The following is a 141,808-nucleotide window of genomic DNA, read 5'->3' as shown; positions in this document are numbered from 1 at the left end:
CTCCGGCCAAGAGTTTCAAAACCAGTTCCAGGAGACCTCCTTCTTCTGAAATTATCACCTCAGTCTGTGGAATTTGTCACACAGAATCTACTGGTTTGGTGTGACATATGTGTATATATGTTAGAGACAGGGTCTCTTTAGTCCTGGCTGTCCCTCACAGAGATCCCCCTTCCCTGCCTTCTGGGTGCTGGAATTAAAGGCATACACCACCATACTCAAACCGATTCTACATCTTAACTTACCTGAACGGGCTTCTGATTTGTTTCTTTGCAACCAGTGATACCTAAAAACATTAGTACCGAATAATATTCCCTCTCCTTTTTGTGTGTATTGTTGTTTCTACTAATGTCACAACCCCAGCAATGTGGTGTTCAGTGGTCATTTTACCGCTGGTCCTCGGTGCCTTAGCTCTGTGTGGGTCTCCTCCCATCTACCCCTTTTATGCTGTTATTGACAAACGTATTAGGCTTCCATAGGTTTAAGGCCCAACCACAGGTGTGTGACTATATGTGATATGATAAATGCTTAACTCACGTACATCAGTTCGTAAAGGACAGAGGAAAACTTCTGTCTTAGTTACTGTTCTCTTGCTGTGATAAAATGCCGTCACCAGAGCAACTTACAAAAGAAAGCATTTAATTTGGCCTTATGGTTTTAGCGGGTTAGAGTTCATGATGGCAGAGCAAAGGCATGGCAACAGGAACAGCTGAGAGCTTACCTTTTGAACCACAAGTTGGAAGCAGAGAGCAAGACATAGACTGGGAATGGCAAGTTTTGAAACCTCAAAGCCCACACCCAGTGACACACCTCCTCCAACAAGGCCACACCTCCTAATCCTTCCCAAACAGCTCCACCCCTGGGGACCAAGCTTCCAAACATGTGAGCCTATGAGGGCCATTCTCATTCAAACCACCACATCTACCATCTTTTATAATTACTCTTACCAGTGCCTTTTAGTTTTATGCTTCTCTACCTCCATCACTGTCTGTCTACCTGAATTAGAATTACTGCCTGGAGTCACTTGCATCCATCCTGAAGAACTTCTCTGCTAGTCCCCACAGAGCAGCTGTACTAGCGACAAATCCTCAGTTGTTACTGTTTATCTTGTAAAATCTTTATATTTCATCTTTTTCTTTTTTTTTCTGAGAGACAGCTGTGCTAGACGTAGGGTTCTTAGCTATCCTGACCCCACCGAACAAAATGTGCTTCTTTCTGCTTATGAGTTGGGTGTGAGTCTCTTTGTTGTTGTTGTTGTTGTTTTTGCTTTTGGAGACAGGGTTTCACTGTGTAATAGCCCTGGCTGTCCTCGAACTCACAGAGACCCGCCTGCCACTGCCCCCCCCCAGCCCTGGGATTAAAGGTGTGTGCCCCATTGTCCGGCTCTCAGGTGTGAGTCTCACCGCCTCTGACTTTCAGAGTTTTTGCCATCATTTCTCTGTAGCTTGTGTTATTCTTGGGCTTTGTTGTGATTCCTGGGTGTAGAGGTTGCCGTTTCTCCAGTACATTTGGGAAGTTTTCTGCCATTATTTCTTGACTATTTCCCCTTCTCCTTTCCCCACCCTTTCTTCTGATAATCTAATTAGGGATGGGATGGTGGATGATGTCTTCAGTGTCCCATGTTTGTCTAAAGCTATCTGCATTCTTCATTCATTCCTTCTGTTCTTTAATTTGTGTTCTCTCTCTGTGCCTGTCTCTCTCTCTCTGACAGTTGTCCATAGGATCCTCGGTATGTACCACTGCTCCCAGCTCACCAACCTATACTTACATCACACGTTGTCCCTTCTGCTTGATCAAGTCTACTTACCAGCCTTTCAAGGTGAGCTTCTATTTCATTTGTACTTTTCATCTCCACATTTCCACTTGTCTCTTTCATACACATTCTTCCCTTTCACTGATGCACTCCATGTGACATGATGCCCTCTTCATGTGTTTCTTACTTTTCTGCTTTGCTAGAGAACCCTTCAGTTCTAGAAACATATGCTGGCTGGTGGCTACTTGGAGCTGTGTCCCTGAAAAATTCAACATTCGTTCTATGTCACACAAGTTTCCTCTGTGTTTGGGTTGTGCTTTCCTGTTGCTTTGTTTTGTGTAGTTCATAATTTTGTTTGTTCAGGAGCAATAATTCTAGGTATTTGCTACCTTCTCCAACTCTTGTTATTATTATTTTCTTGTTCACTTATTTAGTGAGTGGATTGCTTTTTCCTCAGCAGGCACAGCTTTGGGTAGACCCACAGTGGCCCAGGATAAAGGTGATTTTCTCAGGGTTGCCTCTCTCTCTTTCCCTGACTACACACAGCTGTTAAGCCCCCACTAACTGCCATTTCTAGAATTCTCTGAGTCATAAACCACTCCACAGATGAGTCAGGTTCACCCTGATCCTCTGAAAGAAGAGTGTGTGAGGTCCATTCTTGGTTCCTCCTCCTCCTCCCCCTCCCCCTCCTCTCCTCACATCATGCTAGGCAAGCGCCTTATCGTTAAGCACACCTCCAGTCCCTTGAATGCAGACAGTCCTAGACTTAGAATGGTTTTCATGTTTTTTTTTAACTTTGCAGTATGTGAGAAGGACGTTTGTCCAGTAGAAACCACACTTTGAGTTTGGGCTTTGGATTCTTCCTGGATTGCTGCCCAAAGCCCTCTCTGAGCAGTTCCCAGCCATCCCTCAGCCAAGGTGAGACCACACACGTACACAGCATGCTTTGTTGGTGGCGTTTCATCAGAATCCAGCAAAGTCAGCCTTCACTACAAAAGAGGTAGATGATTCTGCCCAACTGTCTGCCAACTGTTCTGAGCACATTTAAGGCAATTTAAGTGTATTTAATGCTTTTCTCACTTAAGATGTTTTAAACTTACCATGAGTTTATCTGGATGGAATACCATCATAAGCCAAGGAGCATTTGTAGATGATTCTTCATTTTCTGTTCATGATGACGATAATTCCCTAATACTTTAAAAGTGTATTTGTTTGCATGGGTTTTCCCCAGTTTCAGTAGGAAACAGATCTACAGAGGTCCTCATGGTACCATGCCAGAAGTGGACCTCGGAATACTTGGGTTCTAGTCTCTTGTTTGCTTGCTTGTTTACTGTTGTATACACAGCATTTCACTTAGAACCCGGCATATAATTTAGTGTTAAGAACTCTCTGGGTGGCGAGATGGTTCAATCAGTAAGTGGCTTACTGCACAAGCATGAGGACCCGGATTTTATCCCCAGGGACCACGTAAAACAGTTGGACACAGTGGCACATGCCTGTAATCCCAGTGCCCAGGAAGCAGAGACAGGAGGTTCCCTAAGGGTTGCTGGTCAGCTAGTCTAAATGAACTGTTGAGCTCAGGTTGTGGTCACTAGCTAATATTGTCAGTTTGACAGGATGCCGAGTAACTTTGGTGCTGGTGTCTGGGTTGCTACACGGGATTTTCTAGGTTGGGTACATTGAGGTAGTGAAGGAAATAGTTGGAAGGAATCCAAGTCTTTTCTAGCAGAGGACTGATCATAGGAATGGAACCTTCACAATGTGACTCCTGGTAAAACGTTACACAGAAGTCTGTGGCATTCTCAAAACTCAATGGGCCAAGACAGGAGACCCTTTCTCCAGTTTTTTCATTCTTCGTAACACCAATTTTTTTTTAAATTAGCCAACCTTCAAACACTGTGAGTTCAGACCCCAGCCAGTGGGGAAAAGACACAGTGCCCTCAAGGATGAAAATCTAGCCGGGCGGTGGTGGCGCACGCCTTTAACCCCAGCACTCGGAAGGCAGAGGCAGGTGGATCTCTGTGAGTTCGAGGCTAGGCTGGACCAACAGCCTCCAAAACAATACAGAGAAACCGTGTCTCATAAAAAACAAAACAAAAAAAAGGATGAAAATCTAGCACATTTAAGTTCCTTTTCAGTGTGCTTGCTACCTGAACGAAGTGGTGCACGGTTTAGCGATGGTCAACACTACTTTGCCGACTTACTTTCACTTTACACATGTGTTGTAGTATCATTGCAACCTTGGATCCCAGATCTAATCTCCAACGAGTGGGGAGATCCACCATAAGTGCTGGACCAAATGAGTGAGAGAGAGAGGGGGGGGGAGAGAGAGAGAGAGACAGAGAGAGAGAGGGAGAGAGAGAAACAGAGAGAGACAGAGACAGAGACAGAGAGAGAGGGAGGGAGAGAGAGAGAGGGAGAGAGAGAGGGAGAGAGAGAGACAGAGAGAGAGGGAGGGAGAGAGAGAGGGAGAGAGACAGAGAGAGGGAGAGAGAGAGACAGAGACAGAGAGAGAGAGGGAGGGAGAGAGAGACAGAGACAGAGAGACAGAGAGAGGGAGAGAGAGAGAGAGACAGAGAGAGAGAGAGACAGAGAGAGGGAGAGAGAGAGAGGGAGAGAGAGAGACAGAGACAGAGAGAGAGAGAGAGGGAGAGAGAGAGGGAGGGAGAGAGAGAGAGACAGAGAGAGGGAGAGAGAGAGAGACAGAGAGAGAGACAGAGAGAGAGACAGAGAGAGAGAGAAAGAGAGAGCGCACCAGCATTCACTGCTCTCTACTTTCTCACTGCGGATGCAGTGTGGTCAGCCACTTCTGTTCCTGCCACCAAACCTTACCCAGAATGACAGACAAGATGGTATCTCCCAGAACTGTGATCCGAAACAAACTCTTCACTGCAATGATCTTATCAGGTGTTATTGCATCAGCGAGACAAGTAATTATACACCCTACTCCAGAAGCAAGGTGAGAGACATTGAAAGAGATACCAGGATTTGACCTCTAGCCTCCACATGTATGCTCATGAATACTTGTATTCGCAAACTATGTATACATACAAACATGCACACACATTTAAAAAAACCTCTGGCTGGTGAGATGGCTCAGCAGGTATAAGCTATTGCTGCAACAGGCCTGATGGGTAGCCTGGGTTCCATCCTCAGAACCCGCAGAGGAAGGAGAGGCTAACTCCTGAAAATTGTCCTCTGATCTCCATGTACAGGTTATGACACTCATATAAATACACTTTTATGCTCACACACATCACACACATCATACACACACACAATAAAAAATGTTTGTGTCTCTCTGTCATCACCCCACCCACCTCTGACTTATCACTGCTGTCCTCTGTGGTGCTTGGGATGAACTCTCCAGAGAGATCTCATGTTTCTGCCAATCTGGATGATGAAGGCCTTAAAGTGACCTCTGCACAGCTCGTCATCTAGTCTGGTGACCACAGAGATTCCAGCCTCATGAACTTGCAGCCTGTTCCCCACGGGTCAGCCTGGCTTCTACTGGGATGGAAGATGGGTTGAGTTTCCTTGCTCTGACTCCATCCTCATGATGAGCTCCTCTTGCACAGCCCATCCTGACTCGGAGCATCCTGCGGCTTACCACGCCACAGAGCTGTGTTGGTTCTCCAGCTCTCGAGCCCAGGATATTTCTCTGGAAAGTCAGGGTGAAGATGGTGCTGCCTCCTCCAGCCTCTAGCCACTCCCGAATTCCTCAGCTCTCCCACCACCTCGAGCTCCCAGCCAAAGCATCTGTTCCTGTCATCTCTCCTGTCCTGTGTCAGAGCTCCCTCTTAGGAGTGACACTCAGCGGAGAGGCCTCTAGCCAGACAAAAAACAAAGGGAACATGGAAGGAAAAGGAGCCCTTCGCCTGTGACTCTTGTCCTCTAAGAGTCAAGAATTCATCACCGTTTGCTATGAGGATCGCCCAGAGAAACAACATTCTTTTTATGCAGAGATATTTCACATAAGTATCTTACATAGCAATGAATCATGACTAGGTCAAAGTAGGATATTTGTGTTAGCTTCACTTTTCCCTGTTGGAAGCCTGTAGCTTTCTGAGACTTTTACAAATGAAATTATGAACTTGTTTATAGTCAAAGCATACATCTTCACTCCCTTGGATCTAGTATGGGAAGCCTTCCCTCAGTTCTGTGTCCTGTGGTTTGATTTTATCAGCCTGTACTTCTGTTCAGCACAACTCTGAAAGAACCTAGGATCTCATTTACTGAAAAGAGAGAGGGGGAGGGAGGGAGAGAAGCAGGGAGGAAGGGAGGAAGAGAGAGGGGGAGAGAGAGAGGGTGGGGGCAGGCCCACTGGTGGCAGCACAAGTCTTTAATCTCAGCACTCTGAGGCCGAAGCAGGTAGATTCCTGAGTTCGAGGACAGCCTGGTCCAGGCAAGCATGAGCTATCTATTTCAATTAAAGTAAAATAAAATAAATAATTATCAGGTGTGTGATGGAACACACCTTTAATCCAAATACTCAGGAGGCAGAGGCAGGCAGATCCCTGAGTTTGAGACCAGCCTGATCTACAAGTAGAGTTCCAGGACAGCCAGGGCTACACAGACAAACTGTTTCTAGAAAATGCCGAACAAACAAATAATAATAATAATGATAATAATAAAATAAAGAGAAAAAACCTTTCAACAGGACTGGGGGTATAGTTTAGTGGGTACAATGCTTGCCTAGCATGCATGGATCTCTGGACTCCAGTCCCAGCACCACTTAAGTGGGCAAGGTAGTGCATACCTGTAATCCCGGCACTAGGAAGGCAGAGAATTAAGGTCATCCTCAGGGTTCAAGGCTGACTTGAATCTTCATGGGCTACTTGAAGCTCAATCTCAAAAAAAAAAAAGAAAGAAAGAAAGAAGGAAGGATGGAAGGAAAGAAGGAAGGAAGGAGGAAGGAAAGAGGAAGAAAGGAAGGAAGGATGGACGAAAGGAAGAGGAAGGAAGGACGGAAGGGAAGAGGAAGAGAACCCTTTAAAGACTATAACTTTAGAAGTCTCTAAAATCACATATGTGGCTACCAGCTCAGAGATTTAAGTGGGGTTCTCTCTTGAGGAGACCACACTCACACTTGTAGTGTGTAACCTTAGCACCCGTACATTGAGGTGGGAGGCAGACAGGATAATGCGGGAAGAGCTCCAGCCAGCTAGTCTGGAGTACACAGCACTGCTGCAAACAACAAAGACCCTGACAGCAAAGACACTGCCTCAAAGGAGGCAGAAAGTAAGGAGCAACACCCAGTTGTCCTCTGAGCTCCACGCACACTCCATCTGTAGACCAGTCTGTCCTCAGACTCACAGAGAGCTGCCTGCCTGTACTTCCTGAGTGCTGGGATTAAAGGTGTGCACCACCACCACCACCCAGTAATAAGCCCTTTCTTAACAGACTCTAGCTCCTCTTTACCCTGGCTGGGCCTGAAACCTTTTTCTGCTGTGCACTCAGAACCCATCTCTCCCTGTGGTATGGCTTCTGGCTGACTCCTCAGGCTACTGAGGCTCTGTGGAGCTGTGTCTGCGGCTCCTGCTCCAGCTGCTGCTGACAGGTCTGGGTTCCTGTCACCCTCAGCAGGTAAAGGTGCTTGCCACCAATTCTGACAACCTGAGTTTGAGCCCAGAACCCACAGGTGGAAAGAAAGAACCAAGTCTTGAAAGCCATCTCCTGAACCTCCACATATGAGAAAAAAATGTAAAGGGCCCCATTCCATCCAGTCATGGTTTGAAAGAAAGAACTCACTGAGACTTTGGGTCAAAATCCAGTCACCACCTAGAGAAAACTGCAAGTCTTCGGAGATTGCTCTACTAGGTCAGGAAGTCAGCTGAGAATCTGGCCCCACAGCTAGCCTCTGCGTGGTGGTCTGAATATTTGAATATTGGGCTCCAGTTAGTGGACCTGGAATGTTAGGGTCAGTCAGACAAGCTGTGAGAGCATGGGTGCCGGTGTGGCTAATTAAAGCAAGGATCCACAAATGGCAGTTAAGCCTCCAGTCACGCCAACCTTGGAATAGGCAGGAGGCTAAACCTAGAGAAAGTGTTACTACCCACTTCCTTTGTTCCCTTCACACAATGGCACACAATGGAGAGTCAAGTGAAGCAAGTAGAGTCTGAGGGGCTCCTCACAGGAGGAGGAGCCTCAGTGAAAGACAGTTTCTCTGTAGTTTTGGAGCCTGTCCTGGAACTGGCTCTGTAGACCAGCCCGGCCTCGAACTCACAAAGATCTGCCTGCCTCTGCCTCCCAAGTGCTGGGATTAAAGGCGTGTGCCGCCACCACCCAGCTGACCTTTACTGTTTTAAGGGCTTCTAGGGCCTCTGTGGCCAATAACTCCTAGAGAAAATACCCATTCCTAACACTGGGGTTCCCAATTAACAACTTACGGCCTCTGGGTGCCTCTGCTCTGCCATTTATAAACTCTAGCATTTCTAGGCATGGGGCATTATAACTTTCCCTATCTCTTTGGTGGATATCACTTGTGCCTTACCCAACTATAAAGCTCCCAAGAATTCCACAGCAACACCTGGCCTTGGCTCCCTTTGTGAACTTGTGCCCGTGCTGGCTTCTTCAGGTACACTCGCATGTCTCTTAAACGACACAACACTATAATATAATAAAAACCTTTCTACATGGGATGGGCAGAGCAGTGATCCGAAGTCCTGAGCCACAGTCTTATAACGAATAGTTTGGGAAGCACTTAGAAGTCCCTTATCATCTGTTGTGAGCTGTGTCAGGTGATCACAGACGTTCACTACTCAGGAGATACTAAAGTCAGTCATAAGCAGGGTCTAGCAGCATGAGGGGCGGGGCTATCCACTAGTATCATTTGTTCCCCCAGCAGATCCACAGTGTGGAAGGGAGGCACTAACTTAGTTGGCTCTCCACGACTCTCAATAGCGCGCTCCCTCTCTGAGCCATTTTACTTCCACACCCTGGAGCTCTTCCATGGAACCTCCCTGTATTTCCCCAGCCTCATGAGCTTGGTGGGGCTGGCTAGAGAGCTCAGGGCTAATGGCAAATGAGATAATGAGATCTGGCTGTCCCCTGCTGCCCCTGCTGCACCTGCTGCTCAGACTGGTTTCTTGGGTCAGAGAGTGTCTGGGTTGGTTGGCATCCTGGGTGTAGATTAAGGCTGTTGCTTCCCCACCCCACATACCTTGCTGCTGGGAGAGGTCCTGGCTAGGCAAACCATTTTCACTCATAGCATATCCTTTTTCAGGCAAGAAAGGTAGTCTGTTTGGTTTGCAGGGATTACAACCCAGCCCTGGGGCAGCCTGACCTTCTGTGTTGTTTTATCCTGGGTGTCTTCTGCTCCTCTGGCTTTAAAGGCTTCCAGGGATTCATTGGCACAGAATCTTGTTTTCTATCATTTTTCCCCCTTAGGAATTTGGGCTTGACACAAATTTTGCCACATTTACTTTCAGGTAATAAAGACAGACCTCTTTCTCTCTTTATATTTCTATTATCTCCAGGCAGCTCTCACTCTTTACCTGCTGGCCTAAGTCCTCCAAAGTCCTTCTTAATCCTCCAAAGCCTTTCCTACTCCACCAAAGGACTCAGCAAAGCTGCTGAGGCCCCATGACCGTCTCCAGGCCCTTGCTAGTCAAGTCCTCCTTGAGTCCCTGGTGAACGCCGTCCTCTCAGGCCCTGTGACCCGGGCCTCTTACATTTCTTCCCTCACAAGGTATGTCCCTCCACTGTTGTCCCTGTCCTCCAGGCTCTGATGTCCATGGAAACCTTAGCTGCTTGATGAGCAAGCATCTCTAATGGCTTCCATGAGCCAGCCCATCAGGGACTGGTTCCCCTTGTACTGCCTCGGGCTATGCAGCTTGTGTCTCAAGGAGGATGCCTGGTTATATTGCTCTGCTTCTACAGCACTCAGATTGATCCTGTCTGTCCCCACATCCCATAACCTCACAATCCAGGCCCTGAGAGATTCTTTCATTGCTTGCTTAAAAAATTTCCCTAATTCCGGCAATTCCAGCATTGACTATTCTCTGATTACCACAGTCTCTCACACTAGAGACTAGACCATTGTTAAGACCCCGACTGTATGCTGCTTCTTGGATTTTCCCTTTCTCTGTATCAAAGGTCGGACTGATGGGGGATGTCCTTCTGTGTATGTTTCTCTTATTGGTTAATGAATAAAACACTGATTGGCTATTGGCCAGATAGGAAGTGATATAGCTGGACAGAAACTTGCCACTGGCTAACCACAGAGGTCTGGAGGTCTGTACAGAGAGACAGGAAGTAATGTAGCTGGGCAATATCAGGATATAAGCAGGGACAAACAGGAAATCGCTCTTTTCTCTGAGGAATTGTTTAGGAGTCACCACGTGAGCTGCCAAAGGAGTTAGAGGTCTGGACCCTTCTCCCATAAGATAAGACCACATGGAAATACTTAGATTAATAGAAATGGGTTAATAATTAAGACAGAGCTAGCCAATAAGAAACCCTAGTCATTGGCCAACATATTCATAACTAATATAGCATCTATGTGTTAATTTGGGACTCAGGGGCCATGGGTTGGTGGGACAGAAAACTCATATTACATCAGACTCTTGGAGTATCTTTTGTTGCTTCTAAGTCACCCCCACCTTCGTGGCTACCTGACTCCTCCCATGGGTTCCAGGTCTGTAGAACTCCTCTACAGACAGTTCTCTTCTTCCACTTTTGGCCCCTCAAATGTTAAAAAGAAACAGGCCAAAACCTCCAGGGAGGCCAGAGCTGAAGCCTGGCAGCCTCATACTCCTTTTTCTCCGCATTTCCTCCCTTACTCCTGCAGTGTCCCCCAAGCTGACACCATCTCAAATGGATGTCGTACTACCCACAGCAGTGACTAGGTTTCTGCAGCTGTTGGCTAACACCTCCGCCCCCGGTGTGCTGCTGCCAACTTATCTTGTCTGCCCTAGACACTCAGGGTTCTCAAAGCATCTCCCTACTCTCAGAGCATCCCCACCCATGAAGCAGGCCTGCTGCTCTGAAGCACTGGAAGATGTCCGTCCTGGGCTTTCCCCCAACAGACCACTATTCCTCAGATGCCCTTTCCTTAGTTACATATCTCACTACTCTCTGCCCTGTCCATGACTTACTCTGGAACTGTGAGCTAAATAAACATTTCCTCAATGCATCTTGTCAGGAGTCTCTTGTAACATAATGAGAAAAGTAACTAATACAGGAGGCACCACAGATACTTCCCTTATAACTTACAGCTAGTTACTCATTTCTCATAGCTGGTGATGGAGGGTACCCAGAATTCACTTCTCTCACCTTGTAGTTGGTCATGGTGAGATACCTCAGAGAACTTCCCTGTTACTCTTTTATCATAATTGTCCATGGGAAGGAGTACCACAGCTCCTGTACCCCTTTCTTCTTTGCTTTTGTTTTTGCTTTTTTTTTGTTTGTTTGTTTTTTTTTGTTTTTTTTTTTTTGAGATAGGGTTTCTCTGTGTTGCACTGGCCATCCTGGAACTCTATAGACCATGCTGGCCTCGAGCTCCTAGGCTCACCTCCTCTGCCTCTCAAGTGCTGGGATTAAAGGTGTGCACCACCACTGCCTGGCATACATGGTTTGTTTCTTATATTTCCTGTGGAAGATGTCCCTCATGGCCTCAGGTGTTTGAACCCTTGTCCCCCAGCTGGTGGCACTGTTCAGAGAGGTTTAGGGGGTGTGGCCTTGCTGGAGGAGGTGTATCACTGGGGTGGGGGAGGGCTTTGAGGTTTCAAAAGCCGCACACCATTCCCACTTTATTCTCTGCTTGCTGCTTGTGGTTTGAGATAAGGGCTCACAACTCGTTCCACCTTCCCCACCATAAGGGTGATGGGCTCTTATCCCTCTGGAACTGTATGCACCAAGGAAACTTTTCCTTCTGTAAGGTGCCTTGATCATGACATTTTATCACAGCAATAAGTAACTAATAGCCGGGCGGTGGTGGCGCACGCCTTTAATCCCAGCACTCGGGAGGCAGAGGCAGGCAGATCTCTGTGAGTTCGAGGCCAGGCTGGACCGACAGCCTCCAAAACAATACAGAGAAACCCTGTCTCGTAAAACCAAAAAAAAAAAAAAGTAACTAATAGAGAATTTGGTACCAGGAAGTGAGAACCATGCCAGTTTGGGGAGAAATGTGGAAGATGTTGGAACTTTGTACAGGAAAAACAGTTAAATTCTGTAAGTAGGGACTGGAAGACTATCCTGGAATAGCTTAGAAGACCGTAGTGCAGAGAGCAATGTGAACTGTGGAGGCCCAGCTCAAGAGGGTTCAGAGGGGAATGATACTACTAGCAACTTGGCTAGAGACCATTCTTTTGATATTTGGGGGGAGTGGTTTCTGTCTATGCCTTAAGAACTTGCCTGAGGCTCAATTTAAAATAACGTAAAGGACAATTTCCTTGTTAGAGGAGATTTCAAGGTAGCCTAATATGACTCTGTCATGTAGTTAGTAATCATTCTTATGCAGGGTTTTATGAAAAAGAGCAAATGGAACAAAAGAGATACAAAATGTCTAGTTTGAAGAGTAAAATGGCACCAGGAAATATTTTCTTTTTTTATTAATTTATTTTTTACATTCCAATTCAGTTCCCCCTCCCTCCTCTCCTCCTGTTCCTCCCTCTTCCGTCCACCCCACCTCCCATCTGCTCCTCAGAGAGGGTAAGATCTTCCCTAGGAAGTCTCCTAAGTCTGTCCCATCATCTTGTTAAGGGAAGTTGAAGGCACCTCCCCACCCCCCACACCCTGTGTCTAGGTTGGGCAACGTATCTCTCCATATAGAATGGGCTCCACCAAGTCAGTTTGTGCATTAGTGTTAGATTGGACCCACTGTCAGTGATCTCATATATTGTCCCAGCTGAACCATTGTCACCTATATTAAGGGAGTCTAGTTCGGTCTTATGCAGGCTCCCTATTTGTCAGACCAGAGTCAGTGATCTCTGAGCACCAGGAAATGTAATGTTAGAGACACCGCCTGTGTGAAAGGAATAAAGAGATTAAGGACTGATCTTCAGCAGAAATAAAGGAAGGGGTACTCTGGGGAAAGATCCCACCCTGCTAAACTCCCTGCGTGTGAAAGTTCAGGCCTGAGGAACTTCCTGCTCCTAAAAAGCCACAACAGACAAAAGCTGCTGCAAAGGTGACTGGAAGGCGAGCTCTACCCCAAGCCAGCTGCTGAACTTGGCAGTGTCGAGAGCTTCCGGTTTTAGAGTTGGGAAGGACACAAGACTAAACTGGCTGTGGAATCTTCCTCCACAATTTCAGAGCCTCTGAGGTCAAGTGTGTGGCCGGGCAGTCTCTGCATGGAGGCTCTGAGAGGCCATTTCATGAGGTTTGAGATCCCAGGATGTTGAAGATGTCAGTGTCATGAAACATCTGCCAAGGACAGCTTGGCACTGGAAGTGGAACCAGCCCAAGAGAAAACAGTGTGTTGCAGGCAGTGAGACTGTAAGGTGGAGCCATCTAAGCCCTGGGGCATCAGACATTTACCACCAGAAGTTAATGTTTACCCTCAGCTCCTGTCAACAGCTGTAACTACCCACAGACCTGCGCTAGACCGGGCCCATTAATTTTCTATCATGGATGTGGGAGGGACTCCTAAGGTCCCCCTCCACTCCTCCTCAAGGATTATACAGGCAGTCAACAGTTGTTGGGAGAGTTTTTTCTTCAATGGTATGGCCGCCCATAAGTCGCCTACACTCCTGTAAATGACTCTTTGCCCACGCTACTGTAAGCAGCCCCAATTAAACTAAATAATTCACCAACCTACTGCTACTTGCGTGAAATTGCACGTGTGGTTGTGTGTTTGCTATTGATGTCCTGTTTGGGGTGAGCAGACGTTTGTTCACATAGAACATGGTCATGGGACCTGGGAAGCAAGGAGAGGGGATCAATTGCCACTGTGTTTCCTTACATCATTTATGTTTTTTTTTATTATTTTGCTGTTGTTTTTAGACAGGGTCTCTCTACATTGCCCCGTCTCTCCTGGAATTCAATTTGCAGACCACCAGTCTGGCCACCTACAGAGATCCACCTGCTTCTGCCTTCCAAGTGCTGGGCTTAAAGGCGTGTGCCATCTCACCCAGTTCATCCGTTATATCTTAGAGTTAACCTATTGCAGTTCATCGTGGGGGATACAAAGTGTATCCCCTTATATCTTACACCTACTTGCTCTTTTATTGTAGTTGCTTAGTGGAGTGTGTATCAGAGGGGCTTCCCTGACATCTTATAGCTAATCTTTTATTGTGGTTCATAATGGGGGGGGTACCACATGGCCTCCCTTATATCTTACAGATAGTTTCTCTCTTATCATATAGCTGGTGATGGCAGGTGTCACAGAGCCTTTCCTTACATCTTACAGCAATTATTCTTTAATCATAGTTGTTCGGAAAGGCGCCCAGGCAATTGAAGATTATGTCTCACACAAGAGCACCCTCTACTGGTGGTCAGGCTGACAGCTGCTCCTTTGCTACTGACTATTTGAACATTCTATTTCCTATTTGTGGCCTGGCTTCTGTGACCGCCATCCTCAAGAAGCAGTCTAATCCCAGACCTTCTTGAAAAAGTAGCTCAGTCATAAAGTCACTCAGACCAAATCCAAACAAAAAACTCAAAAACAGAAACTCCACGTTAACAGGACTGGAGCTAAGTATTGAACTCATGGCAAGTCTCACCAGAACCCAGAACTTACATGCACAGACCATAGTGTGGTCAGAGGGTAATGCTCCCAAAATGAAAGACAGTGTAAGAAACAGTCCTGTTTTTTGAGGTTTTATTTTTGTTTATTTATTTTTCATGGCCACTGACAATAATCTAAATTTGAAAGTTTGAAAACAAAACAAAGCACTTCAAGGTATTGCTGAGTTTTAGTGTGTCTCAACCATATAGGGATTCTGTAAAGTCACCAAATTTTGTTTGTCTGCTTGTTTGAAATAAGGACTCCTATAACTCAAACTCACTGATTCTCCTGGCTCTGTATTTCCTGTGCTGGGATGTACAAATGTCTGCTATAGCACACAGCTCCTAAGAGTTAGGAATAATCTCCCTGTCAAAGGAACATACACAAACAGCAAGAATACCTTGTCAAGGCAATGCTTTTTTATGCAAAATGAGTGTGTCAGGACTCAACACACAAGGGCCAAAGCGGCTCTTTTATCCCTGATGTAGGTAGAGATTGTGTCTCATCCAACTGGGGCAAACTCATCTGATGGGATTAGCTAATCAGTACAAAAGAGAAGGAGAAGGCCCAGGAGACATGAGCCTTACCAGGCTACCCATGATTAAAGCAACAGAAATCCCAAATCAGGTTTCCCACTTAAAGAACTGTACTAGTTACTTTTCTGTTGCTGCGATAAAACACTATTACCAAGCAACCTATAGAAAGAAGATTTATTTATTTGTGCTTACAGTTCCAGAGGGGTAAGAATCCGTCACCATCATAGTAGTACCATCCTAGTAGCAGGCAGGCACAGTGACAGGAACAAGGGTACTAAGAGCTTGAAGCTCGAGCATGGAGTGGAGAGAGCAACTGGAAGTCATGCAAATCTTCAAACTCTTAAGGCCCACCACCTCCAGTGACATCCTTCCTCCAACAAAGCCACACCCCCAACCCCCCCAAACAGTGCCACCTCCTGGGGAACAAGTGTTCAAATACATGACTCTGTGTGTGTGTGTGTGTTTCATCTTCTTCATTTCAATAAAATCAATTCATTTTAACACATATTGTTGAAATGGTGTAGGATGAATTACAGTTTGTTGTTCAGAATGTGAGTGTTATTAACACACTGGGCCCTATAAGCTAGAGAAAGCTGAATAGCCGGGTACTTATAAACACAGAACTTGGAAGGCTGAGGTGGGGGATCATGAGTTTGAGACGATCCTGGGCTACATAGTCAGACCTTGTCCAAAAAGGGGAAGATATTAACTTACATTCCTGTTGTGCACAGTAGTGTCAAGTAGCTGCAGTGGCCTCTTTCCCAAAGCCATGGGCCCTTTGTGCCTCTATCCTGGGACCTCTGTCCTGCTCACATAGAGGTGTATACAGCAGAAGGTAGGGGTGGTTGTATGCCCTGGCTCCTCCTTCCTGAATCCCTGGCTCCACACTGGAAACCTTCTGCTCTTTGGGGTTCAGCTAGAGCAAGGGACAGCTGCAAATTATACCCTAAAACATAGCCTTTCTCATGGACTGGGGATTCAGAGTGGGGCCTCAGTGATACTAGAAACAGGGCCAGGTTCTGCCCTATGGGCATATATGCTGTATAGTTTTATGACAACCTGACACAAGCTGAAGTCATTTGAGAGGAGGGAACCTCAATCAAGAAAATTTCTCCAGCCAGGTGGTGGTGCACACCTTCAGTCCCAGCACTCGGGAGGGGACTGAACTCCTTTTTTCCCTTCTGATTGTTTCCCTGAAATCCAATTCAATACGATCTCTGTGAGTTCAAGGACAGCCTGGTCTACAAAGCTACACAGAGAAATCCTGACTTGAAAAAAAAAAAAGAAAGAAAGAAAAATGCCTCCAGTCAGGCAGTGGTGGCATACGCCTTTAGTCCCAGCCCAGCACTTGGGAGGCAAAGATAGGCAAATCTCTGTGAGTTTGAGACAGACATGGTCTACAGAACAAATTCCAGGAGAGCCAGGGCAATGCAGAGAAACCTGGTCTTGACAAACCAAAACAAACAACAAACAAAAATCAGGCTGTAGGAAAGCCTATAGATTGAAGGGAACTTTCTTAATTAGTGATTGATGGGTAGGGCCCAGTCAATTATGGGTGGTGCTACCCCTGGGCTGGTGGTCCTTGGTTCTGTAAGAAAATAACTCATGGGCCGGGCGTTGGTGGCGCACGCCTTTAATCCCAGCACTCGGGAGGCAGAGGCAGGCGGATCTCTGTGAGTTCGAGGCCAGCCTGGTCTACAGAGCGAGTGCCAGGACAGCCTCCAAAACTACACAGAGAAACCCTGTCTCAAAAAAACCAAAAAAAAAAAAAAAAAAAGCACCAGTTGCTCTTCCAGGGATCCTGAGTTCTGAACCATCTGTAATGGGATCTGATGCCCAGAAAGACAGAACATTCATATACATAAATAAATAAATCTTTTTAAAAAAGAAAGAAAGCCATGAGAAGCAAACCAGTAAGCAGATCTCCTCAGTAGCCACTGCATCAACTCCTGCCTCCAGGTTCCTGCCCTGTTTGAATTCTTGTCCCGGCTTCTTTTGATGATGAACATTACTGTGGAAGTATAAGCCATATAAACCCTTTCCTCCCTAACTTGTTTTTTGGTCATGGTGTCTCATCACAGCAATAGAAACCCTAGCCAGGCGTTGGTGGCACTCGCCTTTAATCCCAGCACTTGGGAGGCAGAGGCAGGCGGATCTCTATAAATTCGAGACCAGCCTGGACTACCAAGCGAGTTCCAGGACAGCCTCCAAAGCCACAGAGAAACCCTGTCTCAAAAAACCAAAAAAAAAAAAAAAAAAAAAAAAGAAACCCTAAGGCATGTGTTTGTTACTTATTATGATGTTTTAACCCTGATAGAGTCATGTAAAGAGCTAATAGATGACCTAATAAGAGAATAAAATCCTATTAGTTTACACTAGTCTGCTAGATTATTCAAATATGAGCACACAGACCAGCCCAAGTTAAACTGGGGGTTGGGAGTAGACACTTCCATATTTGTACCCCACCACCACATCCACAGCTGTTAGCAGCTAAGTTAGAACTATGTAAAAAAAACAAACAAGCAAGCAAGCCTGGAATATAACCATTTTAAAAGGTACATTGTGGGCTGGAGAGATGGCTCAGCAGTTAAGAGCACTTGCTGCTCTTGCAGAGGATCTGAGTTGGGTTCCTAGCATCCGTACTGGTAAGCTCACAACCATCTATAACACTAGGGGATTTGACGTTCTCTTCTGACCTCTGAGGCCCCTGCACTCACAAACAAAATATCTTTAAAAAAAAATCAGCAGGGCATGGTGATTTACGCCTTTAATTTCAGCACAGAGGCAGGCAGATCTGAGTTTCTGGCCAGTCTGGTCTATGTAGCAAGTGACATGCTAGCCAGAGATACATAGTGAAACTCTCTCAAAACAAGAACAATAAAAAGAACAATTCCTGAGTGGGTGGGCCGTGCTTTGACTGAGTAGTTTCTGCTCCGTGCCCTACCCTGTGGGTTGTCTTCTATTACCAGCCCCTCCCCCACCGCAGCAGAGGCCAAGGCCCTGGGGCAGAAAGCCAAGCCTAGCAAAAAGAAACAAAATAAGAAATAAGATTGTGACAGAAGGTGGTGGCGCATGCCTTTCATCCCAGCACTCAGGAGGCATAGGCAGGCAGACCTCTGTGAGTTCGAGGCCTGCCTGATCTACAGAGCTAGTTCCAAGACAGGCTGCAAAGCAATACAGAGAAACCCTGTCTCAAAAAACAAAATGAGGGGGGGGGAGGAGAGGGAGAGAGAGAGAGAGTGAGAGTGTACCTCCCTCTATTGTTGGAGAGAGGGATTTTATGGGAGTCAATTAAGGTAAAACAAAGTCATAGGATCGAGGGATTAGTGCTCTCCTCTCTCCCCTCCCCATTGCTTCTCTGTTGCCTCCCTTCCCCTCTTTCTCCCATGGGAGGATTCCTGGATTAGGCACTCATCTCTAAACCAAAAGAAAAGAATCTGTTTCAAAACCTGTTTTGCCAGTCCCTTGACATTGGAAAGCTAGAACCCAGAACTGTGAGAAACAGTGTCTGTTGTTTAACCTGCCCAGTGTGGGGTTTGCTATGGCAGTCCATGAAAGACAGGCAGATCATCACTAACTAAACACTCCCACCATATGGTCCAGCAAGCTCAACCCTTGCTGTCTGCCCAAATGAACTGAAAATGTATGTCTGCATTGAAAACGTATGCCCACACAAGAACCTGCACATGGATGTTTATAGCAGCTATGTCCACAGTTGCCAAATGGAGGAACAACCAAGATGTCCACTAGAAAGAACATAAGTTAAAAAAAATAAAAACTGGTACATCCAGACAATGGGAATTATTCAGTGCTAACGAGATATGAGCCAGCATGCAAGGAGATATAAGGAAACCAATACACACATCACTACGTGAGAGAAGCATTTCTGAAAGACTGTATACCGGATGATTCCAACAACAGAATATTCTCGAAAATATGAAATTACAGGGATACTAACAAGATCAGTGGTCATCTCATTACTACACAACATGTGTCACACGATTCCTCAGAAGTATATACAATTTCTGTCTTTTTTTTTTTTTTTTTTTTTTTTTTGGTTTTTCGAGACAGGGTTTCTCTGTGGCTTTGGAGGCTGTCCTGGAACTAGCTCTTGTAGACCAGGCTGGCCTCAAACTCACAGAGATCCACCTGCCTCTGCCTCCCAAGTGCTGGGACTAAAGGCGTGCGCCACCAACGCCCGGCAATTTCTGTCTTTCAAATAACAAGCATATCTATTTTAAAAGACCAGTGGTCACCAGAGGTTAGAGGGAGGGAGAAACAGGCAGACTTGTACTGTAGTAGAATTAATTGCTCTGTGGGCTGCAATGATGGACATCTGTCACTCTGCACCCCCAGAATGTACTGCAGGAAAGAATTCTCATATAACAATTATAGATTGCTCCTCAATTCTTTCCCAATGGGGAACATAAATACTATTAACCTTTCTCCTAAGGTGCCAATGACAGTCTGAGGCCTATCCCATCAAAGTTCACTCTGGGGAACCAATGAGTTTATTGGGCTTCCTTACAGAGCCTAGGTGAGGGGTGATTTACAGAGGTGTGGCTGCTCCTCCCCCCAACAGGCCACACCTGGGAAGCCTTTACTCAGCAGGGATGAGGACTTCCCTATAGCTGCATAGATAAACTCCTTCTCCTAAACACTTCTCCTATACACTCTGGCCCCTCCCTCCCTGAGGCTATGTGCAATTAAGTGCAATCAAGAGTTACACACAGCAGGTGGTAGGGCGTGGCTGGATACCCAGGTAAGGGGCTTGTGACCTTTCCCATCCCTCTACAAGGGGATGTGAACAGTCAACAAAACCAGCTGAGATAACCTTTTGCAAGGGGACACAGCTGAACTCCCCAGGATGGTGGTCACTTGGCTCAGAGGACAGTTACTCCCAAGGCATATAAACATTTAATACAGTTCTTTCCTCCAGCTTCAGAAGAATCAAGGCACCACATTGAAGCAGAATAGTTGTGACAACTTGTTGGCATCCCACAGAAGATCAAGTCAAATGACAGTCTCATGGGAGGTAGGGCTCACAAGGTCCCCCTTCCCAGAATTTTAACTGTTACTATATAATAAGGCAATAACTGGCTGGCTGATTTTTGTGTCTCTTTTTTCTGTGTATTTTCTAGGAGTTTTAGATTTGGGGGTGGGAGTGGAGATGACACAGAGGCCTTTATGCTTACAGACATACAGTAGGGCAGTGGTTCTCAACCTGTGGACCACAACACCTTTGGTGTGTTGTGTGGGGTCACATATCAGATATCCTATATATCAGATATTTACATTATGATTCGTAACAGTAGCAAAACTATAGTTATAAAGTAGCAACAAAATAATTTTATGGTTGGGGGTCACCACAACATGAGGAACTGTATTAAAGGGTCACAGCATTAGGAAGGTTGAGAACCACAGCACTAGGGGGAAGCTGGAATGTTAAGCACACACAGGGTTGTTCCTTCAAGGGAAGGAATGCAGAACCTGTTTTCCACCCAGAAGGCTGGAATTGAAGTGCTTTCTAGCCTGATGACCTTTGCATGATATGTGTGGCTGGGGACTCTCTTGCACTAGCCCTTCCCCCTCCTCCCCCACTCCCACCACCTCCTCCAGGCCCTCCTCCCATCTCCTCTAGACCTTCCCCCTCCTCTCCCAGGCCCTCCCCCACCTTCCTCAGACCCTTCTCAACAGCTTGTTTTTCTCAGCCAACCTATAGAACCATTTTTTTTTTTTTTGGTTTTTCGAGACAGGGTTTCTCTGTAGCTTTGGAGGCTATCCTGGAACTCACTTTGTAGACCAGGCTGGCCTCGAACTCACTGAGATCCGCCTGCCTCTGCCTCCCGAGTGCTGGGACTAAAGGCGTGTGCCACCAACGCCCGGGCAAGTTTTTTTGTTTGTTTGTTTGTTTGTTTTTCTCTTTGAGACAGTTTCTCTGTGTAACAGTACTGCCTGTCCTGGACTAGCTCTATAGGCCAGGATGGCCTTGAACCCGTAGAAATGTGCCTGCATCTGCCTCCCCAAGTGCTGGGATTAAAGGTGTGTGCCACTTTATTTTTTGAAATAAGGTTTCCCATTGAACCTAGAGCTCCCAGATTCTGCTAGACTGGCTGGGTAGCAAGCACCTGGGTTCTGTATGTCTTTGCCTCTCCCAGTACTGGAGTTATAGACACACACCACCACTCTGGGCTTTTTAAAAAATATACTTATTAGCCGGGCGTTGGTGGCGCACGCCTTTAGTCCCAGCACTCGGGAGGCAGAGGCAGGCGGATCTCTGTGAGTTCGAGGCCAGCCTGGTCTACAGAGCGAGTTCCAGGACAGCCTCCAAAGCCACAGAGAAACCCTGTCTCGAAAAACCAAAAAAAAAAAAAAAAAAAACTTATTTTATTGTACGTGTATGTATGTCCACCATGTGCATGCCAAGAACTCATGGTGGTCAGAAGAGGCATTGGATCCCCTCAAATTGGAGTTGTAGATGGTTGTGAGCTGCCATGTGGATGCTGGGAACTGAACTTGGATCCTCTGTAAGAGCAGCCAATGCACTTAGCTGTTCAGCCATCTCTCCACCTCCTGGACTTTTAAAAAACTTGAGATCCACAGGCATGTCCTCACATGTGTGCAGCAAGCACAGTACAAAGTCAGTCTTCTCTCCATTCTTACATTTAGTTGGTGGTAGCTGAAAGGGGTAAACTAAACTCAATGGCTTCACTTCCAATAATTTAGAAATAAAGGGACCAGACCCTTACTCAGTCCCCTCCTTTAATAGCCATGACAGGCTATGGAACAGACACATAGGCCTCTGACACAAGGAAACTCCATATCTTCTGGCCTCCTGGAGTCTAGGGACAAAACTGAACACAAAGAAACTCCAGATCCCCACCCAGCCTCCCAGATGCTCGGTTCCTGGGAACTGTTTGGCTACAAAAGAAATTCAGGGGGGACCAAAACCTCCCCTGTAGTCTCCAGGATATAGTTCTGAAAACTATTGGTATTTATGTACAACAGGTCACCTGCAAGTAACAAGACAACTCCATAGAAACCATAGAGTGTTCCCTTTCAGCACTGACCAATGAAAATAATTGGTACATAGGTATTTCATGCCAAAATACGACTTTGAGAAATTCTCCTGATTGTTCCCAAATGTCAACCAATCAGAAACCAACCTGTACCTATTGATAGTAATCCTGTAACTTTTGTCTTTTAAAACCTAGCAGTAGACAGGAAACTTCACTCCCTCTAGAGGCTGCTGAGCCATTCAGGGTTCCTGTCATGGGTGGGTGAACAATTAAAACCTTGCTTTTGTAGTTTGTTGGGTTTTCCTGGTAGTCTCTGGGGACTTTGCAACTTGGGCACAACATTTGGGGGCTCGTCTGGGATCCCCAGGAATCCCCTAAGACTCCTAAAGGTTTAAGTTTCCAACCAGACAGGTAAATGGCCTGTTTGTTTGTTTGTTTCTGTGTTATTTATTGTGCTGGCCTGGCAAGTTCTATGTCCTGAATTCTGTGACATGCTTGTGAGTTTACATTTTTGTGATTTTTATGTTTCTGTTTTTGGTTCGCTGGCAGACAATCTGAAACTGTAAGAAACAGATCAATGGGGCTGGAGAGGTGGCTCAGAGGTTAAGAGCACTGACTGCTCTTCCAGAGGTCCTGAGTTCAATTCCCAGCAACCACATGGTGGCTCACAACCATCTACAATTCAATCTGGTGCCCTTTTCTGGCAGAACACTGTATATGTAATAAATAAATAAATAAAAAGAAACAGATCAAGAATTGGGTGTTGGTGGCACATGCCTTTAATCCCAGCACTTGGGAGGCAGAGGCAGGTGGATTTCTGTAAGTTAAAGACCAGCTGGGTCTACTGAGCAACTTCCAGTTCCAGGACAGACTCCAAAACAATACAGAGAAACTCTGCCTTGAAAAAACCAAAAACAAACAAACAAACAAAAAAAACCCTGTCTCAGCCGGGCGTTGGTGGCGCACGCCTTTAATCCCAGTACTCGGGAGGCAGAGGCAGGCGGATCTCTGTGAGTTCGAGACCAGCCTGGACTACCAAGCGAGTTCCAGGACAACCTCCAAAGCCACAGAGAAACCCTGTCTCGAAAAACCAAAAAAAAAAAAAAAAAAAAAAAAAACCCTGTCTCAAAGAAAAAAAATCAGTTATGTACCCACACAGACACATGCACTCTGGTGAGTTTTCCCTTGGCAAGCTAGTGCCGTCTGAGGAGAACCTCAGTTGAGAAAATGCCTCCATCATATTGGCCTGTAGGAAAGTTGGGGGGGTATTCTTGATTAATGATTGATGTGAGAGAACCCAGGCTTCTATGGACAGTGCCACCCCTGGGCTGGTGGTCACAGCAGCAAAAGAAAGCAGGTTGAGCGTGCCATGGGGAGCAAGCCAGTAAGCAGCTCTCCTCTAGGGTCTCTGCTTCAGTTCCTGTCTGCAGGTTCCCACCTTGAATGCCTGCTCCCGGCTTAAGTCAATGATGAAATATGAGCTGGGCATTGGTGGCACACGCCTTTAATCCCAGTACTCGGGAGGCAGAGGCAGGTGGATCTCTGTGAGTTCGAGGCCAGCCTGGTCTACAGAGTGAGTTCCAGGACGGCCTCCAAAGCCACAGAGAAACCCTGTCTGGAAAAACCAAAAAAAAAAAAAAAAAAAAAAAAAAAAGATGAAATATGACACGGAAGTGCAAGCCAAGTAAGTCCTTGCTTCCCCGAGTTGCTTTTGGCTGTGATGTTTAGTCATAGCAGTAGGAACCAAACTAAGATACACATAATTAAAAATAAGAATAAATTTAAAAAATAAGGTGGAGAGTGACTAAGAAAAACACCCAACATTGATCTTGGCTTCCACATGCACACACACCACACATACAGGCAAACAAAATTTATTAACTCATTTTAGTAATTATGTGACACTTCTCACACATAACTATTTTTGGGGTGAATAGTTGTGTATATGTGCATGTGTGAGTGTACTCTGAGAAAAAAACTGCAAGTACAGAAGCCAGAGGGTGAGGACACAAGACTTTCCCCCATTTTATTTCTTCTTCTTTGTTTTTGAGAGAGGGTCACTCTATGCATATAGACCAGGCAGTTGTGTTCAGCCCGCCTCAGTCTCTGAGTGCTGTGATTAAAAACACACACAACCACACCTGGCTCTCCAATTCTATATTTACCTACCTACCTACCTACCTACCTACCTACCTACCTACCTATATACATACCTGTCCATTCATCCAGCCAGCCAGCCAGCCAGCCAGCCATCCCTGGTGTGGGAGCGTGTGGTATGTGTGGGCATGTGTGGTCAGAAGACAATCCTGGGGTCCGTTTGTTTTCTCCTTCTATAGTATGGACCCTGGGGATCAGCCTTAGGTCATCAGGCTTGGCAGCAAGTGCCTTTCCTCACCAAGCAATGTCAATGAGCCATGCCTCCAGCCTGGTCTCTTTTGTTAAGTGCACTTAAATCCCAGCACTTGGGAGGCAGAGGCAGGCAGATCTCGGGTCCACAAGGCGAGTTTCAGAACAGACAAGACTGTTACACAGAAAAACCCTGTTGCCAAAACCAAAACCAAACAAAAAAAGTTCTGGGAACGGAACCCAAGGCTGTACAAACGTTAGGCAAGTTCAAACACCCTGCTTTCCCTTTGCCTTTTGATGCTGTTTTCTTTCTGTCCAACCCTCCTTCTACTCAGTTCCTCCCTCACCATTAATTACATCACCTTCATCAAGCACCGACTACATAAAAATTCCTTAAATTCCTTTCACTAGGTAAAGAGCCACACCTATCACACGCACGCGCAAGAACTAGGTAAGCTTGCTAGCGTGCACTGTTCTTGGTTTACACAGACTGTTTCACCCGGCAGGAGTCCAGTGGGAATCCAGGGTCAAGGGCTTTCTCAGAGACAGAACCATCGCCCTTCTGCCCTCTTGTGGCAGGCACTTTAAGCAACTCCAGACCTCCTGCTGCAACTCAGGAATGCCCAGACCACCCAGCCCCAGCCCAATACAGGCACTTGGCCACCTAGACCGGGTTTCCTCAGACGCAGAAACCGGAAAGGCAGGCAGGCAGACAGACAGACAAGGGAGGGAGGGAGGGAGGGAGGGAGGGAGGGAGAGAGAGAGAGAGAGAGAGAGAGAGAGAGCATAGCACAGAGACCCAGCTCCAAGCTCCCCAGCCCCCCCCCCCGCGGCAGGCCCAGCCCCCAGCACGTTAGTCCCCAAACTCTACGGACCCAGCTCCCCTCCCATCCCCGCTTCCATCAACCCGCCCCCTCCACCCTGCTTCCCTTCCTAGCTCCCCCCAATCCCAGCTCCCCAGTCCCACAGGTGGCCATCACTTCCAGTTTCTCTGCCCCCTAGTTCCCTAGTCCCTGACTCCCCAATCCCCTAGCTCTCATGCCTGCAACATTTCAGGCCCGCAGCTCCCTAGCCCCCTTCTCCTCACTCCCCTCTCTCAGATCCCCCATCCTAGCCCGCAGGGTGCGGTCGCCGGGGAAGTGGGCCAGGCACGGCCAGCTGGGGGCGCCTCTGTCTTGCGGTTCCTGCAGCTCAGGAATTTTTCCATCCCCGGAACTCCTAAATTGTTCTTTCATTATCTGATTTAAAGCAAAATACGAATGGATCTATAAAAAAGAAGAGCTCTGATAGGTCAAGTTCACTGAGGTAACGATACAAACCAGTACTGCCAACCGAGAACGATGCGTAGGGCTGAAGGAGCCTGGCCGCAGAGTCTAGGAAGCGAGATGGGCAGGTTTCGTTTGGTTGTGGGGGCGGTCAGGCCTCTGCTGCTGGACTGCACCCCAACCAAAGATGGCAGTTTTCCAATACCTAAATTCTAATTCAAATGCACATAAAGATGGGCAATGGTTCCATAATGAGAATCTGTTTCAAACAAAGCAAACAAGGAACACATATAAATGAAACAAAATTTTACATTACCCTTACTTTTACTATAGTTTTTTGTTTTGTTTTGTTTCGAAACAGGGTTTCTCTGTATTGTTTTGGAGGCTGTCCTGGAACTCCTTCGGTACACCAGGCTGGTCTGGAACTCACAGAGATCCACCTGCCTCTCTCTGCCTCTCCAGTGCTGAGATTAAAGGCGTGTACCACCAATGCCCGGCCTTCCTCCTCCTCCTCCCCCTCCTCCTCCTCCTCCTTCTTCCTCTTCCCTCTCCCTCTTCTTTCTCCTCCTCCCCTTCCTCCTCTCCCTCTTCTTCCTCCTCCTCTGCCTCTTCCTCCTTCTCTTTCTCCTTTCTTCCTCCTCATCCTCCTCCTCCCCCTCCTCACTGAAAAGTAGGCAGATGCAGTTGTGCATGGTGGCTTTCTTGTGTCTTTAATCCCAGCCCTGGGAAAATAGAGGCATCTCTGAGTTCAAGGCCAACCAGTGCTACATAATGAGACCCTGCCTTAAAAAAAAGGCACGTTGGTGGGGTTGAGGCTGTGTGGTAGGGACTCACACTTCCTATTCTGTGCATCCTTAGAAAGTGCTAATTAAATAGAATTTAGTCTGGCATGGAAGCACACACTTTACACTTGTAACCCCACCACCCAGGTGGCCATGGTGAGAAGACTGATGCAAGTTCAAGGCCAGCCAGGGCTACCTACTGAGTCTCTGTATTGATTTTTTTTTTCGAGACAGGGTTTCTCTGTATTGTTTTGGGGGCTGTCCTGGAACTCACTCGGTAGACCAGGCTGGCCTCGAACTCACACAGAGATCCGCCTGCCTCTGCCTCCAGAGTGCTGGGATTAAAGGCGTGTGCCAGCAATGCCCGGCCCTTCACTGATTTCTAATTTAACTGCTTTAATCTTGCTTTGCAGCCTTCAGAACTTATTTTTCTCTGGCTGCAGAGTACTCAGCCCAGGTGAAAGGCAAAGGCCAGGGTTGCTCACTTCTGCTGGGGGCGGTCCTGACTATAGGTCTCAGTGTGCTCCAGTGCCAGGCTGAGAGCAGGGACAAGTCCCACTTCAGTGTTCAGTTCCCATCCTGCCTGGCTCCCTTGTTCTCCACTGGCTTCATAAAGCCACTTCCCCAAAAAACTCCTTGCACCAAATTCCCATTTCAGGGTCTGTGTGAGAGGGACCCACTTTGGGAGGAGGAAGCAGCAGTCAGGGCTCAGGTTCACTGTGTACCTTCCAGAAGAATGGTTCAGGTGTGATAGCTCACTCCTTTCCAGCACCTTCTGCAGAATCATTAAGCCCACTTTCCATGAGAAGAACCTGAAGCAGAGGCCAAATGCAGATTCAACATTTGCAGGACCCGTGGCCAAGAGGAGGAGGAGGGGGCGGAGGAGGAGGAGGAGATAGGATGGCAGGTGAGGTTCTGCTTCACTTTGGGGTGCCATTTTCTGGATCATGCGCTGCTTTGGAGCTATTATCAACCATGGAGAACATTCTAGCACATTACTTGATGCTCACACCCATGTGGGGTGACTGTGAGGCCCTACAAAGTGGATTTTCCTCATCACTGCCAAGTGATTGCAAAAGACAAGCAAATCTTTTTCAACTTTCAGGTTTTTTTGTTTTGTTTTGTGGCACATCCTGAACACCTGTAAGCTTTTGGGGAGGGGTGAGGAAAAGGTTCTGACTACAAAACCCAGGCTGTCCCAGAACTGGTGACTGGAGTGCTGGATTACAGGACTGTCCCATTGAGCGTGGCTGGCTGGTGCTTATAACCCATTTCCATTGCAGTGGCTTAGACTGTCCTTTCTCACAATTCCATTCTGACCTCACCTTCTTGGCAGCTTGCCTTGTTATGGATTCTTCAGGTTGTGTTCTTCTGCTTAAAGAAGGGCCTTGTTGCCAAGGGTGGTGCCACAGGCCTGTAATCCCAGTACCTAGAGATGCTAAGGCAGGAGGCTAAGCATGGGAACATAGCAAGGCCCTTTCTCAGAAAAGCAGCAACAACAACAAAAAAGGCCTTGTGTAATGCTTGTATAATGCAGAAGCTTCAGGCCGGGTGAACCCCAGTCAACCTCTAAAGTGGCTGGTAGTGTCTGTGGCTATGGACTGGCCTCCACCTTGTCCTAAGCAAAGACAGGAATCACAGCAAGGTTCCTGCTGTGCTTCTGTAGCAGGCAGAGGGGGGGGGAGTGAAGGTGGGGGAAGCTAGAAGTGGCAGGTTCCTGGCCACTTTCTGCAGTAGTCTGCCAGATACACAGGTGGGGAAGTTTCAGGCCTTGAGGGAAAGGGTTTTTACACCCATTGAACAGATAGTGGAGTTCTGTGGTGATAATCCCACCGAGCAATGAGTGGGAAATAGGGAGCTTGTTTCCAGAATGACAATGTCAGGAGTGGAATGCAGGACAAGCCGCAAGACTGGCTGAAGTCGCCCCAGAGTTAGTGCGGACAGACAGATCCCAGACCTCTGAAACCAGAGAAAGTAGGAAGAGCCTCAAGGACAGGGGAAGGAGGCAGCCCTGGACAGTGCGTGCAAGGTGTCCCCACCTCTCCAGAGACCTCCTGCACCTCCATCCCTCCTCTGGCACTTGCCAAGGGCCACCACCTGATGCTATGCATTTGCTTAGTCAGTAGCATCTGAGTTAGATAAACACAGGGGACTGCACAGTTCCAGCTGCTATCTAACTCACAGCTGTCACTCGGGAGTTGTGGGACAAGTATTCCCCACTTGCAGGAGTGGAAACGGGCTCAGAAAGAGGCAGTGACTTTCCTGGGGTCACAAGAAAAAGACATGGATTGGGTGGGGCAATTAGGGGCTGCCAGGCTGAACCCCAAAGAGAAAGTTGCAGGACTTTCACCAGCTAGGTGAAGACCAGCTTCCCAGGTAGGTTTTAAACTATACCCTAAAAAAACCTGAGGAAGGTGACACCTGGGACGGGGTGGGGGACAGCATATACAGGGACCACAGGAAGTCTACAGGACTTAGTGGATCACGGGCCTATGGCTTTAAGACCAGACAGGCCTCCCTCCCACCCCTTTCTGGTCTGTCCCTTGAGACAAAGCCTGTTCCTGCTCTGGTCCCTGTCACCTGAGAATGTAAGAGGAATTTGTTAGCAAATGTGTTTCATTATCTCTACAGCTCACTGTCCACCCCGAGATTGGTTTTGAGCTATGACCAGGCTCCCCATCCTGGGTAGAAACCTTATAAAAGTAGTTTCTGTTTTTGCACGCTCTCCGTCAGCTTCTGCCTCCCTGGCTGGCTCACTCTCTCACGCTCTCCAACCCCCAACTCTTCCTTCTTCAGCTTCCAGCCACCTCGTTCACAGCAGCCCTTTGACCCCTCCATTTTAAGCTAGCATTCTTACTTTTGAATTACATTTTACATATTTCTTGGTACATGTGTGGAGGTCAGAGGACCACTTGAAGGAGTCAGTTCTCATCCTACCATCTGGGTTCTGGAATTCAAACTTAAGTCATCGGGCTTAGTGGCAAGATCCTTAACCCACTGTCACCTTGCCACCCTAAGCTGACTTTCCGAACGTTTCCATGTTCCTCTCCCACCTCATGACTCAGTCATGCTGCCACTGGTGTGACAGCATGCTCTCACATCTCAATGTTGCAAAAGAATGTTCTTGGTGTCACACAAAGAAACACCCAAAGAAAGCAAAATTAACATGGCAAGGCATTTCTTTTCTGAAAAAAGGGTGTGCCATGACTTAAACCAGGCTAGCAAGCAGCACAATTGGTGGTCAAAATGACCTATAATTACATCCCTGTAGGAAAAATTACTTTTCTGTCAAGTGTTATAAAACCTGTGTTTAGGACAAGAAATGAGAATTGTTTTATCTCCCCACATTTTATTGGTTCTGTTGTTGTTGTTTTGAGACAGGTTTTCTCTCACCTTTCATATTTTAATTGCATCACCCTATAAAATCTATGATTTCACAAAGACTCACCGCTCTATTCTAGGAATTTGATAGTCTGGAGCAAGTGACCCTTTTCTCCTTGGAGCAGTGTCCCTTCCTGCTGTATAATATTAGTTGACAATGTGTTACATTCATTTATACTGTGGAATTTTTGTTTGATGATGAAAAGATGTGTTGTATTCTTCTTCTTTGTCTTTTTTTTTTTTTTTGAGACAGGGTTTCTCTGTGTAACAGCCCTAACTGTCCTGGAACTTGCTCTGTAGACCAGGCTGACCTGGAACTTACAGAGATCCACCTGCCTCTGCCTCCTGAGTTCTGGGATTAAAGGCATAAGCCACCACTGCCCAACTATGTTGCGTTCTTTTACATTGCATTTGTTTAACTCTGTGAAGCTGTGTTACGTTGCCTGCCTAAAACACCTGATTGCTCTAATAAATAGCTGAATAACCAATAGCTAGGCAGGAGGGGGATAGGCAGGGCTGCCAGGCAGAGAGAATAAATAGAAGAAAAAGGGAAGTAGGAGGCATAAGAAAAGGAGGAGAGCCCGGGCGGTGGTGGCACATGCCTTTAATCCCAGCACTTGGGAGGCAGAGGCAGGTGGATCTCTGTGAGTTCGAGGCCGGGCTGGACCGACAGCCTCCAAAACAATACAGAAAAACCTTGTCTCGTAAAAACCAAAAAAAAAAAAAAAAAAAAAAAAAAAAAAGGAGGAGAGGAGGACACCAGGGGCCAGCCACCCAGCGACACACAGCCAGCCATGCAGCCATGGAGTAAGCAGGAAAGAAAGGTATATAGAATAGAGAAAGGTAAAAGCCCAGAGGCAAAGGATAGACAGGATAATTTAAGAAAAACTGGCTAGAAACAAGTCAAGCTAAGCTATGGCATTCATAAGTAAGAATAAGTCTCTGTGTATTTATTTGGGAGCTGGGGTTAGGGTTAGAGTTAGGGTTAGTGTTCCTCCATTTGCTGTGTAAGAATTCTTCTCAGACTAGCCAGCTGAATAAAACTGTGAAGTTGGATCCCAGCCAATGGGGAAAAGACATAGCCAGCACCTGAGTTAGAATAAAAAACCAAGCCAGGCAGTGGTGACACCTGCCTTTAATCCCAGCACTGGGGAAGCAGAGACAGGTGGATCTCTGTGAGTTTGAGGCCAGCCTGGTCTACAGAGTGAGTGCCAGGACAGGCTCCAAAAAACTGCACAGAGAAACCCTGTCTCAAAAAAACAAAAACAAAAACAAACACACAACCCCCCTTCACCACCAACAACAAAAGAATAAAAAAAACAAACGCACTTCCTATCTGGGTGTCTTTGCTCTTTCCAAGCCCACGCTGTAGGTCAAGAGCAACATCTGCCTTGTCCAGACACTTCAGTTGGAGTGATGGTCTCATCCTTTTTGACCCTGAACTTACTTCTAACATCCAGGGCCTGGAGGAGCTTGGTGGTTCCTCATTGGCTAAGGTGCAACCTTGCAGTCAGATCCTGATTGGTTGTTTGGACAACAGCCCAAAGGGAAAAGGGAAAGGGATTGGTGCCTCCAAGTTATCAAATTTCTGGAAAGCCGCAGGGTCTTTGCATCAACTGAGTTTCACCAAATGGGGGAGATTAAAAGGCCAATCTAGTTTTACTAGGCAGGAGAGATTTATTAACTCTTGGTCCTTGTCAGGCTAGCCACCCTTGGGGAAAAAAAACTTCCTCATAATGTCCCCCTCTTTGTCACATTTTCCTTTTCCCCCCTTTGAACTCAGCCAGCTTGTGCCCACTTTGTGATGTCTGTAGTGACAGTGACTATAGCTTATTTGGTGACAGCAGAACCCGTGGTCCTCTGGAGCAGAGATTCTGACTGCAGGGATTATCCCATCTACCTCTTTAGCATGGTTTAGAGTGAGCCCGCCTTTCCATATGTGACCCCTTAGCCAGGCAGTGGACCACCTCCTACTGGAAAGTTAAGTCTCCACCCAGGCCAGGGATTCTATTCTCTTAACCAGAACTTTTAATAACCCTTCATCACTACTTTATCATCTCTAAAGAGGTAACCCTGGAATCATTTAGGAGCCAGAGCAGAGATCAGAGCCCCCAAAATCACTTTTGGCATCCCAGATTCAGGTAAGAACCAGGCAGCCAAGAAGCTTTCACCTGAGACAAACTAACTACTGTCTTTGGAGTCTTCTTGTCCCGGGCTGCCTCTCCATATCTTTACTTCCTATTTCCCCAGCTGTCATTACCCATCTGGCATCTTCCGGCTGAGCAGGGTGTCGGGTCTGGTGGTCAGGATAGCACTCCAGTGGACCTATCTAAAAGACCCAGAAGTACATCAGTAGTTCCATTCATAACAGCCAGGAGTAGAGGTGAACCACAGTCCTTGACTGGTGCCTGGGAAGAGATGAGAGGGATGCACAAAGGTAAGAGACATTAGCAATACAAGCCCAGGTAGGGAACCAGACAGAGGGCACCTTTATTTATTTACGCATTTTGTTTTTAAGTGTATGTATGTATGTATGTGTGTGTGTGTGTGTGTGTATGTGTGTGTGTGTGTATGTGTGTGTATGATTTATTTATTTTATGTGTATGGGTATTTTGCCTACGTGTGTGTGTGTGTGTGTGTGTGTGTGTGTGTGTGTGTGTGTGTGTGTACCATAAGCATGACATAGATCCCCTGGAACTGGAGTTACAGACTGTTGTGAGCCACCATGTGGGTGGTGGGAATTGAATCCCGGTTCTCTAGAGGAGCTGACCCATTTCTCCAGTCCTGAATCCCTTTTTTTGTTTGTTTTTGTTTTTTCCAGACAGAGTTTCTCTGTGTAGCTTTGGAGCCTGTCCTGGCATTCTGTAGACCAGACTGGCCTCCAACTCACGGAGATCCGCCTGTATCTGCCTCCTGAGTGCTGGGACTAAAGGCGTACGCCACCACTGCCTGACTTGAATCCATATTTTAAAAAAAAAAAAAACTTTTTAAATTGAAAAACAAGTGGTGGTGGTAGCACATGACTTTAAACCCACACTGGGAAGGCAGAAGCAGGCAGATCTCTGAGTTCCAGAGCTACACAGAGAAACCCCATCTAAAAAAATATAGCCGGGTGTTGGTGGCTCACGCCTTTAATCTCAGCACTAGGAAGGCAGAGGCAGGTGGATCTCTGTGAGTTTGAGACCAGCCTGGTCTACAAGAGTTAGTTCCAGGACATCCTCCAAAGCCACAAAGAAACCCTGTCTCAAAAACCCAAAAATAAATAAATAAAAATAAAAGGAAGAGAAAAACAAGTCATACAATATATTTGATCATGTTTTCGCTTTCCCCAATTCCTCACAGATCCTACCCACCTCTCTACCCACCCAACTTTATGTTCTCTCTCTTTCTAAAAAAATAAAACCAACAGAAATTCAGAAACGTACATACAATCATAAAAACAAAAATCAAAATAAGCTAAAGACAAAAAAAATGCCTAAACAAAACAAGATGAAACAATCTAAAAAATACAACTGAGTTTGTTTGATGTTGGCTGACTACTCCTGGGCATGAGGCTTGCCCTGGGGTGTGGCTAATACACCCAGTGAGACTCCATTGGAGAAGCTGATAACTTCTTGGTCAGGGGTGGGAGCCCATGTCCACTTCCCTTCTCAGTTTAGGGACCCCATCTGGCTTGAACCTGTGCAGACCTGTGCATGCCGCCACAGTCCTTGTGAGTTCCTAAGTGTATCAGTCCTGCTGTATTTATTTCCTTGGCCATCTACCGCCTCTGACTCCTATAGTCTTTCTACCTCTTCTGCATAGATCCCTGAGCCTTGGGGGCAAGGCTTGATGAGGGCATCCCATTTAGGGCTGAGTGCTCCAAGGTGTCTCTGTACCCTGCCCAGTTGTGGATCTCTGTGTTAGTTCCCATCTACTGCAAGACGAAGCTTCTCTGAGGAGGGCTGAGTGATGCTCCGATCTGTGGGTGTAGCAGAGTATTATTAGGACTCATTTTATTGCTATGTTCCTGTCCTTTAGGTCAACCTGACACAGCTAGACTTACCTGACAAGAGGGAACCTCAATTGAGAAAATGTCTCTGTAGATCCAGCTGTCAGTGATCAATGGGGGAGGGCCCTGTCCTTTGTGGGTGGTGTCATCCCTGGGGCTCTGTAAGAGAGCAGGTGGAGCAAGCCAGGTGGAGCAAGCCTGTAGACAGCACTCCCTCCCCTGTGGCCTCTCCCCTGCATCAGCTCCTGCCTCCAGGCGTCTGACCTCCAGCTCCTCTACCTTTTACCTGTTGTTCCAGCTGTGTGAGGATACGTCAAAAAGCCTTCCTTGTCCATGGCTTCATTTGGAAGCAGTGAGGAACTTTCCCCCTCTATTTTGGCTTCCCTCTTTGCAGACTGGACACTGTTTAGAGTTTTCTGGGTGGGGTCTCCCTAACTTCCTTGAAAAAGAAAACAAGTGATTCCCCACAATTAATTATAGGGCATTTTTGAGAGATACTCAACAGTCACCTGGAACCTAGTTGACCTTGGAAAAAGTCAACTTTTAAAATTCCTGTCCCTTTTAAAGTTCCTCTGAACTTAGCTAGGCAGTGGTGATGTATGCCTTAGTCACAGCACTCAGGAGGCAGAGGCAGGTGGATCTCTGTGAGTTCTAGGCCAGCCTAGTCTACAGAGTGAGTTCCAGGACAGGTTCCAATGCTACACAGAGAAACCCTGTCTCGGAATCACCCCCTCCCTCCCTACGCACATACTTTTTTTTTTTTTTTTTTTGGTTTTTCGAGACAGGGTTTCTCTGTATTGTTTTGGAGGCTGTCCTGGAACTCACTCTGTAGACCAGGCTGGCCTCGAACTCACAGAGATCCGCCTGCCTCTGCCTCCCGAGTGCTGGGACTAAAGGCGTGCACCACCAACGCCCGGCCCTACGCACATACTTAAACTTTGGAACTTTAAGTGTCTAGGTAAAACACAAGGCAGTCAAAATCTTTGGTGGAGGGGATGAATTACTGAAGAAACTGCTCAGTGGTTAACAGTAATGCATACTGCTCTTGTGGAGGACCTGATCATCCATATCTGATGGCTCTCAATTACCTATAACTCCAGTTCCAGAGGATCTGACACACTCTTCTGGACTCTGAAGGCACCACACTCACACATGCGTATCCCACACACAAACCACACATAATTTAAAATAAATCTTTCTAAAGTCTCCCCCCACACTTTGGACAGTACAGAGAATGATATACTCTAGCTGTGCTTTTGGTTTCGAATGATTACAAGTAACTCATAGGAAAGAAAAAAAGCACCAGAGTACGGTAGGACTTCATCAGATTGGTGTTAAAAGATCCAGCAGAACTCAACTAAGAAAGCCTTGCAAAACTATGATTCCAGAGTTACTGTTGAGATACTTCTAGGCAGAGGACCCTCTCTACCCTCCCAATGGCCTAGCAACAGTCTTTTACTTTATTAACAGCAGCAGCAGCAGCGATTTACTACCCGTAATATAGAGAATATGAAACACAGAACACAACAGCATACAAAAGAACCCGAGGAAAGGACAGCACCAGTCTGTTCTTGTTCTCATCTATCTATGTCACTATAACTGGAAAGTGGTACCCAGAGTTCACTGTGGCAGGAACAAAAGCAGACCAGACTGGAGCAGAGGAGTGTCAAGGAGGGAGAGGAGATTCTATCTTAGAGAAAACATGGTCTCGGGGACACTGGGCAGAAAGAGCTGCTCTTAAGACCCAGTGGAGCCTGCATCTCCTCCAGCCTCCCACACACGAAGACAGACTTCTCTTTGCGTCTGGCTGTTGTAGCTGCCTACTGGCAGCAAGTTGTCTAGCACTCCGCTGCTGCAGCTGTGTGACTGGGTCCCGGAAACCTGACTGGGGGCGACGGGAGATTAGGAAAGACAGACACCAGTAGGGTAAAGCTGGGTTGAATGCTCAGTGAATTTGTTATATAATATAATAAATGAGGAGGCCGGTTACTAATTAAGTAGCGTGTCTCTGTAGGGGAGCAGCCTGGGGATGGGGTGCGATCATGCAGTCATCTGAAACGAGGAAGCCACAGTCAATACTTGGTGCAAGAACTGTTTTAACTAAAGGTCAGCCTTTAGTAAACATCCATACTGGACCAGAGGAAAGCCTTGCCCTTCTCCTGAGCCTGACCCAGGGAAAGCCTTGACATTTCCATGAGTGCCAGATGCTGGCAATCTTTTTTGTTTGTTTGTTTTTTTGTATTTTTGAGACAGGATTTCTCTGTGTATCCTTGGCTGTTCTAGAACTTGCTCTGTAGACCAGGCTGGCTTGAACTCACAGAGATCTGCCTGCCTCTGTCTCTCAGAGTGTTGGGATCAAAGGTGTGCACCACCACCACCTGGCAACAAACATTGGCACTCTTGTAACTGTGCTCATGTGAGCAATACACATCCATGGGGCTGGAGAGATGGCTCAGTAGTTAAGAGCACTGACTGCTCTTCCAGATGACCAGGGTTCAATTCCCAACACCCACATGGTAGCACACAACTGTCTGTAACTCCAGGATTCGACACCCTCACACAGACATACATGCAGGCAAAACACCAATGAACATAAATAAATAAATTATTTTATTTTTGTTTGTGAGCCTATCCTCTATTGGCTGAGCCACCTCTCCAGCCCTAAATAAATTATTTTAAAAAACCACTTGCAGCCGGGCGTTTGGTGGCACACGCCTTTAATCCCAGCACTCGGGAGGCAGAGGCAGGTGGATCTCTGTGAGTTCGAGGCCAGCCTGGTCTACAGAGCGAGTTCCAGGACAGCCTCCAAGACAATACAGAGAAACCCTGTCTCGAAAAACCAAAAAAACGAAACAAAACAAAACAAAAAAACCAAAAAAAAACCAAAACAAAAAAAAAAAACCACTTGCATCCACTCAGGACTGTTTTTCCACACCTGGTAATCTATCCTTTGGGTCTCTGTTCAGGTCTGTGCTTTCTCAGATCTGCGCTTACCTGACCCACTGTAAGTTCACACAAGCTTTGCAGGTCTCACCATCTCAGTGTTAGCTCCCATTATTCCTTTGTCGTCTCCACTCCTAAGAGTAGCTGGCTAGTGCTGGAGGCATACGGCTGGGAAAACTCTTTACTCCATCCTAGAAACCAGTAAATATATAATATAAAACAAAGTGTCAAAAGTCCAAAAAGCCAGTGGAAGTCTGGTGTTACTTCTTAGTCTGGCATAGAAAATACATCAAGTTGCTGAGTGGTGGTGGTGCTGGTGGTGGTGGTGCTGGTGGTGGTGCACGCCTTTAATCCCAGAGCACTCAAGAGTCAGAGGCAGGTGGATCTTTGTGAGTTCAAGACCAGCCTGGTCTACAGAGTGAGTTCTAGGACAACCAAAGCCACACAAAGAAACCCTGTCTGGGAAAAAGAAAAAAAAAAGCATCAAGGTGATTACTACACAATATAGCCAAAGCTGGAGCCTCCTCTGGGTCTCCCATTTCCATGATCCCATTACACACCCAGGAAGGTGAAAAACTCAAAAGAAGAGGGTTGGAGTACAGAACTGAATGCCTGTGGTGCAGGAATTTTAGGGCTATGGTTATCTCCTGGGAGCTCAATGGTACTGGGAAATTTTACAGGTGCTACAATTTTGATAGCATGAACCACAGAGGTGGTAAAGTCACAAGGCCCTCAATGTCTTGATGATGTCATTGGCAACAAAATAGTAACAAACCATATAATAACCTTTTGTTTATGGTGAACTCAGTCCAATAATAAAAAGAGGCCATCCCTGGACAGGGCACAAGTCTGTGTGGATCCACACATCATACAGATTGAATGTGGACAATCACTCCATTTCTTTTCAAACAAGCATTCATACTAAATTAGCATGAATATAAGAGAAGAAATTACCCTTGCACATGTAGGCACAAAACAGAAAAGTCAAGAAACAAAGGAAGAGCCGGGCGGTGGTGATGCACGCCTTTAATCCTAGTACTCGGGAGGCAGAGGCAGGCGGATCTCTGTGAGTTCGAGGCCAGCCTGGTCTACAGAGTGAGTTCCAGGACAGCCTCCAAACAATACAGAGAAACCCTGTCTCGAAAAACCAAAAAAAAAAAAAAAAAAAAGTCCCAAAGGGATCTGGGAATTGGTGTCGAATGCTTTTAATCCCAGCACTCGGGAGGCAGAGACAGGAGGATCTCTGTGAGTTCGAGACCAGCCTGGTCTATAAGAGCTAGTTCCAGGACAGCCTTTTGAGAAATTCTGTCTCAAAAAACAAAAAACAAACAAACAAAAAGTTCCAAAGGGTGGGGCTACAGAGATGGCTCAGCAGTTAAGAGCACTGACTGCTCTTCCAGAGGACCCAGGTTCACTTCCCAGAACCCACCTGGTGGCTCACTGCCTTCTGCAACTCAAGTCTGAAGAGATCCGATGCCTTCTTCTGGCCTCTTCCAGCAGCAGCAGGGTCCCGCATGCAGGCAAAACTCTCATGTTTGTAAGATAAACAGCAGCAGCAGCAATAGCACAGACGCTTGGGAGGCACAATCTATAGCACTCAAATTAGCTGGGGGGGGTGCGGCAGAGGGTGATATGCAAATGAAGTCCCGAATTTACCCTGCAGAGCTTGGTTCATGTTCACCAATTACACTCAGCAAGGTTCTTCAGTAGAGACCTGTGTGTGTTAGAAACAATCTCACCGCAGTGACAAGGTGGTGAGGAGACACTGCATGGTCAAACCTCCCATGGACTGGCAAAGGAACAATCTCTGTATACAGATAAGAAATAATTTCACAGACCCCCACATCTGACAGAGGACTGATCTCCAAAACACACAAAGAACTCAAGAAACTAGACATCAAAATACCAAATAATCCAATTTAGAAATGGGATACAGATCTAAACAAAGAATTCTCAACAGTGCAGTCTCAAAGGCACTTAAGTAGATGCTCGACATCCTCAGTCATCAGGGTAATACAAATGAAAACAACTCTGAGATTCCCATGTTACACCGATAAGAATGGTTAAAATAAAAAACACCAGTGACAGCTTATGCTGGAGAGGATGTGAAGAAAGGAGAACACTCCTCCATTGCTGGTGGGAGTGCAAACTTGTGCAGTTGCTGTGGAAATCAGCATGGCAATTTCTCAGAAAATTAGGGATCAGCCTACCTCAAGACCCTGCAATACCATTTTTGAGCATATACCCAAAGGAGGCACATTCACATCACAAGGACATTTGCTCAACAATGTTCATAACAGCATTATTTGTAATAGCCAGATCTTGGAAACAACCTAGATGCCCCTCAACAGAAGAATGGATAAAGAAAATGTGGTACATTTACACAATGGAGTACAAATCAGAGGTAAAAAAAATGACATCCTAAAATTTGCAGACAAATGGACAGAACCATCCTGAGTGAGGTAACCCACACGCAGAAAGACAAATATAGTATGTACTCACTCATAAGTGGATACTAGACATAAAGCAAAAGATACCCAGCCTACAATCCACAACCCCATAGAAGCTAGAACCTTCTTCCAGAAAGCAGATACAGAAATCCACAACTAACCATTGGGCCAAGCTCCTGGAATACAATCAAAGTGAAGGAGGAGCAATAATATGAAGAAAGGAGTCAAAACCATGATGGGGAAACCCATAAGATCAGCTGACCAGAGCTAGTGAGGGATCACTGACTCCAGTTTGACAAATAGGGAGCCTGCATAAGACCGAATTAGTCTCCCTTAATATAGGTGACAATGGTGCAGCTGGGACAATATATGAGGCCACTGGCAGTGGGTTCAAGATCTAACACTTATGTATAAACTGACTTAGTGGAGCCCATTCTATATGGAGAGATACCTTGTCAGCCTAGACACAGGGGTGTGGGGGTGGAGAGGTGCCTTAGTCCTGCCTCAAAGAGATGATGGGACAGACTTAGGAGACTTCCTAGGGGAGGCCTTACCCTCTCTGAGGAACAGATGGGAGGTGGGGAAAAGACCAGGAGGAGAGGAGGGAGGGGGAACTGGGATTGGAATGTAAAAAAAAATAATCTCAAGGCATTGTTAGGTATTCTAACTGGCTTAGGGGGTGAGCACAGAATAATGTATAAGAAGACATGTTCATATTTCAGTAGAAACAGGAGTACTGACAGTGTATGTAAGTGGCAGAGTGCTGGCTTAGTGTGTGCAGACCCCTGCATATGTTCCTCAACTCTGCAAAATTAAAAATAATAAGGAGAAGTGACAGAAAAAAATGTGTATGTAGCCGGGTGGTGGCGGTGCACACCTTTAATCCCAGCACTCAGGAGGCAGAAACAGGCAAGCCTCTGTGAGTGTGAGGCCAGCTTGGTCTACTGAGTGAGTTCCAAGACAGCCTCCAAAGCTACAGAGAAACCGTGTTTCAAAAAACAAAAGCTGAAGAAGAAGAAGAAGAAGAAGAAGAAGAAGAAGAAGAAGAAGAAGAAGAAGAAGAAGAAGAAGAAGAAGAAAGAAGGAAAGTGTAAGTGTCTATGTAAAAGAAGCATGTATAAAGAAAGCCCTGCAAGAGGCTGGAGAGATGTCTCAGCAGTTATGAGCACTTGCTGCTCTTTCAGAGAATTTGGATTTGGCTCCAGCACCAACACCGGGTGGTTTACAACAGCCTGTAACTCCAGTGCCATGGCACCCAGTGTCCTTCTAGCCTCCCAAGGCACCTGAGTACACCTGGAACATATACAGACACAACACACAATTCACATGAAATATACAGCTAGATAAATTAGATGTAGTGGTGCACACCTTTAATCCCAGCATGTAGGAGGCAGAGGCAGGTGGATCTCGGTGGACTTCGCAATGGAGGAGAACAGGAGGTGGGCGTGGGATTAGGCTATCAGGAAAGATTGCCGGATGTAGGGGAGGGGTCAGGTTATCCCAGTGTGACTAGTCAGGGCTTCCCTTCCCCCAGAGCAGCTGGAACAACCGCAGAAGTGTTGCTCAAGCAGAGGGAGAAGGGCTGGCAGGAAACCCCGGAGCAGCAGGTACTCAGGCCTGAAGGCAGAGGGTTGCAGGATGGCAGTCATTGACCAACTGAGTACTAGCCTAAGATCACAAACAACACAGGGATTTGTCTCTGTAATATAGGAGTGTGTGCTAAGGACCACAGGAGCAGGAACCCCGGTGGCTTCAGAGTCGGGTAGGGGAACACACTCCGGTGACAGCCACAGGAGTTCACCAGTGAGGCAGTCTGTGGAGACCTTTGCTTGGGAGAGGCAGCAGCGGAAGTCCCTGTGGGCGGGTGGGGCTGTGGTAGCCCTGATGTGGTTTTTGTAGGGCTCCTGTGGTCTAATCTGGGCACTGAGCCTGCCTTCTGTGGCTTCTTCACCCACATAGTGCTCACTAGCCGGCACTCTGCTTCCTGAGGATAGGCTGGGGCTGAGAGCCCAAGTGTCACCCTTCTCATTGCTGGAGACCCCACCTTCTGTCTCTTGTGAGGGTAGGGCTGGCATTCTGCTTTACTGAAGAAGACACATGGTTCATAGAGGGACTGTGACTGCTCCAGGGTCACACAATTAGAAGGGCTGGGTCTGCCCAGTGCTTGGAGATGCCTGGATTGTTCAGTAACACTCCATGTTTTCATTCATTCATTCTTCATTCATTCATTCATTCACCATGAGAAGTTCATTTATTCAGGTACATTGACCCAAAGACTTCCAGCCAGGAGCCTGGGGGCTTTTTCAAGAAGTTGGCTGCAGTTCCCTGCCCCAAAATTTGACCATGCTTTCCCCAGCATTCCTACATCAAAGAGTGACCATCAGCTCAGGCCACCAACACCCCAGTGCCCCCACAAAGCTGAGTGTCAGTTGCCTGCAGTGTGTTTAAGATGATCCTGTACACTCCATCCTGGATTCCTTCCCTTTCTGTCCCATGCTCTAAGCTCTTCCTATCCAGGAGTTGGCACTGAGGCCATTGTTTCAAGGCAGGCTCTCAAGGGCACCCAGTGAAGACTGTCATTCATTCAGTCAGGCCTCTGCTGGCTGGGCTGCTGCCCTGAGTGGCCTGGGGAGGCTTTGGGAGTCTCAGTCATAGGCTGCTTTAGCCTGCAGACTCCTTTGCTGGTAGAGGAGGTAGGAGCCACAGAAGCTTGCAGTCCAGTGTGGTTGATGTGGGGCCAGGGCACCTGGTGACAGAAACAAAGAGTAATCTTGGTGTCCACAAAGTAACACGTAAGCAAAGTAGCTTGGCTAGGAAATTTCTTTTTGTATAAAAGGGAATTCAGACAGTGGTAGCAAGCACTGAGGAGCACGAAGTTCACTTGGTTTTGATGTTGGTGGTGTTTGTTTGTTGCTAAGGAAAGTGGTGACTGTGTCTTTTCACCAGTCACGTCCTACTTCGCAGTCTTTGAGGACTGGCTAGTTTAAAGAGTCAGGGCAAAGGAAATGAAGGAAAGGGGGAAGGGGTCTGTGCTACAGACCATCAAGTTTCAGGAATGCAGCAAGGCCTTTACTTGAACAAAAATTTACCAGGTGGGGGAAGAGTAAAAGATTTCTATAAAAGTTTTACAGGGTGGGTGAGATTTATAGCATATTGACTCTGACTGGGCTAGGTACCTTTAATAGACCAACAACAAGCAAAGAACATTTCTCACACTGTGAAGTCTGGCTCCTTTGGGGAGGTGTAGCCCTTCAGTTTGACTCTGAAGACCTGGAAGACATTTCCCAGCAGGATGGTGGCTAGGGTAAGGTCTCATCTTTGGCAGATGAGCCAAGAGAACAGCCTGGGGAGACCTGGGGTGGAAAGAAGGAAGGACTGATGGATGGTGGCCCTAGAGATATGGGTGGAATCATATGTACTGATCCTGAACTTGAGGTAAGGGTAGTGTGACTCAAAGTGTTGTGCAGCCACTGAAGCTTTTTGAGCAAGGACAGGATTTGACTTGAGGGAACCTGTTTTCTCTGGGAAGGTGTGGAGGCTTAATATTCTCTCCTGCCTTGCCAGAGCCCCCAGAAAATGAGGCTAGCCCACCCTGGACAGCTAGAACAGTAGCCTTGGTGGCACAGAGCTCACTTGTCCTCTACAGGTTCCCATACCCTGAAGACCTCTATAAATAGAGACATGGATCTTGGCACAGCTGGTAAGTAATGGCACTGAGGTCAGAGGTTAGGTTTCTTTTTTGCTAGTCTAGTCTCCAAATTGCTCTTCTAGAGCAGGGCCTCAGAATCTGCTTTTACTAAGAAACTCTGGCTTCTTGCTTGGGTCCTCAGGGTAACAAAACATGGGAGGAAAGTGTGGATCTCTGTCTTGGCTTCAGTCTCCTTTACTTCAGCTCTGACTCCCCCTTGACCCTGCATAAGCGTGTTCATCTCTAACAGTGCCTCTCTGACCTGTCTTCTGTGTCCCCCTTTTCAGGCTGAAAGCAAGGAGATAAAGCATTGCCTAAGTCGATGCTCACTTGGAATTCCAAAAACAGCAGGGTCTCTCAGGACAGACTGTCCTCCAGATGAGGACAATGGTCTACAACAGAGAGACTGTACCCTGGAGAAGCTCACCTTGCACTGGGTTAGTCCCATCAAGAGATGACAGTGATGAGGAGACTAACAATTTACTGATCACCTTGCAGTACCACAGCTGAGATGATCAACCGGGTCACACCTTGAGCAGGCTGTTTAATTATGCATAACTTTTGCCCTCCCATTTCTTTCTCTGATTTAACACAAGTCAGTACCCTGAAGATGAACTTGAACTGGGGAGGGGTCACTGGACCCCTTTATCTGTTCCTATTCCAAATGTCTCTTTAACAGACGGCCAACAGCCTGTTGGAGCTGCCTGAGCCCAGGCTTTTGCCTCTAACGTTGTGGTTATACCCTGGCCTGGCTCTGCTCCTTGGAGTCTGGGGTGCTCTGAGTGAGAACTCTCATCCCTAGCACAGCCAGAGCCTGGGACAGAGAACACCCCAAATCATAGCTAGGGACGGAGCCAAATATATGGTTTCTCTGAGGGATTAAGAACTGCCTTTCTGCCAGGTAGTGGTGGTGCATGCCTTTAATCCCTGCACTCGGGAGGCAGAGGCAGGTGGATCTCTGTGAGTTTGAGGCCAGCCTGGTCTACAGAGCGAGTTCCAGGACAGCCTCCAAAACAATACAGAGAAACCCTGCCTCAAAAAAACCAAACCAAAACAAAACAAACCAAAACAAACAACAACAAAAGCAAAGAACTGTCTTTCTGGGTCAGGGTGGAAGATGAGAAGGAATTCTGATTGTGACAGTAGCCACATAACCAGGTTCTCTATACTCTGCTTCCTGTTGCTATAGTAGGACACTTAAGACTGGAAAGCTACAAAGAACACAGATGTATTGGCTAATGGTTCTGGGGGACTAGGAAGTTGATGGTCACAGTGCCTGGTGCTCTTCAGCCAGTGCCAAGAGGCAGAGGACCAGGGTGTAAGGTAGAAGAGGCAAAGTGGGCGCTGTCTCACTCACTCTGTGGCAGTGCTCTCTCCCCCCTTTCTCTTCCTCTCCCCTTCCCTCTCCCCTCTACAGTTGAGGGAGGATTCTATGACTCCCAGAGGATTAACCCCATCCCCTAATAGGCACCGCTCCCCTTAGTGACCCAAGCCCATCTTAAACACCTTATCCCTGACAGGGCCACATGGAAGTCAGATTTTATTGTGGAGGGGCCACAGTGGTTCACACAGGTAGGTATCCTTGTGTAAAGTGGGTCCACCCTAATCTTCACCTCTCTGGGCTGAATTTCTTACCATTCAAAGCCCTTGGTGGCGCCAGCTCTGAGGAATGTGGAGGTTGTGATGGAAACACGGTCTCTAGGTTTCTAGTTCCAGGTTATTGTCGGTCTTGTGACCAGAGGTGAGTGACTTCACTTTCCCATTGCTCAGTATCCTCCTCTATAGCTCTGAAGCATGATGGCATTGTCAAGTCCAAAAGATGCTAGCTGTGGTTGGTGCCTGCCAGCATGCTGAAGTGTCTGCCGGCCTCCAGGCTTGCTCAGTGCCTGTGGCTCTCCCAGGTCTTCTTCCTCAGCTCAGCTCCCTACCTTCAGCTCGTGGGCTTCCCTTCTCCCAGCCTCATGCTCCTATATCACCCTGCCATTTGACCACACGCTCTCCTGGTCCCCTCTTGCTCCTCTCTCTTTCATTTTTCTTCTCTTGCTCTTCCCTTCTTCCCTCTCATGGTCCATTCATTCTGCTGGTCATGTTTGGTCTGCTACTCTCTCTCTCTGCTCTGGACCCTTCCAGATGTCTCTGGTTGTGCTCCTCCTCGTAGCTACAATAAAAGCCTTCCCTTCCACCATACTTTGGAGCTGCCGTGCCCTCACTCTATACAGGCATAGGAGTGCTAAGGAGCAGGGCTGCTGAATGGCCTCTGGGTGGACAGTGTTGGTGGTCCTGGTTACCATGCTGTGACTCTGTGTGGGAAAGTGGGATCCTTCCCCTTCATCATCACTGGGTCATTCCATAAGTCTGGCACTTTTGCTCCTATATGTCATTCATAAACAGAGGTCTAAAGAGATTTGGAGACTTCCTCTGGGAACAGGGTGTGGTAACTGGTAGGGGTGGTATGGAGACTGGAACCTTAGCCAGACTGACTCAGACAGGGTGGCTGTGACTCAGGTTTTCAAGAACATGATGTGTGGGGTGAGCTGAGGGGAAGCCCTGGCTCTGCTTCTCAGAAATAGAAGTCAGATCTGCATCCCCCATGGCTGGTGGCCAGGACTGGCAGAGTGAGAAGTTGGATGTGGCCCATTCCACAAAACCCAGGGGAACTATTCTTCACATAGGCAGCTGGATTTCTGCCTGGGCTTCTAACCATTGCTTCACCATATCCTGAGTGAGTATCTCTGACCTGGTTTTAGGAACACACTGCCTGTCTTAGGGTTTCTATTGCTGTGAAGAGACACCATGACTGTGGCAATTCTTTTTTTTTTTTCTCCCTGAGACAGGGTTTCTCTGTGTAGCTTTGGAGTCTGTCCTAGCACTCACTCTGTAGACCAGACTGGCCTCAAATTCACAGAGATCCACCTGCCTCTGCTTTCCCAAGTGCTGGGATTAAAGGCTTGTGCCACCACTGCCCAGCTGGCTGTGGCAATTCTTGTAAAGGAAAACATTTAGTTGAGGCTAGCTTAAAGTTCAGAGGTTTAGCCGGGCGTTGGTGGTGCACGCCTTTAATCCCAGCACTCGGGAGGCAGAGGCAGGCGGATCTCTGTGAGTTTGAGGCCAGCCTGGTCTACAGAGCGAGTTCCAGGACACCCTCCAAAGCCACAGAGAAACCCTGTCTCGAAAAACCAAAAAAAAAAAAAAGTTCAGAGGTTTAGTTCATTATCTTCATGGCAGGTGGCATGCAGGCAGAAACAATGTTGGAAGAGAAGCTGAGAGTTCTACATCTTGGTCTGCAGGCAACAGGAAGTGAACTGAATACCACATTGTGTATAGCTTGAGCATAGGAGACCTCGAAGCCCACTCCACAGTGACACACACATCCTCCAACAAGGCTACACCTATTCCCACAAAGCCACAGCTCCTAATAGTGCCACTTCCTATGGGGGCCATTTTCTTTTAAACCACCACACTGCCCTAAGCTACCCGGAATATACCTGATCTCAGAGACTAGGGTCAGGCCTGGTTAGTACTTAGATGGAAGAATAAGGCTATGCCTTGCTGCCAGGGATAATGGATGCTGTAAAACTAAGGTTAGGTCAGGGCAATGTTTTAGTGAGCTTCTATCCTGAGGTTGGGCTGAAGGGAATGGAGGCTGGATATCAGGAACCTGAGGGAAGGGCAGAGGGAACAGCAAAGGACAGCAGGGAGATTCAATGTATAAAGCAGAAGAATGCAGGGAAAGTGAAGATTTGTTTTGCTACAGGTGGTGGGAATTTTTTAAAAGATGGGAGGCAGAGGCAGAAGGATCTCTGTGAGTTCGAGGCCAGCCTTATCTACAGAGTGAGTTCCAGGAAAGGCTCCAAAGCTACAGAGAAACCCTGTCTTGAAAAAAAGAAAATAAAAACAAACAAACAAAAAGATGTATTTGGGGCTGGAGAGGTGGTGGAGCAGTAAAGAGCACTTGTTGCTCTTGCAGAGGACCTGGGTTCTCATGGTGGTTCACAAACATCCTTAACTCCAGTTCAAAGGATCTTATGACCTCTGCTGACCTTGTGGACACTGAGCATACATATAGCACATATACATGCATACAGGCAAAATATCTACACGTATAAATTTAAATCAATACATCTAATTTTTTTTGAAATTAAGAAATATGTTTTTACCAGCCTGGTCTATAAGAGTTAGTTCCAGGACAGCCTCCAAAGGCACAGAGAAATCTTGTCTCGAAAAACCAAAAGAAAGCCAGGCAGTAGTGGCACATGCCTTTAATCCCAGCACTTGGGAGGCAGAGGCAGAAGGATCTCTGTGAGTTCGAGACCAGCCTGGTCTACAAGAGCTAGTTCCAGGACAGCCTCCAAAACCACAGAGAAACCCTGTCTCGAAAACAAAACAAAACAAAACAAAAAGAAAAACCAAAAAAAAAAAACACAGAAAAAAGAAACATTTTTATTTTTACTAGCATGTAGGTGTTAGAGCCTAGAAAAGGTAATCAGACCTCTGGAGCTAGAGTTAGGTGGGACTGTGTCAGATGTGGGGGCTGAAGACTCCCTAAGAATAGCAGCTCCTCCCATGCAAAGGCCAGGCTCTAGCACCTGCTACCATTTTAGAGACAGGATCTTGCTACTAAGTAGGTGTTATGTAACAGTTTCCTTCAAGACTGAACTATTCCGTTCTGCAGGGAAGCTCTTTAAATAGGATAGTAAATACCTCAAATCTCTTCAGGAAGTCCCTGAAACTGACCAGATTCATTAGGACCCTCCATGCCAGAGTAAGCAATAAAAGCTAAGAGTCCCTCAAAGACATGCTGCAAAGATGACTCAGAACGCTTAGCTTCAAAGATTCTCAGTCTAGCCGGGCGTTGGTGGCGCACGCCTTTAATCCTAGCACTTGGGAGGCAGAGGCAGGCGGATCTCTGTGAGTTTGAGGCCAGCCTGGTCTACAAGAGCTAGTTCCAGGACAGCCTCCAAAGCCACAGAGAAACCCTGTCTCGAAAAACCAAAACAAACAAACAAACAAACAAACAACAACAACAACAAAAAGATTCTCAGTCTAGCAAAACTAAAAGAAGACAAGACCAGCCTCCCGGAAGAAGTTCAGACCAATTGAGGCACCTGGAAAGGACACTCACCTGCCTGTTGATCTGACTGCAGGCTGTGCAGTGTGCTCCAGGTTCCCAGATTTGTGAGCTTGTCACTATGCTGGGGTGGACCTTGGTGGTGCAGCTGTGTTTGAGTCATTTCTGCTCCTGTCAGTAACCCCAATAAAACTCATTGGTTCACCAAATTGGACTTTGGTGGTATCTGTCCTTCGGTCCGTATAGGTTCCTTACCTGGGGGTGAGTAGAGGTGTATGCTGCATTTCCCCAGGGAAAGTTTTGTCACATAACATTAACCCCAGTGAAACTCATTGGTTCACTAAGTTGGATTTTGGTGATCTGTACTTTGGTCTGTTGTGACTTCCCTATCGGAGGTGAGTAGATGTTTGTGTTAAGCCTTCCTAGGAAAAATTTGTTAAACAACACTAGACGAGGCTCCATCCTCTTGCCTCAGCCTCTCAAGCTCTGGGATTATGGGCATGTACAATCCTACCTGGGCCTAGGCAGTGGGTTTGATTCTTCCTGCTGTGACCCTTGTGGAGCAGGTTGTGTGGAGCCATTTCCAGTACACAGTATGAGCTCAGTTCTAACCCCAAGCAGCCAAGCATCTGGGAAATGGCCAAAGGCTTTCTCTCAGTTCAGACATGTTCGCAAATGCACCATGCGTTTCAGTTCCCTTACTGGGGCTCTGTCCCCAGCTGGCACGATCACAGGAAGACCAACTGCCACTCTTTCCCGAAGCTATTATTGACCTGACATCTCACATAGAACTCAGCTTATAATGTCTCACTAGACAGCAGATGTAGACACAGACTCCCACATCCAGACACAGCTTACAGGACAGCTCCACTGGAGCACCCAGGCATTGCTGCCTGCAGCCAGGACCTCACGTAAGTCAGAACCACAAGTAAACAAGCACTGTCCCACAGATTACAACCCAAACAGGATGTCACCATCTGGAGGACTCATGTTAGCAGGAAGACTATCCAGAGAAGGCCCTCAGGGCAGGGTGACCCCTGACTCCTCAACCATGTTAGCACTGGCCGGACCAAACCCGAGAAGGGTGTATGGGGGGGGTTGGAAGTGTCGGGGCAGACATCTCAGGGACCAAAGATGTTTAAGAAACTGTGGTGTGAGATGCCTGAAGAATGGCCAGTAGATGAATGAGAAGGCAGTTCTGGTCCGTTTTGGAGCTCAGTTTCCCAATCCGTACAATGGGTAACCACAGAGATGTGAAAGTAGGACTGGGTGGGAGCAGACAGGTGCCAACTGGTTAACCTGTCCCTCTGCCTTTGCCTGGTGTGTGAGTGGGAGGCTTGTGCTTAGCAGCCCAGATGGAGAGAATGGGGGTGCAATTTGTCGTGTTCCTGCTCAGAGCCTCTCAGCTAAGCCCATTTATAAAAATTATTAGTGATCATTGCTGTCTATTTTCAATCTACATTTCATTCTTTTTTAAAGAAATGGAGTATGTAGCCAAGGATAACCTTGGACTCCTGATTCCTGATTCTCCTGCTTCACTTCCCCCACCCCCACCATTTCTTTTTCTTTTTTCTTTTTCTTGGCAGGGTCTCTGGTTGTCCTGACAGCTTCTGGAGTGCTGGGATTAGAGGTGGTGCCTCCTCCTGCCCCTCCCACCTGGCTCACTTTCTCCTTATAAGGGACAGGTGTGTGTGTGCCACCACTCCAGATTTCCAACTCAAATTTCTTTTGGATTAAAGGAGAGAGGAAAGGAGGAGGGAAGGAGCTAAGGAGGGAAAGAGGGTGAGGGAAAGAACTTGGAATTGAGAGAGAGGCAAAAGAAAGAAAAGTTGGGTGAGACATGGGGCTGTAGCTCAGCTACAGAGTGCTTCCCAGCATGCATGGCGCCTTGGGTTTGATCTCCTGCGCTTCATAAGCTGGTCCTCAGCCTATAATAGCAGCAAGAGGTAGAGGCAAGCAGAGTTTGAGTTCCAAGCCATCATGATTTACATAGTGAGATTCTGTCTCAAAAAGGCAAAAGTGGATTAAACAAAGAGCCATCAAGACTGAAGACTCTAGTGTTTTTTGTTTGTTTGTTTTGTTTTTGTTTTTGAAGACAGGGTTTTCCTGTGAAACAGTCTTGGCTGTCCTGGAACTCACTCTGTAGACCAAACTGACCTCGAACTCAAAGAGATCCACCTGCCTCTGCCTCCTGAGTGTTGGGATTAAAGGCATGTGCCATCACTGCCTGGTACCGAAGATTCTAGTTTAATCCCTGACACCCATGCATGCCTTGGGGATACTAAATTGTGTGGCTAAATTTGCATTTTTCTACTCTATGGAACCCTGGTCTTCTGTCCTCTTTCTGGATTGTTACATCTTGACTTTTCTGTAGCTATGTCAGTGTCATTCTCCTTCCTGAAGACCCGGGACACACCTTTGGCCTCAGTACTGCAAAGCAGAAACGAGGGCAAAGGCAGCAGGAGAGCTGACCTGCAGGTCTCGAGGTTTCTAGACTACCCTGTGGATACTGAGCTCTATCAGCCTGGCTTTGAGCTTCTTCCTGTGCATGGAACCTAGCCCTCTGGACTGTTCTCTGCTACTCTGAGTTAGCAGTTTATCCATCTCTCAGCAGAGGCAAGAAGCAGTTCAAAGCTCAGAAAGTAACAGTGACCTATAACTAGCCACACAGCAGTGGTGTGTGATTGGGCCTCCTAGTTACCAGGAACTGTGTTTTCAGCAGCTACATATGGAGCTAGGCGTGTGTCTAGACTGGGGTACAGTTTCCATAACAGGCTGGAGAGATGGAGTAGTTTCTCCAGTCCACTCCATAGCTTTCACTTTTCCCACCAGTGACAAGGTACAAACCCAACAGCTGGCCCTTTCCTACTTGGTCTGTGAGAGAACATTTTGGGCAAGGCTTGGTCTCAGGGTGGTGGTGGCTTCTTACGTTTTTCTGGGGATCAGGATTATGGGGCTGTTCTCAAAGTAGCACTGCATAGTTGGGGCAGCCCCACAGGATATACAGCATTTCCTTGTGAACACAACACTTTCAGATCTTAGATGTAATACGAGTCTCTGGTCCAACAGGTAATGCAAATGAAGCAGGAGTCTTCTATCATTTTCCAACTAAGCAAAATCAGGCTCAGACAGGAAACGGAGAAAGCAGAGTGTGGAAGCATTCTGACCTGACCCTGTCATGGAACTGTGGCAGAAGTCTCAGGATGGTAGCATTGTGGTCTTTAGCTCTATTGAACAGGTTGGAAAGCATAGGCCCTGGAGGAGGCAACATCAATTCTTTAGAGGCTAAGCTAGGATTTGGACCATGGCATAGGAGGAGACCACACATCCAGAGAACTCATCTCAGTCTTGATTTGGACATTTTGTTCCAAATGATCAGCTGATGCTGGCATAGACTGTGATGCAGGCTAGGAGCCATCAGACTACTGGGGACAGTTCCCAGCTTGGTGGCAAGTCCTTTCTCTCTACAATGTTTTGGGAATACAAGCAGGAAGTGATTTGTTACTTTGTATAAAACATGGTTGGAAGTCCTGGGGTAAAAACCAACTAGATTTAAGCACGAACTCAGTGAGTATTTGGAGCTGATTCAATCTGGAGAAGTAAGGGAGTCATGAGTAGGAACAGAGGGTTAGCACCAGCGATTTTCATGAATGGTGTAAATGAACCATGGTGCTGGGAGAGCTGCTTATTATTTTTGTGCATCATTAAGCCAGAGTTAGATAAGGAAGATGCCAAGTAAAGTTCTTTGGTTTGGAGGAACAGAAATTGATTTTAGTTAGCCATTGGGAGAGAGGAATATGTACTATGCAACACACATCCCCGTCCAAACAATGCACCCAGGCCTCAGAGCTGCACATGCGCCTCTCTCTGAACAACAGAATAAGAGAGGGAGATAAAGAGAGAAGTTTGTGGAAAGAAATGGAACAACTCAGAGAATCTCAGGCAAGGCTGGGAAAGAGCACCACCCCAGACTGCTCCAGTACCTCAGAAGTGAGGCTTGACAGGCAAATTCTTTTTGCTTGTTTGTTTTGAAACAGGATCTATTATTTAGAGCTATCCTGGGACTCATTCTGTAGACCAGGCTAGCCTTAGGCTCCCAAAGATCCACCTGCTTCTGCCTCCCATGCCTGGCTGGCAAGCATATTGTTGACACAGTGGATAGATGTTACAATTAATCCAATGGAGGACACCCATATGGACAGGAGGTTGTCTGACAGCACACAGGCTGTCATTGATGACTGGCACAAGTGCTACCTTTGGGTCTGAGAATTACACGTAAGTTGCTGCCTAGCAGGAACCTAGAGATAACTATGGAATCGATCTTCTTTCCTCCCCAGCATGAGTTTCCAGGCTCTTGGCCGCTTATCCAAAGAATTGAAAATAAGGGTTCACACCGATCTGCCAAAGAAGTAAGAACAGAAATGATCACAGATTAAAAGAGGAATGTACTGTCAAAAGTGATGTAAGTATAGTGAGTTCCAGGACAGCTAGGACGCTATACAGAGAAACCCTGTCTCAAAAACCAAAAACCAAACAAACAACAGCAAAAAAGAACAAGGCAGTAGAAGCTGGGGTGTGGCTCAGGGCTGTTTCGCCTGCTCAGGCATGCACGTGGCTCCAGGTTCCATATTAGGACTAAAGGGAAAGAAAGGCGAGGACAGAGAAAGTGAGGCACTTCTCACACAGATGCATTGGTGCGGGAGATCTCTGACATGCAGTTCTGGAAGTAGGAGGCCTCACCCAGATACTATACTGCTCCGAAGGTGTGGAGGGGCAGACCATGCAGTCATCCTGGCTCAACTGATCCACCAGCCACACCACGTATATGACCTTGGCCTCTTAGGATTATAGCACCAGATGACATCTTAGCCTCACACTCCTCTTAGCTTGAATGAGCATGCGCTGTGATGTTTGTACAGGCTTGACCAGGCAAAGTATTGCTTAACTGTGAGAACTGTGTTCAAATCCCATCACACAAACAAACAAAAAATGAGAGGGAGTGCACACATACACACACACACACACACACACACACACACACACACACACGAGGGGAAGGGGGAGGGGGGAGGGTAGGAAGGGAGAGAGGCTCTCCAAGAGTTGCTGGGAAGAGGGCTGCAGGAGGAAAACTGTCTCTCAATTGCCAACTTTCTCTGTGCAGTTGGTTTTTTTTTTTTTTTGCTTATTTTATTTACCTTTGCTTTCCTTTTTTGGGGGGGGGCAGTGTTGGTTTTTTGAGACAGGGTTTCTCTGTGTAGCTTTGGAGCCCATCCTGGAAATTGCTTTGTAGACCAGGCTGGCCTTGAACTTACAGAGCTTGGCCTGCCTCTGCCTCCCTAGTACTGGGATTAAAGGAGTGCACCACCACAACCTGGCATGCCATTGTTTTCTTTTTGATACAAGTTTAAATTATATAGCCTTTGGTGGCCTGAAGCTCCTAGCTTTAGGTGCCCTCTTACTATAATCTCCACAGTAGTTAAGGCCACATGCCACTGTGTCCAGATTTGTGTGTATACATTTTAAAAACCCTTTAGCTTGGAATGATTTTATATTTGCAGGAAAGTCACAGACAGCGCAAGGAACCCTTCTTTGCCCTCCTCTTCCCCATAACAACCAAATGGGATTAGGAATGAGGAATGGCATGGACTGACACAGGAATGTCACCTCTGACCTTGCACATGATAGAGAGGGCCTCCCCTGTCTCCTCAGCACTGCCCAATCTCTTGCTTCCAATTCACCTCCTATCCTGTAGGGTAGCATGTTACATCTTTTTCTGTGTTTGGTTCTCTTTGCAGACCCTGCCTCAGGTCAGCAGGATGGCTCATCAGGTAATGGTACTTCCTTCCAAGTGCAGCAACCTGAGTTCCTACCCTGGTCCAGCATGGTGGAAGGAGAGAACTGATTCCTATAAGTTGTCCTCTGACCTCCAAGTATAGACCTACACAGGTAAATAAATGTAATTTTAAAAAAGTGTGGAAAAAGTCTAATTGTTACAAAGTGTCAGCACAGTGCTGTTCAGCATTGTGGTATCAGGCCACAGCTAATGTTTTGTTTGTTTGTTTTTGTTTTTTGAGACAGGGTTTCTCTGTATTGTTTTGGAGGCTGTCCTGGAACTTGCTCTGTAGACCAGGCTGGCCTCGAACTCACAGAGATCTGCCTGCCTCTGCCTTCCGAGTGCTGGGATTAAAGGCATGTGCCACCAACGCCCCACAGGCCACAGCTAATTTAATGTATTTGTTAAATTTTGTTTTTGTTTGGTTAGACAAGTTCTCAGTACATAGCTCAAGCTGGCTATGAATTCACAATGCGCCAGTTTCAGCTTCCCAATGGTATGATCAATGTCCTGGGCCATTAATTAGGAATGCCCGGCTTCCTAATTAAATAAAAAATAGTTTTTAAAAAGATTTATTCAGGGCATTGGTGGCTCACACCTATAGTCCCAGCATTTAGGAGGCAGACGCAGGCAGATCTCTGTGAGTTCTAGGCCAGCCTGGTCTACAGAGGGAGTTCAGGGGCAACCTCCAAATCAATACAAAGAAACCTTGTCTTGAAAAAATCAAACAAACAAAAAAAGATTTATTTATTTGAGCTGGATGGTGATGGTGCATGCCTTTAATCCCAACACTTGGGAGGCAGAGGCAGGAAGAACTCTGTGGTTTCCAGGACATTCTGGTCTACAGAGTGAGTCCCAGGACAGCCAGAGTACATAGTATCCAAAAAAAAAAAAAAAACAAAAAACAAACCAACTAAACAACAAACCAACCAAACAAAAAAAGTAAAAAGCAAAATCAAACCCTTGGCTTTGGACCAGAAAATAATTTCTGGATAAGTCAATTTGAAACCTAAATTAGAGTTTTTTTATTTGTTTGTTTGTTTGTTTTTGAGACAGGTTTAAGACTGTGTAACAGTCTTAGCTGTCCTGGAACTCACTGTAGACCAGGCTGGCTTTGAACTCACAGAGATCTGCCTGCCTCTGCCTCCTAAGTGCTGGGATTAAAGGTGTGCTCCACCACCAACTGGCTTACAATGGTCTTAGTTCCCTTTTGGTCCTTTTTGAAGCTATTTGTCTTCAAATTTTGCTGAAGGACACATTTAATCCCAGCAGGCAGAGGCAGGCAGATCTTTGTGAGTTCAAGGCCAGCTTAGTCTACAAAATGAGTTCAAGGACAGCAAGACTGTTAGACAGAGAAATCCTGTCTCAAAAAACCAAATCAAAACAAAAAAAAAAGTTGCTAAGGAATCTGAACAAAATTCTGGGGTGATTCCTGAGGAGGATCAGATAGGATTGCAATTGATAAGGTAAATGGTAGATCATTGTGAGGCAGGTAGTTTGGTTATCTTCATTGTAAACAATGTCTAAAATATGGCTCAGAGGTTAGGAGCACTGGTTGCACTACCAGGGGACCTGGTTCAATTCCCAGCACCCACATGGCAGCTCACAGCTGTCTATAACTCCAGTTCTGGCAGCATGACACAGACATACATGTAGGTGAAACACCAATACACATAAAATAAAAATAAATAAATTTAAAAAACAAAAAACACTATGAATGGGAGAGGTATGATCTTACCCAAGGTCATGTACATTCTCTAATTTTTCCCTCCCTCCCTCCCTTCTGAGATATAGCCCTGGTGACCTGTACCTCACTACCTAGACCAGGCTGACGTTAAACTCACAGAGATCCATCTACTTTTGCTTCCCAAGTGCTGGGATTAAAGATGTGGGCTACCACTACCAGTGGTTTTGTTTGTTTGAGACAGGGTTTCTCTGTAGCTTTGAAGCCTGTCCTGGAACTGGCCTTGAACTCACAGAGATCCTTCTGCCTCTGCCTCCATGGTGCTGGAACTAAAGGTGTGCTCCCCTCCCCATCCCCTGCCACCACTCTCAGTCTTATTTGACATTTGTATTTGAAACTATTTCTTTATAAAATAAATACTTTATCCTATGTAGCGAACCTCTACAGCAAGTGGTTTTATTATTAATTGTGGTGGAATTCTTGGTTCCCAGTTGGCAAAAGATTTCATTCAGGCTCTGGAGTGAGGGAGTGAGGGGTTCTTCTTTTCCCTTTTCTTCTCAGAACTTTCCCTTTCTCACACATTTCAGCTTCACCTCTGTGGAAACCCCTGAGAAGAATCTTTTTTTTTTTTTTTTTGGTTTTTCGAGACAGGGTTTCTCTGTGGCTTTGGAGGCTGTCCTAGAACTCACTCTGTAGACCAGGCTGGCCTCGAACTCACAGAGATCCGCCTGCCTCTGCCTCCCGAGTGCTGGGATTAAAGGTGTGCGCCACCAACGCCCGGCAGAAGAATCTTTTTTGTTGTTGTTGTTTGAGACAGAGTGCTGGGATTACAGGCTTGTGTGCCACCACTTCCCAGCCCCGGAAGAGAATCTCTAAGGATGTTTCAGACTGAATGTGGAGCTGTCTCTTACCTTGCCTCACTGTCCCTATCAGAGTGGTGTGGAAAAAGACAGGCCAGCCGGCTTCATTCTCGTGCAGAGTTCTTTAGCCCTCTAAACTCGGTTCTCCGTAGTGAAGTTCTTGGGATTCAGAAAACGACACTCCAAAGTGTGGCATTTGACATGCCCAGGACTTTGAACTGAAGGACATTGGAAAAGTGTCATGATAAAGTGTCTTTCTGATCTTTCCGTGGCCTTCTTTCTCCTACTCCCTGTCTTCCTCCAAGGCAAGTCATAGAAACTAGAGTTCCTCTCCACTAAAGCCAGCCATAAATCCTAGACAAATCTCATCTCAAGAGCTGGCCACAGAGAACTTCTCTGACCTGACCTACCCTGCAGGTCACGAGACCTTGCATCAGAATGGTTCTGCAAGTATCTGGAAAGGCATGCTGTAAAAAGAGGTTAAGAATCTAAACAGAGCCGGGCATTGGTGGCGCACGCCTTTAATCCCAGCACTCGGGAGGCAGAGGCGGGCGGATCTCTGTGAGTTCGAGGCCAGCCTGGTCTACAAAGTGAGTTCCAGGACAGCCTCCAAAGCTACAGAGAAACCCTGTCTCAAAAAACCAGAAAAAAAAAAAAAGATTCTGAACAGAAAAGCCTCCCCCGCTCCCTTCTTACATTAGGGCCACCCCTCTTGTCTAACTACATCCCTGTACGGCTGTTCGTTCTTCATCAAATGGAAGCGTATAGGCAGACAGCTTTCTCTGGGCTCTTTGAGTCTTCACATAAGCTTTATTTCTTCCCTCTCATTGTAACTGGTCTTTCCATATAGGACAGTTGGCTGTTACCTTGTGATAGGGAGGGAAGGAATCACAAACACATCTTTCCCTACCAGATGGGCCACTTCAAAGTGGAACTATAGTTCTCATGGCAAATCAGGTCCATAATTCATTCATCAATCCAGGGAGATGCAGTAGCAACAAATTATGGGGAGGGGCTTTCAGCATCCAGAACTTTCTCGTTAGACTTTCAAGAGGAAAGTGACCATGTGAGCTTGCAAATGTGTTGGGGTGGCTCCCAGCTTTAAGGTCTCTGCTTTTTGTTTGTTTGTACAGGGTTTTTCTGTGTAGCCCCATCTGTCCTGGAACTCCGTAGAACAGACTGACCTTAAATTTAGGGATCATTCTGCCTCTCTCCCAAGTACTGGGATTAAAGGTCTGTCCACCATTGCCTGGTGATTCCCTGCTTTTGAGGACCAAGTGAGTCTTTTTTTTTTTTAAATTTCCATGTGGGGTCTTTAATAGGGAAAAATGAATTCATGGCTCAAAGGAGTACAGTGACCTGTGAACTGTCAGTCCTTCAGTGAGCAAAAGCAGAGTGAGATTTCTGGGCACAGACTGGTAGCAGAAGTGGTGCCTTAGTTGGGTGTGATGGTGGCTCATGCCCTTAATTCCAGCACTCAGGATGTAGAGGCATAATGATCCCTAGTTCCAGGTCAACCTGGTCTACAGAGTGAGTTTCAGGACAGCTGGGGCTACACAGAAAAACCCTTTCTCAGAAAACAAAACAAAACAAAAAAGTAGTGCCCTCAGCCCTCATCTTGAGCCCCGTCATGTCCTAGACCCTGTCGTGAGGGCTCTCTGCTGTTTTCTTTGACGTCCAGCCTCTAGTCCTGGCCCTTCTGAGAACCTCCCTCAGGGAAGGCAGAACCCTGCTTGCCTCCTTGTGTAAGGCTCTGCTCTCATGTCTGGCCCGTCTCTGTGTGTGCTCATAGTTTGGCAGGCAGCTTTCCGTAAACTTGAAGAAGTGCTTCACATTGCTTTGTTGGGTGCCTGAGGCTGAGACTGCTAAATCCCAGGGTCCTGGTGAGTCGAGGGGGGTCGTAGATTCCACTTGTTTAGAGAGTTCAATCACTGGGCTGGTTACTGAAGGTTCTGGACTCAATATTTTTATTGAAATATAATGCACACATGGAAAAGCACACAAATCTGAAGTATGCATAAGTGGATCCTCATGAAGTGAATACATTTGTAGCTAAATAAATCAACCCTGTCAGGCTCTGGCTTCTTTCCGGTCGTTGCTTCACAACAATGTATTTTATGTGCAAGTGGTTTAAGAGTAAGAGACCGTGGTTCTGAACAGGCTAGGGGAGGTTCTGTGCTTGTGGACTCAAGGGAGGAGTGTGGATTGAGGGTTAGGGTAGTGTGTATGCCCTGGGGAACCGTTGAGGTGGGGAGATGTGTAGGGTTCTGATTTAGGACTGCATAAATTTGCTTGGTTTGTGTGATAGCAGGAGCTATTTAGAGGAGGCCTTAGGGGCATAAGTGGGCGTGGTGCATAGGAGTGGAGGCGGGGCCTAGGACACTGAGAGGGTGGAGTTAGTGGATACGGGGCGGGGCATCGGCGCTCGGAGGGGAGGGGCTTGCGCGCGCGCGCTCGCCACCGGCGCGCCCCCTCTCGGCCGCCATGTTGGCTGGCGTGTGGGTGTCAAACGCTGCACGGGCTCGGGTCGCTCCCGCCTCTCCAGCGTTGCTGGCGGCTGCAGCCTTGCACACGCGCGGGCCGGGAATCGAGGTGAGCGGAGACTCGCGGGACTTGGAGGGGGGGATATCTCGGGAGCCGTGGTGGGGCGGGGCGCGGACCTCCCTTCCCTCCAGTGCGTGGACGCCCCAGCAGCACCGGCTTCTCCGTCGCCGGCCGGGGCGTGCACTGTGCGGCCAGCCGGACCCCACCCGACTGGACTGCTCAACCAGGCTCCGCCCCACCTGAGCCCGCTCTGGGCTGGGAGGACATCTGCCTCCCGGCTGGGGCGCCTGTCCTTGCCTCACACCTCAGCTACGGAGCCTTCAGTTTGGAGCAACCCCGCCCCTCCCCAGAGTGTGCTCTTCCCCCGGCTTTCCCCTCGTCCGGGTCGGAGCCGGCTGGCCTCCTTCAGCGGGTCGGGGGAGGGGTCCCCTATCCCAAGTCCTCACCCTGGTGACTGGGTTCCCCTGCCCGGCCCCCACTCTACAGCACAGCGGGGACGGGGGCGGCGGAGCCAGGCTCCAGCTGCCTTTTGTTCCGCGTGGGATGGCAGAGACCCGGTGGCCCTGTTGGGCGAGTCCGGGTGGGCGAACTGCGCGTGGGGCCGGCCTCTTCCGGGAGACCCTCGTTCTGCTGTGTGCCGGCTCCCCTCGGAGCGCGAGCCGAGCGCGTTGGGAGAGGCAGGCCATTCCTGGAGGAGTTCCGGCCAACAGGTTTTTGTTTGCAACCTGAAGTTGGCCCAGTGGCTTTGCAGGGGGGCCGGCCGCGGGAGCTCCCTAGAAACCCCAGCGTGGCCGGTGTAAGTACATTCTTCGGTCTCGGGCCTCAGTCCCTCCCCCGCGGCCTCTTCATTTTAGTACTGCCTTGGGGCGCATTTGAAATATATTGGAGAAAGGATGGGGTTTAGCTATACTTGTGATTTTTGACTAGGGGAACTGAGGCCCAAAGGTGCATTAGTTTCCCCAAGGTCATCCAACGATAGGGTGTCAGTGTCACAGCTGGAAGCCCCATCTCCAGAACACTCCACAACACTTTAAAGGTGCGATAAGGATTCCTCCAAATTGCTTGCCTGTTAATTTTAGCATTCACACAAGAAAATGGGCTGGGAAAGATGAGAAGGATGTGTGAATTCTTTTGCACACCCAAGAAAATACCCAGTGGAAGAAGGGATCGAAATTATTGAATAAGGTGAATTTCTATGATCGCCGTCCGCGTTATTACGTAATATAATGAAGATTTAGCGGGAACTTTGTGGTCTTGTAACTCTAGATAGATAGTGATAGCGGTCGGCACTGAATCCACACCGCAGGATCGGCTGTGCGTTGGTAATTAAGCTTTCCATCTATATTTCGTTGGTAATGAAGCTCTCATTTGTATTTATGTGAGCATGGGAGGAACTGCAGTTTGTTGCTAAAGGGTGTTTGTGACTGATGATTGTGTTGGGGAAGCACCTGTAGGTCTCGTCTTTTATTTATTTGCATGCTTGCTTTTGTTATATTTTGTGATAGGCTCTTACTAGATAGTCTAGTCTGGCCTTGGACACACAGAGATCACCTGCTTCTGTTTCCTGGGTGGAGGGATTAATGGTGTGTGCCACCACACTCACGCTGCTTTTATGTCTTTAAAGTTTGTTTTCCTAGTTTTAAAGTTAGACTAATTATCTGTAACTGTCTGACTGGGCTCTTGTTTTGTAAACATGAGTTGCAAAATATTGTACTGCATGGGGTTGCTGGATCAGGACCAGCTTTGAGTAATTTTGTGGGGGTATTTGGAATTCCGAGCCCTGAGATGGAAGGATTGGGGGGCTCTGTTGAGATCTCTCTTCCCTGAAGGGTATGTGATTACAGAGAAATGTGAAACTTAAAAAAAATTGTGTGTGTGTGTGTGTGTGGTGCACCTGTGGGTAGTGGTGCCCCTTGAATGCAGAAGAGGGGATTGAATCCCCTGGAGCTGGAGTTACATTTGGTTGTGAGCTGTAGCTCTGGTTCTTTGAAAGAACTGTGTGTGCTCTTAACCGTTGAGCGTTCTCCCCAGCCCATGTATTTGAAGCTTCGAAGTTACTATACCTGGCATGGTGTTTATAGTCTTGAAAAATAGCCCATCATTGTAGAAACTCTCTGTTGAAATATGGCCTTCTCTTACATAATCTTTCATAATGAGGAGTGGATTTCCCAAGAGTGGAGAGTGATAAGAGTCCTGTGAAAGTAGCTGAAAAGTTTTGGAGAATGCAATTTTTTTTTCTGGAAATTAAAAGAACTTTGTTTTTAATTTCACTAGTAACTTTCAGTTTTTTGTGGGATAAGCATGGAGAGAATGAGTTTCATTCAATTGCACTGGTTGAAGAGCTTCCTGTCTTGTTGATAGGATGTGATTGTTGGAATGAGCCCCTGGTGACCCTGAGTGCTGAAGTTGGAGGATTTTTTTCCCCCAAAGGGCCTCACTGTGTTATCCAGGTTGGCCTGGAATTTGATTCTCCTGCCTCACCCTCACCTGGGCTGAGCTACCATGCTTGGCCCTTGGTCTGCTGGTTCTTGAACTTAAGTGTATTTGGGTTTAAGCAATTTCTCTGTCAAGCCTTGGCCAGTTACCAGTGTTTGGGCCCCTCCTCTACTCTCCCTGCCTCCTCACTGTACACAGTCTGTTGCAGTACTCTGGGCATTTGAGACTGACATCTTTGAGACCAATGGTTGCCCTGTCCTCCTTTACTTTTTGAAGGCCCAGTTCAGTTTGTAACACACAATAGCATTCAGTAAAGGTCTGTACAAAGTAGTCCTTTGGTCAGGACAAAGTTTTTGTGATTCTGTACCACAGGCACCACTGTTTACCCTTGTTCTGGTATAAACCACTACTGTTGGCTCAGCGTATTATGACATGACTGTCCAGCTGATTTCTTTTTTTTTTTTTTTCTGCAGTGTTGGGAATTGAACTTAAGGCCTCACACATGCTTGGCAAAGTACTCTGTCACTGAGTTATAGTCCCAGCCCTCCAGCTGATTTAGCTTTTGAAAATTGACAAGCTTTCTGATAAGTCAGTCAGAGGATATGTAGCTTTGGCTGGCCTGGAATGCTTTGGCTTTGTGCTGGTTAAATACATTTGCCACCATGACCGGCTTTCTTAGTTAAAAAGAGATTTATGTCATTGTTTATTATTTTATTATTTGTGTGTGTTTCTATGTGCATGTAGGTGCAGTGCTCTTAGAGGCCAGAGAGGGTGTGGGATAATCTGGAGCTGGAGTTAGGGGCAGCTAGGAGCTTCTGGACATGGGTACTGAGAACTGATCTTGGATGCTATGAAAGAGCACACATGCTCTTAGCTCCCCCACCTCGATTTTTGAGACAGGGTTTCTCTGTGGCTTTGGAGGCTGTCCTGGAACTCACTTTGTAGACCAGGCTGGCTGCCTCCGGAGTGCTGGGATTAAAGGCGTGCACCACCAACGCCCGGCCTGCCTCTGCCTCTGCCTCTTAAATATTAAGATTAAAGGTATATGTCACATGCCTGACGTAGAATTTTCTTTCTTAATTTGTTTAAAGTGCCTAAAAATAGAAACTTAGAAAAGCAAGTGTAGAGAAACAAATATCTGCAGTAAGGTGTGTATTTAGCCACTTTATCTAGAGGTATGTTTGACCATACCTGTTTTTAGTCTGATGATTGAGAAAGTTCAGGTCCTAAAATCTTGAAGCTCAGCGGAGCGTTGGTGGGGCATGTATTTAATCCCAGCACTCGGGAGGCAGAGGCAGGCAGATCTCTGAGTTCGAGGCCAGCCTGATCTACAGAGCGAGTTCCATGACAGCCTCCAAAGCCACAGAGAAACCCTGTCTCGAAAAACCAAAAAAAAAAAAAAAAAAAAAAAAAATCCTGAAGCTCTTTGATCAGTCTTTAAAAACAGAATCACTTTGATCAGTGGAAATACTCAGACCTGCTAGGTTAAGCTGCAGGACTCAGGTAGTTGGTCTTCACATTGGTGTGTGAGTCCTAGACCTGGGTTCCATTTACTTTAGCTATTCCTGTAAAAAGTCCCAAAGAGGAGGTTACCTGGAGGTTACCTTCCTGATTCCTTGAAAGGCTGGAAATTGTGAATGAATTAAACTTCCTGGCTTTCTTTCTCCAAACCTTAGGATCTGTGGAAGTATTATGATTCAAATGTCAGTGTGGGATACTTTATTTGATAGGTGTTTTATTTAGGTTTGATTAAAAAAATAAAAAAAACAAAGCATGCTTCTTTGAAACAGGTCTGTACTACCCTAGAGTGCATTGGATTCTTCTGGTGACTCTCCCAGCTCTGTTGGGTCCTGGATTGGGCTTTGTTCCTGGGTTCAGAAAGGCCTTTTCCTGGTTCCTCTTCCTGTGGATCCTAGTCCAGGCAGTGTGCACTTAGAGAAAGAATGGGTAACTCAAGCTCTCTCTCTGTTCAAAGCAGTGCAAGGAGTTGGTCCTTAGGGACTCTTGCTCTTGGTCATGTAACTCAGCTGACAAATGGAATTGGGAGAAACAAGCTCTTCCTGAGGGATGGCTGGCCATCTAGGGCTAATGCATGATGTGAATTTAAAAGCATTTATAATTAATCACTTCTGAATGAGGGTGCATCCTTCCTCTGCTCTCATCCTTCTTAGGTAATGTCATTGTCACATCACTCTCATGGTGGTTGAGAAAACCTAATGGCATAGTTTGGCTGCCACAGCCTCGTGGCAGACTGCTTTTGAGTTGGGCATGGGATCTAGTGGGCTTCCTGGCTGGATGGGATGGGGGGCCTGTCCACCATTGAGCTTTGATTTTGCTCTGCCCCTAAAGTGAGACCACGGAAAAGACACTCATAGACTCTCTAATTTGCTGTGTATCAGGATTCCCTAGAGGATTGGTTTCAGCTGGTTGCCAGGCTCCACCCCAGAGTTTCCATTTCAGTAGATAAAGCCTGACAACACTTTGTGTGTGCTTTTTTTTTTTTCTTTTGATAGGGTCCTGTGTAGCCTGGGTGGCTTGAATTCGCTGTGTAGTTAAGGATGACTTTGAAATTATGATTCTCTGGTTATAGGCATGTGCCATTATGCTCCATTTTGTGTGGTTCTGGCTTTGAGTATACTAGACAAAGCACTGTGCCACTGAACTATATCATACACCTTCCTGAGAAATGTACATTCAAGTTTTTTAATAGTATGTTTATTTTATTAGCTTTGTTTTACTTTTTGAGACAGGGTTTCAGCATGTAGTCCTGGCTGACTTGGAACTTGTGGGTAGACTAGTCTGGCCTCTTAACTTGGAGATCCATCTGTCTCTGCCTCCTGAGTGGGTCTCCATGCCTAGCTATTACTATTTTCTAAAAGCAAGTGTGTGGTTGGGTGGTGGTGGTACACACCTTTTGTCCCAGCACTGGGGAGGCAGAGGTAGGTGGATCTTTGTGAGTTTGAAGCCAGCCTGGTCTACTGAGCAAGTTCCAGGACAGGCTCCAAAAAAAAAAAAAGGCAAGTATGTATATAATTTTATATTGATATATACACAATTTATATAAATTCATTTGCATCTTGTGTTTGCATTTGTGTGTGTGTACTGTGTGGGTTATCACAATAGCCAGATGAGGGCATTGAATCCCATGGAGCTAGAGTGATAGGTGATTGTGAGCTACCAGACATGGGTGCTGGAATCCAAACTCAGATCCTTTGGGAGAGCATCAAGTGGTTCTTTTAACTGCTATCTATCTCTGTAGCCCCCATCTATCCATCCATCCATCCATCCATCCATCCATCCATCCATCCACCCACCCACCCACCTATTTACTTGTTTCTGTGCACACACCACAGTGTGTGTGTGTGTGTGTGTGTGTGTCAGAGAGAGAGAGAGACACACAGAGACAGAGAGAGGGAGGGCGGGAGGGGACAACTCAGGTTGTCAGGCTTGGTGTTAAGTGCCTTTATCTCCAGAGTCATCTATCAGCTCACAGAATGTACATTTTCACCAGTGTCTGTATATTACTGACGCTGCCCATTTGGGCACTAGTCTTTGGAATCCTGGCCTGAGGACTGAAAGAGAAGGCATGTGAGGTGTCTAGCACCAGCTGGCCGTGCAGAGGAAACTCAATGTTTCTAAATATTGCTCTTGAAGATGGCGGCGTGGTATTTGGAAAGGAATTTGGGCTCTCTGAGCACTGGTCTTTGTTTTTTCTGTTCATGATTTGGATCATGGTCACAGGCATTTTCCTTATGTGAGTTAGTTGCATCATTTTCTTTAAAAGGGCAGTTATGTGAGATGGCAGTGGCCTTCAGCATGGCAGTAAATCCTAGATCCTGTTGGAAAAGCAGGTTCAACATCCCTGCATGGCTGACATGATGTTGCTTAGGCCTTTTAGGAATGCAGCTTGGAGAGGTCGTTATTGGTGTATCTGGGCAAAATCCCTCAGTGCCAGTGTTAATTAATGAAAGTCACCTAATTCAGATTGATTTAATATTCTTTGGTGTTTAGAGTTTGAGAGAAAAAAATTTTCCTCCTGTTATCATTTCTCTTGTATTTTGAAAAAGCAAAAAAACCCCAAGACTCAGAAGGGTTTGGTAACCTGTACCAATCCTTTCAATGAGTGGCATTTTGTTGTGTGTGTGGAGTGTGTGTTGTCTATGATGTGTGTGTGGGGTGACTGGTATGTGTGGGGTGGCGCATGCATGTGATGGGCTGGTGGGAATGCATAGAGAGGCAGAGCAGACTTTTCAGGTGTCTCTGTGTTGCTCCACACCTTGTCTTGAGAAAGGATCTTTTATCTGAACTCACTGTGTTCAGGTTTTTACATGGGTTCTGGATTTGAGTTCTCATGCTAGTAGAGCATGTTCTTGTCCACTGAGCCATCGCTCTAGCTGATACCTTACCCCTGCTTGTTTTCCCTCTCACCCTGAGGTGTGCTGTGTGTTTCAATGAATTTGCTGTTTCCTCCTAGCACTCCTAAGAGTGGCATTTCATCGATTAAGTGCTCTCAGTCTGGGAGAGGGAGCTTGGCTATGTGCTTGAATTTAGTCTGACATTGGTTGATTTTGAAATTTTACGAGGTAATTTTTATGGAAATAGTTAACCTCATCACACCACACAACAAAACAAAACTATATTACCTTCTGAGTAGCAACCAAGAGGTGTAGCCATATGAACATTTGAAAGATAGTTTGTAACAGTAGGCAGATATTTGAAGTCTGGGGTCAGATTGATGGGTGTAAATGAAATTTTTTTGCTGGCACACTTAGTCTGACCAAGAGGACAAAGTTAACATTTGTGAGAAAGTTAGAAGCCAGCAGTGCATGAACTGTGATTTTGATTTTTGTCAGGAGTCTAAGAATATAGAATTTGGGGCTGGAGAGATGGTTCAATGGTTAAGAGCCCTGCCTGTTCTTCCAGAGACCCTGGGTTCAATTTCCAGCACCTACATGGCAGCTGTCTGTAACTATAGTTCCAGGAGATCCAACATCCTCACACATGCATGCAAAAAAATAGAATATAGAATAAAAAATTTTAGAAGAGTCAGAGAGAAGGTAGGTGGGCCTGAAGGACAAGGAACGTTATAAAGCTAATGGGAATGTATTTCCCATGGGGGCAGTAGGATTGGATTCCTGAAGTGGGCTTGAGTGTGGTGCTCTGTGTAGCCTCTTGGTTGTGTGCTCTGTTGCATCTCTGTTGCTGGGGAGGGCGCTTTGTAGCTCAAGAGTTTGGATTTGATGCCCCAGGAGTTCTTATTCATGAAGTCTGGAAAGCTTTTTTTTTTCTTTCTTTTTTTATGTATCTGATGGGCTTCTTCCCAGACCAATCAGGGAGGGACCAGTGAGTTTTAGAAGTGCTCAGACAATTCTAATTTTATGGATGGAGAGCTGAGCTCAGGGAAGTCTCTGGAAGTATCAGGGCCCGGAAGATTCCAGCAAATGGGAGCTAGAGAGAAAGAGGAAGCCTGTGTGTTAAAGGTGAGTAGTGAGTCCTGAGCTCTCTTAGTCACTGGGAATGGGCTACAGAAAAGTGGTAAGGCAGATGGAGAAAGGAAGATGGTCTCTGAGCCACCTTGGAGAAGTGGGTAGTTTAGCAAAGGGTAAAGAAGGTTAAGTGCAGGAGGAGGGAGAGGTTATCTTCTGTTGGGTAATCCCTTCCACCTGAGCCCCAGGCAAGGAGCAGGCAGAGCCAGTTCTTGTCTCTCCATCAAGGGTTCCTTCTCATATCATACTTCAGATTGTTTTAATGATTTCAGCAGGCAATATTTGCAAAATTTTATATTACGTGGCTGTTTTGCCTGCTTCTTGATGTACTTTGTGCTTGCCTGATGCCACCGGAGGCCAGAAGAAGGTGTCAGATTGTTAGCTGCTGTGTGAGTGGTGGGATTGAACTTGGGTCCCCTGGAAGAGTAGCTAGTTCTCTTAACCAATGAGCCATCTTTCCAGGCCCAATATTTGTAGAACATAAACTGTAATTCTTTATATCTCCCTGCCTGGTTTTTCTTTCTTTCTTTCTTTCTTTCTTTCTTTCTTTCTTTCTTTCTTTCTTTCTTTTTTTTTTTTTTTTTTTTTTTGAGGTAAAGTTTTACGACCTAAAACTTGTGATTCTCTTGCCTCAGCCTTGAAAGTTCAGGGTTTAGAGGTATGTGTGATCATGCTCAGAAAAATCATACATATTAAAAATTATGTGCATTGGTGTTTTTGCCTGCATGTATGTCTGTTTAAAGGTGCCAGGTACCCTAGAACTGGAGTTACAGACAGTTGTGAGCTGCCTGTGGGTGCTGAGAATTGAGCCCCAGTCCTCTGGAAGGATCAGCCAGTGCTCCTAACCACTGAGCCATGTCTCCAGCCCCCAAATTATATATTTTTATAAGTTTGTTCTAGACAGTTGTACTAAAGAGCTTATAACTTTGATATTTAATGTTACTAGTAAAAAATAACAAGGTTTTTTTTGTTGTTGTTTGTTTTTCGAGACAGGGTTTCTCTGTGGCTTTGGAGACTGTCCTGGAACTAGCTCTTGTAGACCAGGCTGGCCTCGAACTCACCGAGATGCACCTGCCTCTGCCTCCCAAATTCTGGGATTAAAGGCATGTGCCACCACCGCCCAGCTAACAAGTAAGGTTTTTAACCTAATATATTTCATATCATTTGTGGTGTTCTGGACAAAAAGGAAGTTCCATCTATGTCCCTATTTGATGCTTATTACACACACGTACTATGTTCCCTGGTCTGGGATCCATGAGTGAGTGAATGAAGTTTAAGTCCTTGCCTATAATCTTTGGGTCTATAGATACTGGCTTCCTGACAGAATGAGAAATGTTAGCCTTGGGTATATCTGCAGGTAGAAAAGTAAAAATGGTGGACAAAGCATCAAAGGAAACCATCTGGAAGTTGAGTCCTGAAAGCATGGAGTTACAGGGATAGAGGAGAAGAACAAAGCCAATGCTGTGCTGTGCTGTGCAGAGGGCTGGGGACCTGGTGTCCAGTTGAGTGGAGGAGGAAGGCCTGGCAAAAACTGGATACGATTGGACTGGTATGATTTTCAGTCTTTTGGTGTGGTGAGTGGGCACTGCTGTAGGTCCTCCACCCCCTTCCTTACCTGAATAGCCCTTTCTGCTGAAAGCAATGGACCTTATTTGAAATGGGTTGCTGTGTTGTTAAGATCTTGCTCGGGTGCTGGGGAGCCAGGTGGCAGCAGGGCCCAAGGACCTGAGGCTTCTCCCAGAGCACCTGACAGTGGCACTGTTCAGTGGCAGTGAGAAGGGGGGGGGGGCTGAAAGAGTTCCTGTCCCACCCTGTTTCCCAGAGCCAAAATGAGTTTTGTCATGGGCTGGTGCTGACATGACATGAATGGTCCTTTGGGACTAGAATGCCCACACTTAAAACAGTTGTGTTTTCTAGAAATCCCCAGAGAATTTTATGGCCATGTGGTGAAAATAAGGAGCTTTCTGGTAAGCTTGAGACACGTGTCTTTGGAAAGATACTGCTCCTGACTGGGCTCAGGGTATCAGGGAGATGGGATGATTCTGACCTGCAGTTCTTGGTATGGACAAGAGGAAAGCTGTTGGGGAGGGTTGAACCACAGTGCGAGCTGGCTTGGCTATATGGTGTTTCTTTTGGGTGCTACCTCAGTTTGCTGGCTGTCTGGGGGTTCAGGCCACAGTGTTGGTGGTCCTGATGTGAACTGGGCAGCCAAGCAGGAGAACCCAGTTTTAGATCTTCTATGTTTCTTTGCTCATGGCTTGATCTCAGCCAGCTGTGATTATTCTGACCATTTCATAGCATCAGCGTGACACTGCCTCACTTGCCTCCCACCTCCACTCTAAAGGACCCTTGTGTTTGTTTGACCCATTGGGTGATTCAGTGTCTTTATCTAGAGTAATCGAGCATGTAACAGGATCTTGGACTAGGCTGTGGATGTCTTTGGGATTAGGCCCTTGGGAGGCCATTAATTGTCCACTATAGTTACCAACATCAAAATCAGATCCTGTGCAGCTTTCCATACTTGCAGCTTCATGGACAAATCAGAACACTCAGCAGTTGGAGGCTACACTGTTGCTTGGCAACAATGGGTCAGAGCCAGTGTGGGCGCCATCTGTAGATGGGGTTTGTGAGTACCAGTTCTCAATAGGCCCCAGCTCTCCCATGGTGCCCACTCATTTTCTTCTCTGCTTGTTCTCCCACTCTGGGAACACAAGGACTTATCAGGTCCAGTTATGACAGTGTTCTCTGTTCGGGTGGTTGAACTTGCCATACCTCCTTGTTTCAGCTCTTCATCTCCTGCACTTGACCTCATTTCCTGTCCCTAGATTCTTGTCCCAAAGTCTCTCCTTCTCTTTCTACCTGGCACCAACTGTTCCATATCCTCCTGACCCAAGGCCCTGTGTTCTGTGCTGTCACTGATGCTATTTTAGGTGGTATTGTTTGTACTATGACTCTTGGTTTCCCATCCCCTCCTTTTTTGGTACCCAACTGTAGTCTGTAGTATATTCTGGTACCTTGCTTTGGGTATCATGCTTGGAGTTCATGAAAAGCAAGTCCTTATAAGGTACTTTTGGAGCCATTTCTATCAGAAGTCAAAGTTACACAACAAGCCTGTGGTTGGGCATCTTGGTGCCAAGCACTCTCCTAGATACTGGGAATGTGACAGGAAACCAGTAGACTGCCTTCCTTGTAAGACTAGTTCTAAAGAGAAAGGAGGAGAACCAAGAGAATGGGCAATGACATTATCAGGGTGCTACTGCGTGTGGGGGTGGGGTTTGCTTCCTTCAGTGCCCAGGCTGGAGGCTCATCTGTTTATATTGTTTTGAAGGGCTGTTTCTGGAGTTCTCATTAAAGGCATTTCCGGCAAAGATCCCCTTGTGTCCAGACATTGCCTGAACCTAGCTGATAACTGAAGTTTCAACAGGCCTCTAGAGGGTTTAAGCTAGACACTTCCTTGTATTCCTGCTTGGCAATCTGAATTGGGACTCTGATTTTCTTCTGAAGGGCCCTTGGCATTTGACATCTAAGGGTACTTGATGCTTTTATCAATTTAGATAATCCAGAAACTTGATTATAAACTTGGTTTCATTATAGAGGATTCAGTAATGAAAACAGCATAATTTTTTTGAATTTATTTTTTACACTTCAATCCTAGTTCTCTCTCCCTCCTCTCTTCCCTTTTTTCCTCCCTCCTCTCCTCCAGCTCCCTCACCTCCCATCTGCTCCTCAGAGAGGGTACTAAGTCTGTCCCACCATCTCCTTGAGGCAGAACCAAGATACCTCTCCACCCCCACACTCCTGTGTCTAGGATGGGCAAGGTATCCCTCCATATAGAATGGGCTCCACTAAGTTAATTTGTGCATAAGTGTTAGATATTGGACCCACTACTGCCTATGACCTCATATATTGTCCCAGCTGCACCATTGTCACTTATATTAAGGGAGTCTAGTTCGGTCTTATGCAGGGAAGGCAGTATAATTTAGTGAAACTCGAAACTCATTAGTCAGCTTCAATATTTTAAATCTAGATTTCTTCAATGTATTATTCTAAAGCAAATCCCAAACTTTATTGATAGTGGCTTTTTTTTTTTTTTTTTTTTGGTTTACGAGACAGGGTTTCTCTGTAATGTTTTGGAGGCTATCGGTCCAGCCCAGCCTCAAACTCACAGAGATCCGCCTGCCTCTGCCTCCTGAGTGCTGGGATTAAAGGCGTGCACCACCACCACCCGGCTTAGCTGTATATTTTTAATGGATTTGGATTTTCTGTACACTTACTAGGTAAAGATTGACCATTATCCTTTTATTTGAAGCAGGGTTTATTCTGTAACCCAGGCTTGCCTGTGACTCAGTGAATCTCCAAACACTCAGCTTGAACTGGGTTTATAAGTGTGAATAACCATACCCAGCTTCCACTGTGGGCTTGTTTAAAATTCTTTTTTTATTTTTTTGGTATTTTGAGACAGGGTTTCTCTGTATTGTTTTGGAGGCTGTCCTGGAATTCTCTCCGTAGACCAGGATGGCCTCAAACTCAGAAAGATCCGCCTGCCTCTACCTCCCGAGTGCTGGGATTAAAGGTGTGCTCCACCAACGCCCAGCTGTTTAAAATTCTTAACCTCCTCTCCCAGGGTGTCTCTGTATAGCCCTGGCTGACCTGGAACTTGCTCTGTAGACCAGGTAGGTATTGAACTCAGAGATCCACCTGTCTCTGCCTTCCTAGTGTTGCACCACCAATGCTGGGCTGCAAATTCTTTGCTTGCTTGCTTGCTTGTTTGTTTGTTTGTTTGTTTGTTTTTCAAGACAGGGTTTCTCTGGCTGATAGCTCTGACTGTCCTGGCACTCACTTTGTAGACCAGGCAGGCCTCAAACTCCCAGAGATCTGATTGCCTCCGTCTCTCAAGTGCTGGGATTAAAAGAGTGCACCACTACCGCCTGCTGGGTTTTTGCTTATTTATTCATTTATTTTGTTTTACTTTTTTCTCTATGTGGTTCTGGCTGTCTTAGAACTCAATATATAGATCATACTGGCCTCATTAATAGAGATTCACCTTTCTTGGTGTCTGTAGTCCTGAGATTAAAGGCATATGTTTATGGCCAGTTCTAGTTATTTATTTGTTACTATTATTTTATTTTTTGTGTATGGGTATTTTGCTTGCATATATGTCTGTGTATCACCTGTGTGCAGTGTCCCTGTAAGCCAGAAGAGGGTGTCAGATCTTGGACTCCAGTCCCAGACAATTGTGAGCTGGCCAAACCTGGGTTCTCTGGAAGAAAAACTAGTGCTCTTAGCCACTAAGCCATCACTCTAGCCACATAATTTTTTTTTTTTTAATTTTGAGACAGGGTATTACTATGGTAGCTCTGGCTGGCCTGGAACTCACAGAAATTCATTGATCTGCCTCTGCTTCTTGATGGCAAATGTCTCTAATATCAGCACTCAGGAAGCAGAAGCAGGCACAGCTCTGAGAGTTCAGGGCCCACCTGGTCTACATAGTGAGTTCTAGGTCTACAGAGCCTAGGACAGCCAGGGCTCTGTAGAGAGACCCTGTTTCAAAATAACCATAAATAAATAAAATTAAATTAAAAAAAAGTTCTATGTCACCATGCCTAGTTAATGTTGGATTTTTGTTTTCTTTTTTTCCTTTTCTTTTTTTTGAGACAGGTTTTATTTGTGTAGGTCTGGCATTGCTGGTGCTTACTCCTTAGACCAGGCTGGCCTCAAACTCAGATCTGTGCTGTGATGGAAGGCGTATGCCACCATGCCTGGCTGTAATGTAGATTTTTATATGCTCTGTGTTCAAAGCTTTTTCCAGTTGTGAAGTAATGATTATCTCTAAACAAAAATATTGATTTGGGTTGAATTTGGTTATCACTTCTGTTAAGGCAAAACATTAATAAGAGTATTGCTATTTTAATTTTGTTACTGCAAAATATAAAATTTAACATTGTAGCCATGTTAAACTTGGGATAGAGGCTTACAATCGCCCTGCCTAATCACTGAGCTGTTTTCTAACTCTGGTTTGCCTGATTCAGACATTCCCTGTGCCTAGTATCTTATATCATGTGACCTTTTGGTTGGCCTGTTTCCAGGTTTTTTCATGTTGTAGCATGGATCAGCACTTTATTGCTATTATTATTGAGTAATGTCTGTATGGGTAGATGACAACTTGTTTACCTTCCTGTTTAGTTATTTGAGGGGTTAATTTTGGCTATTGTAAATAGTTGCTATTTTAATTTAACTACATGTTGCTTAATTTGAAATTAGGATGCATGGATCAAGAAGAAAGTGTCACATATGAAAGGGTAGGGAGTGCTTTGTTTCTGTTTGTTTCAGCAAACACGTTTTGGAGGAACTTGTGTCTGAAGTGTAGTATGTATAAAAATGCATGGCAGTGCATGGGGGGAGCACAGGCTTCTTTGGGCTGTTCTTTGTTAGCCGAGGATTGCTGAACATACTGCTCCTCTGGTAGAAAGCCTCTCCCCTTCTCTGGCTCAGGCTGCAGCTGTGGGTTAGGATGAGTAGAGGACCTTCTCAGCACTGGGGTAGAGGACATGCTCAGCTCCCTGAGACTTTGCTCTGCTCTTGCATTTTAGGGGGACAGACTTGTGTTCTCATGAGATCCAGTGATGGTAAGGTTTGCATTCCTGGGTACCAAGGCAATGCCTTTATTTATATATCCTACAAGGTTTTAGATTTGTGTTTTCCTGGTCTGTATACTGGGTCCTAGCGATAGATCACATCTGTCCTTGTTAGCTCCATGTGTGCTAAGTGGGTGTGATGGGATAGTTTGCATGCTGGGTGGGCACTTCTCTCTCATAGGAGTTATTGGGCAGCAATGTGCTGATAGTGGGAGACAGAGAAGCTCTGTCTCTGGGGACTCAGTTCCACCATTCATAAAGTTGGGGAGCACATCAGACCATGTTTCTGTTTTTGGAGGGTTCAAAGACTCGTTTATCTCAGGCCTCAGGATAAGGAAAATCACCAATGAATCTGATTGGTTTTTCACTTGTACACGGTGTGAATCCATTTGACCTGAGGCTTCTAGGAAGCTCATTTGGTCTTTGATTTCTAACCCTGCTTTTTGGTAAAGTCTTTCTTTGTCCTCCATTTTTGTTAGCCTGGTTTTCCCTTCTGTAGTATTCTTTAACCTTGTAGTTAGTGCTTTTGTTGAATGTAGTCAGAGACGCTGGGTTGGGAAGATTGCTTTTTGTACATGCTGATGCTCATCCTCAACTTCTGCTTTATATATTTTACTTTTTGGCTTTTCAAGGTAGCATCTTATAGTCCAGGTTGGCTTTGAACTTGTAGCTGAGACTGGCCTCACACTCCTAATTCTCTTGCTTCTGCCTTCCAAGTACTGGGCTTATAGACATAGACTTGTGCCACCATGCCTTGCTGTGTTGGTTTTGAGACAGGAACTCATTATGTAGCTAGCCTGAATTTGTTTGTGGTTTTCTTTTGGTTTTTTGAGACAGGGTTTCTCTGTGGCTTTGGAGGCTGTCCTGGAACTAGCTTTTGTAGACCAGGCTGGTCTCAAACTCACAGAGATCCACCTGCCTCTGCTTCCCGGAGTGCTAGGATTAAAGGTGAGTTGTCATGTGGGTGCTGGGGCCCTTTGTAAGTGCTCTTTTTTTTAAATTTTTATTTTTGGTTTTTCGAGACAGGGTTTCTCTGTATTGTCTTGGAGCCTGTCCTGGAACTCCCTTGGTAGACCAGGCTGGCCTTGAACTCACAGAGATCCGCCTGCCTCTGCCTTGTAAGTGCTCTTAACTGTAGAGCCATCTCTCTGGATTAAAGGCATGTGCCGCCACACCTAACTGCATAGCAATTTTGAGACCTGTCTAGGTCACAGGAGAAGATCATGTCTCTAAAAAGAAGACAAAACAAAAAACAAAAATAAAACAGAGCCTTTAAAACAGAACAAGAACAAATATACTTTTAAAAACTCGTGATCTTTCCAACTAATCTGATCCATTTTGTGCAGGAAAAAAAGAAACACCTCGTTTTCTTTTTATTTTTCTCAATATAGTGTTTCTTTCCCTCTGCAACAGCCCTGGCTGTCTTGCCATCACTGCCTGGGTCATTTTCTTTTCTTTAAAGAGAAATAAATTATCAAAGAAAACACTTGGTTGATTAAAAATTTTTATTGGCATAAGAGAAAGCAAGAAACATAATTAACTATGTAACCTGACTGTAAAGTAGATGTTAAACTTTGAAGAAAGAGAAGTATATGTATCTTTAAACAAGCAACCCCTTTTCTTTCTCTTCCTACCAAAACCCAGATTATTGTTTTCATTTAGTTCTTTTTTTCCCCCTCCTCTCTGAGACAGGGCCTCTATATGTGTAGCCCTGACTGTCCTAGAACCTACACTGTGTAGATCAGGGTGGCCTTGAACTCAGAGATGTGCCTGCCTTCCAAGCACTGTGACTAAAGGCATGTGCCACTACACCAGGCCTTCATTTAGTTCTTTTGCCTTTGAGTAAGTATCTTGCTTTTTTTTTTCCTTCTCTACTGTCTGTTCAGCTGTTTCCAGAGAATTAAAGTCAACAGTGCTAAAATAGGTTTTATTCATTCTATACTCAGTATATTTTTTTCCAGTCTCCTCTCCCTCACTTTTGTACCTCTTCTCTCCCTCTTCCTCCAACTCACCCTACCCCTTCCATTACTATACTAGAGATTGAACCCAGAGACTTGTGCATGGCAGATAGTCACTCTCCCACTGAGTTATACCCCTAGCTCAAGGTATTGGTTTTTTGTACAAAGTCCCCTAAGATTATTAAAAGGGTATAGGAGGGGCTGAGTCTTCCTATATGGGATCATAGCTGGCATCCTCATAATGAGACACATAAAAGTGTAGCTGACTTCTGCAATCATCATTTTAGGTGCCAAAGGACTTTCAGAATGACTGGGGTGTGTTGATTTTAGCAGACCTGGGGGGGGTCTTTGTATGTAGTAAAGACCTAGGTGAAATCAACGAGACCTAGCTCTGCTTTTCCTGGCTGGTTGTGTGTCTGCTTGGGAAGAAAGGGTTTGTTTTTGTGACCCGACTTGGGAAAGAGGATCCTAGTTTCCATGACTTGCTCTGGGAAAGAGACAACAGACAGGAGGGGAGGGGAAAGTCAGATGGCTTGGGTTCTGAGGTCATCTGCTGCCCTTCAATTCAAAGTGGTCAGCATGCCAAAGCACCATATTTTGTACTATCATTTTATGAGCCCCCAGTGATTATCTGAGACATTTGAAAGTACATACTGAAAGGGAGGCTGAAGTAGAACCTGACCCAAAGGTCCGTCAGCCGTGGCAATTGTCAGCTGTAACTACTGTTAGCTGAGTTCTGGCTTACTCTCAGTCTGTCTGTTACCACCGCTCTCCCACCCTCCTGCATTGCTTTTCTTCTTTCCAGGAGAGCTGATTGTGCGCCCCAACTTTCCCTTGTGTTGCTAGCAAGCCTGGAGAGGCCTGGGCCAGACAGGCTTGGTGACACAGAGGACTTGGAAGAATGAGCAGCAGTTCGGGTACTGTCTGTTGCTGCTAGCCGTAGGGTGTGGAGGTAGAGCAGCAGGGTGGGAGGGTGAAGGCTAGGTTGTAGAACCAGACTGTTGGCAATGCTGCATACTTTTTGGAGGCTTCCAGAATGTGGCACATTGGCTCTTTGGGTAGGGTTACATTTTCTCTGTCTCCGTGGTATGCAGGAAAGGGTTACTTGCCACATAGTACCTAGTGCATCCAAAGTCTTTCCAAGTAAGAGCAGCACTGGGTAGGCTTGATGACAGGGGTTGGTCCTTTCTACTTGTCGTTTTTTTTTTTTTTTTTTTTTTTTTTTTTAAACAGGAGTCCTCAGAAAACAGGCCTGTTGCTTAGGAAATGTGTTTTCCTGAGGCTAACTGTGGTACAAGCAGGGAGCTGGAATAGGCTCTGGGCCAAGCAGGCCTCTCCATGACATGCTGTGCCTAGTCATTTCCTTCCAGGGTCCTTGGCATTCATTGTGCATGTGGATAGATCAGAGTTGTGGGAATTCCTGTGAATAGCCTTTGTGGTGGGAAAACCCTGGATTTACTGTTCAGTGGTGCACGGCCACTGGACTAGTCACAGAACCACTTCCAGTGTAGATGCTGATCTCCCCCAAGACTGGCCACCAGGAAGGTATCAGGCACTTGTGGACAGTGTCCAGCAAAAGGTACACTGACTGTTTTAAAGACTCTTTTATTAGACATATAAAAGCTATAATAAAGCTTTATAAAACTTTATTTGGGAAAAAAAATCAGTCTAGAGCCCAGAAAGGGGAAGTAAATATCCTCCTTAGTAGGAAAGCTCAACCTGTGGTTACTCTCTGCCCTCTGAGGCCCTTGGAAACAGTTTGGAATAGCTTGGTCTGAGGTTTTCTCCTCTGGTGGGTGATGTGGAAACATGATTTTGTTGTGGCTTATGGTGACTGACTATAGTAGCTTGATGACCTGCCATTCTGTGAGCCTTAGGCCGCTTTGGTTTGTTTGCTGATAGTAGGGGCTTTCCCAAGGGATGCCTGAGGTGGGGATGGCTTTGCATCCAGATAAGCCCTTGGTAGCAGCCCCTCCCCATCTGCTCAAAGGAAGAATAAGCTGGTTGTCCTTGCTGTCCTGTCTGCTCCTTGTGTGTTGTGTCTACTGAGCTCTTGGAGAGGTAGGCAGTGTCTGTTTGGTCAGCGTCCTCCAGTTTTGTGCCCAGGCCTAATAAGGGATAGATGTGTACTAGGTAAGGCCTGGTACGTGAATGACCAAACCTGATGTGACCTTGTGATGGGGATACACACTGGGGAGAGTTTGTACATGGGTCTACAGAGGAAAGACTTAGACTGTAGTAGACTGCAAGGAAACCACTGAATGTGAAGCTGGAAGGGCTTGGAGGGGAGCCTCACAAGGGAAGAGGGACAGGCAGGCTTAGTAAGGCCTGGGTTCCTTGCCCTGGCTGGCCATTGTTGGTGCTTAGATTGCTCTTCACAACAGGTGCAGAGATCACAGTAGGGTCTGGGCTGGCATCTAGGTTTGTTAGGTAAAGGTTTTGATGTGGCTCTGGCATTTCTTTTTTAAATTAAAAAATGGAGTCAAGTGGTGGTGGTGAATGACGTTAGTTCCAGCACTCGGGAGGCAGAGGCAGGCGGATCTGCATTCTCAACAAACCTGGTCTATAGAGCGAGTTCCAGACAGCTGGGGCTACACAGAGAAACCCTATCTCAAAATCAACAACAAAAAATAGGACTTTTAATTTTTTAAAATAATTTATTTATTTGATGTGCATCGATGTCTTGCCAGCATGTATGTCTGTGTGAGGGTGTGAGACCACTGGAACTGGGGTTACAGGTGGTTATGAGCTGCCATGTGGATGCTGGGAATTGAACCAGGGTCCTCTGGAAGAATAACCAATGCTCTTAACCACTGAGCCATCTCTCCCTCGAGCCTTGTTTTTGTTTTTTTCTTGTGAAATGCTCAGTTCTAAAATGAAAGGTCATTAAAATACATCAGGAGGCTGGTGAGGTGACTGAGTGGGTAAAAGCACTTGTAAGTTGTCCTCTGACTTCTAAGTATGCACTGTGACCCGTGTGCCTGCCAAATAAGTAAGTAAATGTCATTATAAAAGACATACTTTAGATAGTATTTTCTTTCACTTCTGGTCACCTGGGTTCTGCCTGCCATTTTCCTTGGTAACTACTTGGTAGTGTAGTATCCTTCCAGTCGTGTCCATATAAATATAACCTGCTTGTGTGGGTTCTCTCTTCCTTATTCTTTTTTCTTGTTTGGAGGCAGGATATCACTGAGTAGCCCTGGATGCCTCACCTCACAGAGATACGTGTGCCTCTCTGCCTCCTGAGTGTTGGAATTTAAGATGCGTGCCACTAAGCCCAGCTTCCCCCCTTTATTAAATAAAGATAGCATATTGTGTATAAACTTCAACATTCTCTCTCTCACACCCTCTCTCCTTTCCTCCCTCTTCCTCCCCCTTCTCTTCCCTCCCCTGTTGTATTTTTGGGACAGGGTCTCATTATGAAGCCCTGGATATTCTGGAACTCACAGAGATGAGATAGGAGCATAGTTGTGTCCGTGCTCAAATGCTCTCACACTCTCGCTCAAGGTTGTCTTGCTTATGTGTGCTCATGCTTAGGGAGGCTAGAGGTCAGCACTTGGTGTCTTTCTCTCACTTTCTGCCTTACTTATTATTATTCTGCTTACTTACAATTATTATTATTATATTTACATTTATTATAGCTTGTATCTGTGGAGGACAGAAGACAACTTGTGAGTTGCTTCTCTTTTTGTACTGTGTAGGTTCTAGGGATTTAACTCAGAAAATCAAGCCTGGTGGCAGTCATCTTTACCTATGAGGCATTTGACAGATGGCCCAGTTTTTCTCCAGACTGTCCACATTTCTTTCTCACCTGCAGTGTGACTGTTCATTTCCCCATAGCCTTGCCAGCCTCAGGTGTAGTCACGTGTTTAGATTCCTGCCAAGTGTAAACAGTATTCCAGTATAGTTTTAATTTGCATTTTTCTGAAATTGAGCTGATCACACTGTTATATGTTGAAGGACTGTTGAGGATTTTTTTTTTCTTTTTTCTTTTTGGAGACAGAGTTTCACTATGTAGCTCTGGCTGTCCTAGAACTCACTACATAGACTAGACTGGCTCAAACTCATAAAGATCTGTTTGCTTCTTTTTCGTAAGTGTGGGAACTGAAGGAGTGAGCCACTATGCCTGGCTAAGATTTAGTTTTTTAATTGTGTATATGTATGTGTGTCTATGAAGTACAGAAGAAGAGGCCATTGGGCATTGAAGTTCCTTGGAGCTGGAGTTAAATGTGGTTGTGGATCACCTGATGTGGGTATAGAGACTTGAATCTGGGTCCTCTAGAAAAAAAGCCAGTGAGTGTTCTTACTGCTGAGCCATCTCTCCAGTCCCTTGGATTTCTGATCCTAACACTTCTGCCTTACCCAGTTTTATTCTTCATGCATGCTAGGTAGATACTACCAAATAAGCCATACCTTTAGCCCTTCAGTTTCTCTATTTGTGGATCATAGGCTGGTTGTGTTAGGAGTTGCAGATTTTTGTCAGTACTGGACTGGAGTTGAGGACGAGTGGTCCCATATGTGGTTCATTAGTGAGAGCACAGAGCCTTATCCAGCTCAGTGGCTCCTTTTAGTTCATGAAGTACTGGGAGCTGCTTGAGTCAGCTCTGGGCACATAGTGCTTGCTTAGCACTCATCCAGGTAGTAGTAGACACTGACCTAAGTGCATGCCAACGGCAGGAGCTTTGGCTTTGCTGTAGACTCTTGAGGCTTTGTGCTTGTGCTCTCTTGGGAGGCATATGAAGATGCTTCTGGTCAGCCCAGTTCTCATGGCCCTGTTCTTCCCCAGCATGGCTCAAGGGGGAGAGAAAGCTGGAGTGAGAGAGGCCAATGTGCAGCCATCCACAACCTTTCTTTGTTGGCCTCGCTGCTGGAGTTTCTATAAAGCAGAGTTTGTTTGGTTTTTCTGGGCGCAGGAAGAAGCCACTGGGCGTGTAGATCTGTGTAACTTGCAGTTGTCAGTGCTGGAAATGCATTCCTTGATTATTTTTCCAAACAAAGTGGGACAATGACAGTGTAAACACCGAATAGAAACACTTGGCCAATGGATATAAAACCAAAAGGAAAATAACAACTTTCATTTCCTTTTGGTACTCTGTTTTGACATTTGGCAGCATACTTCTAATCTTTTAAGAATTACAAAAAAATTATGGTATGCAAACTTCTGTTTGTTTATGCTTGTTAAATTTGGTGTGAAATAGACTAAAAAATTCTCCTGTTCTATGTTAGCCTGCTCGGTTTTGCTTTTCTTTTAGAGGGGGTGTGGCCAAGGGACAGAAGAGGCCAATCAGAATCCTTCAGGGTTCTGGGGATGCCTACAGCTGAAGCCGGTGCTGTTAGCCTTTCCCCCTATAGCTTCCAAGTCCTTTTTTTTTTTTTGGTTTTTCGAGACAGGGTTTCTCTGGCTTTGGAGGCTGTCCTGGGACTAGCTCTTGTAGACCAGGCTGGCCTTGAACTCACAGAGATCCGCCTGCCTCTGCCTCCCAAGTGCTGGGACTAAAGGTGTGTGCCACCAACGCCCGGTGCTTCCAAGTCCTTTAATCTTTCTGGTGGTGACTGTGGTGGGTAGACAGTGATCTTGGGTTGTTTTAAAGCTGTAAATATCTATATACCATGGTAGGCTTTTTTGTTTTGTTTTTTGAGATAGGGTCTGTGGATCTCAGACTAGACTGACCTCACATGCATGACAATAATACATAAGCCTCCTGAGTGATGGCATTATAGATGTGCTCAGACACCGGTATTTTGTTTTTGATGGGCACTGTTTTATACTCAGGGTGGGCTTTTAATGGGCCTTGCATTGGAGGTTTGGTGAGGTTCTGAGGAGGGAGGATGGGAAGAGTGTGAATAGATAGCTGGATTCATTGCTTGGAGGTATCATTCATTCCTGTAGCAGATGTGTGCCAGACACTTCACCAGGCCTGGTTTGAATCAGTGTGGAGATTGTCCTCTAACAGTCTCAGTTTTGGAGTTACAGGAGGAAAGAGGGAGGGTGCGGACAATACTGGAAGTCTAGGCAAGTTCCTGGACCTCTTGATCTTCTCAGGCCTGGAAGGGCAGGGCAGCAGGTGGTCGATTCCAGGCAGGGAATCCCTGGCAGTGTTGGGGCTGTCAGGGAGGGATAATGAATGGCTGCAATTTTGCTCTGCACTGTTCTTGGGGGTCCTTAGTAGAAGGCAGGTCTTCTCATCTATGTCTTGCTGTACGTAACAGTAAAATGTTTCCCTTTGCACTCTCTTGGTCCTCCCTTGTTCCTCCCAGGTGAATATGCTGGCCCCAGGGTCATTTCTTGTCTCTCCCAGTGCCAAGTACCACTTGCTACTTCTGTTTTCAGGCCTGCCTTTGCTAGCAATTCTGATGTGAAGACTAAACTTGTGCTTCCTCTGAAGCCTCTCCGTCTTTATTTCCTGTGAGGGGCCTTGGGCCTTACCACATGGCTTTCTGGTGATTGGGAGGCTTTCCTCACCATTTTGATGGCTTCCCTGCCTTTTCTCACTTCTTGACCCATCCAGCTCTTCTCATTGTGGTGGTCAAGTGGTGTCTTGTCTTCATTCTCCCCACTTGTCCTCTGTCTACACTCCCTGATGAAAATTTCAGAAATACCATTCTGACTAAACCAAACAAATCTAGCTTTAGTACCTTTGTCTTTGGCAGTATTTCCTGAAATACTTTTCATTGTTGTGCAGGTCAGCGGTAGTTTCAATGGTTCTTTATCTTAAAAATGCACTAGTACTTTGATGGTTCCTCAAAGGTAAATAGTAAACATGGGGACCCAGCCATTCTACCCTTTGAAGTATATTCGGAAGGGAGAAAACATAGTTGTTCATAGCAGCATTTTTCATAGTAGCCCCAAATGTTGATCAACTGATAAATAAACAAAATGTTGTACCTCTGTGCAAAGGCAAATCATTTAGCCATAAAATAAAATGGTTCACCGATGCAGCAAGGATGAGTATTTATTTGTGTACTACTTAATCTATTTATACATGCATATATTTATGTATTTATGTATTTATTTATTGGATGAGGTCTCTGTAGCCCTGGCTGTCCTGGAACTTGTGTAGAGCAGGCTGTCCTTGATCTCAAAGAGATCCTTCTGCCTCTGTCTCCCAAGTGTTGAGATTAAAGGTGTGTACCACCACACTTGACTGCATGAGTCTTGAAAATAGGATGCTAGGTGAAAAAAAAATCAGTCATAAAAGACCATATATTATCTAATACCATTTATATATATGAAACAAAGAACCAGAATAAGCAAATCCATAAAGACAGGAAATAGAATTGTAGTTGCTAGGGATTCTAGAGGGAGCAGAGAGGGCAGTGACTAATAATACAGGAGATTTGAGGAAGATGCAAATGATCTGAAATTAGTGTTGCTTGCACAAAACTGTGAATAATCTAGAAACAAAACTAAATTGTGTGCTTTAGGGTGGTGAGTTTTCTCTTGTGTGAGTCATATCTCAATAAAAAAAACCTTCCTCTTCATACCATAGTGATGATAACTGATTTCATGTATGTTCTTATTCAAAATGGGCATCTGAATTTAAAAGCAAGTTATTTAATAAGGAAAACCACAGCTGGAGAAAATCGCCTAGTAATTAAGAGTACTTGTTGTAGAGAGCCTGGCTTCAGTTCCTAGCATTCACATGGCGGCTCAGAACTATCTGTAACTTTAGTTTCAGATTATCCCATTCCTTCTCTGGCCCCTGAGAGCAGCGCATATGTGTGTGGTACATGTATGTATATGTAGGCAAACACTGCTGCATATAAAAAACTTTTTTAAAAAATCCCTCAAATAATTGAGCACTAATGAGTTTTCATTCGTAAGAGGGTCTAATACTGGATAAAACTGGCATTGTTAGCGATTGGCATTGTTAGGGGAGGAAATGGCAAGTGTCTTTAAGGTAAATAGCAGGCTAGTAAGCCAGCACTGGTTAGCCTGCTGGATGGGGCCCTGGTGTGCTAGTTTGCTGGCTGGTGAGGCTGCTTTCTCCACCACTGTCTCCATGCCTTGCCAAAGCTCTCTTCTTCAATGAGACATTGGCTCAGTCTCCTTTCTCCTGGGCGGGGCCACAATGGGGTACTTGAAGCCCTGCCTGCTTGTCTGCTCACCAGCTGTCTGGAGTACCTACTTAAGGTGCTGCTCTCAATCCAGAAAAAGGCATAGCTTACATGTTCTAAAATCCCTTGTACTTAGTGGCCTTGCATTCTACTGTAGAAGGTGTCTGTCATCTTCTGTCAACTGAACTGTCAATATATCTATGCGATGACATCACGTTGTAAAATGGGATGGCAAAAATAGTTTAAAATACAGTGAAAAAAGCACTTTTACCTTAGGAATGAACAGTTGTGGAAACATGCCCGTATAAAGGTTTAGCATAGATGTGCCTTGACACACATGTACACTACAGTGCTGTGCTGACAGCGGTGATCTGGAAGTACTCCAGGTATCATCTACAGACAGAAGTGGGGTGGAGGAGAGGGAGAGGGAGAGGGAGAGGGAGAGGGAGAGGGAGAGGGAGAGGGAGAGGGAGAGGGAGAGGGAGAGAGAGAGAGAGAGAGAGAGAGAGAGAGAGAGAGAGAGAGAGAGAGAGAGAGAGAGAGAGAGAGAGAGAGAGAGAGAGTACATTCACTGCTATATGGTGTTAGACTTACAAATTACTTGCTTGAAGGATGTACCTTGTATGAAGTGACAGGGATGAAGCTTAGACACAAACAAGTGGTTGTTTAGGCTTTCCATGTGAGGTATAGTTGTTATAATAAAGCAAAGGACTAGTCACATTCATGGTGGGAACTGCTTACATATATAGTCCCAGCTACTGAGGAATCTAGCTTGAGCACAGGCATTTGAGATTAGCCTGGGTGACATAGTACAAACTCTCCTCTTCTCCCCCCACCCAAGATAGGGTTTCTCTGTGTAGTTCTGGTTGTCCTGGGACTCACTCTGTAGACCAGGCTGTCCTCGAACTCACACAGATTAAAGTCATGGGCCACCACCACTGAGCTCTTTTTTTTTTTTTAAGTATGTTTGTCAAGATAGTTCAGCTAGTAAAGGCTTCATGACAAGTCTGATCATCGAGAAGCCATGTAATGGTATAAGGAGAGAACCAGTTAGTGCTGAACAGTAATAATTGGGTACTAGAAAGGGAAGTTTACCTCTAGTATCTGAAGGCTTCCTGTTTTTCTGTGATGTTTAGATGACAAAGGCAACTTCACAGGAGCCATGTGGACTTCTCAGGCCCTGACAGTCCAGGTGGGTACTTTAGCAGAAGATAATCACAACAGCCAAAGAGACTCATTTCCTAAGAATGTAAGTTTTTTTTTTTTTTTTTTTTTTTTGGTTTTTTCGAGACAGGGTTTCCCTGTATTGTTTTCAAGGCTGTCGGTCCAGCCCGGCCTCGAACTCACAGAGATCCGCCTGCCTCTGCCTCCCGAGTGCTGGGATTAAAGGCGTGCGCCACCACCGCCCGGCCTAAGAATGTAAGTTTAGGAAAACAAATCTCTCTATATTTTAAAAACGTGATCTCAGTAGATAGCCTAGGTGGTCTCAAACTGAAGATGGTATTGGCCAGACTGCTATCATGGCTGGCTTGACAGAAATTCTTGATTGTTTAAGCCTGTGTGGTGGTCTGAGACCCCACTGTGTTGAAGTCTGAACTGATCGGCTTCAGGGGAAGGCATTCTCTGAAGAGGGGCAGAGCTTTTCCAGGGCTGGCTGTACTGTATGGATCTGGGAATTACAGGTCCTGATCCTGGCTAGACAGAAAACAGTTGCTTAGCAGCCCCAGCCTCCAAATACCCAAACAAGACTGTTTTTCCTAGGTCTGCAGTTCAGATTCAGCCAGCAGAAATTAGTTCTTATGACTCTGAGTGGTAGATTTGTCTAAAGCCATAAAGAATAATATCATGAGACCAGAAAGCCAGGCATGGTAGGAGGCAGAGGCAGGTGTGGATCTCTGAGTTTGAAGCTAGTCTGGTCTATAGAATGAGTTCTAGGACAGCCAGGGCTACACAGAGAAATGCTGTCTTAGGAAAGAGAAGGGGAAATGGGGAGGGGAGGAAGGGGAGAGAGGGAGAGCCAGAAATAACCACCAGAAACCTGAGGTTGGAGATCATGCCAGTGCTGCTAATGTAGTTTGGAGCTAATTATTTACCCTTTTTAATGCTTGGTTTCCTTTCCATTTTTATGGAGATAAGATAATTCCTTCATATAGGATTATGAAGATTAAAGAGTAGACCCCTGCAATGCCTTGGAACAGCACTTGGTGGGTAGTAAGTGCTCAGTCAGTACTCAGCTTCTGCTTGGCCCCTCTGCTTTCTAGAACTCTTCTAGTTTTCTTGACTGCACTTTTATTTAGAGAGCAGTCATGATGAGGAGAGTGCTCCGTACCAGGTCTGGGAGGAGGTATCTGCAGGCTGCCCCCTCTGCCTTTTTGGGGGAGAAATTTCCATGTTGTCTCCTGCAAATTGTGTTCAGGACCTGTGAATACCTCCTTATCCCATGCACGTGTCCTGGGTCATTTACTAGCCTCTTTCAGCAACTGCTGCTATTGCTTTTGTTAACCAGAGAAGCTGGAACTTCACTGCCCTCCGGCCACATATCAAGATGTAGATTCTGTTGTGGGAGGAAGAACTGTCTGGCTGAGCCTATGTACATTGCCCAGCAGGACTGCCAAGTATAGGCTAGGAGGGTACAGAGTGACCTGAGGTCCAGACCCTGGGCTCAAGATATAGCAGGTGCTTGTTTTGTAGTGAGTACTTACTCAACAGATGTGTTACTGTCTCTAAGCAGTTTATCTTTGGGCATTGCAGCAGTTCAGAGGGACCAGATTGAGCGAGGGAGAAGTAGGAGCTATTAGCACAATCTCACTGTCAACTCATTCCAACTGAGTCTTCAGAATGATGTAGACATTCTAGACTTTCTTTTGGCTTTTGTGTTGTTTGCTTATGGAGATTGAGGTACCAGGTGCTATACTAGGCACTGAGAGACAGTGTTGAAGAGATAGGTGGGGCTCTGTTGTAACTGAGTATAGGGAGGGTATGGGGTCAGCAGTCTGGGAACAAGAAAATGTCAAGTGATGCTAGACATGGTAGTGCATGCATTGAGAGTTCGAGGCCAGCCTGATCTACAAATCAAGTTCCAGAACATCCAGGGTTACAGAGAAACCCTGCCTCAAAGCCAACAAGCAAACAAACAAAAAACCTTTTGAGTTTTTTTGTTTGTTTTTTGAGTCAGGGTTTGTCTGTAGCTTTGGAGGCTGTCCTGGAACTAGCTCTTGTAGATCAGGCTGGTCTTGAACTCACAAAGATCTACCTGTCTCTGCCTCTCCAACTCACAGAGATCCGCCTGCCGCCTTTGCCTCCCAAGTGCTGGGATTAAAGGTGTGCACCAGCAACGCCTGGCGCCTTTTGAGTTTTGAGAGGACCCTATTGGACTAACATCTAAATGACAAGGAGTGAACCTATTGGTAACTGAGAAGGATGAAGATGGTTGGGAAAGCAACTAATGGGTAGGGCTCTAGGCAGGAGCCTGTCTGGCAGGGAGGCTTCTCTGGGTGACAATGTACTGTTTAGTAATTGAGGGAAAGGCTGGGAGAAGAGAGAGTGTTACACACAGTGGCACTGGAAGAGCTATCTTCAGACATGACCATTCCCCAGACCATTTAGTTTTGAATGGTTTCTTTAGGTCATTTAAACCTGGTGAGGAGAGACCAGACCCTGTCTCTCTCTTCCTCTACTGCTGCTGAAGTGTGGCACATAGCCAGCTGCAGGCTCAGGGAATGCTAGCCACCAGTGCCAGCAGTCTGTGGAAGTAACTCCCTTGGCACCCACGGAAATCCATCTCCTTCTTACAACATTGTAGGCGGAGGCCAAGCTGACCCCAAGAAGTGTGTGCTAGTTTCAGGGCAGCAGAGAACCAAACACTCATTTTCCTCAATTGGTCAGGCACCCACCATCAGCTACCTTTGGGAAAAGTGTGAAATCATTGCAGGCCCAGAAACCTAGAGGCTATGGCATGTAGCTGAGAGTTCCACTTCTTACCCATATTGCTTCCTTGCTCTGGCTCCTCAAGAGATGCCAACAGCTAAAAACTAGCACTACCCAATCACCAGCCAGGTCTAAATTAAGCACAAAATCATGGGAACTTAAGATTTTCCAGACTGCTCTGCGTTTGCTCAAGCATCTTTGGGGGCAGTTGTAGAAGTATGAGTAGTGGTCATCTACAGCCTGTCCCTTCCAGGTGTGTACGATATGGATGTCTGCCCCTCCTGGGTCAGTCACAGCATGCTACAATGGAGAGTCTGTGATCACCTTCTTGGCATGCCTTTTCACACGATTCTAACAACACTGCCCATGATTTGGTTATTTGCAAAACTACTCTTGAATCTAGGGAGGTGGGTAGGCACAAGATGAAAGAACTTGTTTGCTTTTGAGGTTTTTGTGCAGGGGTCAGGGTGTTTTATCCTCGACTCCAGTGGGAGGCATAGCTAATCATATTCTCATCCTCTCCTGGATCAACAGTAACAGCTCCAGCCAGGTCTCTAGTTCATGATTGTGTCTCACTACCTGTGTAGGCTTTGTTCACTGACTGTTCTTCCTAAAGGCTAAACAGCTGGAACCTGTTACTGAAGAGAAAAAAAAATGCTGCACACACACACACACACACACACACACACACACACACACACACACACACACACACACACACCTTGGATTTCTGCTTTTAGAGAAGTTATGGACATGGAAGTCACAGGAGGCTGTGTAGCTCCTGTCAGCTCTCCTGAGCTTGTTACAGCATTTGTCAGATCCTCAGGGATGCTGTCTGGTTCTCTGTGGGAGGACCTCCTGTCTGCCTGAAGGACAATGCTGAGCCACATGGGGTTGGTTCTTCTTGCTCAGTCAGCTCTCAGTCTCCATGCTAGTGTAGGTGGACTGACTGACACCCTCTGGTTCTGTGAAGGAACATTTAAAACTATGACTTCATCTGCCCCACCACCAACCAGCCCAGACTTGTTTGTCTTCCCTTTGGATCCCTTAAGATTATGAATGTAAAGGTTTTCTGAAGCCCATTTTCTTACTGTGGAAGTAACGCTTGGCATTTTTAGCCAGTCAGAAATTACTGGAATAAAGGTGGCTAGGTTCTTCTGTTAGGGAAATGGGCATTTCTTTGTGGCTGAATTCCACTGTTTTTTTGTGTTGTGAGAGGAATAAAGAACTTTCCCTTTTCACTTGTCCCCTCTGTGTGAGCAGCAGTTTATGAGGCTTTAATTTAAAGCTAGCCTGGCTGAGGCAGAACCACAATAGCCCTTTCTCTTCAGACTAAAATGATCACTGTTGAAAAGAATGTTGCACTGTCCATATTGTTCTGACTGGGCTGTTGTCCTCTGGAGGGCCTGCTTGGCTCCGTCACATGAACTGTGTGGTCTCGGCACCCTCCTTGTAGGAACACCATGGTACTTGTCTCTGGAGAAGATGTAGGTCTTTCCTCTTATGGACTCCCTCTACAGGAGGTAGCCAGTTAATTAAGGATCACCAAGTTACACCTCTTTCCACTTCCTGCACATTCCATGGCCATTGGCCCTTTGTCTTCCCTTCAGTGTGCCTTCTTCTGCTCCCCAGTTGTGCTTTTGGATTTGAATAGGTTTCCAGAGATTTGTGGTAAACAGTATGTGGACCACATTGACAAGATACTGGTGGGAATGTAGGCATGCCCACTTCACAGGCTGTCAGCTGCCTTTAGAAAGATGAAGTGTGTGTAAAGTCACAGGAGGCTGCTAGGCCCCCATTTGAATTTTCATCTGTGGCGAGGAAGCTCAATGTAGAAATTAAATCACTTGGGCCTGGATTGCTAGGGTCTTGTGGAATGACCTGTGTCTGTTAGGTTTGGGGAGGGAGTGTTGCCAGACAGGTGTTGCTGTCTCTCGGAGTAGGTATTGGTCCTTGATAGTAACCCAACAAGCTGCTTTGGTGTCAGCTGGTGGTTGAGGATCTCCTCACTGCTGTCTGTCTGTCTGTCTGTCTGTCTGTCTGTCTGTCTGTCATTCAGACATTGTGTATGGGCGTTTTGCCTGCATGTGTATATATGTGTAGCATGTATGGTGCCCACAGGGCTGGAAGGGAATTGGACTTATAGGTGGTTTTGGGTTACCTTGTGGGGTGCTGGGACCTGAACCCCAGTCCTCTCAACAGTCAGTACTCTTAACTGCTAAGTCATCTTTCCAGCCCCTATTTTTGACAGATTCCTTGCTGGGCTTCTCAGAGCTGTGCTGTTCTAGGTTGGAAGGTATTTCCTGCCCAGCTTCACAGATAAGCTCATTTTTATGGAATTGTTTTTGCTTTCAGGTACATTGCCCTAGCCTTAGAGTTTTTATCCAGGTTTTTCTATTGTTTCTTTATAGTCTATTTTTAAGGTATCTCAGACTGCACCTCCTCAGTCTACCCAGGTATAGTGGTTACTTTGTTTCCTGTTAGAGTAAGTAGTCCTCACTTTTGCTGGCTGTGCTGCATTCTAGGGGAGTACTGAGTACTTGATGTCAGCCTGGCATTGCGGGAGAAAGTCTAGTGTGGCTCTAAGCTAGGCTTCTATTTGAGGCCTCGATACCTTACCTCTTGCTGTTGGCAGCTTTGCGTGCCCTATTGTCGAGTACAAAGTACTTCTGGTGCAGCTGAGCAGTCGGCATGGTGGACCCAGAGGTTCACATGATGGGATGTCTTGACTTGTGTCCTCCTTTTCTTAAAGAATAATGACATTTGTTTTGGTCTCTAAAATTTGCTTTCCTTTGGTGTGACACAGTTCAACAAAGCAAACAAAAAAGTGATTTTTGTGAATTTCTTAGATGTTGGCTAAGTAAAAGGTTTTTTTTGTTTGTTTTATTTTATTTTATTTTTTTTTTTTTGGTTTTTCGAGGCAGGGTTTCTCTGTTTAGCCTATCCTGGCACTTGTTCTGTAGCCCAGGCTGGCTTCGAACTCACAGAGATCCGCCTGCCTCTGCCTCCGAGTGCTGGGATTAAAGGTGTGTGCCACCAATGCCCAGCTTATTTAAAAGTATTTAAAAAAGTAAAAAACAACAATGTCTTCTTGTTTTCTCCAGTGTCTTGCTTCTGCCTCTGGTCCTGGCCTTGTCATGGCTTCTAGAAGTTTACTAACATTCTTGGTTTTTTACTAGTTTGAAGTCCTATTTGGAGATCTCCAGGTAGTCTGGTCTGGTTTTCAGTGCTCTGATTGGCCCCACCTCCTGCTGTCCACTTTTCAAAGAAAACTGATAGACTGTTTCCAAGATAGTTGGGGATGATTACTTCATTTGTAAAGCTTGCATATTTCAGCTCCAGGCTAGAAAGTAAGTATTCAGCTGCCAAGTGTGCTAGCATACATAATTTGGGAGGCTGAGGCGGGAGAATTGTGAGCTTGAGGCCAATTTGGGCTTTACAAGATTGCCTGTCTGTGTAGAAAAGGAGATGTACCTACTTTTCCATTCTTCACTCATAAGAGAGTCCTAGGGGCTTTAAAACTCCCACAACTTAAACATTTTTTCCTCTCCTTCCATTTTCCTTCCCTCAGTAGTTTTAATCTTATTATGTAGCCCAGGCTGGTCTCAGGCGCTCAAATCTCCCTTCATTAGCTTCCTTTGTAGCTGCAATTCCACAATGTCTGCCCTCTCTTCTTTATTGAATGGGAGGTAGAATCCAGGGTGGGTTAAGTAACCTGTGCCACAGAACTTTAGCCTCAGGCCTGAAGTTTGTACTGCTCATATATGGCTCTCCAGACAAGCAGGTGAGTTCAGTTTTGCTGTTGGTTGGAATTTTATCCATTTGTTTTGGTTATAATAATGGTTATTTCACATGCTTTAGAAACTTTATTCTCTTTAAATATTTATTTATTATTTAATATTTTTTGTTTATTTAATGTACACTGGTGTTTTACCTGTATATAGTCTCTGTGAGGGTATCGGATCCCCTGGAACTGGAGTTACAGACAGTTGTGAGCTGGCATGTGGGTGCTGGGAATTGAACCTGAGACCTCTGGAAGAGCAGCCAGTGCTCTTAACTGCTGAACAATCTCTCCAGCTATTTAATGTTTTTGAGATAGGGGCTCACTGTGAAACTCTGGCTGTCCTGGAAGTCACTCTGTAGACCAGGCTGGCCTCTATCTCAGAAATCCGCCTGCCTTTACTTCTCAAGTGTTGGGATTAAAGGTATATACCACCATTGCCCGTGTTTTGCCTGCCTCTGTGTGTGTGTGTGTGTGTGTGTGTGTGTGTGTGTGTGTGTGTGTGTGTACACGCACGCACACACGCATGCACAACAAGAGACTAGAAGAGGCCTGGGTTATCATGTGGGTCCTGGGATTTAAACCTGGGTCCTTTAAGTGAAGACCAGGCATATTTGCCCAGTCCCAAATCAAGTGACATATCCCAGAGCCCCAGGCATTTGGTAGATCTGAACAGGACTACTGACTTTGACACACACATCTAGTTAAGCTGGGAAATGCTCACTGAAAATCAAAGGGTTCTTTTTTCCGTTCGTGAGGCCTATCACCTCTCTTGCAGTGAATATCATGTTGTGAATGAAAAACTTAATTAAATTAGATATACAGTCACTCTGATTTTATAGCCACAGAGATTTTATCTCTGTCTTCTGACAGGTTTGGGGGATTCATGAGAGCTGACTAGATGGGTAGAGAGAACATGCCAGCTCCTCAGCGTATTTGAGTGAGCAGAAAAGGCACCTGAAGCTTAATGAGTTGTCTCCTTCTTGCCCTGTGTGGGTACATATGATGAGTGACCACTATATTCTGTGTCTCCTTTTTGTTTGCTTATTTTTGATGCACCCATTGCCTGTTTGACTTTCTTGGAGAAGGAAGCTAGGGTTGTCTGGTGCTTCTCTGACAGAAACCTCGGCAATCCAGGGAGAGGAATGTCCACGGATGCCAGGTTCTGGGCTGCATGAGGATAGGTAGGGAGATGGGTAGACTGTTAACAACAGCCAGCCAACAATAACTCACATTTTACATCTGTAATGGGAGAACCATCCTTACTGTCATAGGGGATAGACACAGGCCACAGGGCTGCTTAGAGACCTAGATTTCTCTTCAGTTTTCAGTTGTCCTGGGAATCTTCTGGGTTTTGGTTTCTTTGTCTCACAAATGGAGAAAGTATCTCCTGCTGAATTGTGGCCTTGAGGACAGGAATACTGTTTCTAAGTGTAGTATCATTCATTCGGGTGTTTATTGCATGTTGGGTACAGTGCTAGGTGCTGGGTATTCACTGTAAATGGGATAGATGTTGATCACCATACTGTAGAACCAGAGCCCCATGTTGGAGATGTGGATCTTGCTCTAGCTCTTTTTCATCTGGAGGAAGAAGGAGATGGAGCCTGTGACTATAACTCTGGGTCTCTGCTTCTCCTCTGTGAGAGAATGAGGGGTTAGTCTTTAATCCTAGTCACGTGAAAGTTGGGGTAGGTGGAGCAATGGGAGGAGGAGGAGGAGGAAGAGGTGGTGGTGGTGGTGGTGGTGGTGGTGGTGGTGGTGGTGGTGGTGGTGGTGGTGGTGGTGGTGGTGGTGATGTAGGCTGTTAGCTTTGCTCTGGAAGAGCAGTCAGGACTTCGCTAATTCACACTCAGGGAGGGTTAAGGAAATTTTCCAGTCATTTAGGGTCTTGTGAGCCAAAACCCAATTTTAAAGGCATGGACAGGCACTTTAAAGGTCATTTAATTTTTGAAATGAAACTTTCTTGCCCCTACATGTAAAACTCTCAGGACTGGATGGGAATACATCTCAGTGGTGAGGTTCATGTGGCCCAGAGTTCAGTATCCATCACCAAAGGTTAAAATACATTCATCAGGATGTCTCCCCCAGTCCTGCTCTTTCTACATTTGGCTTTTGGTTTTAGTGACCATATAGTCTGCAAGCTACCCACTCCAGGGAAAGCCTTAGGAGATGGAACAGTGGTCATGATGTTTGCTTAAGGTTTAAGGTTAGGGTTTATTCTTCAGCATGTGGCATTTGTGATCTGACCTTAGTTTTAAAAGCAGGATGGATGTATTTCATTCATGGATCTGGGGTCTGTTCTCTCACACAGCTTATTGGGCTCTCCCTCCTCACCAGTGCTCTTACCAAAGCAATGCGTCTTCTTTTTCCTTCTAGGGCATGGCTTCCAGCTTCTGGGACTTGAGACTTTGGAGGAGGAAATGACTATTGAGCATCTTTCTGTCCCATCTGCATTACTGGCACTGAAACTTCCTAGAGTGCAGGCTTAGGGGACAGGAAAGTTTCTCCTGAAGGGCTTTACATTTCTAACAAACAATAAAAATGACGACTTCATCTATCAGGCGGCAGATGAAAAACATTGTGAACAATTACTCAGAGGCTGAAATCAAAGTCCGGGAAGCCACCTCCAATGACCCGTGGGGCCCATCCAGCTCTCTGATGACCGAGATTGCTGACCTGACCTACAATGTAGTGGCCTTTTCAGAGATCATGAGCATGGTTTGGAAGCGGCTTAATGACCATGGCAAGAACTGGCGGCATGTGTACAAGGCATTGACACTGCTGGACTACCTTATCAAAACGGGTTCTGAGCGTGTGGCCCAGCAGTGCCGTGAGAACATCTTTGCCATTCAGACTCTGAAGGACTTCCAGTACATTGACCGTGATGGCAAAGACCAGGGTATCAACGTGCGAGAGAAATCAAAGCAGCTGGTTGCCCTTCTCAAGGATGACGAGCGGCTGAAGGCTGAGAGAGTCCAGGCTCTCAAAACCAAAGAGCGCATGGCTCAGGTGGCCACCGGTGTGGGCAGCAACCAGATCACCTTCGGCCGTGGCTCCAGCCAGCCCAACCTTTCTACCAGCTACTCGGAGCAGGAGTATGGCAAGGCCGGGGGCTCACCGGCCTCCTACCATGGCTGTGAGTAACCTTTTCTCAGGCACTGAGTGGCAGGTGCTGGGACTGAGGAAATAGTTGCTGTCACAAGGTTCCGTTCTGTCCTCAGTTCTCAGCTTCTGATAACCCACATGACGGCTATATATCTGGACTGAGTTAGTCACAAGGGGGCTTTTGGTCCCCAGGCTGCTCTGTGGGTCTAGGCAAGGTTGTGCCCATGCTTCTTAGGTTCTTGGGAGAAAGTGGGCCCTAAGGCCAGTCTCAGCAGATTTTTTTGTCCCCAAGAATGCCTGTCAGCAAAGCAATTGTCCTGGTGCCCAAACCTGCAGGGATCCAAATACCTGGTAGCTGGGAGGAAACAAGCTTAGACTTGATCATCTGCTTCTGAGTCTTACACTTGAGTGTCTCTCTGCTGAGTTACAGATGTCGGAGTGGCTCAGTGCCTACCATTTTTGTTCATTATTCAGAGTTGGATGTCTCTGTTTCACCTATAGAGGAACACTCCATAGGTTAGCATCAGCAAAGACCTCCTCACATGTGGAAAAAAGCCTTTGGGTTTGCATGGCTGGGTCTACACTGCACAGTGCTGACCCATGTTTTGATTGTGTGTATGGTCACCTTGGGTCTTTGTCCTACATTCAGAAGAGGTTTTAGAGAGAGGAAGTGATGTCTGAGCCTTGTAGAAGCTGGTTTCTGATCCAGCTGGCCTCCCGGGCTCTGCCAGGAAGTGATCCAAGGCACAGTGTTCATCCTCCGTTCTTAGGGTTGGGCAGCCCCTGAGGACCCTGAACTCAAGAGAGAAAGGTGGCTCTGGTAGCCCGTGGTTACATGTGCTTTATCTTTTGACAACAGAAACAGGTTTCCAAAACAGTACTTTTTGAAATTGGTACAGAATGTCAGCATAACAAACTTTTTTGTGTTCTGAGAGTGAGTTTTCCTGTGTAGTCAGGCTGGCTGCAAACTTGCTGTCTTCTGTAACCTTCGGAGTGCTGGGTGACAGATGTGTGCTATTTGCATGACTACCATGGCAGAACACTGTTCTTAATAGTTTTGCTACTTGCCAGCATTTCCTGCTTTTGTATAATAGGTTTCAGTCTGACTTTGGACCACTGTTAGATTTTGAGAAATGTATTACTTGAGAGATTTACATATCAGAGTCAGGTTTTCCACCTCTAGGATTTTAAATTATTAGGGTTGGAGCTGGTTAGCATTTTCTTGTCCTATTTCTGGTTATTGTTAAATTTTTTTTTTTGGAGTTTGAGTTGCTTTCCTTAAGTAATGGTGATGACTTTTATGAGATCACTTATACCCCAAAATACCCTTAAATCTCTTAATCTCCCTGGATTAAGGGTTAGGTTCAACCCCCAAGTAAATAAATAAATAAATGAAATTAAAGATCAGCCTATTAGAGAATTGTTTTATTTTCCTCAAGTACCCTCCTGTGGCAGATAAAAAGGGGCCACAACCACCATAGTTGATGAACAGGGTAGAACAAGGTGCAAGGGCAAGATGGGAGTGTGGGAGCCTGGTTGCTTCATCAGGTTCTTCTTATGCCACGCTTGAGCTCTTTAGCTGTCACCCTGCCTGCTTCTAAGGTTCTGATGCTCTAGCTCTGAATGCTCCTGTTTCCTTCACTTTGATCCTGAGCTGCACTCCAGGGATAGAATGTGGCAACAGCTCTTCATGACTTCCAAGCACAGGGGACTGACAGCAAGGATGAGGCAGGACCCTGGGTGGCCTTGGCCTATGTCCCTTACATACTACTGCACATCCTCTAATGGTGTGTCTCTTTCTGTGTATGTGTGTGTGTGTCCCTGCCCAACAGCACCAGAGGCCTCGCTGTGCCCACAGCACCGCACAGGGGCCATGCTGGGTCAGAGTGAGGAGCTGCAGCCACTGAGCCAGCGCCACCCCTGCCTGCCGCACCTGGGGCTAGCCTCTCGTCCAAATGGCGACTGGGCCCAGCCCTGCCTCACTTGTGACCGCGCAGCCCGAGGTGGGACAGCGGTTTGCTTTTCTTCCTAGAAATGCCATGCAGCTTGCTGAGGGTGGGGCTTATCATGCCAGTACAGCCAACTCTCTCCCTGTCTCCTGCTGGACCGCCTGTCCAGCTTCCAGTGCCTGGACTCCTTTCTGCCTCTCTTTCCCAGAGCTTGCTGCCCTGTGCTTCCCTGCCCTCAATCATATCCCACTTGCTTAAAGGGGAGCTGCTTAGTGGTTAGGTATGGGCAATGCCCTATCTTCCCCATACCCCTTGTTTTACAGACTAGAGGGTGCTCTGCTGCCTGTCAGGCCACCGGTGGTAGTAGACTCAAGTGCTTGGCTTTTTGAGATGTAAATGGGTGCTTTCAATTTCTGAAAGCTAGACTAGTGCAAACCTTCAGTGATGGCCACTGGAAGCTATTATTCCCAGTGTAGGAGTAGACACCTTGTAGAGCATCCAGTGGGATTATTTTTGCTTTCCAATGGACTGTTATCATCCCCATTTCCTCAATAAACAGAGAGTTAGCTGTACTGTCAATTCTAGGTCACTGTGTTTGAAGAGGCTGAATTCAATGGGTAGCTAAAAATGGGGCTTCTCTTTTGCCTAATTAATAATGCATCCTGATCAGAGCTACACTGTTGCAGGTTAAACTGGAAACAGATTTTCACTGTTGCTCACAAGAAAATGCTCTCAGTCTAATCTCCCTTTGATCATAAACAGGTTCCCTACTTGAGAAGAAAGCTCTCTTCTACTCTTGCCCAAGGGGCACCAACAGCAAGCCTTTGTGTAATCTCCCTGATAAGGTGGCTAGCCTCTATTTGGCCCTGGATACAGTCCCTGCTCATTCAGGCCTCATTAATATTACAGCTTGTTTGACTTGGGTATTTGTGTGATCACTGTATTTAGTTCTGGGATATTTTCCATTATGTCCTGCCTGCTAAGAGTTCGTATGGGGTAGTGGCTTCTTCTGACCATTGAAAAGGTAAGGAGGGGCCAGCTTTGCACAGTAACTGATGTCAAGGTCAGAAATTGTCTGGCAGGGTTTCCCCAATGACATGGAAGTTGTATACTCATTTCTTTGCCATCACTTACTTGGCTCTGTTCTGGCATGTTCTCTTAGAGCTCCATGGAGCTTCCTCTTCTTTTCCTCTGTCTTAGGCTGTGACTCAGGTGAGGGTTTTTTTTTTTTTTTATGAGGGGTTACACTTAGACCCTGCGAGGGCAAAGGCAAGGGTAAGGGAAGACCTTGCACAGTTGTCCTGATGGATGGTAGCGTGATGGTGTTTGAGGCTAGCTTTCTTTCACAAGCCATCCACCCTTTGTTCTCATAAACTCTGGTCCTGGAGACAGTCTTAAAGTTCCATAAGTACTGATTCCTTGCAAGATCATCCCTGGGCTTTTGATATCCTTGAAAGGTCCTGGGGGAATCTGGATGGAACAAAGTGAGTTGGCATGGAAGGATTGTAAGACAGGGTCTTCCTAACTCCTGATAGGAAATTCTAAATACTGTCACTGGGCTGACCTTGTCATAGGTGACATACCTGGCTTGGTGGACTGGCATCTGTATGAAAAAGGTCTTTTAGCTTTTGCATAGTGAGGAAGGGATCAGTGGTCAGGACCCTACTTGAGGCACTTGAGAAGGGTTGGAAAAATTCTTCTGACTGGAGGAAGGTAGGCAGAGCCTGTTCGTAGCATCTATGCCTTGCTAGGTGGGAGATGCTGGGACTGTTAGCTTGAAAGGGGGGAAGCAACCAGTCCTTGGGTTTTTCTAGAGATGAGCCAAGAAGACTTATTGGAAGCCTGGATCACACTGAGGTGGGGAGTAGATGAAGACAGCTTTGAGGCCTCAGAACTCAGTGTTCAGGAAGCAGGGAATAGGATGTGGGTACAGCAGTGTAGGGAATGCTTACCCAAATGTAGTGCAAGTGTGGGTAGAGTTCTAGATGGACAGGCGGTCACTATTCTATCCCAGACAGTGCTTCCAGCTGTGCACTGTTAGCGTGCTGTTAGCATTCCCTGATGCTCATATTCATATAAAGGCTGTTCTCCAACAAAGGCTGGGTTTCTGACTGTCTCTGTTGGATACCTTTACCTGCCCAGGCATGCAGTTAGTACTTGAGACTGCTGTGCCAACAGAAGCTATGTAGTCCAGAGGAGGCTCTCAGGCTCAGAAGGTTGGAGTTTGTTCCATATCACAGAGATGACAGCCTCCTTGCATTGGAATGCAGATGTGAGCAGCCACATGTTGCCTTATCTGAGGCATTAGCCACCACGTATCGTATCGTTTCTTAGGACTTGCTAAGCTACAGCTGTGAAGAGATTTAGCAAGTTGTGGGAGAGCTGAGAATCTGCATCATAGGTGGCAGAGGGGCATGGGAGAATCCTTGATTCAAAGCTAAGGCCTGGGGAAGAAGATGGCTGTCTTCTGATCTGATAGTGTTAGCTCATGTATAGCCAGTGTTCCTCCCTCCCCTTGCCTCTCCTGCTTGCTCTGGTTCCCAGTCCACTGGTGTCATGGGTTACTTTGTGATCTCCTGAATCAGCCTCTGGAGCCAGAGCTACTGCTGTATCCTAATAAAAGCTGGGAAGCGGTTCCTTGGTGCTTGGTTTAACTGCCAGAGTTCCTGTTCTTGAAAAGGATGGCAGGGAAGGGAGGAGAGGAAAGTAGAGAAGGAGCTCGTGGCCCACAGGGTTTGTTCTAGGCATCAGAGTACTTTGTAGTTCAGGAACCAAAGTGTTGGTGATGGCCTTGTCCTAGGTGGGTGACCTGATAGCCCCTCTTGTCTAGATGAGGCCTTTAGTGCTCTGACTGTGATGCGTGATTCTAGGGAAGTCTCAAGGAAATGAATGTCAGGGATTCTTGAGCTTCAGCGGTCTTGCAGAGACAACTGCTCTCCTATACCTGGCAGGCTTACTAGGTGATTAGGGAAGATTATGACCATTCCATGTCTTTGCTGGGCTCGTCCCATAGAGGATTTGAGTTGGCTTTCAAAACACATGTAGTGCCACAGGATTAACTAGATACTAGAAGACACTGGGATCAAAGGAAAATAAGAATGAGACATACAGTTGCCAGAGTTGGATCCAATTTTAGCTTGGAACATCCTAGTCACTGTCATTAGATTGGGGTATTTTCTCTTTGGTTTCTGAACAAGGGTCCAGGATTCAAAGGAGGTCCAAGAAAGCCTGATGCTTACTGTGCCTGTGCAGGTAGGAGGGCAGGGCTAGGGAGCCCCAGATGTAGCACCTCCCTGTGGAAATGGCATCCTGTAACTATGGCTGTTACTACACAGCTCTAACAACCTTGGGGTCTTGCAGACTGTCTCAGCTGTCTCTTCACTCTTTTGTGGCCCAGCAGGAGTTCTTTTGAGGTCAGTGTAGTCATTGAGTTTCTCCCACAGCAGAGAGAGAGAAGGAGAGAGGAAGGGAGGGAGGGAGGGAGGAAGAGAGGAAGAGCAGGGGTTCAAGGCCATTTTTAGCCACATAGAGAGGTCTACATGAAACCCTGTCTCAAAAAAACAAAACCCAAACTCAAAAAGGTTGAGTTAGAAGACAGTATGACTCTTGTTACTTTTGTCTTCTCTCTTCTCCTTGTGCTACCAGCTTTGAAACTGGCTGTGCAGAAACTTTGTTTTCTGCATATTTTTTCTTTCCTTTTTGTTTCAGTAATAGGTTATAAATACTTAATAGTTCATCAAAGAATTTCCAGAATATTTACTCTTTATTCTTCAGAGATTATTCATAAGCAGGGTAGGCCATCACGTCATATCTTAAATTCCAGTGTTCTCATGTACTTCTTGTGAGCCTCAATTAGAAGTCCACAGTGTTCTCCTTTTTCAGTGATGCGGGTATCTTGGTCTCTGGACAGGCATAGCAGGGTTTCAGCAGCTTCTTCCTCTGAGTCTCAGCTAGGGGCAGCGCTTGTGGTCCCTAGAACCTGTGTCTGTCCAATAGAAAGCAGTAACAGCCTCCTGGGCTAAACTCCCAAGTGTTAGCTAACCTGCGCTGTCCACACCCACTTCCACAGTCACTCTGCATTTATTATCACATGCACACATGCACAGACACACTTGATCAAAAGTCCCCCTTATTCTCTCTTATTCCTTTCTACCAAGTCCCCTCTTCCTCTCAACTTTACCTCCAGTTGTTTTAGGAGGTGGGCATGGCATATTGGGTGACTATACTTATAGTTGTTTGAATGAGCATGCCTCTTTTTTGAACATGTGTGCTTTAAATATTTTGTACATGTGTGTGCAACATATTCATTCCTGGTGCCTGCCTAGGTCAAAAGAGGCATCAGATCTCCTAGAACTGGAGTTACAGTTGGTTGTGAGTCATCATGTGGGTGCTGGGTCCTCTGGAAGAGCAGCCTGTGTTTCTAATTGCTACACTATTTCTTTAGCTCCTAATCCCTACCCCTTTATAAACAGGGTCTCATGTAGTTCAGACTAGCCTTAAACTCAGTATGTAGCCAAGGATAACCTTGAACTTCTGATTCTCCTGCCTCTACTTCTCAAGTGCTGGAGTTGCAGTCATGTGCCACCCATGACCAGTTTATGTGGTGCTAGGGTTCAAACTGAGGGCTTCCTTCATACCAGGTAAACACTCTACCAAACTGAGCGCCTGTCCAGGAACTTTTAAATGGCACTAAATGTCCCAAAGCCTGTGCCATACCTGATGACACTGCACATCAGAAACCCTGTCAGAGTGCTGTGAGAGAGTGCTGCCAGGCCGCAAAGGTCAGCTCTGGGTTGGGTTCCCTGTCAGGCTGCACTCAGCTGCTCATGTCTTCCTCTGATGGCCTGTGTTGTGTCAAGGCCCTTTGAAGAGTTAGAGGCAGCAGGTGGTCACTCTCCTTCATTGTTCAGGCCAGCTCCTTCCCATAGGCTCATCTTCCCTGTAGTAACTAGTGGGTGTGATATGGGCCCAGGTAAGTCAGTCTGCTCAGTTTTCTTCCTACGAGTGATGTGTGTCTTTTTCTGATAAGATAGAGTGTCTGCAGCCCTGCTGCTAGCAGCTGTTGGCTTTGTTGGTATGCTTTTCCTGAAATTTTTTCCTGAAAATTGCAATCTCTTCAAATCATTCTACATTTGCAACTTCATGGTAGCTTCCATCTCATGACGTCTTACCAGAATCATTTATCCGAGTTCCCACACAAGCCTGTAAGCATTTTAACAGCTTTACACATCATAGTTGTGCCTGGTTATCCTTAGGATTGGATCCAGAACCACCAGCAACTTGGAGGATTTGCTTGCAGTAGTTGTGTATTGGTTTGATACTCAGTGCTGCTGTAAGATAGCCCAGCATTGTTTGTGATTACTGTGGTGATGAGAATGCCAGGAAACCATTGCTTTAATGTATCCATCAGGGAGCAATGACAAAGTCTTACATCTTTCTTTCATAGTATTTTCAATCTAAGGTTGGCAGTCACAGATGTAAAAGCAGTAGACACAAGACTGATTTTGTCTGCTTAAGGATTCCTATTTGAAGCTGGTGTGGTAGTACACACCTTTAATCCTAGCACCTGGGAGGCAGAAGCAGGCACAGATGGAGCTGCCTTGAGTTCTGGGCCAGCCTGGTCTACATAGTGAGTTCCAGTACAGCCAAGAGTACATAGACAGGCCTGTCTCAAAATGAAACAAAAAAAATTCTTATCTTAGCCACTGTTCCAGCTAATTCAGCAGTTTTCAGTGGCAAGGTCCCAGTCGAGGGAGTAGGGGCCTGTACCTGAGGGCATTTTGGGAGCCTCCAGATTGTGAAACTTTTTTTGTTGTTGTTAAGATTTATTTATTATGTATATAGTATTCTGGCTGCATGCATGCCAGAAGAGGGCGCCAGATTTCATCACAGATGGTTGTGATCCACCATATGATTGCTGGGAATTGAACTCAGGACCTCTGGAAGAGCAGTGGGTGCTCTTAACCTCTGAGCCATCTCTCCAGCTCCCAGATTGTGAAACTTTATCATGACTGGCAGCAACAGAACTGAAGGTCTGGGTCCACATCCACCAAGGGCAGCCACACTCACTATCTGAGCAGACCTGCATTCCATCATAGCATTGTGTATTATACATATAATAGAGAATTATGAACAAACTGTTCATGAGTACATACATACCTTGGTTAGAATGTTTGCTCATCTGTCTGTTTTTTGTTGCTGTTTTGAAATAGGGCAGACCATACTGACCTGTAACCCATCTGCAATCACAGCTATCCTTGAGCTGCTCTTCCTGTCTATAACCTTGCCCTCTCCCAACCTCACCCCCCCACACTCCCAGTGCTGCTATTGCAGGTGTGTGACACTCACAGAGCTTCATCTGCTCTCTTTTGTTTTTATTGAGAGAGGTCTCTGGTAGCCCAGACTAGCTTCTACTTTAAGATGTAGCCATTGCAGGCCTTGGATTCTTGATATTCTTGCTTCTGCCTTCCCAGGGCTTAGAGTACAGGTATGTTGCCACAACTGACTTCATCTGGAGTGGGCAGAGCACAGTCAAGTTGAGGAACCCCTGGTCTGCCCAAATTAAAAAGAATTCCATGGCTTCCTGTGGGACCAACTTCCAGGGGCCAGAGAAGAACCTTTGAGTGCCCTGCTCTCTGTCTGTCACTCTCCACTTTATTCCCTCACGACAGGTGTCTCGTTGAATCTGGAACTATGCTGGTAGCCAGCAAGTCCCAGTGATTCTCATTTCTTCTTTCCCTCCCCACCTCCAGTGTTGAGTTTACCTGAGGGTACAGCTACACCATGAATGCTGAGGATTTGAACTCAGATCCTTGTATTTGCTCAATACTGAATGAATTCATGTCCTAATCCTCAGGGAGAGACTTTGAGGGAAACGTTTGCTTTTCCTCTGGTCTCTGTAAGTTGTGAGCCTTCAGATGCTTAGAGTAGGGCCAGGTTAGTTGGTCAGAAGAATCCATTCAGGCCTGGCTCACAGGAACATCTGTGTGCCCTGTCATGCGCCTGGATACAAAAGTCTCTTTGTGGAGCTGAGATGCCATCACAAGGCCAGAGTGTCTATGCTAGAATCGTTTCTCTAAGTAAGCCAAGGCCTGCTGTGCATACTCAGCTGATTGTGCCGATGGTAGCTGTGAATTTTGCCACCTGTGGAACCGAGCGCTGTGCATCCCTTTATACCACAGTACCCTTTAATACCCTTTGTCTTGGAGTTTCACACTGATGAGCTAAGGCATTATCTGTAGTGCTGGCTTTGCATCCTTCTCACTGCCTTGGTGGTGGTAACAGTAGTATGTTCCATTTGCATTTGAAGCCAGTCTGGCCTCACAGGTGTGTCCAACAGCCCTAAAAACCTGAGAGGCCTCTTGTTGCAAGCAGTAAGTCTGCCTGGAGCCTCCACCATTTGTTCCTGACTGGTGGCTCTCCTGTGACTTGAAGGCCACCGAGCAGCTTTCCCTGCAGATTAAGACTCATTTTCTTAGCACTCCATGCCGATGATGCCTTTGTGTTTATTCCTTCTGGATTGATTGTAAACAGGATGTCAGTGCTGTCTCTGATCTCATCGGGGGTTTGTGAACCACTCCCCACTCTTCATCAGTAGGCTCCTATTCTAGCCGTTTGTAACAAAGAAGCCACACTAAGTGGACTGGAATCCCCCAGGTCTGCCCCATAGAGCTGTCTCTGTCCCCTCCATCCTGGGTTAGGTTGATTTGTTGCTTTCTTTCCTTCTCAAGCATGGGAAATAGAGGCCTGGGTGTTCTGGTTGGCATCAGTGAGGCTGGAAACAAATCAGCCAAATGGTGTATTTTTAAAAAGTGTATTGTTAAATCTAATCATGAAAATGGATTTGAGATGGTTTCATTGTCATGCACTTGTATTTCTAAAGAGGTCCTGTGAAAAATATAATTGGAGTAATGCTTTAGGATGGGATTAGGCCTGGTTTTATTTGGGAAGGACTTTGTCACTGCAACTTTTGTTTTGCCTGCTCAGGACAGGAGATGTGAGCCAAGTGGTTGCTTATACCACTGCCACTGCCACCAAATTAAATCTTACTATTTGCTATAGCCTGGATGACCATTTAGAAACCATCTTTGTCAGGAGTTATTCCTGACCTCTTACCCTCTGCCAAGGAGGCAACTCCTAGGAACTAAGTTAAGACTAAAGATGGAGAAGCAGTGCTGTGGTGAGCAGTTCTATAGTTACCTTTGCTAGAATGCGTGAAAGAAGGAAGTTATTAATACAGATTAGAACATTTAAAACAATTGGCCCAAGCTATAAAATTGACTTGTCCATCTTTCTGGGTACCCATCCACCCATCTATCCATGAATGTAGCCATTCACTGAATAAATGGTTATTGGTCGGGGTGTGAGGACAGGCTACTCTGTGGGTCTTAGTGCAGGAGGCAGATTTGTGCAGTTGGTGAGCAAGGGCAGAAGGTTGTGCTGAGTACACAGAAACTCAGAGGAGACCTGAGCCCGGAATGAACCGTCAGGTACAATGGCTCTCAGTAAGTAGGTCTTCATCTGCAGATTTTGTTGAAACTGAGAGCGTGCAGAACAGGGATGCATTCAGACTCATGTTCTCTCATACTCATGTCCATTTAATTCTGTTGAATTTCAACTCCTGATATGAAAGTCTCTGATTAGTATGAATGTAGCTTCCTGGTTTGGGGTTTGTTATCTCAGCTAAGATTCCACATTTCATCCCTTCAGTAATGTAGCCTCTTGTCAGTGTTAACTAGCTAGGTATTTGAGCAAAACACACCTGTGTACAGTATTGCACAAGCATTCAGAGTCTGCAAAGAACTGTGTAGCTTCATTTTCTTAAGCAAGCTTTCCTGATGTTGGTGTTTTGATTGGAGCCATTGGTCCCTGGGCTTTTTTACATGATTGAAGGCTCTTCCAGAACTCTTACCTTGGGACTGTTTTCTGTGGTCCATTTCTCTGGAGCAGCTATCTGCTGTGAAGACTGAGATTTGATTCTCCTGAGGTGTGACCTCCAGCCAAGGTTTCATGTGTCTGCTGTAGGCATCCAGCCATGTTTGACTGGCACTTGACTTTAATTCTGAAATACCTGTAGCTTGATCCTATCCTCTCCCCGGGCCACGTGGGTTTGAGATGAGAATGGAGTACTGTCTTGTGCTAGGAGTGAGAGGGACAAACCTGTCTTTGCATGTGGTGACTTGCCTCCCTACCCCACAGCTACTTCCCCACGAGTGTCCTCTGAGCTGGAGCAGGCCCGGCCGCAGACGAGTGGAGAAGAGGAGCTGCAGCTGCAGCTGGCACTTGCCATGAGCAGAGAGGTGGCGGAACAGGTCAGTGTGTGCGTGGTCATGCCCATGGGTCTTCACCCTGGTGCTCCTGGGGGAGGGCATGGCTCCTAGAGAGGATGACACACACAGCCCCGTCTTTAAGGCACTTACTTGATGAGTTCGGTCTTGTGGCCACAGTGTATTCTTATCCGCTAGATCAGGCAGATCTATACCTAGGAAAGGTTTTCATGGAGGTCAGAAACAGCTAACCTTGAGTGCCTCCTGGAAGTTCCCGTACAGACTTACCATCCAGGGACTCCTGAGGGAGCTCTGTGCCTCATTGAGGAGCCAGCATACAGGGCAGTGGGCAGGACAGGCCTGGGTTGGGGGCAGGGGGTAAGTGGGGTGGGCCTGGTCCCTGCCAAGGCAGTATACCTTGTGGCAGATATGTGGGAGAAGACTAGAAGGGAAGCTTCAGGAAAGAATGCATGCGGGCATGGTAGAAACAGCATAGATTTTCTTTTTTTAAAGTGTGTGGTGTAAGATGGAACCCAGACCCTTTGTAAGGAAGTGCTCTAATATTGAGCCTGTGTGTGGTTTTGTTTCCCTCTATACCTTGTTTTTAATAAGCATGCATTACTTTAAAATTGAGGAGCAAAAGGGGCGATTCAAACACCTTTAGACAGTGTCCCTTTGCTTTCAGTCATCAGAAAGCGTGCAGACAGCCAGAGGCAGCAAGGTACACCCCTCGTATGGAGAGAAGAATGTTGGGTGTTAAATGTGAACACAGAGAGGTTTGGCCGGCATAGTTGGTATGTCTGTAACAGCAACAATGGGCAGCTTTGATCATGGCCTCTGCCCCCCGTAGAGAACCTGCAACCATTAATTAAATCTGCCCATGTGGAAGCCCATGGCTCCAGGGGCTCAAGGTGTCCAGGAGGTCTCACTGCAAGTTTCTGGGATGGGTGGATGGCTTCAGCCTTTTTAGCTAAAACCCAAGAGTGTGTTTTAATCACTTAGATGTTAGGGCAGGTCTGTCTTTTGCAAGTGACTTTGCCTTAAATAAATAGGATGAATTGTTTCTACTAGAAATCATACAACTGGACAGTTGTTCTGGGATTGTCCACTATGAGGATTAGAATGATGTGTGATTTTCATCTTTTCTAATTCTTTCCTGGTTGTCAGATTTGTGTTTTGTAAGAACACTGTTTTTACTTTATGTGGGTGAGTGGTTTGCCTGCATGCATATATGTGTACCACATGCGTGCCTGTTGGAGTTACAGATGGTTGTGAGCCCCCATGTGGGTGCTGGTGTGCTGCATATTGATCCTGGGTCCTCTGTAAGAGCAAATGCTCCTAATTACCGAGCCATCTCTCCAACCCCAAGAAAATATTTCAGATAAAGTATTTTGTTTCCCTATTTTGATGGTGCCTGAGTGTTGCTGGTATGACCTCAGACAGCCTCTGAGGGAGGAACCTCTGGGAATGGAAAGCCATTGTTTCTAGCTGAACTATATTCTCCCTTGAAATGCCACATGATGCAGGGCCTTTCCTGTTGCTGGCTAGTGTGGCCTCATGCCCTGCTGTGTTGCTGTCAACATTACCCTCAGCCTCAAGCTCCATTGTCCCACTCCAGGAAGAACGCCTCAGGCGGGGTGATGACCTCAGATTGCAGATGGCTCTGGAAGAAAGCCGGAGAGACACAGTTAAAGTTCCAAAAAAGAAAGAGGTGAAAACTTGCTGCAAGGTAAATGTTTGAAGTTGTTCTAGAGTGGTTGTTTCATGGACCCCTGGGACATACAGTGAGGGTGGGACACATGGTTGGATGGCGGGGCGTGTGGTAGGATGCCAGTCTCGACACTGAACTCATGCTGTGGTGAGCACCAATGAGAACACAATGAAAAACACAGCAACCAAGAGAAGACACTTGATGCCACCTGTAAAAGGAGGTTGGCAGCAGCAGTGTCTGTCTCCCAGTGGCCCTTGGGAATATTCCTTAGCCCAGAGAAGCCACTTTTTATACAGGTCTTCATCCCCCTACTTTGCTAGGCTGTGACACAGAGGTGACCAGAATGTGACTTTCTTCTGACAAACTTATTATCCTCCAGTTAGAAAAATTTCCCTCAGGCCAGGATTCTAGTGGTTTCCCTAGCTATGGTGCCACTGGGTTCTGATGACAGATGTTGTGGGAAATAACTGGAAGGGTTAGGACAAGGCAGGTGAAGAGGGATGACTATGCATAGTCACAGTCTGGGCCATTGCCAGCATTATCCTGAGAGAGTTTGGGGGCCCTGAGGACTCTTAAAACATGTGGGCATCTGGCAAACAACAAGTACCTTGGTATAATTCATCCCTGGCTTCCTGGGAAGCAGGAACTTCAGTGGAGCTTTGGGCTTGGAGCAACTCAATTTCCAAGTCCTCCAGGACTTCCATCCAGAAGGCCTATGCTGTGGTAAGAACTAATATTTATGCTTACTATGTGGATATTTGCTATGACTAACCAAGTGAAACCATTCCTTCTGTTTGTCTTAACAGCCGGGCTCCCACTCACAGCAGACTACTTTGCTGGATTTAATGGATGCCCTCCCCAGCTCATGCCCTGTTACTCAGAAAACTGAACCCTGGGGTCCAGGGGCCTCTGCTAACCAGACCAACCCCTGGGGTGGAACAACAGCTCCTGTGAATATTTCCGACCCCTGGCCATCATTTGGTAAATGGCTTGTTGTTGGTTTCCTAGACTTGCCTGTTAGTCCCCCCCCTTCCTGTGGAAATTAAGGTGGGTGTGACACTGAGCAGGAGCTCATCCTCCAGGGTAACAGAGGAACAGTTTCCTATTTTGACTGGTTTTCTGCTTTGGGAGAAGAAAAGCTGACTTCCTTACTGCCTCATCCATCTCAACCGTGCACCAGAAATGACTTGTGTCTACTCTAGGGCACATTTTAGTTCTTAGAGTTGCACCCAGCTCAAGCTTAAGTAGTCATAAAATCCGCAGAGAGCAACCTAAAGTGAACTGGAACTGAGATATGCTTACCATCACTACTAACGAAGAGAGAACATATTTGCTGCTATTCTTGTTTTTGAAAGGAATAGTAGGTCTGGATGAGTTTTGTTTGTGAGTTTTGCTTATTGGTAAAGGCAAGAGAATGTTTAGTCAGATTTGAAATATGAACACGGCAGAATTGGTTTACTTTGGGTGACATTTCTGATACATTAAGTTTCTTTTTTTAAATTTTATTTATTTTTATTTTATGTACATGGGTGTCATTTCCCCTGGAACTGGAATTACAGACAGTTGTGAGCTGCCATGTGGTTGCTGGGAATTGAACCTGTGTCCTCTGGAAGAGCAGTCAGTGCTCTTAACCACTGTGCCATCTCTCCAGTCCCCTCCCCACATGAAGTTTCTTAATTGCTGTGGGGGGAGGTTGGCCATATATATATAACCTTTGCTTCTGGCCTGGTGGTCTGAGTCCTGTTGGACATGCCTGTCATGGGTGTATTTTGTGACTTGTAGTTCTTGTTTCCTTAGACTGACCTTCTTTTGCACTCAGCTCAATTCTCAGGATGTTTGTTGAAGTATACCAAGTGCCAGGCTTTGTCCTGCCGTGTGAAGACCCTGGGACACACAGATAATAAGTGGTTCCTGTCCTGGGCAGAGTGGGGACAGCTGGCAGCAGTACTGTGTGAGCCAGGCTTTGGTGAGGGCCTGTCAGATCAGAGCAGTGAGGTGAGCATCTTAGAGGTGGGTGCCACCAAGAAGCACAGTGTCCTGTAAAAGAGAGAGTCAGAAAGCATAGGAGTCCTGCAGGGGAAGTGAATCCCGACACAACCTGTGCATTGTGATGTGGGCAGCAGGCAGGAAGGGGAGAGAACAGGAGTGGCACAGGTTTTTCAGGGACTGGCCTCCTCCTTGCAAGTGCTTGTTCTAAAGATGTGTCAGCCTAAGATGCCCTTTGGTGTATTGCTGGCCACAGTGACCCTGTGGAGCCTGCCCACTTACTGGGGCCAGGTTGTGTTAGCTGAGTTCTTATTCCCTGGAGACCAGGAATCTTGTGTTGGTTGTACTCTTGAAGATCAGAATGTAGGCTCTAAGGCAGATGTGGAAGTACTGTGGTGTCCCAAGGGTCAGTAGCCTCTCAGGTAATAATGGTTTTGATATTTCCCCCCAAATCTGAAACACAGTCTCTTTGTCAAATGACCATTCTTGAAGTCCAGCTAAAGAATTCTGATGGGTGGAATCAGGGTCACTTCCAGGAGTTTTGCCTGGAAGCATGAAGTAGGATATGGCCTGTTGACAGGTACCATATACTTTGTTGCGATGTGTCTGTGCCTCTTTATATGGATATGGAATTTGCCATTCTGACAGTTTTAAACTAGAGTATTTAAAAAAATGAAAACAAAACAGTAAAAACCACACAACTCATAGAGCTACGTAACTGTTGCTATAAGATAGAACATTTCCATTACCCAGAAAGAACCTGTACTCAGCTCTTAGCCACCGACCTGCTAGTCTGCCTTTTGTTCATGAAGACTTTGTGTGGACAGATCGTGTGAACAAAGTCACATCGCTGTAGCCTTTGTCAACAGTGTGACAACAGTTTAGTCCTTTCCTGGCCAGAAATACCCCTGTGGGTGTGGCTCATCATTCACACCCCCCATGTGTATTTGCATTTTGTTTAGTGTCTGGCTATTATGAATCACAAGTTTTCTATTAATGTTTAAATAGTGATGAGGATTAAAACTATTCTGAACATGAGTGCTGCTCATGGATAGCTGTCTGAGGGCCCAGCCCTGTGACTTTTCTCTATGTACATGCTCACTCAAACTAATTTGGCACTCTCTTCATTTGGCATTTAAAGCAATAGTAAGTATTTAATGAGTTTTATTTCTGAGTTTTGCTTATTGATAAATGTGAGAGAAATTTTAGTCAGATTTGAAACACGAACATGCAAAGCTGGTTATTCTGGGTGACACTCCTGGCACATGATGTTTCTTAGACTGGATGAATACATAGACCACCAAAGCTCAGAAAGGTTGTTCTTCTCCCCAGGGTCACAGAGCTAGTTAGGGAAGGACCAGCTCAGTTTGTGATAGTATCTCCTGGATTGCTGGAAAGCTGTGCAGCCTGGTGAGTTCCAGAAAGTGCATCCTTCCAGCATGGAGACAGCTGTTAGTAAAATCTTAGCTATCTGTCCCTTTCCTTTTCCTAGACAATGTTTAACCTAATTGAGGTAACATTGTGTATAGTTGCACCAAGAGCCACACACATTCTCCAGCTTGTGCCGTGTATGTGCCCAGGCACCATTGGACATCACCTCAGTGGCACTGTGTGGCTGGGCCACTCGTTCTTCAGCAGCTCTGGTCTGTGAAGGTGGTTTTGGAAAGCGAGGTGAGGTCACTGTGTTCTTAGAGCTTTACCCCAGTCGGGTGCTTTGCCTCCTGTCCCTTTGAGCTGACTCCAGAGCACGCATGTGGTGCAGGTTTACTGCTTAGTCTCTGCTAAAACGCAAGTGTAAGAGCCACTCATCAGTCCCAGGGTACTCATAATTATTAATGCCTCTTCCCACAGCATGGAGCTGCTCTCTGCATGAAAGGAATGCTTTTCTGAAAGCCACCATTTGTAGTGGGTCCCGTTATTACCAGTTCTTTCCAAGCAGTACTGGGGACTGCTGAGCCAAGTGGCCTTGGGAGGAAATGCTAAGAACCCAGAGAAGGGAAGTTGGAGCTTGCCAGGTCAGCGGGGCACTTCCTCCTCTGTCTTAGACACACAAAGCTGCCACCTGGTCTGGAGAGGCCTCACAGCCTGGCAATTCAGAAGGCCTTGGCTGGCTTGTCCCCCTTACTGTCCCCCCCCCACTGGAGCCAAGGCCAGCACTGAGACTGAGCCTAACTTCCGCCTGGCGGTAGCAGGTGTGCTCTGGCTTCTTGATGACCCCAGTATGACTGTGACTGCCGGCTGTACACATGAATATTCATCTATTCACTGAACTCCTGTGAATGGATCTACAGAGGAAGCGGAAGAAAGCTGCTGGCTTTTTGAACTTGGTTCCATTCTCCTTTCTCACTTATTTGAGCTTTAAATGAGCCTTTATTGGGTGTGTAACATGGCAGGACTTACTGATGCCAGGCCCTGAAGGTATAGAAGGGCCTTGTAATGGCTTCACTGCCCTATCTATCCACAGAGGAGCCCCAGCCTCCATGAGGGCAGCTGAGCCATCTCCGTATCTGCTATTTTCCTGTGGAGCAAGGGTAAGGGGTGGTACTGTTTTTGCAGAGATTGAAGCAATCTGTACTGACTACAGGACTGCCTACTTGTGTCTATGGTGTTCTACTCATTTGGCATTAAATTCAGCCCATCAGCTTGCAGAGTCCCAGATACATATACCTAGGACCCCAGTGTCACTTGCAGAATGGATACTCCACTACTCATTTGGGCTCAACAGTATGTCCCCGATGATCTATGTCATTTGGGATTGACAAGGGTTTGAGCTGAGCATGCATTTCATTCCCTTTGCAGAGCTTTGAGTTTTGATTACTTTGTCCCTGCTGGCTCAGGAGGAGAGTGTAGCAGTGTTTTGGGGTCGTGAAACCCAGGTTGATGGTGGGGGTAGCCAGGAAAAGCTTCAGGACTTAGACTGTGAGGTGTAGGCAGCCTGCCCCGTCATATACCTAATCTTTGTACTGTCTTACTCTGCTTGAGAAACTTGTCCAAAGATTTATTTCATTTTTGTTTGTCTATGCCATGAGTATAGGGGTACCTAGGGAAGCCAGAAGAAAGCATTGGATCTCCCAGAGCTGGAAATACAGGTTGTTGTGAGCCACCTGATGTGGGTACTGGGAACCAGACTTGATCCTCTGGAAGAGCATCAAGCACTCCTAACCACTGAGCTGTCTCTGGAGCCCCACGCTTGCTTCTTCTTAAAGACATGGCTTGAGTGTCTCTAACTATGGAGGTGTGGTCATCATGTTCTCAGTACCCCTTCCTGCCCTAATTCTGGCTCTTGGCTGCCTATTATCTTCAGGATGGTACAATGACTTGTTTCTTCTTACAGACAGGGACCACCATCCCTGGGGCTTGGCTGGAGAACTGCTGAACAAATTGTCAGAATAGGATAATGTAGCTATGCAGGAAGCCTGGGTTTGTGTGCCCATGCTAGGTGGTTCTTGCGTGAGAGGGGTTTGGGCAGGGCTCTAAATACATCAGGAGCTCAGATATGCATGTATCCTGGCTCCCTATTTGTCTCACATGGACTTACACAATGCCTGTACTGGGTCTTCCCAGGATCTGTGTGCTTAGGGAGATAGTGTGATAAAGTCCCCCAGAGGCTTCCTAGAGATAGATATGGTGGGCAGCATGGTCACAAACCCCTCATCCCCAAGCTCCCCACTAAGGCCAAGCCCTTGGGATGGATTCTAAGTGCACCAATAAGAGTGACTCTTCATGCCTGTTCTTGTAGCCATTGGTCTCCTTGTTCCCTCTAGTCCTGGATTAGCCATGGCACCAGCATGGTCTGGAATGGGAAGCAGTTCCAGCCCTGCCTGTGAAGACAGAGCACATGTACTTACCCAGAGGCATGCACCTTCACCTACAAGTGAGGCCAGTGTATGAGTGCCCTGCAGTGACTCCAGGAGGTTTGGGGGGAGCCGTATAACGGGATAATGTGAAAACTGCAGGGTGGGAACTGCTATAGGGTCTGAGTGGTGTTGTTAGGATTTGAGTTAGCAGGTGGCTTTGGGAAGTGAGACCCTGATTGCTGTCTTTAGACCAGTGTGACCTGCTGGCTCAGGAAGTGGAGTTGTCATGCATACTGAGGCCTGTGTCGTCTGTTGTCTACATGTGACCCAACCTCTATCCCCATGAGCTCAAGGTTGTGTTCTCTTTCAAGCACAGTGGCTCCCTAGAAGGCCCCCTGCATGTTCTAACCTCATGGCTTAGGACATTCACTGTGCAGCTCCTGCATGACTTTTGGGAATTGGGGTTTACTTTAGCCCATGAGGATTCTCCCTGGTGGTCAGGACAGTATCTGACCCCTTTAGATTAAGGGAGTGGGTGAGGGGAAAAACTTTCCCATGGAGCAGTAAGGTTTTCTTTGTAGGAGAAAAGGCAGTAGAGGTTGGAAACAGTAGAGTATGTCTCCTTATGTAGGCACATAGAAAGGAAAGAAAGCAGCAGTCTTCTGAGGGGCATTGATGCTCAGCATGGTTGGGGACTGCAGGACAGTGAGGTCTCCCCAGCCTCTGTGTCCCTCAGTTGCAGCTAGCTGAGGGGAGTGAGACTTGCAATGGGTATTCCTTATGTGGGCCTGCAAGCAGGGATAGAACAGGAAAGCATGGTATGTCCCTAGGGCTCCCATATGACATTGGTCCTGGGATCTCCATGTCATCACACCACAGCTCTCTGGTCTTCCTGCCCAGCATTCTCCCTGGCAAACCATTTCTACCATGTCACTATCCAGTTAGAACACAGCCATAACCTGATGAGGTACCTACCGTCTTGGCGAGCAGAGTATAAGGGTTAGTCCCTGTAGTGTGAGTCCAAATGAGGCCAGGTTTACGATCCTGACAAAGCATCACACAGGCAGAAGAGGGCCTAGAGGCAAAGGTCCAGGCCCAGAGAGAAACAGAAGGTCTGGGTTGAGAGGTCAGAGGTACTTCTCAGGGACACAGAGGTTTTGAAAGCCTGCTGATTCTGGGGCAGCAGCAGGAGAAGTGGAAAGTCCAAATAGGGGTTGGCAGGCCGTGAGGACAGGAAAAGTTTCATTTGGGAGTGCTTCTTGACAGTGGGTGTCAGCTAGCTCACAGCTTTTGGGTGTATCACTGCAGCAAGCCTAGGGAGAAGTAAAGGCTGTATTCACTCCTACCCTCTATTCTGGGTCACTATACTAGACAGATAGAAGTTAGACGCATGGGGACAGTGCCTACAGCATCTCAGTTAGAAGTTAGAGACGCATGGGGACAGTGCCTACAGCATCTCAGCTAGAAGTTAGAGACGAGTGGGGACAGTGCCTTCAGCATCTCAGAAGTTAGACGCATGGGGACAGTGCCTACAGCATCTTAGTAGGCCCCAAGTAAGCCCTTCAGCATTTTAGACTCTTGCAGGCATAAAACCATGTGGTGGAAAGACTAATGGGTGGCATCATCTTTAACACCTGTGAATATACCATGTCACAGGAGTGGTAGACTTGAGGAGAAGGGTACAAGTTGTGGGGTTGTCCAGGGGATGGAGTCATTTTCAGGTCTCAACAGTTCTTAGCTTCCTGGGAATGACAAGTCCTTGCTGCTCTTCTCTGATCCCTGGCACATTCTGATTGTCACAGCCTGGTTGGGTGCCCCCCCCCTAGAGTTGGGGCTGGAATTGTCTAGTCTTTTCTATGATAGGGAGTTCAGTCCAGAAAAAAGCTCAGATGTGTAGTTTGGTGAATGGTCTCAAACAGGTAAGTACAGCATAGAACAGGAGGGACAGAAGACAGATTCAGTGGGCCCTGACACAGAAGGCAGGGGATTTCTCTGGTGTGTCTGAGGAGTATAAGGGGTCAGTGTGGCCACGCTAGGTATGGACGCTGTGTGGATGTCTGTAGATCACATCTCTTTGGGGTTCCTGAATAGTTCGTGTGTGAAGCAGGTGATGACCAAGAGTATTGTGAAAGTCACTGTTTACATCTAGGAAGTTGAAGAATGCTAAGGCAGCTTGTCCAGGTAGCCTATGTGAGCAAAGCAAGACTGTCCAAGGAAGGAGCTGGACAATGACAGTGCTGAGGACAGTGTGCTTGCAGAAACCATTGTTTTACCTAAGCATCCATTCCTAGAAAATCCTCTTTCGTCTGAGGAAGATTGTGGAAATAAGATGTTTGAAATTTGGAAGCAGCTCCCTACTCCCCAAAAGCTCAGAACTTACTTTATATTCAGTGAAGTGCAGTTCAAAAGTGGAGGGGAGGGCTACGTCTTGTAGTGGCAGAGTGTAATGAGAATGCACAGCAGGGTCTGTGGGATAGTTAAATACTAGTAAGAACCAAGTTTATAGCTTTAATGTTCACATTAGCAATGGGAAAATGCACAGAGTTAGTGAGGATAGAATGGCATTGCAGCCAGGCAGAAGAGGAGGGAGTCATAGGAAGAGAGGTTATTGTAGTAGAACATAAATAGACACAAGTTAGTCGTCTATAGAGAGTTCCAGGACAAGCTCCAAAGCTACAGAGAAACTGTGTCTCGAAAAAACAAAAACAAACAAAAAGAACCATCAGAATCAATTCCTTTCATTCTTTCTTTCTCTTTCTTTTTGTTTGTTCTTTTTGAGACGGGGTATCTCTCTACTTAGCCCTGGTTTTCCTATAACTCACTGTATAGACCAGGTTGAACTCACAGAGATCTATCTGACTCCTATGTGCTGGAATTAAAGGCATGCATCAGTATGCCAGCCAAGAATCAATACTTTCAATACAGTACCTTCTTTTTACTACAATTTAGAGTTCAGCAAGATTGCTAGATAAAAGCCTAGTATACAAAATTAAATAAAAAAAAATGCCCGCTCCCAGCAATGATACTAAATTCCTTAGAGTAAATCTTTTACAGTGCTATATAAATTCTAAATAAGAATGGTTGAATTTTATTGAAAATGTAAATGCACAGATATCATTTTGATTTGGAAAACTCCTTGTTACTATGGTAGTGATTCTTTTCAAATTGATCAGGAATTCAATGCAGTTTTGGTCAAAGTTCCACCACATTTTGGGACAGGGGTTTGCTGTACCCCAGGTTGGCTTCAAACCTCTGGTCTTCCTGCTTCTATTCAACTCTGAGAGAAGAGTAAGTTGAGGAATGTGTACACAGTTCCCCTGATCTTTCTTTTACCCTAACTAAATGATTTTTTTGATCAGTATGGAAAAGCAAGAGCCAGGGACAGCCAGACTCTGGGATTTGCCATATTAGTTATTAAGAATCATCACCATTCCTCATACTTCAGAGTAGAAACTAGAGGATCAGACATTCAAGGCCATGGGGGGAGTGCTTGCTTTTAATTCCAGTCTTTGGGAGGCAGAGGCAGGTAGATCTCTGAGTTCCTGGACAACCTGGTCTACAGAGTGAGTTACAGGACAGCCAAGGCTACGCAAAGAAACCCTGTCTCGCCCCCCCCACCAAAAAAAAGCTTCAAGGTCATCCTCAGCTACATAGTTTGAGGTCAGCCTAAGCTACATGAGACTCTGTCTTGGGATCATTATCATCATATATGTGAAGATAATTAAGATCATGCAAAGAAGTAAGTGGGCCAGTGAAAAGACTAGGGAGCCCAGTAATAAACACCTGAAAATCTGACTGAGATCCCAAAAATGAATGGGCTAACCCATGTTTTAGGTGAGTTAGATAGAGATAATCTTGGAGGACACTTGATTAAAGACATGGACCTTCTAGGCAAAGGACCTTGAATATGTAAAAGGATGTACATTTTTACTAAAGGACAAGGAAACACAAAGTTATTGCAAAATAGACTTCATATGTACCACTTTGGCACAAATTGAAAAAATAGGTTACATCAGGAAGTTAGAGGTAACTCCAGGGCAATAGGAACTGCTTAGAGGATTATAGAACCAATGTGGAAGGAATTCTGGCATTACTTGTTCAAAGTGCAGGAACCTGTTGCCTAGTAGCTGTCAGGTGTGGGTTGTAAACAAGAATAGGCAGCTACATAGAATACCCAGGGTCTACCCCAGTGATTATTTGTGACCTTTTTTTTTTAAGATTTATTTATTCTGCATGCAACATACAACATTCTGCCTCCATGTATGTCTGCAGACCAGACAGAAGAGGGCACCAGATCTCATTACAGGTGGTTGTGAGTCACCATGTGGTTGCTGGGATAGAACTCAGGACCTTTGGAAGAGCAGCCAGCGCTCTTAACCTCTGAGCCATCTCTCCACCCCCCTCCCCTTTATAGATAAGTTTCAGCTACATGTCAACAATGTGTAGTAAACAAAGCTAGTCACCGAAGAATGACCACACACACACCTTATTTATATAATAAATTGTGAAGGGCAGCACAGCTATCTGTTGCATTGTTTCGAGGTGTGATAAACTAAAAGGCAAAGCAGGAGGTGGGTTACACAGCTCAGTTTGTTTGGTGCAGGGTCCTTTGCGGTGGACCTGGAAATGTAGCAGTGTGGGAACATTTCTTGTCGTCTGCAAGAAAGGATGATTATTGAAAAATCCACACAGGCTTGACATTTAACATCAGATATACACAGAAATATTTTCCTCACCCCCCATTTAAAAGTTTTTTCCCGTGTGTGTGTGTGTGTGTGTGTGTGTGTGTGTGTGTGTGTGTGTGTGTGTGTGTGTGTGTGTGTGTGTAGGGTGGTTCATGTGTACAGGTCAGAGGTCAACTAGAGTCCTGAGCATCAAGCTCACATTGCCAACCTTGGTTCTAAGCACGTTTATTTGCCGACCCTTGTAAAAGGCAGTTGTGACCCACTAAGGTGACCTTGTTGCTCCTATTTTGGAAACATTCTGCTGCTGAAACTGGTGATAAGCACTCACCTATTCTGTTTCCTTGGTACTCAACCATCAGAGCAGGGCCCACCCAAGGCTGATGGGAGAGTGCTTCTGGGGAGTCAAGCAGAGTAACAGGTGGGTTGCCAAGCTTCCTGCCTGGGATGGAGCCTGTATTTGTAGGGGAAGTAGACTTGTTCCTTACAGCTTCTTTTGCCTTTGGGGACTCCTGTGAGCTCTTGTATAATGGGAAGTGTTCAGGAGGTCTTTTAGCTTTGCTGTCTGTGACGCTTACTAGAGGACTGTCTCCAGTCCTTCTTGTCTGGTAGGTCCTGGACTCTGCCCAGTCTGGTTGGCATGCTGCTGTAGCACCCTCTGGGTAGGTGCCTCAGTTGGCAGAGCACAGACTTGTATGCCACTGCATCCTCTGCCCTCACTCCATTTGTCTAGAACTTTCTGAAGTTACTTGTGAGTTTTTGTTTGTTTGTATTTTTGGAGTGAGGGTGTTTATTTGGCTTACAGTTCCAGGTAGCAATTCCATTGTTATATTTAGCGGATTTTTTTTAAGTTTATGTATATGCGTGTGAAGCTGTGTGAGTTTATGTGTACCATTTTTGTGCATATGCCTGAGGTGGTCAGAGGGTGTCAGATTCCCTGGAACTGGACTTACAGACTCCTGTGAGCATGCTGTTGTGAGTGGTGGGACCCACACCTTGAACCTCTGCAGAAGCAGTGGAAACTGTATTAACACTTTCCAGCTCCTGTTCTGAATTCTGACTCTAACCTCTGCAGGTACCAAGCCAGCTGCCTCTGTGGACCCATGGGGAGTGCCTACCACAGCCAGCACACAGTCTGTCCCTAAGAACCCAGACCCCTGGGCAGCTTCACAGCAGCCTGCCTCCAGTGCTGGGAAAACAGCAGATGCCTGGGGAGCTGCCAAGCCCAGCTCTGCCTCAGGTGATCACTTTGCTCAGCCTGGTCTCTGCAGCATCATCACTCCTCTTCCGTCCTGGCGCACTGGCAGTAGTTAGCTGACTGACCATTTATGTTCCCTTTGGGCCCCAAACATGAGTTCTGGCTGATCTCTTGTCTCCCTGGGAACACTTCCCACAAACTCTATCCCAGTGTCCAGACCCTCTTCACATTTGCCCACACTGCTGTCTCTTCCTACATTTGGCGTAGGATGGTAGAGGAAGTGGTAGGCAGTCATGTTCCCTGATCTCACCTGTTCCCTTTCTAGTCCAAGTAACCGAATCAAACTTGGCTCTGAGTTTACACTACAATGTGGGGTACTTGGGAGAAGCCACTATGACCTATTTGACTTGAGAGAAGCCTCTGTGGCCTGTGTTGACCCACTGCCCCATGCAAATTTGATACCTGTTATGCTGGGGAGTGGCAAGAGATGCCCTCAGTCACAAGCTTGTATGTTCCCTCAGGGTCCTTTGAACTCTTCAGTAATTTCAATGGTACAGTTAAAGATGACTTTTCTGAATTTGACAACCTTCGAGCTTCAAAAACAACAGGTAGGTTAACGATGTTTTCTATATATCATTTTGTGCATTTGACCACCTGGTTGATTTTAGAAGGAATAAACTTTTCAGGCACGTACACGTTCGTGTATGCGTGCATGCCTGTCTGCCTGCCTGCCTGCCTGGGTCTGTCATCTGTCTTTGGGGAGGCGGTTCTTTAACTTTTCCTGTGTGTGTGTGTGTGTGTGTGTGTGTGTGTGTGTGTGTGTGTGTGTGTGTGTGTGTGTGTGTGTGTATGGTCTGTCGTCTGTCTGTCATCTGTCTTTGGGGAGGTGGTTCTTTCATGTCATCTCAGTGTGAGCTTCCAGAAAACTTTGCTCTTTCTGCCTCCTGTCTGTTGTTGGAATCCTGGGATTATAAACATGAGCCACTGCATCTGGCTTTTTTTATTTGGGTTCTGGTGATTGAAGCTTTAGGTTTGTGCAGCAAATGCTTTACCTATGGAGATATCTCACTGGCTCAATGGTTTGCTTGCATCTTATTATCAAGAATTCAGAGAGAAATTTTAGAAAATGAATGTAACTAGGTGATGGTGGTGCATGCCTTTAATCCCAGCTCTGGATAGGCAGAGGCAGGCAGATCTCTGAGTTCAACTCCAGCCTGGTCTACAAAGTAAGTTTCTGGACAGCCAGGGTTGATACACAGAGAAACCCTGTCTGGAAAAAACAAGCAAACAAACAGAATGTAAATACGTATATATCTATGCTTTGCCATCAACCTCAAATAACTTACTTGTTTAACAGTTTTGTGCGTGCGTGCACTGTTTACAGAAGTGTGCATGTGGGAGTGAGAAGACATCTTGCTTTGTCCTTGTCTTGCAGCTGAGTCAGCACCACCCCAGGACAGCAGAACCACAAGCCCTGACCTCTTTGAGTCTCAACCCTTGACCTCTGCCTCAAGCAAGCCTAGCAGTGCCCGGAAAACACCCGAGTCCTTCCTGGGCCCCAATGCAGCCCTGGTGAACCTGGACTCACTGGTGACCAAGCCTGCCCCACCAGCCCAGTCCCTCAATCCTTTCCTGGCACCAGGTAGGCATATGCTGGGCTTCATCAATGGCTGTACTGTCCAAGGCTGGCCTGTGGCTGGGAAGGGGTGGAGCTGGAACCCTCAGGAGCTCCATATTGCTGTTTATCTCTAGGCCTGGTGGGATGGGGGTAGATACTGCTGTTTAAAGAGGGTAAGGTTAGGAAAGAAATCAGCCTCTTCCTGGAGGGGAGCAAGAAGCTGACAACTGTGCCTGCAGGGATATTCTTACTAGTGCTAGCTTTGGGTCTAGCAGAGACTGTTTACGCTTTAGCATGAGCTGCTCCTCCAGGCTGAAGGGCCCTTGACTTAGTGCCTGGCACAGCATCCAGCACAACATGTTCCAGGTCCTGTACTGCCAGAGGATAGGCCCAGTCACTTGACTCTGTACTTGTGGCCCCTTACAGCCTGGACCTGGTTCTGACCTCCAGCCTTCTAGCCCATTTTTACCCTCTTCCATTCCCGTGCGCGTCACACTCTCAGCTGCTCAACCTGCTTGCACACCTGCCCCCCCCCCCCAATCCCTTCAGCTGAGCTCTTCATCTGGCATGTCCTCCTGCCCTTGCTCTGCACAGATTCAAGACTTAGGCCTCTCAAGAGGGGAAATGTGTCTCCAATAGTGTCAACCCTGATCTGACTCTGTCTCAGGGATTAGAGGACTTTAGTTCTCTGTTCCTACAGGTCCTGGCAGAGGTGTCAATGTATGTCCCAGGATGCTGCATGGCCTTTTCCAGTCACCTATAGCCATAACTGACAGACAAAATGAGGGAGCAGGGCAGCTGACAGCAGCCTGGGAACCCACCCTTCAGAGGAACTAGAATACCCAAGCCTGTGTCCCCTTGGCTCTGCCTTGGTTATCTCTAGTCCTGGACAGGTCCACACCACTCACAGCCATGGTCTTTTTGGTCTAAACAATCTAGAGATGTTTGCCAGTGTCTCCTGTGGAGTCTACCCTACTCATCAATGTTGGGGTGCCAGGTGTGTGTGTGTGTGTGTGTGTGTGTGTGTGTGTGTGTGTGTGTGTGTGTGTGTGTGTATTGTACACCTGTCCTGAGGGGATAGTCCCTTTCAGAGAACTCATCTTGTATTCTCCTTGCTCTTTTATCAGGTGCTGCCACCCCAGCCCCTGTCAACCCCTTCCAGGTCAACCAGCCGCAGCCCCTGACACTGAACCAGCTTCGGGGGAGCCCTGTCCTTGGGAGCAGTGCACCCTTTGGGTCTGGTCCAGGGGTGGAGCCTGTGGCCCCTGTGACCTCAGGAGCCCCACCCTCAGCATTGGGGGCCAGTGGCTCTTCATTGACACCCCTAGGCCCTACAGCAGTGAACGTGGTAGGCAGTGTGGGCATTCCCCCGTCAGCAGCACAGGCAGCGGGCACAACCAACCCTTTCCTGCTCTAGTGCCCAGGCTGGGACTTGCCTGAGTGAACACCCAGAGTGCCAAGCCCAAGGACGTCAAGTGGGACTCACTCTGGTTTGTGTAGTGGCTGAGAATATGGTGGTAGGGGTGTTAGAGCTTCGGGTTCAGCTTCCTGGTGAAAGGGTGGTTGTTATAGTCCAGACCTTCAGACCAGAGTGCAGGTGGGATGGCCTCACTAGCCAGGCCCCTGTGACTCTTCCTCAGTGCTCAGCTCTGGCCATGCTCCACTGAGGTCTTGAACAAGGAGGTATTACCGGTGTTGCCCAAGATTCTGGGATGCTGTCTAGCCCAGGACTTGGGGCACTCACATTGTGTGCTCCACCCCAGTGTCCTCGGGGTGTGGACAAGGTGAAGCTCTGGTCCCACTCCACAATGACTGTTGGGAAGTGGCTGTGCATATGTTCTTTTCCTTTGACTCGTGGGGTCTAAGGTAAACACCACTCGTGTGTAGTGGGGCTTCAAGCTGAGCAGAGCCCAGCCCTGCCCTGCGGCTCTGTGCTTGTGCACGTTTGCACATTTTGTTGAGTACAGTTTCAGATTTGAGTTTGCAGAATTATCTAATAGTCTTTTTTTGGCTAATATTTTTATAATGTGGTTCTTATTTAACTGTCTAGTTTTGATAGAATTGACCAAGTCTGGCTGAATTAAGGTCTTGGCATGTATTATTTTAGTGGTCTAATTTCTCTTATTTATGGTTTTAACTGTAAGAAAACTTTAAAAGAAGAGATATTTGGATGACAAAAATATGCCTTATTGAAAATTAAGCAAATTCTTTATAGTAAAAAAAATTTCAGAATTTGATTACACAAAAACAATTTTATTAAAAACAAAAACTTCCAACAGGAACAAAAACCTGCAGCCTCTAGTTGCCTTTTTACTTTCTTCAGCTCTTGTGATGGATTACCAAATCAACTGATCCTTCAGCCTTTTTGCCTATATCCTGAGAGGCTTTTTGCTACTAGTATATTGACATCTTAATGTTAAAAGGAAAAACGAACAACGCATGATTGTGACTTGCCAGTTTTTATCAACTACTTCCTTCCTTTGTACCTAGCACACAGGGATTGCCAGGAACTTCCGTTTACTGCACACCACAAGTGTGGCTGACTGCCCCATTATCATGCTCAGGTTAATGAGACTGTGTGAAAATGGGTGTGGCTGCCCTCTTCTGGACTCATAGGTCACCAGGGATGGTCAGTTCCCAAGCTGAGTTAGGACAGGGACTGACCCTGAAGTGTCTGTTGCTAGCTCCAGCTCAGGCTGTTGACCAGGAAGTGATCATATCTTACTTTGGAGACAAAAGAATCCTCACATGGTGTCAATTTTTAACAGATGCACACTGATGCTATAATCTCTCCCAACCTCCTGAACCCTCCTCACTCAACTCACTGTTAAGGAAAGTGTTAAATCCTGAATTAGAGACCACAGACTTGCTTTTCTTCAGAGAAAGGACTGCCCCTTCTTGGTCCTGGCAGTTTGTGTGGCTGGCCTTTCTGCCTTGTCTTGCGGTATGAACTTCAGCTCCAAGGGCACCCAACCACCTGCCAGCCCCTCTCTGCATCCAGAGAGTGTTTTGGTCCTCAGCACCCACACGATTGACTCAGTGGTTCCTGCTTGAAGGAAGACTGCACTCAAGCCCCTCCTGAATCTGAGAGTCCACATGCTGCTCCTAGGCCCCATAAACCAAGGACCCTTCCTAACTACCTACTTCCCCCAGGACTATTAGCTTCGGGGAAGGCTCTGGCTCTGCTATTCAGGACTGGGCTCCTGCCTGGGAGAGGTGGAGACATCATGGGACAGGGCGGGCAGGGTAGTGTTTCAGATGGCCAGGTCCAGATCTGCCTGCTGGGGGCCAGTGACTCTGTTGCAGAAGATGAGAGCCCTTCTGACTGAGGCCCCACCCCAATAGCCACTGGGTTCCCTCCTCCCACAGGCCATTCAGCGCATGTCCCTGTTAACCATTGCACTGATCATGAAGCCACTGGCCACTGCCATGTGTGTTGCACACATGCCACCATGCCCTTCCTGATGAATACCCTAAGGAAGTCATCCAGCTGTTTCTCAGTCCCAGGGCTGGTGGTTGGTTTTGGATTTGTGTTGACTGTTGATACTTATTTACTGTATAAATATAATTTATCATTTGTATCATGATGTGGTTTCTGGCTGTGTCCTTTCTCTATCCTGTCTTTACCTATCCAATGTGACAAGATGGCAGGGCTGGCTAGGGAAGCAGCTTGGCCTTCAGTCAGGCCACCACCCTCACCTAGCGCCTGAACCTCGGGTCTGCTCTTGGTGGACATTGCCATGCCCTGTCTGACGGCTGTGCTGGGCTAAAGTTGGCCCAAGTCCATTGCCCAGTTCTCAGTGTGCTTTAGTGGTTTCCCATCCACTCTGTCTTAGGTCACTTTTGCTGTGATGAAACACTGTGACCAAAAAAGCAACTTGGGGTTTGAAAGGGGTTATTTGGCTTATGCTTCCACATTGAATGAAAAAAAAAATGTTCTTAGTGTGCTGGAGGAGAAAGCTTATTATAGATATGTGGGAGAGCATAGTAAGAGACAGGGATATCTGGAAGAGTCCAAAGGGCTCGGCCAGATTGAGCTGGGCCATGTAGGAAGAGGGGGATCCTGGTACAGCAGCCAGGAGACCAAAGGTACAAGAGGAGGAGGGCAACCAAAATGTTGGGATTACATAGGGAAGAGCCTCTGAGGGGAGGAGCTTGGGCTGGGAGAACCTGGCAGTCTGCTTTGATATGTTAAATAGGCACCATAGCTTTTTGTCCTGGGTTTGAAACTTAATACACATTACTGTTCACCACCCCTAGGGTTTCTCTGTGTAGCCCTGGCCATCTTCGAACTCACTTTATAGTCCAGGCTGTCCCCAAAAGAAATCAAAGATCCGCCTGCCTCTGCTTCCCAAGTGCTGGGATTGCCCAGCTTTTACTGTTCATCATTAAAGAAAGTCCTAGCAGGAACCTGGAAGGAGCTAATGCAGAGGTTAGAGGAGTACTGTTTACTGGCTTGCTCAGCCTGCTTTCTCATAGAACCCAGGACTATCAGCCCAAGGGTGACACCACCCATAATGAGCTGGGACCTCCTCCATCTATTCTTAATTAAGAAAATGTCCTACAGGTCTGCCCACAGCCTGACCATATGGAGACTGGGTTTTTGTTTTGTTTTTGTTTTACCCCGTTCAGTTGAGGCCCCCTTCTTACAAGAGACTCTTGTGTTTAGTTGACATAAAACCAGCCAGCACACTTTTCTTTTCACATCTCTGCCCCAGAAGCTTCAGGCTGTCAGATGGGCACAGATCCTCTGTGTTCTTCTGCACAGTAGGAAGCAGGCTTTGTTAGCGGTTTACCGGTTGTTGTCACAGCTAGTCCTCTAGGCACCAAGGCCTATCTTAGCTCTCAGACCAAGAGGTGCCAACCTCAGTCCTTTTGGTGTTCAACCAAGAATCCAGGGTTTATGGGGGCAGCGTCTTCTCCAGTGAGGCAGGTTCTCTGTCTCCTGATAGCCAGCAGCATGGCAGGCTGAGTGACACTGCTATTAATGAGCAGTTTGGGAGGTACTTCTCTGCTCTGCAGGTGGCCCACCCTTTGAGCAGCTGGGAGCCAGCTTTCTGCCTGCACAGGCTGTTGCCAGCCTGGACTTGTTTTTGATCCTGTGGTGCTGTGCTGGTTTTGAGTCAGCTTAACACAAGAGTCATTAGGAGATGAGGGAGCCTCAGTTGAGAAAATGCCTCAGTAGGATTGGGCTTTAGGCAGGCCTCTAGGGGGCATTTTTTAAAATCTGGTAATCAATGGGGGAGTGCCACTTTTGTGGGTGGTACTATCACTAGGATATTGGTCCTGGGTGCTATAACAAAGCAGGTTGAGCAAACCAGTAAGCAGCACCCACCTCTGCCTCCATGTTCCTGCCCAGACTTCTTTCAGTGATGGACTGGGATGTGGAATTCTAAGCCAATAAGCCCTTTCTTCTCTGACTTGCTTTTGGTCATGGTGTTTATTACAGCAATAGAAAACCTGATAGGAGGGCTGGAGAGATGGCCCAGCGGTTAAGAGCACTGGCAGCTCTTCCAGAGGTCCTGAGTTCAATTCTCGCAACCACATGGTGGCTCACAACCACCTTGAATGAGATCTGGAGTGCTCTGTTGGCATGCAGGCAGAAGGCTGTATACACAATAAATAAATAAAATATTAAAAATATTTAAAAAAGAAAGCTTGATAGGAAGCTACTTACCTGAGAACCTTAGTAGGTTTTTAGCTCTTTGCTTCTGTTAGCTTCATAGACACATACTGCTTCTCACCCAACTTCCTACCTCCACCTCCAGACAGTGTTTCTCTGTGTAGCCCGGACTGTCCTGTAATTCACTCTGTAGACCAGGCTGGCCTTGAACTCACAGATCTGCCTGTTTCTGCCTCCAGAGTGCTGGAATCAAAGGCTTGCACCACCACACCCAGCCTTTTATTCTTTACTACAAGACTAGGCTTCTGTGGTATAATTTTCAGTCTTAGCATTTGAGTTTAGAGTTCTCTTACTAACCTTTTTAAAAATTATTTTCATCGTTTGGGTATTTTGTTTGAATGTATGTCTACACTATGTGCCTGTCTGCTACCCTTGGAGGCCATAAGACGGTGTTATATCTCCAGACTGCAGTTACTGATGGCTGTAAGGCACCAGGAATTGAGAAGAGCAGCCAGTATTCTCAGCTGAGCTGTCTCCAATCCTTTCCTAATTTTATGATGCTAATTTTTTAGCTTTCTTTGTTTCATTCATTTCTGCTTTTGCAGACTGGCCTATTCTTCCCCACACTTTATTTCTCTGGCATATCCTCCCCTCCTCCCCCAGAGCTGTTGGTTGAGCCTCAGAGCCTGCCCTGCCCCCGCCAGTGGCTCTTTGCTAGTCACTATATGCTCTGCACTCTTCTTACCTCCCACCCTGGTGGCCGTGTACAGTAACCTCTGCCGTGTAACCTCTGCTTTGTAAATCACAGCACAGGCCGGGTGGTGGTGGCACACGCCTTTAATCCCAGCACTCAGGAGGCAGAGGCAGGCAGATCTCTGTGGGTTCGAGGTCAGCCTGGTCTACAAGAGCTAGTTCCAGGACAGCCTCCAAAGCCACAGAGAAACCCTGTCTCAAAAAACAAAAACAAACAAAAGCATAGCATAAACTCATTCCTTGTAAGTTTCTGGGTCAAGGCTATTGAGGAATAGGTTCCCTACCTCCCTTCTGTTCAGGATAAAACACAATAAAATCCCCCACAAATGCCCAACAGGGGTGTTGGAATCTGACACCAGATTGTTCTCTCATCATGCTGCTGCCTTCAGTGTGGACCTCCACATTCCAGCTATTGGCCTCTGAAGTTCTCCACTGAATGGTTTCTCATCTTGACTGGCAGGCATGCCAGAGGCTCTTAGGTGATGGTACCTTTCTTGATTGGGGTTGGGATATGCATCTTGTTGAATGTAATGTTCATACATGCCGCAATCCACAGCAGGTGATATGCCAAGTGCAGGGTGGAGTGGAGGAGGAGACACATGGACCAGTGTGAAAATGCAAATACAGTCTCTGCCCTTTGGTATCCTGGTGGTTAGAGCCCCACGAGGACACTCAAATGCCCTGTATAAATAGTGTAGTGTTAGACTGTACTTACCCATGCCCCCCTAGATGACTAGTAATATCAAACCACAATGAAAATGATACACGATTGTTATGATAAAGGGATGGGGGCAAGAAGAGTCTGCACATTTCTGTAGATGTTTGGTTTGTAGAACCTGCAGACACAGAATCCTGACTGCAGGAAAATGTCCATAATTTTTAGATGATGGGTATGCTGTCCATTGTAAGTCACATCAACTTTTCTGTGTTTAAGTAGCTTCATAGTGTTGGAGAAAGGGGCATTTGTACACTGTGTCAAAGCTTTTGGCAGAGGAGCCCATAGTGTTTGAGGCCAGAGATGAACTGAGGTGGAAAAATGTCACTGGCATGGGTGTTGGACAAGAGACCTGTAATGAAATGGGTTAGGTGTAGAGGGACATATGAAGGGTTCCTGAACCAAGAGTTTAGTGAAGGCTGAGACCAGTGAGCTTGAGGAAGGAAGGGACTGTTCTTGTGAGTGAGACACCAGGGAAAAGACCATGCAGGGTTTTGTGATATGGCCTCTGGAAGGTGGCATCCCCAGGGATAAGAGGGAGCACTTGAGATGGGGGGTGCACATGTACTAATGGTCAAAGATAAGAGTACTGAGGAATCCATGGCAACTCCAGGCAAGAGTTGAGGCACTGGGGTTTGGTGATGAATTAAAAGATCACTATGTCATGTGAGATTCTGCTGAGCTAGTTTGAAGAAAGGAACACACAGAAGGTGAAGTGTTTGTAAATGACATCTATGAGTGCTAGGGCAGGAAAGATGCTGTGACTGCAGGAGGTCTTGGATGACAAAAGGAAGACCATGTAGGGAAGGTGCTGCTGAGAGAGGATGCTTGGGTGATGCAGTTGCTGCAGCTATGCCTGGAGTGCAGATGTCAACATCACTGCAAGAGTGAAGGCTGTGGAAGAGGTTATCCGCAAGAACAGCTGGTGAAGACTTAAGTATCACCAGCCTCGGGAAGCAGTCTGGAAGTGTCGAGAGGCAAAGAAAGTCTCTGGAAAGCTGATGTGGGCCCTGTAGGAGGAAAGGATGGAGTTGCAAAGAGACAGGCCAGCTTCAGAAGGCAAGAGGAGTTTGCCATTCAGGGAGTTTTGCTGACAGATGAAATGTTCCAAAAACCCAGCTGGGGGTGTGTGTGGCAGGGGTGTAAAAGGTGATTTGGCCCAAGTGATAACTCAGTGTGTCCCAGTAACTCAGACATGTGCAGGAATGTGGCTGGTGGTTTGAATACATGGTGCAGGCCTTGGTCAGCTTGTCTGCTAGGCAGAAGAGGTTAGATGGAGCTGCCTCAGTACATGCTAGGTCATGTGCCACCAATATGCACTCATGGGGAAACTGGAGACCCAATTGCTCTCCCATGGATACTGGTGCTGGGCTGTAGGGCTTGCCAGAAAACGGCACCAGTGGCACAGTCTCCTGCCGGGATGCTTCTTGCGCTGTCCTCAGGCTCCTGGCAGCACACTAGAGGTAGAGAGGGAGTGAGAGATAGGAATGGAAGATGGGAGACCGGCACATCCCAGGACATGTCTTGCACATTATGCTAATAATATGGTGGACAGTCATAGTGCCAGCTGTGGAGCAAGTAACTAATTTCTGATGCGGAAGAAGACAAGTTTTAGATCTTTGGGGTCTCAGCTCTGAGCAAGCTGTTTAGCAATCCTGGGGAGGCCTCTACTCCAGCATGGCACACTTCTGGGGGCATGTCCTGGGAGGTTGAGCCCCAGACCAGTCCTGCTAACAGAGAAAGCAAGAAATCCAGGCCCCAGGACTTCTGAAAAAGATGTGATGCTTTATTATATAAAACTATCTTCAGCTCTCACTTCCCAGTGAGGCTGCTTGAGTCATTGTGTGTAGGCTGTGGGGCACTGTGGCAGGCAGAAAGGCTGATTTTCATTGTGGGTTGCCCTGTGGCAGGCAGGGACCCAGGACTCCTTGTGTGTCCACAGGCCCAGTGTCATAGCCCAGCTTCTTCATGTCCTTGGTCACCACATTGAAGAGGAGGGTGACAAATCCCTGAGAGCGGACACGGGTCACTGGAGACATGAGGTGAGCATTAGTTGGGTTTGTCAGGGATAGACATGGTAACCACCTGCTAAAGCCCTTGTGTAGGTAGTGTTCTAGAAAATTCTTTGGGTGGCTTGTTTGGGTCCTAGTTGTCAAGCAGCTTGCTGGCCTTCACCATGTGTTTCCCGGACTCCTAGGGGTTGGGGTCCACCTCTTCCCTTCAACTGGGGTTGGGAATATCAGCTTTACCTTCCCGGCCTTCGCCCTGGGCCACCACCTTGGGGTCTGTATACTCAGGCCGCCGTCCCATGAACCAGCTGAGGACAAAGGAAAACACCAGTGAGGAATACTTGGAACTTGCTAGCTTTAGCACTTCTCCTACCATCCCTCTTCTAAGTGCTAGAGCAACCTTCTGTCTTCTCTGGCAACCAGGCAGGGTGCCAGACGTCCCCGTTTGTGTCTGTGGCCAGCAGTCCTAGCAGCACTTCTGCCAAGCCTCCAAGCAGTGTCCAGCCTGCCCAGCCAAGTCTTGTGGGTTTGCATCACCAAGTACAACCTGACCCCATGGAAACCCCCCAAAGAAACAGGTGCGTCAGGAGAGGAGGAGCAAGAAGACAGTGTGACCCTTAGTATCCTCAGGAAGGAGAAGCAATTTTAAGACGGGGCAGATCTAGCTCCTCAAACTTGGCCTCCTTGTATGGGATCCAGAACAAGTCACACCCTGTCACTGAACCTGTAAAAGATAATAGCACTTACCTCATGGGACCCTATCAGCCGCCACATAGCATTACGAGGGCTCTGGGTAAACAGGACATCTGACTTTTAATCTTACTTAGCTAAGGGTACCATTCAGCCCCCAGGCTCTGGCTGGCAAACCCAGAAGCACTTCCTACAAATGTCCTGTGACTCACATAGGCCACAATCTCACTGCTTCTGGTCTTGGGCCCCACCCAGGGCTCTAAGGCAGATGGACAGGATACACAGACCCAGCATCTTGCTGGAAACCATGGGTTTGAGGCAGACAGGATTTACTTAAGCATAGCACCCAGGATCAGTGTAGACTATGGGACAACACCAGCATTCCCGTTTGCCTGTGGAGGTGAGGCTTGGTCTTTTCCCTGGGCAGTTTGTGGCAGGAACATCCACCACCCATAACTATGCTGAGGGCATGGCTGGCTGGATCTGTGGGCTTCCAGGCTAGACCTCAGCAGCCCTATTGGACTGCTGGACAGGAGGTTCTGAGGGAACAACAGTGAGGAATGCTGTTCAGACAACCAAAGGTGGGGGTTAGGGAAACCAGTAAGTATGTGTGCATGTATGTGTACATGCACCTCTTCCTGTTTCCCCATCATAGAGCAAAGCTGTAACTGTATTCACAGTAATATTATAAGGAGTCTCAGAGAGCAACCCCGGCAATAAAGGCACATCCCATCCTCATCGTGTTTTCCAGTTCTAATCTACAGGTGGTTTTCTCATCTGAGAAGAGACAAGCTGTTGAGGGAGAATGTCCCAGGCAAGGGCTGAGGCAGAACAAAACCTAGTGGCCTCAAAAACGGAAGGCCAGGCAAATGAGAAGCAAGCAAGAAAAAAAGAGGCTCGTGGCATCCTGGCTCAAGTGACTCCTAAATGCAGAGGGTGGGCCAAGGCAGCTTCCAACAGCGAAGCAACACCATCCTAGGGTCTTTGCAAAGACCAGGGTAAAGAGGCTACAATGGTTTGAGTAACAACTCTCGGGATACTGAGCAAGGACTGAAGACACTGAAGGTGACTTTATTTGTAGTTCCTAAGAATGCTGCAAGGCAGGACTGAGCCTGGATTACCCAGGTAGGCATAGACTAGGTGCTGCAAGGCAGCAGGCCGTAAGTCCATCCTATAGCCCAGAGCCTTGTCTTCAGGTCTGACTAGGTCCCTCTGTCTGCCTCATGCTGGCTTGCAAGAGGGAGCCCAGTGTCTCTTCACTTTCCTTTTATCCTTGAAAACCTACTGGGGCACAGAGGTGGCACGCAGCGGAGCTGGGCTAGTAGACCCTTCAAATGCCTACATGGATGTGGCAAAGGCCTTTCCTCTGGACCATCGCCAAAGTTTCTTGTTCTCTGGGACCTTCTTGCTGCCATGTCCTGTCCCCCGCCCCCAATCCCTTCATACTTGCTGGCAGCCGTAGCTTTTTGGCTGCTCCTAATTCTTAAGTCTTGGGGCTGCCAGAGCTCTTGGGGCCCTGTGTGTGGAACATGCTTCCCAGATTCCTCATGGCTGCTACTTGACTGTTCTTGTTCCTACCTAACGTGGTCTCCCTGAGGCACCCTGGGTCACTGTGACTGTCTTAAGGAGTTTGCCTCATGCTGCTGCAGTCCAACAAGCACCATTCCATGTGACAAAGACTGATGGCACAGAAGAAAGCCTCACGGCCTTAAGCTGCCAGAAGTAGTCCAAGGAAGCCCAAGGACATGGCAGTGCTCCTGCCTGCATACCTGGGTGCAGCCACTTGAAGACCTGTGTGTGAGGTTTCCAGGTCTCAGGAGGGTGGAAGGTGATGGTCTAGTCACCCATTAGCTCAAGAGGCAGCAAGGCCACAAGCAGAAAACCCACCTTGTGAACTTCTGCAGTGTAGATGTAGACTCCGGCACAAACATGGGGATGGTCCTCTTGTGCCTGAAACAGTATTTTCATACAGACATGTGCAGAGGAACAGTACTGGCCCTGTGGAAACCTTTACAGGTCAGGGTGCAAGCTTGACAGATGGTGTGTGGACACACATAGAACCTTTTCTTTCTATACCCACTTCCATTCTGCTCTAGTAACACGAGTTGCCCACCTATGTGAGCCTTTTCCAAGGTGCAGATTATACCCAGGCCCCTGAATATATCTTGCCCAAGCCCAAGTAAGGAGCATTGACCAGAAAGCCTGCTGTCTAAAAGTGCTATCCCCAAGGTTTGCCTGCCCAGTAAGGGGCAGGCTGCAGGTCAGAGTGGGCACCTACCGTCCAGGAGAGAAGGGTACATGCACTGCTCCATAGCCTCGGACCACATCATTCCCAAACACGTCTGGTCCATACACACTGAGCACGATCTGTGGCCCTTGGGAAGGACAAGGGTGGCATGTGGGGGAACAAGGGAAGGGATATAGTATATGATGGTCTGGAGCAGGGACTCAGGATGATGGCCAAATCCCTGGGCACCCAAAGCTATCTGCTGGTGCCCTGGGAGCACTCTCCATGCCTCTGCTCATAGCTGGGGAGACAGAGCCAAGGTTCTGTGCCAACCCTGGGCCCCTGCTTTCTTCCTCTCTGATGGGAGGGGCTTGTCCTGGGGGTTCTGAGTGCAATTAGACCAGGCCTTCCAGGTATGTCTCCTTAACACTGACGCTCACGTGTGCTTCACGAGCAGGCCTCCACCTCCTTCGTGTCTGACCTGTGGAGCACATGGACCTACTCCAGCTCCAGATGACAGGTGAGGCTTGGAAGCAGGCTCTGTGGTTACTGCTGCACAGCCTCAGACAACTTTCCCAACTATTTTGCCTTCAGCTTTCCTGTGTCTAAAAGCCTTGGAGTAGTACCAAGCACAAGAGGCGCTCAGTAAAGACAAATGAAGTCTGTGCCCTTCCCATTACTACTCTGCCACCAAAAGTAACCCGTGAGTGACTTCAGGTAGTCCTATTTAGTGGTTTGTTCATTCTCAACACTAAACACCTGATCACCATAGTATCCCGCAGCCAACTGTTAGTGGTTGTGGGCACATGGGCTGTTCCTCCTTGGAGAATGTTGCAGTGAATCTTAGATCACCTATACACAGGTTCTTGACACACTGTGTCCTCATCCCTGAGCACGCTGCTGGGGATGTGCTCAGGAAGGGACTCCCGTGGACAGGCAGGTCTCCGTTCAGTTCTACAGTTTTCCATTGCATTCCTCTCAATGGATGCTCCCGTCAGCAGTGTTCTCTACTCTGCACACTTGTCTTAACCTGGACTGGTCAGCCTCCATTGCTTTGCTAGCTTTTTGAGAGCTCAGAATTAGAAGGGTGGCTGTGGGATGAAGGAGAGGCTTTGTACAGAGCATGAACAGAGAGACCCAGAAGAGCGTCCAAGGATGAGCAGGTACTGGAGCTGACTGGAACACTATGCAATGGGAAGTGGAGCAACTTGGGGTCAGACCCTCTAGCCTGTACTGCAGCACTCCAGGCTCCGTGTGCAAATGGCAGTCAACAAAACAGGCAGCTGTTGAGCACATCAAAGGCTGCGGCACAAGCGCCACCTGAAGGAGAGTGGGAGGAGGTGCAGCGGAGGATCCACCCCTCCCATCACGGCCCACAGACTCACAGCCATAGGGGTTGGTACTTTTAAAGGTGACATCGATGGGGAAGTTCCACACCAGTGCTTGCCGTACATCTTGACTCTTGGATGCGATCTGTGAGATCCCCTCCTCCAGACCCTGTACAGACATTGACAGAGACAGCTGGTCTGAGTTCCAGGCACTTGCGCCCTTTCCACTTACATAGGCAGGTTAGCAAGCCATTTACATTCTTTCTATGTGGCTTGTTCTCATCCTGTAGATATTTATCCAAAAGTGCCTTGGTCTAGATTCCACCCTCCCTGATACCCGTGTACTCTAGGTCCTGATGCACCACCTTCTTCATTCCACGTGTCTTTGATGAGCAGACTAGAGTGTGTTCTACTTATTGTATTGGCTTCCTCTACAAGAATATCTGTTCCACAAAGATGGGGACTTCTGTCAGGCATTGGTCACTCCCAGAGGACTCAGTAATACATGATGAAAATGGGCCAGTGAGATAACTCAGTGGGTAAAAGCACTTGCTGCACAAGCCAACAACCCAAACTCCATCCCCAAAACCACGGGAATCAAACCTATAGACAACAACCTTGGTGTGGTGGCGTGAGAGGGGGCCGGAGACACGAGAATACCAGGTGCTCTTGGACTATCGACCTTCAAGTACGAAACAGCAGCAAGAAACAAGATAGTCTCTGACTTAAAACAAGGTGGGGGATGAGAACTAGCTCCAGAAAAGCTGTCCTCTGTCCCTCAATATGTGGGATGGTACGTACCATGAGTGTGCATGTGCTTGTATACACAAAATAAAATCTTTTTTTGGGGGGGTGGTTATTTTTTTGAGACAGGGTTTCTCTGTGTAACAGTCCTGGCTATCCTGGAACTCACTATGTACACCAGACTGGCCATGAACTAACTGAGATCCACCTGCCCCTGCCTCCCAAGTGCTGGGATTAAAGGTATGCACCATCACCGCCTAAAATAGTGTTTAAAATTTTATACATGAGCAGTGGTGGCCCATGCTTTTAATCCCAGTACTTGGGAGGTAGAGGCAGAGGCAGCTGGATCTCTGTGAGTTTGAGGCCAACCTGGTCTGCAAAGGGAGTTTCATCACAGCCAGAAATTTTGTCTCAAAACTACCCACCCTACCCCCCATTTTTTCATTTTATGGTGTTTTGCCTGCATGCATCCCTGTGTACTATGTGTGTCCCTGGTATCCATGGAGGCCAGAAGAGGGCATCAGATCCCCTGGGACTGGGGTTACAGATGGTTGTGAGCTGTCGTATGGGTACTGGGCATCAAATTGGGGTCCTCTGTAAGAGTATCCACTCAATTGCTTAGTCATCTCTCCAGCCCCAAGAGTAGCTCACAACCACCTGTAACTCCAGTTCCAGGGGCTCTGACCTCTGGCCTCCACAACCACTTACATTCACACCCATACATAAGAACATAGCTTAAAGTAAATCCCTAATAAATATTGAATCATCTTTTTTAGAATATAAGGGGAAAAAGAAAATAGAAAAGTACTAACATGTCTGTGATAGAAATAAAGAAACTCAGGATCAAAGAAGTTAGGCTTCTGTGTTTTTTTGTTTGTTTGTTTTTTGTTTTTTTTCCATTTGATTGGGTCTTATATGTAGCCCAGCTTGACCTTCAATTCCCAGAGATGCTCCTGCCTCAGCCTCTGCACTGGATCACAGATATATGCTACCAGGTTTGGCTAGGTTTTTAAACTATTGTGACTATTACGTAAGTGCTGTGGTAGCAAACAAAGCCTGGTGTGGTGGTCTGCACCACAGTCCCTTCCTATGCTGAGAGACTGCCCTCAAAACCTTGAGAGGAGATCCTTCATTTTGTCCTGGCTTCTGGGTGTTTGTTCCCTGCTGTCTGGGGAGGGCAGCTGGCTGATGGTGTTTGCAGCCACTGGCAGGCAGCTTTCCAGGGCCTGCAGCTTATGCTGCCATTTGTCCCTCTTGGCTGCCACCAGCACAGGCTCCAGGATTGCATCAGTGAGCCCAGTAGTGGCTGTATTTGGTAAAACTAGCTTTGCCAGGAACAAACTCACGTTTGGGTCCTCTCTCTCTGACCTTAGTGTCTATCTCTTGGGTCTGGAAAAAAAGGGTATGACCGATAGTTTAGGAATCACTAAAGTTAAGGAGGGGAGGCCCACGAGTCCAACTTACCGCTGTGGGGGCCCAGTCCTGGCCATATACAAAGCAGTACTTGCAGTAGAGGTCGTCATACTCTGGAAACTGAGGGAAATGCAAGCAGGGTTCTGTTTAGGGAATGCAAACTGAGCCCACACATTAGCTAGGCAGGTGCAGTGAGTAGGAATTAGCAACATGAGGTACCTGGGTTGGAGGGTGTGAATTTCGGCAGGAGCAGGGGACAGAAATGAGGTCAGGGTTAGTCCCAGTCTGCCAGGGCTGCTTTACTAGGGTCTGCTCTCTGTCTTTCCCAGTCCATCACCTGACAAGCCCCTTGCCCATCCTTCAGAATCCACCCTCGGGGAGCTTGTTCTTCACTCCTAGTGGGCTAAGGATCATTGTTTGGCTCCTTTCACCCTCTATTTTCTATGTCTGACTGAGGAAGGAACAGGTTTTATGCCTCTGTGGGTCCCCAGTGCTGGACACAAATGAGAGCTACGGGAATCATGCTGACGTGAAACCTAGGAAGCTACAGTTCTATGGCTAGAAGTGAGGGCCTGGGAGAAGGGAGGTGGCTAGAGTACTCAGCCTAGCTGGGCATCATTCTATTAGATAGAGGAAAATGGGAGAGCATGCAGTATCTGATGAACCAGGAAGGCAGGAACACCCACTGAACCCAGAGCCTGGCAGAACACAAATCATCTAGCAGGAATAATGAGCATTTTCAATAAGCCCAGAAAAATAACGTAACAAAGTTCTGTCAGAAGATCTGGGTTTGAATTCCACTTGGCCACTGCTTTCTGGTAAATTTTCCTTGCTGTTAAGTGGGTCAGTTGAGCCTTCCCAGCCCATCACTCAACCAAATAGACAGGACCCAAGCTGGAGGCCATAATGTGGATTTGGTACCAGCTCAAGGTCTCCTGTGCTGTTTTTATGCCTGCTTGTCCCGACCCAGCAACTAGGCGAACTAGGCGCCAAGGCTTTCAAACACTAGTTCTTTCCAACGAATTGAGAGGTCAGAGCAATGGCTTGGTTCTCTAGGAACTGAGGGAAGAATCCGGGGAAGGGAACGGGCTGACCCCGGGCAGGGTCCACGGCAGCTCACCTGGGCGCTCTCCACTTGCCCGTTGACCATGAGTAGGAAGACGCTGGGACTCGCAGCAGCCATTGCACGGCTGGACCGGGAGACCCGCGCAGGCCGCGCGCCGTTGCCAGGAGGCTCCCAGGTTGCCCTGGAAACAGATGGCAAACCATTGGGACAAATTTCTGGGCGGCGACGATTTCGCGCAAGAACTAGATTGCGCAGGCGCAGTAGTCTTGGCCGGCCATGAGGACCGTCTTCCATTCCCGTCGTGTAAAACTAACTTCTAAGGCCGGGTTCACGGGCCCGCATGGACTGTGACTGCACTAGCCTGACCATGCTTTGAAGCTCGCAGGCTGGAGAGCTGGGTGATGAGAAGCAGCTGCCCGACTCAGGCCCACGGAAAGTCACGTGCTATAGTTACCTCTGGCCAGAAGGTGACGCTGTGGCCACGCGGCACAGGCGGCTCAGCTGGAGGGCCTGGTTTGCAGAGTGACCCAGAGCCTTGCCCCAGGGAAAGGGTACACCCTTCAAGTCCTCGAAACCCCAAGAATCCTGCCGTCCAAACACTCGTGTGTGAAGCTGGGGTCCACAGAGAGGCAGCAACCCACGTACCAGTCATTCATTTTTGGAGGCTCACTGTCAGCTCGGAAATGTTAGAGCTTGGTCCCAAGCCACCAGCATTCTCCCTAGTAGACTGTCCTCACTTGGATCCAATCCTACGTAGTCTTACTATTGTCCAATTCAAGGTGGCTTAATGCTAGCTAGCCTTTGCCGGAGATCCCCAAGTGTGGCAAACACTTGGGAACTACTTCTTGAATACATCTCCGTTTGCTGGAGGAAGAGTCTGAAATTCAGAACCAGAGGATAATTTGGTCATAGTGATTGCAGTAGTTTAGGCTTCGCATTGCAGAACTTCACAAGGAAACATTCGAGACCACATTAAGTATTGGAGAGTCTAAAACAATGGATGCAGAGGTGTACACTTGAGGGCACTCAGCCTGCAGTGTGGAGTCCAGGTCATCACAGCAACTTCCAGCTTGGAAGTAGCTCGGGGGTTCCACAACCACCAGTGCGGAAGAGGGAAAGGTGTGCGGTCACAGCCTCCCCGCTGCCGAATTCTTTAGCTTACAGCCAAGAGTCATAAATTGAGCCTCTGGGCCCCTCTCCTCTTGCTGGTGGCTGCCACCTGCTGGTCTCAATTGGAAGAGTTGGAAAGTTACAGGGTACTGACTGAGCTATGATCAGAGAAGGGGACACTCCATAAGATCTGCTGTCAGAGCTTTTTCTTAACTGGTGATTGATGGGGGAGGGCCCGGGGGAGGGCCCAACCCATTGTGGTGGGGCCACCGGGACAGGTGATCCTGAGTTCTATAAGAATGCAGGCTGAGCAAGCCATGGGGAGCAAACTGCACTCCTCCTTGGCTTCTGCATCAGCTACTGCTTCCAGATCCTGCCCTGCTAGAATTCCTGTCCTGACTTGCTTTGATGATGAACAGTAAGATGGAAGAGTAAGCTGCATAAACCCTTTCCTCCATCACTTGTTTGGTCATGGTGTTTCATCATAGCAATAGAAACCCTAACTAAGATGAGCTGGTACCAGCTGGGCGTTGATGGTGTACGCCTTTAATCCCAGCACTCGGGAGGCAGAGGCAGGTGGATCTCTGTGAGTTCGAGGCCAGCCTGGTCTACAGAGCGAGTTCCAGGACAGCCTCCAAAACAATACAGAGGAACCCTGCCTCAAAAAAAAAAAAAAAAAAAAAAGAATGAGCTGGTACCAGGACTGTGGGGATATTGCTGTGACAAACATAATCATGTTGTTTGGGGGAGGGTTGTGGAAGGACATTGAGTGTTGAGTGTTCAGTGAGCTGTTCTGTAGGAATTTGGCGGTAGATAAGAATGTTGAGAGCACCGGGTGGTGGTGGCACACACCGTTAGTCCCAGCACTCAGGAGGCAGAGGCAGGCAGATCTCTGAGTTGGAGGCCAGCCTGGTCTACAGAATGAGTTCTGGTACAGCCAGGACTACACAGAAAAATCCTGTCTTGAAAAACAATGTTTTTGAGACCAATGCAGATGATGAAGGCCTGGCTTTGTGAAGATGTTTCAGTGGGAAGTAAAGACTATAACAGGCCTTTTGTATGAAGAAGCTGTGCTGTCTGCTCAGCTGGAGCTGAAGAATGGGCTCTGATTAACAAGAGACCAGAACCACGAAGTCAAACCTTTGCTTTCCTGGGACAGTGGGTGCTGGTCAGCTGGGGTTGAAGAATCAGCTATGACTGAGGCCAGCATCAATGAGGTGGACTCTTCTGGGAAGAGTCAGCACACAGAAGATGTGAGCTGCCATGTGGGTGCTAGGAATTGGACTCAGGACCTCTGGAAGAACAGCCTGAGCTATCTCTCACAGCCCATCTCCTTGTACCTGTATTCTGCCACAGGCATGAATGTGATGGCTGGATGCAGCAGGCATGAGTTCAGACAGGTAAAATGAAGGGAGAACAACAGCAAAACGGGGAGAGCCCTAGTCCCTGACAAACTGTATTAAGTATATTAGATTTCTGAGGCAGGGTAAAGAGACAGGAGGACAGAGAGCAGACTCTGACCTTAGTAGACAGAATTGTTTATTTCAAGCAGCGTTGGACACTCTCCCAAGGGAAAAGGGATGCCTGTAAGGGAAGGAGGCTGGCTGGGACCTTGTATATGGGGCTAGAAGAAGGGCTTGGGAATGGGGAAATTGCTGCAGTCATTGTCCACATTTCTCTCAAGTCACTCTTCCAAAATTGTTTGCTCAAGGTGAGACAGACTGTCCCACAGACATTCCTTTCTGGGCTGACTGATAATGCCTGAGCAAGGTCATTGTAATCTCACAGGATCCTGTCTTACAACTGAGGCACTCCTCCTGAGCAGCTAGGCCAGCAAAGTTCTTCACCTTATTTTTATGTATGTGTATATGAGTACAGGCATGTGCATGTCACATGTGGAAACCAGAGAACAACTCTTGGAAAGATGTTTCTCTCTTGGCATCTGAGGACAGAATTCAAGTTGGCAGGCCTGTGGGCAAGCAGCTCTACTGCCGAGCCATTTCATCACCAGCCCTGGACCTCTCTCTCTCTCCCCCCTTCTGTTTTTATTTTATTTTTATTTTGAGATAGGATCTTATTATGTAGATGATACTAGCCTCAAATTTATGAGATGGATCCTCCTGTATAAGCATGAGTTTTCTGGCCCGGCAGAAACATATGTACAAAAGACATCCCCGTCACTCCTGCCGCTGCTCCCTGAGTGCTGGAAGGGGGTGAGCAACATCATGCTTAGGGATAGCCTTCAATCTAGCCTTTAAGCCATGGTTGATGGGGTCCTGTTACTTGCATCCAGATGCAGTCCTGCCTGGTCCTCTTAGGTGCAAGGTGGGGAGAACTGCAGTCTTGGGAAGCTTCTCACACTGTCTCTGAGGTGTGTGCCCCTGCCCCCCAACATGTGCACGGTTAACAGTAGAGCCCTTGTCTGAATTGCAGCTGGAGTCAGAATTTAGTCCAAGTCCCCATTTTCAGTCTTGAGTGATTCTTTCCCATATGACAGGCAGCAGGACATTTATGTAGCCAGTAAGAGCAAGGCTGATAGGATGGGGACTGGTCAAGAGCACCAGCTAAGAGACTTACAGTTCAGGCCGTGCCTGTATGACGGGGTTATGGCTAGGTTATGGCAGGGGTGGCTCTTTTGGTTCTAAACTCTCCTCCCTAACCTGCTGTGAACTGAAGTCCCTAGGAAAAAGCTGCACCTGTATAAAGATTCTACATGCTGGCTGATTGGTTAGAATGTCTGTGCTTATAGAGAGCTGGGATGTAGGTCCTGAGCCAAACTATTTTAGGCTAGCTTTAAGTCTTAACAGTCATTCATGGTCCAGCTGTGGCACCCAACATCTGTCCTTCTGTCAGGTACATCCACTGACTCTAAAGGTCAACTGTGTTATCAGATGACACCTAGTGTCTACAGCGGAGACTGCTCTGCTCTGAAGTGGTAGTTCTCAACCTGTGGACTGAGACCCCTTTGGGGGATTCACAACCCTTTCACAGGGGTCATGTATCAGATAACCTGCATACTGGATATTTACATTACTATAAAAACTTCAGGAAAGTGTTACTACATTAGAACACAGTATTTAGGGTGACCTGAATCTGTGTACCTGGGCCATGGTCACTCACATTTGGTTCTAGAATAAACCTAACTCTCTCTAAGGTGAGGGCTGTGTTTTTATACCCAACAAGGGATCCCAAGGATCATGGAGAAGTCACCTGGATCAGCACTGTGTGCAAGCACAGGTCTCCTTTGTCCAAACACTGGGTGTTGTCTTCTTGAGTGGTGCTGGTGAATTCTTTCTGGGGTTCAGACCTCCCTTAGTTTGGTTGATGGTTTCCAGAGAGAAAGAGGGGGGTTGTGTATGTTTGGACACCCTTGGGAGCCAGAAGAGGGTGTCAGATCCCCTGGAGCTGGAATTACAGGCAGCTGTGAGCTGGAAACAGAACTCCAGTCCTCTGAAAGAGCAGCAAATGCCCTTAACTGCTTTGTCATCTCTTGGACCCCATTGGTTCATTTTTTAGCTGACTGAGGATTTGATTTGGATACTGTGTTTTGGTTTCAAAGCATTTGGTTTTAAGTGATCCACTTTTATTTTAGTCTTTCTATTTTTTTTTGTTTTCTGGTGTTTAGTTTGTTAATTTCATTGTTGACTTACGTTTGTGTAGTTACTTGCTATAGTTCCTTTCCTTGTTGCTGCAGCATAAGTACCAGCTCAAAGCAATTTAAAGGGTT

The 141,808-nt window shown here is 46.8% G+C and overlaps 2 protein-coding genes across 12 annotated transcripts; one reads left to right on the top strand and one right to left on the bottom strand.

Annotated features, from left to right (window-relative positions):
- The first annotated feature begins 58,713 nt into the window (after positions 1 to 58,713).
- Epn2 (epsin 2) lies at positions 58,714 to 123,990 on the top strand. 8 transcript variants are annotated; one of them, XM_040748810.1, is made up of 12 exons: positions 58,726 to 58,858; positions 84,520 to 84,575; positions 93,468 to 94,227; positions 96,029 to 96,199; positions 105,344 to 105,456; positions 106,097 to 106,132; positions 107,030 to 107,140; positions 107,929 to 108,103; positions 118,663 to 118,827; positions 119,307 to 119,393; positions 120,221 to 120,427; positions 121,531 to 123,990. In XM_040748810.1, exons 3-12 carry the CDS (start codon positions 93,633 to 93,635, stop codon positions 121,818 to 121,820), a joined length of 1,950 nt encoding a protein of 649 aa, XP_040604744.1. In that variant the 5' UTR covers positions 58,726 to 58,858; positions 84,520 to 84,575; positions 93,468 to 93,632; the 3' UTR covers positions 121,821 to 123,990. The 8 variants fall into 8 exon arrangements, with proteins under 8 accessions (XP_040604743.1, XP_040604749.1, XP_040604748.1 ...); XM_040748809.1 differs by lacking the exon at positions 84,520 to 84,575 and having other exon boundaries at positions 58,714 to 58,858; XM_040748811.1 differs by lacking the exons at positions 58,726 to 58,858; positions 84,520 to 84,575 and adding an exon at positions 59,001 to 59,606.
- Positions 123,991 to 127,532: 3,542 nt separating this feature from the next.
- On the bottom strand, positions 127,533 to 137,353 carry B9d1 (B9 domain containing 1). Of its 4 annotated transcripts, none has more exons than XM_013111783.3 (7): positions 137,026 to 137,180; positions 135,957 to 136,025; positions 133,806 to 133,917; positions 132,472 to 132,568; positions 132,081 to 132,143; positions 129,744 to 129,811; positions 128,678 to 128,951 (listed from the first exon to the last, which is right to left on the bottom strand). In XM_013111783.3, the coding sequence occupies exons 1-7, from the start codon at positions 137,086 to 137,088 to the stop codon at positions 128,815 to 128,817; spliced, it is 609 nt and encodes a 202-aa protein (XP_012967237.3). In that variant the 5' UTR covers positions 137,089 to 137,180; the 3' UTR covers positions 128,678 to 128,814. The 4 variants fall into 4 exon arrangements, with proteins under 4 accessions (XP_021081466.1, XP_012967237.3, XP_005067705.3 ...); XM_005067648.4 differs by lacking the exon at positions 128,678 to 128,951 and adding an exon at positions 129,260 to 129,523; XM_013111785.3 differs by lacking the exon at positions 128,678 to 128,951 and adding an exon at positions 129,260 to 129,523 and having other exon boundaries at positions 132,472 to 132,560; positions 137,026 to 137,179.
- Between the last annotated feature and the right edge of the window lie 4,455 nt (positions 137,354 to 141,808).

Source organism: Mesocricetus auratus, unplaced genomic scaffold (genome assembly GCF_017639785.1).
Source record: "Mesocricetus auratus isolate SY011 unplaced genomic scaffold, BCM_Maur_2.0 Super-Scaffold_100007, whole genome shotgun sequence".
In the NCBI taxonomy this organism is placed as follows: Eukaryota; Metazoa; Chordata; class Mammalia; order Rodentia; family Cricetidae; genus Mesocricetus; species Mesocricetus auratus.
This window is presented reverse-complemented; position numbering and strand designations above follow the sequence as displayed.

What these genes read in the sequence shown, in the direction of transcription:
- B9d1 (XM_021225807.2), bottom strand. Translation starts at nt 137,265, where the DNA reads ATGGAAGACGGTCCTCATGGCCGGCCAAGACTACTGCGCCTGCGCAAT. An exon ending in GGCAAGTGGAGAGCGCCCAG is followed by an intron (nt 136,026 to 137,025) that starts GTGAGCTGCCGT and finishes CATTTCCCTCAG; the next exon opens with TTTCCAGAGTATGACGACCT. An exon ending in ACACTGCAGAAGTTCACAAG is followed by an intron (nt 129,812 to 132,080) that starts GTGGGTTTTCTG and finishes CTTTGTCCTCAG; the next exon opens with CTGGTTCATGGGACGGCGGC.
- Epn2 (XM_040748809.1), top strand. Translation starts at nt 93,633, where the DNA reads ATGACGACTTCATCTATCAGGCGGCAGATGAAAAACATTGTGAACAAT. An exon ending in ACCGGCCTCCTACCATGGCT is followed by an intron (nt 94,228 to 96,028) that starts GTGAGTAACCTT and finishes CCTGCCCAACAG; the next exon opens with CACCAGAGGCCTCGCTGTGC. An exon ending in GCAGAGAGGTGGCGGAACAG is followed by an intron (nt 105,457 to 106,096) that starts GTCAGTGTGTGC and finishes CTTTGCTTTCAG; the next exon opens with TCATCAGAAAGCGTGCAGAC.